A 144,179-nucleotide genomic window follows, 5' to 3' on the forward strand; every position below is an offset into this window, starting at 1 on the left:
TTTGAGATAAATAATGCATAAGCTAAAATATACAAACCAGGGGTGGAGGTGAAACTATTGGCCATTTGTATTATCTATAGAAGAATTTCAAGGAATAACGTTAATTCAATGTTCAAAAAATTTTAACAAACTTCTAGTAAAGTTAATTGAAATATTTATAATTCCATTCAGTTGTTGCACAGTATTTCCAATATACAATCAAGAAGATGCACAGAACACAACACAATAAGAAAAAACCTACTGCACCCACAAATTAAAGGTTTCACTACCTTTTGGATGCTGCACTACCATATTTATATAAACATTTACAACACTTCAGTAAACACAAGGGTTCTAAATGTAGTGCAGCATTATGGGGGGCCGCTTTCAGCTCTTGAAATAAATGTTAAATGCCCATATACTGTGCCATTTATTCTAAGCTGATGGTTTAAGCTGTCACCCTTAATTCCTACCATGTGTAGCAAACACTTTTTCCCAACTTTCAGATTACCATCCTTCTGACACCACACTCTATACTCTGAACCCTACACTGTCCTTGGTTTCACTGTCATGCTGGCATTTTGCCTCAGTGCTTGTAACAGCTAATCCCTTACATTATTTCTGTTTTAATGCCCTGTTAAGTAATCCTGTGTAGAATCTGAAGCAAAAGAATCTGCATCTTCATTATCAGAATCATCACTACTGTCATCAGCAGCTGGCTCCCCTGTCAGCGCTATCCGGGCGTAATCATCAGTGTCTATAGACTTGCAGAAATGAATGGCATATTTCAGTTTTTCCTCTAGTACTTGCTTACAAGAATACCTGGGTAGCTTCAGGAGAAAAAAGCAAGTGTATGACTCAGGAAGGAAATGGTCCGGAGGATTGTATTTATCCAATACCTGTCAAAAACAAAGAACACAATATTTTTTTATTTGCTGTCCAAACCACAAATAAATATTGACATGGAACTTGTGAATTTTTCTTAAAAGAACAGTAAAAACACCAAATCCATCTTCCCTCCACTAAGAACATAAAAACATATGCAGAAGCTTTCTTAATTATAAATATGTGATTGGGAACAATCTAAGATAGATTCTGTTGTTCTAAAAATGCCAAAACATGAATCGAAACACAGTGGTTTTTAAATTTAGCTGAAATGGGTGCTAAGCTGAATGGAGTACTGAACAAAAGCAGAAAAAACAGTTGATGACAGATAGTGGAAAATAATTAACATCTGAAGAAGCAAATAGCTGGTAATCAAAAAGAGTAGCCAGTTGCCCAAATTAAAGCAAGAAAATAAATAAAAAAACAAATGTTTTACATCTTCATTGAACTGCCAAATCAGCAATACAATTTCACATCAGTAAAAAAATTGGCCTGTTCTCGTCTTCTATGACTGCACTGGTTTTGGCTGGTAGAGTTAATTTTCTTCACAGTGGCCAGTATGTTGCCACTGTGTTCTGGATTCATGGTAAAAACAGTGTTGGTAATACACCAATGTTTTACTTCTTGCTGAGCAGTCTTTACACGGAGTCAAAGTCTTTTTCTGCTTCTCATGCTGCCCTGCCAGCAAGGAGGCTGGGAGTACACAAGGTGGAGAGAACACAAGCAGGACAGCTGATCTCAAACTGACCAAAGGAAGGCCCTAGACCAGATCGTGGTCAGCTACAAAAGCTCAGGGGGAAAGTTTGCTGGGGCTGCCATTGGTCGGATGGCGGCAAGAAGTTCTGCTTTTCTTCAGTTTCTTCCCTTCCTCACCTTCATCACCCAACAATTTATTAAACCGAGGAGCTGTCAAAATTTTTTTGCCTGATTCCCTCCCCACCACGGCTGGAGCAAGCAAATGGCTGCGTGGTTCTCAGCTGCCTCCCAGGGTTAGATCACAGCAATCATGCTACTTCTTTCCCATAATTAGCTATATAAAATAAAATCCCCACACCCCATCCCACACCTTACCTGAATAACAAAGTCCCTCCCTCTAAAATCTGCAATAGTCCTGGGCAGCCTTGTTCTGCCCCATACAAAACGTAGAAAGAGAGATCGCTCGGTATTGGAGAATGACTCCATCACTTCCCAGAACCACTGTATCAATGAAGCAGTTGGTTCAATGCCTTTGTAAGTTGCTACAGACTTCAGAAGATGAAGTGGAATATCTGGGCTTCCACATACCTAAATAAATAAAATACAGTGATAAGCTACAAAAGCCTGACCAAATCATTTGCAGGTGATTTGTTTCCCTCCCATTCTCTTGAAATTTTTAATCTGTTTTTACACTGACAAAATGAACATTCAGATATTTGAAGTGCTGCGCAGAGACTCCTATTACAATGATACTAAATAGACATCTTTCTCTCAGGGGACAATAATGAACCTTCTTTCATCTTCCTGAATCACATAAAGAATTAAACAATTTACCTGGGAAGAATATAGGTCTTGTTATCTTTCATCAAATTGCGCTAAGAACTCAGTAGGCCCTAAGGTTGGTTTTTCTTGGTTGGCTGGTGAGGATTTTTTTTTGAGGTGGGGGGAGGGGAGGGAGGGAAGATGGGGTAGTTACGGGGTAGATGTCTTTTTTTTTTTTTTAATCTCCACAAATCATTCATTACATCACTGCTCAGCTATATAAAAAAATAACCTTTTGAACACTAAGAGAACTATTAAAAATGTAGTATTTCCTTGAGCAAAGTCTTTGCAATTACAAGCGAGCACTGTAAACAGCATCACATGTGGGGTTTATTATTCAAATTGGGATTAATAAGACATAAGTGAAGAACACAACTCAGTTTCGACAGAGGTAGCAAAACAGAAATTGATACCATAGTTTCCAGTTCATATCCTGTAAAGAGTGAAAGCAGAGGAACTGGAACAACACGGGCCATCCCCTCACGAACTGCCGCCACCTGTTCATCAAATTCATGAAGTCTGCAGAGACATATTTCCAGAATTTACGTGAATGCCATTTCTAGTAATTATTGGAACTAATAACTATTGCAATATTTAGGATCCTTTATGCTTTCTCCTTAAGTCTCCAGCTATATTCCAAGGAACACTTATCATACAAGATGCCTGACCTATACCAGTTTATCAAACAATCCATACTGCACAGCACATATCTCACTGTATATCTCTCGCTTTTATTGCCAGCATTATTTATGTACTGTGCCTGGCACAGTACAATACTCCAATATTGAACTTCAATACTCCATATTGAAACACCATGCTCTTGGGAAAAGAGCATCTGCGCCCTCAAACAATCCTAATACTAGACAGGCATTATGGTAAAAGAAAAATGGGTCTCACATAAAATATGATGTCTGAGGAACAGATATGCCATCTTTTCAGATAGTGATAGATGTTGCCACCCATGTATTTGTATTTTACCTTTTTTTTTCCCCATCAAGTTAATTTTTAAAACATTGAGCTCTGCAAAGCAGAGCTTCACATCACTGCCATGTCCTGTCTTCAGGCTTCTCATCACCAAAATAAGTGAAGATCTCAAGACATGCTTTTACTTATGCATCCACGTTTTCACATGGATTCTATTAAGATGCCAGATTTGCGCTCAAGAGATTCACATAATTAAAAACTTTGGTATTAAGCGTTTTTCCTAAAAGATTTCTAACTGCTGGTGTCCTCTGAGAATAGCCAGAATTTTGAATAGAACAGAAGCATTTCTTTAAGGTAATGCAATCCTTTAGGATCCATTTGATATTTTATATAGACCTATAATTAATCGATCACAAATAATACTCACACCTACTGTCAAAAATAGCTTTAGGTAGTGGCTCAGAACCACTTATAGCAAAAATAAATAAAATAGGAAAGCAAGGACTATAATTCATATAGTCGTTGGCAGATACTGCACTGCAAGCTAGTAAGGATATAGCGATGAGATAGTCTTGCACAAGTGTCCTCTAGAACAGGTGACTGTGGTGAAGAGAATAAAACAACTATGAATCAGTTTTATGACAAAATTATCTCCATAATTTAATAGGTACGATGGCTACTAGGCTCCCTGTTTCCCATAACAAGATGCCTAAAATTCAATGTACTGGTTTAGATTAGATATTTCGGTATCTAACAAAATGCCCATTTTCACAAAAGCTGAACAACTGCTTCCCACAGAGTTTAGCGCAATGTTCAGCTTTTGGCACCTCTGCATGAATTTAGTTGTCTGCAATAGATGTCAGGCTTATTTTACAGTGTCCAGGGTATGAAAGTCTTGTTTTTCATATTCTACCTTATATGAGAAGAGGAAAACCATTCATCTGCGACCGCTTTTGGCTAGATTACCTTAGTAGCCTTTTCAAACTTTAATGATTCAATAATTCATTTGATGGTAGTTAAAAATAAACATACAAACAAAAAACCTGTGAGAGCAATAGTACTGAAAGTGCTGTTCACAAGTTGCTAAATGATCAAAATACATAAAAGGATGCATGCAAGGTAAGGCTTCGAGCCTACTACTTTGAAATGAAAATGCTTATTCATTTAACAATTTGAATGACTTATTCAACAAACCTGTAGTTTATTGCCAGCCTCACATATTCAGCTCTGTTATCCAGTGTAATATGAGTGTACTTGGAACTCAGCTGAATATCTTGACCACTTGCATTAGGCACAGTGAATGGAAGGCTCATAGCTTCAAACTCTTCTGATGTAGCTTCATTGTCTCGAATGTACATAAGCCCAGGAATAAAATCTTTATCAACCTTTTGAAAAAATATGCCTGAGTTAAAGTCAGCTTATTAGCACCCTACAACACTGTGTCCTTCCTACCAAAAGCATGACATCGTGTACCATCTACCAAAAGCTTTGTGTCAAATGTCTGACCGTAACTCATCTAAGTGAATTCAAAAACAGCAAAATGGCTCAGTCTATTACATGAAATTTCATTATGCTGAAATGTTGCAGGGTACACGTGTTCTGGATTTCACACCACTCAGGGAACATTTGCCAAGGAACTGTATTATATAAGAAATGGATTTAAAGCTTAAGAACGCGATCAACTCTGCAAAATCCAATGGTTGTTTTGGTACAAAAGAAATCTCCTTACTGACATGTAAAAGACCCAGTACTTCTACAGTAAGTACATTTCCAGATGACAGCAGTTGAAAACCAACTCATCTTTGTAACAAAGATCTAACTCTTAACTCCACATTCAGTGAGTTCAGTAAGCAGGAAGTTTGTGATTCTCAGCACATTGACTCAGACTATCTTCCGTAGTAGTTTGAACTCATTTTCAGACACTAACAGCTATGGAAACATTTTCTGGCAAGAAAGAGTTTGACTACAAAACATTTATCTAGTCAAACCCACAAGTGGATTTGAGAATGCTCTCAAATTCAAAGAAGTTATTTAACCACTTCTGAAAGACTTAAATTTACAGCTGTAACAGTGAGTACAAGTGATCCTTATGTATTGGCTCAGAAATGTGAAAGGTCAGACAAAACACTACAAATACGCACAGCAGGGAAGCCAATCACCAGAGAACTCTTTTATATTAGAGTCTGCTTGTTTTCTGTAAGTTATAACTTACAAAGAAACAGCACACTTACCTCACTGAGATCAGCAATTGTTAGGTTCATTCCTGCAAGCTGTTTCCATACTGGTTCAGCGAGGTTGAGGCTCAGAGGACTGCCAGTCCGGATAGCAATACCCAGAAGGACACCTGTAAGTTTAAATAAGGGTGGGAAAGTTTGTATTATATATTTTTTTGAATAGATTCCTAATATTCTGAACATGTAGTGCAAGTGGAATGTCACAGTGTTGCTAGTTACCCAAGAAACGGAACATGTTCATATGCAAGAGAGACTTGGCAGCAGGATTTAATAGGAAACAATCTCTGTTTGCTCCAGATTCATCTCTTCCATTTGGTGTCACGATTAACAGAGGGGTCAGCCCATTCTGAAGCTCCTCACACATTTCTGCTATTGATTCACTGTAACCTCCACCGCAATCATCCACAGATTCACCTTGGAGAAGAAAACAGGCTCATAAATATACATTCTTCCAAAAATATGTTTACAAACGAAGTCTTGAAATGAACTGGATTTTCTTTCACATGGATAACTGTGTAAAGGAAAGTTTACCGAAAGCTACATCTGTTCTTCTGAAAACACCTGATGTTTTCCTTTGTATTTGGATTTCTCCAGTTCCTTGGAAACAGTGTAATTTTAGAAGATTATCAACAACATACCAAAGTTTCAAAAATATTCTTTTGACAGAGCTTAACTACCGCTTTTGTTTTAAATACTTGTCAAAATAAAAGAGATGGCGAAGAGAGTCAAACTAAAGTGACTCTGTGTGTCATTTGAAAGTAGATATATTCTATATATTTTAGTAGATACAGTGCAGACAATCTAAATTCTATTTCATCAAAAAATTCAAAGAGACATGCAAATTGTGAAAAGAATGATTGAAGTAGGAACAGCCAGTCTGAATTATTTTTGAATTCTGACAACCAAAAAATAAGCTTCGGTTTTGCAAATACCCTTCATAACTAAGAGTTGCCTTCAGAATTTGAGGACAATTACAACCCCATTTCCACTGATCTTAAGGGTTGTTTGCAGATTTTTGGTTGTTTTTGTTGATTTTTTAAATTATTTTAAAAGGCTTCATTATTTCCTAACGTTTTAAGCACATTCCTGTGCCAACATGCTGTTTTACTGTATCCATTTCTTTCCTCAGACCCCTCAAAAATAAAAGAGAAGCCAGAAAAAGATAGGTAGAAAATAGTTGAGACGAAATGCTACGAAACAAAGAATTCTCTTACCAACAAACTTGACTTTCCAAACACGATGAGGAAGCAGAAGGCTATCAGGGCTGAAAGAGCTCATTTTAGCACACATCTGTCCAAAAACTGACTTTGTACCATCTGGCCCAGCCAGTCCACCTTTACTCCTAGAACGTTTTACCTGTCAGTTAAACACATGATAATAGTAACTACAAGAACATATATCAGCCAGCATCCCTGTGCAGATCAGAGATGAGATTTATAACATCTATGTGTTTAGTGAAACATTTGTAGAGGTCTACCCTGTATTTTGTATACATGTATATTACAAAGTAAGAACCAAGCTTCAAATTACAACACTGCAATATTTTTCACTGCTATTTCATACCTAATCAACCCTGGATATAGATATTGCGGATTCTTATTACATATCTTCACCCTTTACAAGAAGACAAAAGAATTTAAAATTTGTAGTTATTAGGAGGCCAGAACTATTAAAGAATAGCTGAGGCTAGAAGGGACCTCTGGAGACCACCTGGCCCAGCCCCTGCTCCAGCAGAGCCACCCAGACCAGTGTCCAGGGCCATGGCCAGGCAGCTTTTGGAGATCCCCAAGGAGACCCCACAGCCCACGGGCAGCCTGTGCCACTGCTCTGCCACCCGCACAGCACAGGAGTGCTCCTGGTGTTCATTGGGAGCTCCTGTGCGCCAGTTTGTGCTCATGGCTTCCTGTCCTGGGCACTAAGAGCTTATTTAGCTCCATACTCTTTCCAGCCTCCATTCATGTGTATTATACTCTTTGATAAGATACTCTGAGCCTTCTGTTTTCCAGGCTGAACATCCCAGATCTCAACCTTTCCACATAAGAGAGATTGTCTAGTCCCTTCATCTTTGTGGCCTTCCTGTTGGGCTCCCTCCAGTACATTTATACCTCTCTTCTACAGGGGAACCCAGAACTCAACACAGCGTGCCAGGTGTGGTCACACCAATGCTGAGTGGAACCTTCCTCACATAGTGGCAATGACTTGCCTAACACAGCCAAGTTTACCATTAGTCTGTGTCGCATCAAGGTCACACTGTTGGCTGATGTTCAGCTTGATGTTCATCAAGACCCCCAGAGCCTTTCCCACCAAGCAGCTTTCAGGTTGGGCAGCCGACTCTAGCCTACATTTGTGTGTGGGCCTGTTCCTCCTCACGTGCAGGACTTTACACTTCTTCTTGTTGTTGAACCTCACGAGAATCCTATCAACCCACTTCTCCAGTGCACTGAGGTCCGCCTGGATGGCAGTAAGACCCTCTGGTGTATCAGCCACTCCTTCCATAATTATCCTCAGCAAGTTTTGTTGCTGACACACACTCTACCTTATACTCCAGATCATTAATGAGTATGTTAGAATAGGACTGGACCCCATGATATGCCTTTACATACTTGCCTCCAACTGAACACTAACAGCTGACCCGTTTAGCCTGGCCATTCAGTCAGTTCTCAACCAACCTCACGGTTTGCTCATCTAGTTTACACTTTAATCATGTTGTTCCCAACAGGTGAAAATAATATATACCTAAACAGCAATCAGAAAAAGATGCATGCCAACTTCCACTAGGTCTTATTTCTGTGACATAGCTATTTAACTGTGATTACTACAATTATCACTGTTAACAGAAGAAACTGGCACAAACATGAAAAGCACAATATCTGGTTACCTAGGAGCTTCCACACCACATCCTCCATCGACTGAATGACTGTTCTGAGCTGGTTGGTTAGATCTTAGTAATTTTACGCTTAGAGCTGGAAATGTGAAACAACTAGGGCACGTTCATTGCAGCTAAATAGAATGATTCTTACCAGCCCTGCTGACAACTCTGTGGGCTTTCTTCCCTAGATAAGGAATTCCATGTTCCCCTCAACCACCAGTACCTTATTCATTTTTCATTTCAAATGGCTCATTGTTCATCTGTCTCCACTCAACATTTTATCTGTTCATCTTGAAGGCAAATGAAAGACAGAGGGATGCCAGTAACAAAGCTTGTTAATAAAAAAAAGTTTTCTTCCTTTATTGGTTGAGAAAGAAATAATGAAGGTAAATTTGTTTTGTTTTGTTTTTGGCAGGGGGCTTTTTATTTGTTTGGTTTTTGTTTTCCTGAATTGCAATATTCTTCTCATTAGCGAACTTGTTTTAATTTAATAGATCTCTAAGGAATTCAGATGCCTAAGAAATTTGAAGTTGAGAAGCTGAGAGCCTTCTCTTGAAAAGATTAGGTATGAGTAGGTGGTCTGTGAATGCAGTACTTAATTCACTGTTATTTCAAATCTCAAACTGAAAATACAACTCAGGTGACAATAAAATGGCAAACAATCTGGGAAGGCACTCATAATTGCTATTCCTATTGTACATTTTATTTAGCAATTGTTCACTAGTAACACAAGGTTTGCATTTAAATCTGATCACACAGATGCTCAAATAGTTAAAACTCAACTTTAACAAAATAGTGTAAGAATGTGACAAGGGAATATTGACACTTCTGTTAGCACTATGATATTTTGCTGTGCCAACACAGACAGATGCCCATATTAAAATATATCAGGTTATTAGCAAAGAGCAGAACTCTTCAGTAACAAATGGCAAAATTCAAACAAATTTGTTTAGGCCACATTTCTGCACTGCTGTTTTAACTTTTCATTGTAGAGGTCTAGAACATGAAGCTTTGCTCCTGTTTCCAAATTGTGTCCTTTAGAGATGTAGTAAGCAACCTGTGGAATCCAGTCTGAATAGAATATTCTGAATAGAATAAACAGTTTCAGATACAATCCTTATTTAGTATGTCTCACTAAACTCAGATTATGCAACATAAATATTTTTGAAATACAGTTCTAGCATTCTTGCTGTCTAGGTAGCTTTTTAGCACAAAATATGCTGACTAGAGCCCCAAAAGAGCTTCTGCAAAACAGTCTGCCATCAGAAGATACTAGCCTATGGAAACCAACTTTTCCTGGACCAGAGAGAAATGCAGCAGCTCGCTAGCAGCATACAGCAATGGGCAGAGGAATCAAGTTCAAAGATGTGCCTCAGTAAACAATCAGTTATTGTGAACACAGTCACTGCAACAAGAAGGAAGGCACTTAAATATATCTGTTATCTGGCTACAGCATCTTTAAATAATGAAGATCAAAATTTAAGTTCTTTCTCCAAGTCTGAATAAAAAGACCTTCTATTTGCCCTAAACATCCTTCTAGAACTAGAGAAATACCAGCCATCCTATGGGACTATCTCCAGTTTCAGCCTGGTAGAAATGTATTATGTCAAGCCACACACTTAGGGACTAATAAAAAAGCTCATGAAACGCTTATGACAGTTTGCTAGCTGAAATCAGCTAAGAAAGAGAAGAAGGTTCTGTTAACACAGAAGACATCTATGAAGAAAAGAAACACAGTTTAAGGATATGTCATGAAATCAATTTCCAAAAGCAGAAAAGAAGCATCAGCATGATAATTCCAAGAGCACAGCCATCATATATTGAGGTTTCAGTTAACTATGCTCAAACTGAAACGGCAGCGGAAAAATACACTATCAGAAGATAAGCACTGAAAGACCACTCCACAAAAACAGACACACAAAAAAGCTTAGCTTGTTCAATGCAGGAAAAAGAAAGTTGATGTGTTCTTTAAAAGCACACTTGGCTAAGGGACAAGGCAATAACCAGAAAGGAGGAATGCCATTTAAACTGAAGCGCAGCACTTGCAAAAGAAGAAAACATTCATTGATTCATATCTTGTATAACTTAACATACCCAGAAGCACAACATTCCTCCTAAGAAAGCAGAAGACACTGAACCAGGAGTACTTGTTCTCCTTAATAACTAAAATTTCTTTGCCTACTAAAAGGAGGAAAGATCACAAAATACAAGGCATGCTCCAAAAGTAATGCATCCTATTTTATTATGCTAGCCCATGGATGAGGCGGGTGTTGGTGGCAGAGCAGTGGAGGTTGAACCTTCTCACCAATATTCTGTTACATTTTGTTGCCATGCAACAATGGCAGCAGAGGGGCATGTGAAACTCCAAATGCAGACTCCAAATGTGGCCTTCACATGAAAGTGCATATGAAGCAAAGGTGTGTTACTGAACTCCTCCATGTGGAAAAAATGGCATCTACTGACATTCATTGATGCTTGCTGAACATCTACAGAGATCAGAAAGTGGATGTGAGCATAGTGAGGCAATGGGTGGTGCTTTATGGTGCTTTATTTCAGCAGTGGCATGAGAGATGAGGAAGATAAGCCATGTTCCAGAAGGGTATGCACAGCTGTCACCTCCACTGGTGCAGATTTTTACAAGTGCAGCATGCAGGCTCTTGTCCATCACTGACAAAAACGCATAGCTAATGGTGGTGACTCTTGAAAACCATGTTTTGTGTTGAGAATTTTCTCTATCAAACAGTGTTTTTTGTAGCTGTTGTAGCTTCCACGGAAATAAATAGGCACTGCTTTTGGAGCAACCTATGTATTTCAAAGAACAAGTCAGTATCTGCACAACAACTTTAAATTAAAATCTCATTCATTTATTTTACACAGAGGAAGAAGAAGCAGTGAACAGACTGCACCACATAATTTACAAACTGTAAGAAGTATCTTTTGACAGCAAAGGGATTTTCAAGTCTTACTGCAGTTGAACTCCCATCTCCAATTAAGTTGAAAACTCTGTTTGAGACTCCATAAAGCAGCTTTGAATCACTACTTAAAGGATCAAATAATTTCATTCAAACAGATCTTTCATTCAGTAGTTTCATTCTCTGCAAAACCTAACTCAAGAGATTATAATCCACATTTTGTACTATATAAGCAGGGCAGATTACAAGCACAGTCTTTTTTAGTCTTGACTAAATCTTGGAAAGACTTGTGTTACAGAAATATCTCATTTCCTAAGGAAGGTATGAAAATTGAAGCCTCGATGCTACCAGTTTTTTTCTAAATTTAAAGACAGACTGAATTAATGAACAGGAATACAAGAGAAGCCCATCTTTAATAATTAACACAACAGTAAAAGAACACTAGGAAACAAGCCCAAAATCCAATCACTTGTTTTCAGCTTAAAGCTAAATATTTGCACTGCTTATTTTGAATTCCCCCCCAAAAAATAAAAACAAAAAGACAAATAGTGAGAAGATTTCTGGCACTGCCTCTAGCTTCACAGGGTATGTATTAAAGCAACGTATTTTAATCACGTAACGTTAGCAGAAGAAGTTTTAAGAGCCTGTGGAAAATGGCAAATGAGCAGAAAGTATCATCCAGCCCAAACAGAAGGTATTTCACTGAGAAATAACTCATTATTCACAGGTTTTGCAGCTTCTCAACTCTAACTTTAACAAAGAGTAAGTTTTCTTACTTCCTAAAGTATATTTCAAAAAATGAGAAAAACCACACAACTAAAGGAAAGAAACACATAGGGATTCTGTAATACCAAACATCAGTCCATTCAAACAAAAACAAACGTTTTAGTATTCTATGTTACAAAAACATCGATGGACAAAAAAAAAAAAAAAAAACCCTTATGTGGCCTAAGGCACAACATTACATTTTCTAATGTCAATGACAAGAAAAAGCCCTTTTATATCAAACAGTTCTGCAATCGATACGATCACATGCAGTGACCAGGCTGAGAGTTTATCAGCCTGATTCTTAATCATAACGAAGCGCTTCTTCCTGTTCTCCCCATAACCCTTTATGTCCTCTGTTCTGAAAGCAACAGTGGAGTAATTCATGCGATCATCTCAGAAGGTAAGAAAGGCATCAGAATCTCTGCTCTCTAAAATCATCTAAGACAGTGAATTCTGAAAAAGCCATTCTTTGTCAAGCAGGACATACTTTGCTCATTAGAGTCCAAATCATACACTTATTTCAACTTTTCCCTCCTCCTCCCCCCACACACACATCTATAGTCTGGGTGAAAACATACTGAAAAGAAAACAAGCTTCATTGTTGTTGTATCCGCCAACATAAACCCAACTCCTCAGTACTCAGACACCAAACAGCTGAAACATGAAAGGACCTGAAGAATGTTAAGCACTGGTAACTAAACAAATGTACTAAAATCAAATCTTCAACTTCAGATACCTGTATTCTATTGAGCTCAACAACTGGCCCATGCTGACGATCTCTCACCATAGTTGCTTGTACAACCTTTCGGAAAGCTGCCTCCTAATAAAGGAAAATACAAAAAATTAAGTGGTAAGATTGCAATCAAATAAGAATACTGCATATATTTGACAGGTAAATGTATTCTTAGCTCAATTAAGGAAAAAGCAAACAAAAAATACTCTTCAACGGAACAGAGAAGCTGATGCTATAGTAATATTCTTAAGCAGTTTTCTTCCAAGTACATCACCAAACACTGGAAAAGGCATAAAGCCCTTGACACTTTCTTTAGAAGACATGGAAACAAGCATCAACTACTTTTGAAATGCTCAAAAATAAACAAGAGCAACAGAATATAAAATTGTGAGATGTTACTTAAGGAACATGTTAGTTTGAGCTAATACAATTCACACTTGAAACACCTGGAATACTAAAAAGTAAAGAAGAAAATCTCTCCTGGATCACACAAAATAGTGGCTTGAAAAGTTTTACTGCATCCAGATTCAGTTATTACTAGACTACCAATATGCTACTGAGTGTAAATTAACTTATGCTGCACTAATGTGAATGTAATTAAAAGTTGGAGAAAAACAATCAAAAAGTCAAAGGGAAGATCATCCTGTCAAGGAAGGACAGAAACAAACAAAGAAACCCACAAATTTTTTTTGGTGCAAATTTAATTATCTATATTTCTCTCACTAAATATTTGAATCCAATTCTACATTATTTATCAGTTTCAAGAAAGGTTTAAAAACATTTTAAGTTTGTTTGGTTTCTGTTTTTTTAATATCCCCCATCAAAATGAGGTCAAGATGCCTCTTGTAGCTGAAGCAAGGAGGCCTCATCCACAGGCTCCCCCCAGTCAGGCAGCCTGTAGCAGATCCCAACAACCAGATCTCCTTCACTGGTCCAGCCAGCAATTTTAACCCACAAGGTCTCAAACCGGTCATGGCTGTTTCTCAGAGGCTTACAGCTCTTTACAGCCTATTTGCTTATTAACATGGAGGTCAATTCCCCTCCCTTCTTGCTCTACCTATCCCATCTAAAAAGCTGGTAGCCCTTAGTTGCAGTACTGTTGTCATGCAATATATCATACCATGTTTCTACAATAGCAAATACAACATTTACAATTTCTGGAGTCCCTGATGATCGTTTTTGGCATAAATAAAATATGCCTGATACCACGTTTTATCTTGTATCTGAAATCTTTCAACAACTGTTTTGCACACTGTAAAGCATTGGATATTCTTCCTACACACAAATTCCTGTATTAAAATTACCTACAGACTCCCATTAATAGCATTAAGATGCACAAGTATCACGAATAGAATGGACTTCTCTTTGACTCTTCTGATGAAAAATTGTAGTGTTATCTTGGCCCACGAAGCAGATATTCAGCCAGATTTCTCTACCACAATTTTATTGGGGTCTAGAGAGACTGCGAGACAGTGCATTCTGAAGAGTCTAACAGTAGGTCATGTGTCTTACTTAAGAATACAGAGCAGTAATGCAAAAAAAAAAAAATAAAAAAATAAAAAAAATTGCTTCTAGTTTCAATCAGACCAGCTAGCAAATTTTGTCTGTTTACATATGGTATCACTTTTTGTTAGATTAGACAAGTTAATAGGACAGTGAGAAAATTCAGATCCAAAGCTAGTGATCATGTAGAAGGCCAGTCATCTTTTTTAAAGGCTTTCCATAACTGAAGTTTTGAAATAATGTTGCATCCTTCAAGAATCTTAAATATCTAGACTTCATGACTGACTTTCCATATTGCTGTGATATTCCATGCTTCTTTATTCATTTGAGATTGGTTTCCTAGGTATCCTTTCTTTTAACATCATTTAAAGCCACAGAACTTGCTTTAGATCAAGTACTGTATCATCTGATTATTGCAATTGAAATACAAAATTGAGACAATGACTATTTGAAATATTTCTTCTTGTTTTTTGTTTTTTGTTTTTTTTTTTCCCTAGAATAACACAGTAATTATTCTAAAAGAATTTGGCTATAACACAAATGTAAGAGCTACAATATACAGTTATTTTTAAAACTAATACACGGTCCAAAAAAAGCAGAGGAAAATCTAATATAGAGAACACATTCATGAAGAAAGATATGTGCACAACCAGAATGCATACGTTCTAACATACAACATACAGAACAAATTAAGATAAAAGTTCGGTTTTCTTCAGAAACAGTTTAAGCAGCACATTTAAACAGTATAGTTACAAATATCTCCTTTAAAAATCTATTCAGATAAATACCTTTCCCTGTGATATCAGTATTCCCCGTAGTGTGTCAAAACCAACTGATGGTCCTTGGCCAGTTTCATCAAGTCTTCCTTCAAGATCAAACATTGGAATACAAGGACAAAAGAGTTCTGAAATGTGATGCAGCAGTAGAAGCCTGTTTCTCAATGAAATGATGGGTATTTCCTGTAGATGATTGTACTCCATAGGAACCTATAATAATGTAATTATATCCAATAATTTAGGATTATTCTATCCTTTATTTTATTAAATAGAACAACAACTTAAGATTGGTAGGCAAATTTGTATCAGAAATTCAGGAATTGCTTATTCACAGTTTTGCTTATCAGAATTGCTTATTCACAAACTTAATATGGAATCCAGTTGTGTCTAAAAGATATGTACAGTATACATCTAAACTGAAAGCACCTGCAAGTATTAAAATATGACAGTTATACTATTCTTACTTCAAATTTTACTATTCTCTTTATCCATAAATAAACATTTTACATCTTGCCACCACTCCACCTAGGCATTATGCACCATTATTATAGCTGAAAAACTGAATGTTCAAAAAACATTCTCAATGCAAAGCAAGCAATGATGAATTCACGTGGAAGAGGTGGAATACAAAATTAAAATTCCTTCCAGTTTACTCTTCAGTAAACTCCAGTAAACTCTTCAGTACTCTTAACAACTGACTGAAGAATCCTTTTCACTCTAAAAAAAAAACAAAACAAAACAAAAACAAAAAAACAAAACTATCTTTGGAAATGCAGAAGCAGAACACTGTGTCCAAGACAAATCAAAGCACACTAAACTGATACAGAGATTTAGAAAGGAAATGTCTGATGAAAGATCAGCAGCAAACATTAGTACATTAAAAAACTGAATGCAGTAAGCCAAAAATATCACCTGTGTTGGAAGCTTGCCAGCATTAGCAGGTTTACTGGTTGACCAAGCTAAAGTATGTGCTGAGCCACAGGCAACTCTGTTGATTTTTTTACCCTGGAGTGCTGCAACCAAACGTGGTCTTTGGATGGCATTAGTTGTTCCATCTCCAAGCTGTCCTTCATCATTATCTCCCCAGGTATACACCTCCCCTAAACCAAGAAAAAAAAAATTACTTCTGAAGATAGAAATTTGTTTGTTTGCTTTAAATAAGCACTTAGAAATCATTTAACCAATTGAGACCATGGATAGTAATTAAGATTTCTAGAACTGACAGCTGTCCTGACATCCTGCAGGTAAAAGTGAATGACACAGTTAAGGCTGTACAGCAGCTAGTATTAAATGCATCAATTTCCTCACCGTTTATATAATAAAGTTCTATTGCAGAACAGTAGGAAATGGTGGTGCAGAAGGATAACAACAGATACACCAGAAACAGTCTGTACTTCACAGTTCCATAGCAAAAAAAATTAAAAAAAAAAGCCAAAAAAAAAGAATTAGAAAAGACATCATTTTGCATAAGAGAGTCTGTAATAGCTTATGTTATTAGAGTGGACATTAAAATGGGTGTTTAGTGTTGTAAAATTGGAAAATACTTTTTTAAAAAGCAACTTTGATTCAGAGCATACATTTTCTGCAGCTATATCCTATTTCACTAGCATCTACAAAACAGCTCTGCAGACCTGTTACTTAAATTTGGAAATATTCAGTACCTCAATCTACTTTAGAAAAAGCAATATTGTTTGTGCAATGCTTCATTTATCAAGTTAAAACACCCCAGGCAGTTCAGACAACCCTATAAAAAAAGCTAAATCCATTAATTCTACTCCTTGATCAACTCGTAATTACTTTTTGAGCTCTGCGTTTTTCTTCTACCATCAGCATTTATGAAACTTAACTCGTAATTTTTATTAATTCAAAACCTTCAGTTGTTTTTAAGTTATTACTGTAAATCAATGATATGCTCCGTGCTCAAGAAATATGCAACTTCTGTAAACCCAATACATAGATGCACACAGAGGATCAGCATTTTTATCTAGGACAGCCTACCAATACTCAACATAAATTTTCCGTTTTTATTCCCTCTCCAAATTCGGTACTAAGTATCGTATTTAATTTTTATACCATCTTCAGTGCAGCAAACACAGTGTAAAGACCCAGTAGCAATTGCAATGACTTTCTTTCCTTGCAGCCCCTGCACTTGTCGTGGTCTTCTAACATGGTCATCAGATCCATGGCCTAGGCGATGATAATCTCCTTTGCCCCTGCACAGAGAAGACAGCACATTTCAAAACTGAGTTTTAATATTAGAAAGAATGGAAACATGGATCATGTCATGTATTTGGCCTTCCAGTAGAAGTAGTTATCAAATATTTTTGCCTGGCTATTTATATTTAGCAGAAACAGTACAGCTCTGACTCCAATTATTCAAAATGAATAATTCCTAGTTCATATGACATGGATGTGACTCTGCTATTACAATAAAAATACTTAATATATGGCTCCAGCTTGCTCTTCATAGGTCCTTACACCACATTCACATGTGTTTTGTTGGTTTTTTTTTGTTGTTTGTTTCTCTTAAAAGAGTAAGACTTGAAGATTAGGCTTCCATCAGTGGCAAAAGCAGTACCAACCTCAGAGACCGTAACCTCATAGTTTGAGGATATTGCTTGGAGGCAGTGTTTGGAAGGTATTTTGTTTTGCTTTTCTAAACACTTCAGTCTGGTAATTGTTTAAACTACCAGAATTGCACAGGAAGATTAAAACAACAAACTAGATATGCAAATTCTTAGATAAGAAAGATTTTGATAATATATGAAAATGTTATTCATGCTGTCAATCTTCCAAACTGCATGACACTTTGAGCTTACATTTCTAGCGATCTCCTTTGAACTCTTGCATTTTACAGTGGTCAATGTCTTGAGCACGAAGTCTGTGTTTACATCTCCACGACAAAATACCTTAGTTTTTCATTCAAATAGCACTACAGTATGTTCCTCAAACCTCTAGATTTTATTACTAATCAAAACAGAGAAACTCAAAAGAGCTTTCCATATGGGAGAAAAATCAAAGCAGCGAAGGTAGCATAATAGTAATACTTGTTGCAAAGAAGGTTGCATTTAACGCTGTCCAAATAACTAATATAAAATACTTACCAGGTATATACTGCTCCAGATTTGGTAAGAGCTACAGAAAATTGTGATCCACATTCTACTTTAACCACTCCAAGGCCTGTGAGAGAATCAATCTAGGAAAATAATAGCAAGTAAAATAACAATCAACTAGGGAGACAATAGCTTCATCAACCATCCTGTGTTTAGGCATATCTTAAGTACAATAAATTGTCTAAGTCTTGCAGTACTTATACGCAAGCTTATGAATTAAAGTGCTTATGTAGATCATTTAACAGAATTCCAGTCCTTTCATCTTTCTACTACTTACTACTTAAACCCTAAAAAGAAACTCAGATTTGGAGTTTCAGCTCCTCTGACACAGATGTGAGTCTGCTGCCTTCATAAAAGTACTTAAACCTGCAATACGCAGTTCCTATTCATTCTGTATGTGCCCTTACATCATTTTATCATCAATCCTATGGATTGATCATCAACAAGACCAATAAGCTATGTTCAAATTGTGTTACACCATGCAATAAATAAATAAATAACACCCCTACTTGGAACAGGCCAGTAGACTCTGTCTTTTAGGAAAGGGAATGGAGACACCTGCATCCATATAAAGAGGTGCAACTCTGAATTAATAATATAAAATCCACTGTGCATAGGTGTGCACAATGACACTGATGTAGTTACACGTTATTCTCAAACAGTGCTCATCTCTATAACAACTGCTGTTATTCAAATTAGTTGGCTATATGGATTTTGTTTGAAATATGAAGATTCCTTGGGAAATTTCTAACCTTTCAAAAGGAAATAACATTAAAGCAACAACTACTTCTGGAATCAGAAATGATCTCTAAATAACAAAATTGTAAAACCAACTTTCATTCTGCACAAAAATTGAAGACCAGTCACTGTATCCTATAAAGCTCATCATTAACATCAAAAGGATCCTGATGTCCCACGGTGGGTGGAAGTTTGCTCATATTAATGTATGTCTTCACTAATTTCTATTAACATTATGGTTTATAAAACAATTGAAAATATGTATTCAAATACCTTCATTGGCACTTTACAGCCATCACTGCCTCCTCTCCCAAGTTTTCCATAATCTCCATCACCCCAAGACCAGACTGTGTCATCATCTGTCAGGCACAATGTCTGTGCATCTCCACTGCCACAGGCTATGTCAATCACACGATAGCCCTGAAGAGCTTCCACCTGTAAAGCAATTACCAGTTTTTGTTTACAATAAAGACTCAGTCACTTAGTTTCAGAAAAGAAGTCAAACCCAACTTGGAGAGAAGCATCACTGGAACTACAAGTCTGAAACACAACAGGATCTTGCAAATGAATTCAAGTCAAAAGGCTTTACTCTTTTCAAACCAATAAAATAACTACATATTTCACATACTGAATTATTATTTTTACTTGGTGAACTTTTTTTTTTTTCAACCTAAAAAAAAAAAAAAACCAAAAAAAACCAGGGAAAGTTACTCATACAAAACATTTAAGGTTACCAAAGGCTATATTCTATTTATGTGCTCAGGTTCTCTGGTTCACTCTTGTGTACACTAAGCACCTGAATAAACTGTTTATTTTCAAATAGCCTCTTACTATTTTATAATTTCACTCCTTTCTGAATTAAATCAACATCTTGACTTTTGAAATGCTGCCATCTAGTGATGATGTATGGAATTGAGATTCACAAAGCAAAAGAATTCTGACACACAAACTGCATTCTCCTAATCCACATCCTTCTTGAAATAAGGGATTTGAGGAAGCCCAATCCATCATCCAAACCGGCATGGGATTTCACATTCTTCAAACTAATCTATGGATTTGTTATTTTCATTCTAATCAAGAAAATGGAGGAATGTTGTACAACGAAGTGAGGTAGGCCTTGCTTTTGGGGGCAGGGGAATGCAAACATCTGATCACTTTCAGTAATTTTACTTCAGCAAAGCACTCCTGTGGAAGGGTGCAGGCAAGTTCATCCCTCTCCAAGATACCTCCCACCCCTCACCCAAACTGGAAGCAACATCAGCATGTAATCCATTTACAGTTGGTACAGGTTATGTCCTTTACACTCACAGTATTGTTGTTTGGCTTTTAGAGCTGCTGTTTTGCTTGGCAGGGAGGGTTAAGTCCTCTCCAAAACAAATTCCTTATAAGCTGCTTAGTGATCTCTAGCAAACTTTTGCAACTCAACTTTTACTGCATTCTCACAAACCATTTCTGTTCTCTAAAGCAACCACTGTTTCCTCCATTTTTTTTTTTTTTTTTTTTTTTCAATGCAGAAATACTGAAAGTCACAGATTAGAAGTTAAGAACTGGAATAAAAGACCACACAGAATTCCAGAGGTTTCTTACCAATTTAGGCTTCAGCTGGTCTTCGCTATCTCCGTGCCCAAGGCGCCCATATCTTCCCTTTCCCCACGTAAAAAGGTCTCCTGCAGCAGTAATACATGCACTGTGTGCTCCACCAGCAGCGATGTCAACCACTTCTATACCTCTCAGAGATTCAATTACACGAGGACGATCACAAGGGCTGAAATGAAAACACTTTTTGACACACCTTTTGCAATAGACAACTCACATAAACCAACGTATGAAGAGCTTTGCAAAATGAGTACGAGGACATTCTACTTCACTGTTTACTTTTGTTCCACATTAACATCATCAAGATTTATGTTAAATTATTCGTTGAAAAAAATTTTAGAGGTTTATAAAAGCTGGAATATTTTACTACCTGTACTACTAAAGCATAACAGGTTAAATGAAACTACAGAAACATTTCCATTAAAGCTTAAGAGTTAAGCACTTACCCTGGAAAATCAGTCTAATTTAATATACATTATCAAAATTTCTAGCATAACATGTACTGATTTCCTCCATGGACTCAAGCATTTCTTTCTTTTTTATTATTTTTAATATCTGATTATTGTCTATAACAAGAAAACTTCTTTAACACAGGTAACTGCAAGTGAACATCAGAAGCAGAATGGTAGTTTTGTTTCCTCCCTGAAGTGCCACATACACACAGTGTAGATCCCAAAGGAAATCCTCTGGATTTCAGCATCAGCAGATAAGATAGAAGATAATATTTTGTCACAGAAATCCAAGTAATTTTATCTGACAAAAATTTTGTAGTTCTGCAACTTGAAGACATACATTTCTACATCACTACTTACCACTGACTTCTACATACAGACCATATTCATATAACACTTCAAATACGTTTCAACTATTATAAATACCCATTCATAGTTCAAAAAAACCAAAGCATTACCTTCGGTTTCCATGGCCAAGTTTACCATCTTCTGCTTCACCCCAAGAATAAACTTCTCCCTCTGAAGACAATGCCAAACAGTGCTTCCCTCCTGAGTTCACTGCAACTTTCTTTATAAACACATGTTGAATGGATTCCAGTAAAGTCGGAGTAGAAACTGACTCTGTTCCTCCAATTCCAAGCCTACCACCTGCTCCATATCCAGTGGCATACAGCTTTAGAATAAAAAATAAACTTCAATTTTGTTTATGTCTTGAAGAACATTCACTATGGCTATAGAGAAGAATTCTTAATGAATGTATACTAGAACAGAATTGATGCAAAGGCCACCAGAAAAGTTTCTTATATGCCTCTATATCATCCTTTGGAAATTTTGAACACGTATGTACTAACAGGAAGAGGTTTTTCCTTTCACAATAGAAGTGGCATTTTTTTAAAGACTTAATTTAAGCAAGCAACATCAGTACATGTTCTATACTGAAGCTCCTGAATGTGTGGAAGGAGAAGGAGTACTCAAGCTTTCATTTTGGTCCTCACTATATAACAATAGTCTAAGGACAAAGCCAAGCAAGTTGAAGCAGAAGTCATATTCAAGATCAATACAAATGTGAAGAGGAGACCAACTTTAGGCAACAAATTATTTGTCAAACCTGAAGCAGAAACAGCTTATACTGCAAACAAATATAATCTAAGAACAACTCCTCCAACACACATATCTCTTTTTCCCTTAGAAAGGACACTTGTCATTCAAGGCCCCTTTACTACTAGCATGATCTCTACTATATAGACATGACCTTCTTTTGCTTTCAGAGATGATCTGACACACATCTAAGTAAATTTTTCATAACGACTTTCAGTCTGCATTTAGCTTTAAAGCCTTCTGCTTTTTACTACCTGAAGGTCTTCTGTCTCCAAAAACTGTCTTACTTTTCCAACTCCACAAGCTGGTCTTGGAAGAAAGAGAATAATTCTACTTATCAATGTAACTGTGACTTAGTTTTGCTTATCAATTGTTCTGCACTCAAGGGAGCTCTTTCCCATTGCAATTCAAGTGAATTTTCAAGCCCAAACAGACAAAACTCAGAAGCTGTAGCTTGCAACTGTTCAGTTTCACACAAAGAATTTAACACTAGCCTGCTTCAATATACCAGGTTAGGTGTACATAAATATGTTCTGGAAAAAGAATTTTCCACACTACTTTCATAGCAATACAATCTAACCTTAATCAAGGAAAAATTAAACAGACATTTCTTGACCAATTTCAATCTGCGTTGCCAAAAAAAATCAGATCAGCATTTAATAAAATGCATGATAAACATACAAATAAAATTCCACATTAGATTTTCAAACTTGTATTAGTTTTATAATAACTGATAAGCTTATTTGCACACATTCTTCATATAAATTAAATTTGTTATAGAAGGTTTTACACTTTCAAAGTTTCTAATTCTGTCCCAATAAACCAAGGATTCTATACTCCTATGCATTTAGTTTTCCTTCCCCCATAACACTCAATTACCCATACTTGAAAGTACAATACATGGAAGTTAGTACCTCTTATGTCAGGAATGAAACTATGGCTACATTCAAGTTAATTTGAGCTGTCAATGACTATTTTAAATCCTAATGCTGATGTTGTGAAAATATAACTTTGTGCAATAACATTACAAAACCACCTACCCTCTGCAGGTGTCTTTCAAGCACTACTACTCTAGTTTTCTTTCTTCCGTGGGACACACACAAACATGGATGCTTCTTTGTACTCTGTCCCACACAATTCTTTATCTACAGTATTGCTTTTTAATCTCTTTGTCTATTCAAAAGTAATTTACCTCAACACAATTATGTCAAAAGCAATGTCATTAACCTGTCCCTTTTCCCTTGGTAAAAAATTAAACAAGGATGATACTGACTGTCCAGGAGAGAACTGTTACAGTATATCACTAGATGAATGTAACTGCAACAAGAAAGTTCAGCTAAAATTCTGTACCATATCTTCAAACAAAACTGCCATTTGTATCAAAATGAAGATATTTTCACATTCACAAATCTGCTTTTTTCCCCTCTATTACACTAAATGATCCATCCTCATCACTGAGTATCATCCAAGTATCTGCAAATTAGATATTGCAATATCTAACTTTCAAAAGTCAGCTCTGAACAAACTCAGATTCCATTTACATCTCTCTCCTGTCAGGGAGAAATCATCACCATTACATTTTACTGTTTGTGATGTTGTGCAAGAGTCTATGAGTATGTTACTTGTATTCTTTATTTTCCAAAATCTGACAACAGTTTTGAATGAAGAACTGAAATACACATTACTAGTTTCAAGTATTTAATGCTGCAGCTCACTGAATTCCTCTGTTGTAACGGCAGAATTGGTACAGTTCAGTTTCTTTAAAATATGTATATTTGTAAATGGTGAAAAACACACAACAGGATGCAATTTTTACAAGGAGTCCAACAAACATTTATTGTACGCTTACCTTTCCATCAGCAGTCACTGCAAACAGTGTCTGCTCACCACCAATTAATTGCACTGGTCTAAGAGTAGCAAGAGCTTCACATGGAGTTGGGACCTTGACTTTTGCCCCTTCAATTCCACCAAGTTGTCCTCTGTGATTATGACCCCAACCATAAATGGTTCCACTGCCTCCAGCTGAAAGCGTCCAATCGTCAGGTCGTCTGCGTAACATTCAAAATAAAGCATTACAAATGAGCTTAAAGAAAGTAACAAAAAAAGTTCATTTGTACAACAACAAAGCATCACAAGACAAAACAAATGATAGCTGAAAGAAGTAACCTATTCATCCACTGAACGAGCTGTTCATCCTGTTCTCTCTTAAAGACATCATGGCATTCATGAAGAACATCCATATTTTCGTTATCTGCCATTAATTCTCGGATTTTCTTTGCCACCTGTAAAATATTTTGCATTAAACAATGTTATTCCAAATATACCACATTCTGATCGCAGCTGGCATAAACTAATTCAAATCTCAGTCTTTTAGATGCAGCGCTTTTCTAAGTTCCATGAGCTATTTAAAATATTCTGGCAATACCTCATCGAGGAAGAGGCGAGGTAATGGTGTCCTTTTGTCAAGGGCCACAGCAACCCTGGATGCCATACAGTATCTTCTGAACCAGGCCCATTTGTGTGTCTCAGCACAGCAAGGGAGAGTGTCCAGCTCTAGATCACAAGCAAGAGCCACAAGAACCTGCAGATAAAACAGATTTCAGAGCTGCAACAAAAGTATGTAATAAAAACTAACATACATTTGATGTAGCAGAACAGCTCATAGACCAGTAGGGCATCAACAGCCTCAGAAAATGTAAAGTGTGGGGGACATTAAGAGCTATCCACCTACATTATCCTCACTGATGAGGCAGCATCAAGTGTATGCAAGCTGATCTCACACAGTTATATATCTAACTTTCCTCCTCTAATACAGGAATTTTCATAGTACACTTGTGACAAACAATAGATTAATTGCCTTTTCTGTATCAAAAATGACATGCTGAACATTTTACCTTCTATTTCTAAACTAAGTATCCTTCCTCCAATCAAATCAAGTAATTCAGTGTGTTACTGGCAAAGACAATATATAATGGATTACTTCTGCCCTGGAAAACCTTCTACGTATTTTAAGAACTTATTTTCTTTAAGACAGATAAATCCTTTTACATTTACTATAGGGGAAGCTTTTTTAAGCCTTTTTATTCTTGTTGCTCTTTTCTAGACTTGCTCAGCATATTTCTCTGTACTTTGAAGTACATGGCTCAAAATAGAAGATTCCTCCTTTTATGATATTCTTATTTGCTCCTACTGGAGGTAAGTAATACCTGCAAGATATTTTAAAGGTCAAAAATATATAAACATTCCTGTTAGGACAATTCAGATATCAATTGTCAAAAGTATACCTGAAGCTGTAGTGTACTATACTTTCATGATATTGTTCTTAACTACCTACCTCAGTCTAGTTAGGTATTCCTGATTTTCGTATTTGCATATTTGGTTCTCATTCTAGAAGTAATATTCTGATTTTATCATTACTCAACTAATCTCAGTGACTTCAGACTAATTTTTCAAAATCCATTAAAAGCAGCCTTTAAATGAAGTTTTTCTATCGGGATGAGGTGAGCTAGTCACACACACTCATAAACAAAAATCACAAAAAATTTTACTCATGAATTCTTTACTGACTGTATCCCATTACCTTAAAGAAAGGGCTGTGGAGTAGTTGTTTGCCACCTCTCACAATAGGGTCTTCATAGTCAAACTGTCGCTGCAATGCTTCTGGAAGACCCTTAACCAAAGCAGCTAAAGCACTCCCTGTAAAACTCTAGAGAAATCAGAGCAGTTGAAAATTACACTGTGTTAGGAAGTAGGAAATTACTTAGATGGCCATGACAAATCATTAGTAACTTCCCAAACCATAGTTTGCTTTGAAAGTGGATGGAACTGATGCTTCAGTTCCATCCATTTCCTAATACAAAAGTATTTCTGTCATCTTTGACAATTCCAAAATTACATGGATACAAAACTGGAATTAGCTTTAATTTTTCTTCTAAAACAAAGCCCTTTAAAGAGACTTGCAGACATGTTCAAGCAGGCTATTCATTTGGCACATTTCCTATTTTGTGGTAACCAATAAAAACCTTGTAAATAAAGGCCAACATTTTTAATGCTTCACAAACATCTTAATGAGAAGAATGTTAGAGGAGAGCTTCTGTGCCCTCTTACCAAAGTCCGTGCTTCTCCATCATTGTCCCCAAGAATCCGGTTGATGTTAATAGACTGGCCAAATTCTGTTGTGAGAAGCTTCCGTAGTCTCTGCAAAGCCCACATTCTATGGCCAGCAGCTAAAGAAGCAAAAAGCACACAATACACAGAATTACTTTCAACAGTAAACTTAACTTCAAAAAAGTAGATTTAAAATTGGGACTTACACCTACCTAAGGCACTCAGTTGAGCACAAGCTGCAAGAGAAGCTGCCAAGCGAGGAACTATACTCCTGTTGGAAGCAAAATTTAAGCGAAAATCCAGCAAACACGTAACCAAATCCATTGAGGGACATGAAAGAATGCAACGATCTGAGAGAAGATCTTTGGGACCTGAAAGAAATAAAAAGAAAAGGTAAAGAAGATTTGACAATTTATGCCCTTTTACTGAAATTAGAACAGAAATAAGAGCAGGATCTGCTGAACAAACACAGCAATCTACAGTCTATATCCGAGTTGGTTCATTCCACCTCACTTTGAAGGAACTGGAAGAAAGAGCCATTTTCATTACATACAATATTGGGGTTATAATGGATCCAAACAAGGATCATTGAGGACAACTCCCAACTCCACACAGGGGAGCTTAAGAGTTAAACAATCCATCTAAGAGTATTATCCTAATACTTCATGAACACCAAAACATTTAGGGTCATGACCACTTCCCTGAGAAGCCAGTTAAAGTGCTTGACCACTCTCATCTCAGTGACGAACTGCTCCCTAATGCCCAATCTGAACTAACTCTGCCTCTTGCTTTAAGCTGTACCCTCGAGTCACACCAGTCACCATGTAATTAACATAATACCATGGATTCATTAGGGAAAATACGTATATATATATATAATACGTGTATATATATATATATATGTATAATATGTATCTCTCTCTCTCTCTCTCTCTCTCACATGAAGTAACCTCCCTTCACAGATAGACAAACGAGAGCAACTACAAAACATTTTTCTCTCCCCTATGTGCACCTCTCAAGCCTCTGTTGAAAATGCTTGCTATGTATGAAAGAAAACATTTTCTTAGTATGAATACAAATGAACAATTAACCTTTAGCATGTAAATATTTAAATTACATTGGCAAATATACTCTTACCCTTCTATAAATGAGATATATTACTTTACCTGCAGCTGGCATGATAGGATAAACAGTGAATCGCCATCCCCATCCATTTACAGAGCCATCACTGATGAACTTCCACTTTAGTTCATCCCCTGGAATTCGCAACTCACTAGACCAATCTGACCACTCACGACCTGTTACAGTAAGTAATATGAACATGTTCACGTACGCTGACCAAGCCAATCCAATCTACTCAGCAGTAACAACTTCTCTCTACGGTTATTTTAATATTACAAACATCACATAAACATATTCCAAAAGAAAAGTGTATGTGGAGCACATGTACATACCTATAATGATGTTACATAACCAAAACATAATTCTTAAACAGTTCAATTACCACTTCTATTGTATGTCTTCAGTGCTTTTCATACCACTTTCAGAAGACAACTGAGCTCTTACTACAATCCCACTGTCCTGTCTTCAAATTATCTTTTCATATTACAAAAATAAATTGAAGCATTAAGCTTTAGGTCTTTTTCCAATCAAAAACAGCTCAATAATAAAGCACATGAAGATGTGCATCTGAAACAGGTTGGGGAAAAAGTCATTCACAGTAAAAGCTCACATTATAGTGTGTCACATTAAGTGCTGAAAAACATTAAGTAGGGGTGGTATACTTAGATTCTTGCACGATGTCGCAGATGGAAAGGGTTAAGATTTGATGAGATTTCAAATACTCCTCTATCATCTACAGAAAGGCAACAGCACTTAAAAATGAAATTATAGACAATGGAATAAAAGATGTGGAGATTTCATGTAGAGTCAGGTACATAGACCAGAGCAGAAAACAGAAAGACAGAGCCTAGATTCTATTTTGGGCATTCAACAGAAGAACATTTGTCTTGACTGTAAAAATAAAACAAAATAAAATAAAAGCTCAAATTCCTGCAACTATTACTTGAAAAACTCAAAGGGTAGCAAAAAAAAGTATCCTCTTCCAATTGTTTTTCAATTTGTTCAACTTTGATTATGCAGAAAATCATACATGGGCTGTGAGCGCTAGAAACTTTTTTTTTTTTTTTTTACATTCCAATTGCTTTTAGGAAAAATATAACAACATATACTTCTGAGAGTCTGTGAATTCAAATATTCAAGTTCATTCTTATATGTCTGCATATAGATCATCTTTCCTTTTTGATTTAAAATGGGACATCGCTTATACGTTTTCCTCCTTTTTAATGGCACATCGCTCACAAGGACTATGTCACAGTGGCACATTTATTCAATGTTTAACAGTAAATCACACAAGACACTTTTGAAAAGCACCTGATCGGACGGAAACAATTCTGTTGACACCATCCATGATGGTGAGTGGATCATGACGCCGCTCTGTAGAACACTGGCGATCAAATTCTACTCTCAGTCCCTCAGCACCTAAACAGCAACAAAGAATTTACACACTTCTACAGAGCAATCAATCCCACAAGCAAACGCAGTATTTTCGAAATCCACATGAAATCAAATGCAATTGTTTGGAAGCCATAGTGCTATTAATAAAAATAGAAATGTGAACTTGCTTTGGTTTAATGACAAAATGTTTCTAACTTCTCTTTGAAAGACCTACATTACAGGCAGCTCACGTGAATCGGAGCTAGAATACAGAAGACTATGTTCAGAACATTCCCAATTGAAGTTGCCATAGCAAAAAAATATTTATTTACAGTTAAGACAAATATCAAAAGGTAAAGGCAACAGAGAGTTTAAGTATCAGCACTGGAGGAAGAACTAGATGAAAATACAGCACAGAAGGAAAAAAGTATCTGCTAATGATTAAGGCTACATGATGAGCGTTCAATTACTGACCCTGAAAATGACTGCAGTCATTCTCAACTTCATAAATGAACAGAAAACAGCAGTAATACATAGCTGCAGAGAAACAGTGTACGGAATTCAGTCACAGGACCCAAACTTGGGTAAATGTGTATTTCACATGACTGAGATGTTCATGCAGTATACAAGTGTTTTAAGAAACATTTTATTACAGCAATACAATAGATAATATGACCTTAAAAGTTCAATACATGTTTTTGTAAGCTGAGAAAAAAAATTTACATATGCAGGCTTGCAAGTACCTGAGTTTTAGTAATATAACTCTAGGAATCCTATACCTGGTATTTTAACTGTGCCACTAGATGATGTATCATCAGTATATGGATGGCTGCTTTCTACCACAACTGGCTGCGAAGAGAGGCGGCCACTCTGTGAGTCAGTTGCCACATCTTCTAACTCAGTAACACACAGCTCCAACAACATATCAGCAACCTAAATCAAGAAAAACAGTCACACACCTAAAAACCAAGCTTATGAAAGCAGTGCATGGTTAGTCCAGGAACTCTGAGCCAACTATCATTCTTCCTCACTTAAAAAAAAAAAAAAAACAAAAAAAAACAAAAAAAAAACATGTATTCTGATTCATAAACTATCACATTCATTCAGAATATGAAAAAAAAATTAAGTAAATGCCAAAGCAACTAATGATTTCCATTGCAGAAAAACTGAATTGTAAACATAAACCAATAGTGAAATATGTAAGTATATAACCAATATGCAACATTAAAATGCATTGTTTAGAGAGAAAACTCCAACTATACTAATTTCTGAAGAGCAGTTTCAAACAAAAATTCTGATTGAGTAGGGAGAAGAAATTTTTAATTTACTTGTTAACGCCTGAACAATTCAAAAAATGATATGTAAATGCATGTATTTAATTGGAGTAGGAGGGATACAACTACATCTCAAATCCAGAATAGAATATCATTGATACACATATGGTCATTGATACACATATGGTCATTGATACACATATGGTCATTGATACACATATGGTCATTGATACACATATATCAATATATCAATGACCATATGTATATCAATGACCATATGATCATCACAAGGAATTTAAAGATTTGAAAAAAAGATGTTTAATAGGTTCTGAAATACCACTTTGTTACTCTTACAGCATCTGTTAGAGTGGCCTCTCACAATCCTGATTTAATACAACAGATACACCCTAAGATTTCATTTTTTAAAATACAGCTGTCTTGTCATTTATATCATTAATTGAAAAAAAACTCAGAATTCTTAGCAAAGTCATTATTTATCTTTTTGATTAGTGAAAAAAAGAAATACAAACAAGAGCTTTGCATAATCACTTCCAATGTTTCAAAGCAGACTTTAAGCAGTGCAGAGCCGTAAGTGAAATATGTTATATCAGCATCTTAAAGCAAATGCATCATTACTCATTAAAAAAATATTAAAGAAACATTAAACAACATTCAGTTCATTCCCATAAGAAGATATTATATGCAACAGTTATGATCGTCATATTCTGTTGTATAGCTTTTGGTAGCCAGTATTACAACATTCATTCACAGTTTGTTAGTTATGCAAGGAAAACTCACACCCATGAACATTTTGCAAATATTTCTTAACTTCTTAACTTGTTTGATTCATTGCTTTGCCAGATTATGCTTTGCCAGAATGATAAATCATATATATGATTTATATATGAAATTATATTATATATATGCATATTATGGCATAAATATCAGACATATTTACACTTGTTTCAAATAAATATATTCATGAAGCATCTCCATTACAGTCATTAAGATTCAGATGCATTAAGTTCAACTGTAATTTCATGCTTACTAATCTTCCCAGTACATCAAACTATACCACATTAAATGAAAATATTCCAGTAAGCTAAAAACATAAAGGACATAGTTAAAAATGCAAGATAACAAAATCTGACCTGTGGGTAAGCTGTGCCCATACCAGACAGAACAGCTGAGAGAACATCTCTTCCCTTGTCACCTGCTCGGTTGGACACAGCAAGCTTTAGCAGGTCAACCATGACTCGCGTGTCATCTGGGACCAATAGGCTAGTAAACTCATCCAAGTACTGAGGTTCTGGGCCAGACACTTTACTTTGGCTTTCTACATCCTACAAAACAAATTGCAGAAAGATTTAGACAGGGAAGATGAAAAAGGAATCTCATTGAATACAAATGTATAACTTGTCTGAAGAAGTTTGAAAGTAGTTTAAGACACAATTCGCAATTCTGGGACTACATGGCCTCAGAATTTACCTACTGTTAAAACAGTTTCTCAAGTGAAAAAGCTTTCCAAAATTGAATTCCTTCAGCTTCAGAAAAAAAGAAAAAAAAAAAGTAGCAGTAATTACCCAGTCTCTGAATGTACTTTAAAAATGCAATCACTTATAGAGTAACTTCAAATGATCTAAAACAGCAGAACTGTTCAGTAACAGCACTATAAGGACTTCAGTTTTAAGGAAGGCATTAACAACATTACTTCTTTGGTTTTTGTCATGGTTTCTGCAATGATGCTGGCAGCTCCAGGATCATCTGTGACTGGAATGAAAGGACGGGAAGAGGCAGCAGCAGCTGAGGGAGTTACAGCAGATGGTGTCACAGCATCTTCTGAAGAAACAACCTAGCCAACACGAACAAAAGTAACAAAGGCTGCAATGAGTGTAACAAATCCTTTAGGAGTGTATTTATTTTTCAGAAGGGTTTGTGTTCAAAGACAGTAGCAATTCAAAAACAGTCATAAATTCAGATACAACAGTTTCATACCCTGTTTTTCTAGCTCCTATTTTATGTTTCTAACATGATAAGTCAGCAATGACATCCACATACTACAAAACATACACAGTAAAACATCAGTGTCTGCAGTGGAGTCTGCAAAGCAGAAGACACCCCATAAATACATGTCAAATTAGTAGTCTGTGTAGGAAAAGATCTTCAGCAGCAAGCCTTTCTTCTTTATGGTTCTACTAGCAGTTCAGAATCAAGAGAGTGGAAACCCATTTACGCTCTTCTGTCTACCTTAGTTAACATAAGTTTACAATGATATTTCATTAAATAATTGCTGAATAGTCTTTTAATCCAGATTTTTCATCAGTCTTGCAAAATTACTTTGCTATCTGATCAAATAATAAACATTTTAAAACTAACTTTAAAATGCTACTATAAATCATAATTGCATTTTTATGACATACTGCATGCTGAAAGTTCAAAGTTGATTCCAGAAAAATTTGCATTTCCAAATCCGACATACATAAAGCATCCACTCCATAAATTAGAGGATGAAAACAACTGTTTAATCTCTGCTACTTTACCATCAAACTAAATACTATACAGTTTTAGCTTTACTCTTAAACAATGTTGAAAAAAATTCATTAGACACTACCTCCCCTCTCCTGTCCTGCCACGGGTTTGGGCTCAGCCTCTCTTCTATATCTCCTACAAGCATGCATTCATCTCCACTTGCAGGGCTTCCTGTAGAAGTAGCATCTGATGGGGGGGCTGGTGATGAAGAGGGACATTCTACTGGTGCAATCATACTTGCAGGCATCAGTGCTCCAACAACTGCATCCCTGAAATCATTTAGGACAGATTCATATAAGCCTAATTATACTCCTTTGTTGAACTCGGAAAAAAAAAAAAATGGCATCAGCTTGGCTTAATAAAATAAGCAAAGGTTTCCACAGGCAGAGTTTATTTCCATTCTCAAAGTTAAATGCTTAAATATTGTGTCTTAAGGCCATACTATTTTACATGAGCTCTCCTCTGAACAAATTTTAACAGCAATATTCTGTTCTCTATCGACAAGGAACGGTAAAGTTTTATTATTCTTTCAACCCTGTTCCCTGCTGCTTCTTCCACTTCACCTGTCGTGACATATTTATGCCCCTATTACACAGCGTACTTGAGCATGCCTGAATAAATGTTTTTCCCCAGGTAGTGAAAGCTTCTTATTCTAAAGAAATCTAATATGAATATCAAAAGAAAAATTAAGTGAAGCTTGGCCCTATCCTGAGAAGTCCAAATCGTAAAACCATTTACAGCTGACTCAAGAGACAGCGAAACATGGTACAGTATGACATGTATTGCTCTTTAAAACAAAGGAATACTTGAACGCCTACCTGGCATACATGATTTGCAATGCCATCAGAATATGAGATAATGCCTGCTGTTTGGCAACATTCCCATCAAGCGACAGCAGAATCTTAGCAAGGGAAGGGCGATTTGGCTTCAAACTATTTGCGCCGCTAATCTTGTTACTGGCAGCAGAAGAATCTGCATCTGAAGGAACACCTGAAGTAAGGGGGGGGAAAAAGAGAAAGCAATTGTTTCTGTTTTACTAAAAGTGTACTACGTAATCGGAACTTAATCTCATTTCTTGGTAGATCATTACAGATCACAGAATCGTAAGATAGCTGACATTGGAAAGCACCTCTTGATCCATCTGCTTCCATCCCTGCTCCACCAGAGCCTCCCAGAACAGGGCACCCAGGCACACATCAAGGCAGTTTTCAGGAGGTGCCTCTCTGAGAATGCTGTGCCAGTGCTCTGTTATATACACAATAAAGTGGCTGTAAATCTAATTAAACTGCAGTTCTACAGTTACAATATTGGAATCAATACTGAAGCTTTTTCAGCAAATGCCTTCATAAAACTGTGTTCTACCTTTTCACTTATTCATGAAGAATGGGATAACATATAAATATTTTAGTGATTGGCATTTAAAACAAATTTAACTTAAACAGAAATTTTTCAAACAACATTAATGTTAATTAGGTATCCTAAAAATACTAAATAAATATTCTATATATATAGTTCTTACTCTCTTTACTCAGTTTTCAAAGAAAGCAATTAGCAAAATGTTTGGATCTTTTATGTTTAATATAAAACTTCTTTGTCTTTTCTCAGTAATTCTTAGTCGCTTACTTCAGAAACAAAAAATAGCAGTAGTGTAAAAACTACAGCAAAGACATGACATGTAACAAGGCCAGTGTTACAGTAGCATCCATTTACCATGTCTACAAAGCTATACTCTACATTAAAAGACAAAGACTTTGCAGTATTCGATCAGGTATGTTACACTTTACTTTTGAACAAGCCCTTTATAAATCCCCATTTTCAGGAAGAGGCTTTGTTTTATTTAGATGGGGGTGTTCCTCATATTGGATGCCTTTTGATCTTTTGCTTCTTTGCTGACTTTTAGTTTTCTTTAGACAGTGTTCTTTTTGTACTCTTCTATCAACTGCCAAACTACGCACACACCTAACTCTACTCTGGCATTAAAAAAAAGCATAAGATGATGTCTACCAACCAAGATAAGAAGCACCTAAAGGGTCCCTCGCTGTCTGAAAAAGTACTGGCTCGTGAACAGATGGTGTAGCTACATCCACTGTTGTCCATGCTACACTGTGGGAAGATCCACAAGCAACCCGGGTGATTTTCTGGCCTTCCAAGCCTTGGACAAGAGTGGGCTTTCTATTGACTGTAGTAGTTCCATTCCCTTGTTGCCCATGGTCATTGTCACCCCACGCGTAAACCTGCCAGAAGACATTTCAGTTCATTAATTCACCTCAATGATTGCCTCATTTCTTTTCCTTACAACTCTACAGAAAAATCTGAGCGATCTGTATTAATAATCCAGAATATTTTATAGAACCTACTACTTTAATTTTAAATAATGCAAGTGTTGTCATATGTTAAAAAAACAAGGTAACCCTTTATTAGGTGATTCCTAAATCACTGTAGATTTATAAATCATCAGCTGATCAATTATACAATGTTCAAAGTGAACAACTAAATTGAAAGAATCAATTTCATAGTAATTACTCCAGATTTTGTTTCTTTATGGATGGAGGAAACAGGGGAAAGGAAGGTGATAAGTAACATACCTGTCCAGTGTCAGTAACTGCTAGACAGTGGAGGGCACCTACTGCCACATGCACGATCTTTTTGCCCCTCAGACCCTCCACTACTTGAGGCTTTCGCACATGTACATCAGTGCCATGGCCCAGCCTGAAGTAATCTCCCTTACCCCTAAAACAGACACAAAAATAAAAGCAAAATTCAGGACAATTATAGTGCTCACACTATTCAAAATTGAATAGACAAAGGATAACTGCAATTCTATGACCCCACTACATTTCACCTCAGTCTAGAACAGGCATCATTTATGACTTTTCATACATCTGCAGTTATATGGAATTTCATCTGCTGCAGATACACTGAAATTATAAACACCTACAAAACTGATCGTTATTCTTTTTGGACCTACTTATACTAATAAGGATAAACCTAAAAATAACAGATCCTTTACCAAGTTCACTCACTTGAAAAAAAAATAAGAGTGTCTGTGTATACAGAATTGAGCTTCTTCAAACTGTTGCAAGCCTCAGTATAGGGTCTCAATTTATCATAATCTAATCTTATAAAATTGTCATAAAGAAAACAAAGCACACTAAAAATATGCCATAGAGGAAAAATGCCTGTGAATGAAGAGGAAAAAGATCAGTATTTCTTCATTGTGTTTTTAGTAACCATTTACTCATCTCTGCAGCTCACCAGAACCAATTTCTAAAAAAAATAGTTCATGCTGGAAGTGAATGTGTCATACAGTACCACTGCCTACCTAAAGATGTAATACAGAAGTTACAGTTTTTCTCTCAAATCAGTACAAATTTGTGAAGATAAAACTTAAGAAGCATCTCAGCCATCATAAGGTGCAGACGTGCACAGGTGAAACAGAAGAAAAAAATAAAATCTCCTTGCCATCCTGTAATGTCATGAAATTATACAAGAATTTTGCAAAACATTCTTGAAGACAGCCAAATTCCCCTTCCTCTTACTCCTTTCATCACCACAAGAACTCAGAGGGGAAAAAGAGAGAGACAAATCTAGTTTCTAGTGGCCAACGATGAATGAGAACTACTAAAAGCTTTTCTCCCTTTTAATAAGAGAAGTAACTTTTAAAAATGTAAGTTTTGTGGATTTCTCTATATTATTCATCAGTTGGTGACAAATTATGTAACAACAACAACAACAATTTTACATCATCCTAGGTTTTATATGTGTAAACAGGTCAATTTATACTCAAAGATGGGGTAAGACCTTGAGCTGTAGAGATCTGAAATTGATTTGCATTACAGAAATTGACAAATTTTACAGAAAGATTTATAAACTTAAAAAGCAAGGCTTGTGCTCAAAACAAAAGCAGAAACAAAGAGGAAAAATAAAAAAGTCACTATTGATAACTCCGTGGCTTTCCCAGCAGCAATCTGCATGTTTTCAAGGCAATCTGTTCTGCACTTGCTTACTCTTGTAACTCTTCATTCTTGTTACTTCCTGACTCTACCAATCTCTGTTTTAACTGCAGGCTATGATTCCCATGTTCTCTTTTTTTCCCAACTCTGCTCCAAAGTCTTAATTGAACATTCTTTTGCATACTTCATTACTCTCAAGAGAGAAAATGTTCAGTGAGACTCAGGAATTCTAGCAGAGTACAGCACATAATTCAGTATGTAGGCACAGTATACAAGACACAGTGAGCAACTGAACAGATCACAGCTTTTCTCAAAGAGCTTCCTATTTAAAAGACAAAGTCATCACACAGATGAAGTACAGATGGGGTTAAGGCAATCAAATAGCAGTAAATACAACACATACTTAGCAATTGCTTTATTAATATTTTCTGGCAAATTTCACATACCAGGTCCACACCACTCCTGACTTGGTCAATGCCAACGAGAACTGTGCACCACACTCAATCTGACAAACGCCTTGGCCATTTAGTCTTTCAATGTTCTGAGGAATGTTGCATCCTTCACTTCCTCCTCGGCCCAGTTTTCCAAAATCACCATCACCCCAAGAAAACACCAAACCTAACAAACACCAAACTGTAGGTCAAACAATGATCACAGTATTCCCACGTGCCAGATATCCAGCTTCTGGATAAAGATATTCCTACCTTCATCTGTCAAAGCAAGAGTCTGAGCATCTCTGCTTCCACAAGCAACCTGAATTACTCTGTGTCCAAGGAGCACTTTAACCTGCAAAAGAGAGAAAGAGATGTTTCAAATACATTAATTATGTTTTTAAAACTTTACAAACATTTTCAAGCTGTTACACTTGACGTCCAGGTTATCAAGTCCTGCTCACTCAAGATCCAACACTGCTTAGTGACACAGCTATGTGTCAGAACAGATGCATGACATGTATGTTCAAAACAGCATTTCAAAACAGCACTAGCTGCTCTGAATGCAAGAGAGACTGCATCTTTTCAGCCTTCCTGAAATACTTAGTACATCAGAGGTAGGTGTACCAAAGCTCGATCAGATCACTCCAAAACAATATTATCATACTGCATTTATGGTTTTGGATTTGCTTTACCTTTATTTTACAGTTTACTAAATGAGCACATTCACATTTCATCAGAGATGAGAAACATTATTTTACCATCTTCGGCTTCAGCTGTGTAGTATTATCTCCATGTCCTAACCTTCCATATTCTCCAAGACCCCATGTATACAGCTCACCACTAGAGGTAATGGCAGCGCTGTGGGAGCTGCCACAAGCAATATCACGGATACGTTTGGTTTTCAGTGCTTCTATCAATCGGGGTTTATCACAATTCCTAAAGAGAGTAAATAAACAATATATCATTGTTTTTTGAAGAGCTGTATAGTACATTAAGTTCTACAATTCAAAAATTTTTGTACTTAAAATTAACAGTAATCTAAAGATAAATAAGATGCAACTCGTGATTCCAATATTAATTCCTTATTACCACCACGAGTTTTAAATTTATACCAGTTAAACATATCTTAATGTATTTCAGTGTACTTTTGCTAATACTGTTGCATAAGATTGTATAAGAGTCACTATTAATGTTTTATAAACATATATATGGCTTCTGCGAAACACTGTAAAATTCTCCCATGAAATGCCTACAGCAAGAATTTCAAGTTTCTCTTTTAATATGTTACAAAAAATGCAAGACATTTGAACAATAAAATAATAACACTGCTCTAAACTGCACTTTCCTTTTCATAGGTTTGACAACGACAATTTGGAATATTTATTTATTGTCACATCTACAAACACTGAGTTGGGCACTGTAACTTTCCATGTATTCTGAGCAGCTTTTTGGAATATACCAGAGTGATAAACAAAGATTCCCCCCCACTGTGGGCTACGTCTATTCTTTTTCTTCCAAAACTTTGTTCTATGTCATATGAAGAAAAATTCTGACAAATTTAATTTTTTCCTCACCATTGTCACATGGAAGACTGAAATACTGGATTTATTTCTAGATGTCAAATTTGTGAATTCTGGTCAAAGAACAGACTACAAAAAAACTTGCAGAGTTGCAGTAGGAGCTGTTAGTGCTCAGGAGTGTAAAATCGATACAGTTTTACATGTCAAGGTAGCTCAGTAAAACTCACAACAGTAACAGAAAACTCAAACTCCAGAAGTATATTATTCCATCAGGAACATTAAAAAAAACTAATAAAGAATTCTACGGAAACTGCTACCAATTGCTGCACTGTTGACATACACTGCTGAAAAAAAATCTTTTCAGAACACAGACGTTTTATTTCTGTTAAAAATTCTGCCACTGTCAGTAGTGGTACTGCATGTCACTGCACAGCTATAAGCAAATCTTCTCTTACAACAAGCCAGATAAAACTGGTATCCTTACATTCGACTGAAGTGACCAAGTTTACCATCATCTCCTTCACCCCACGAAAATATCTTTCCATCTACAGTTAACGCCATAGCATGCCGGCCACCTGAAAGTATAAACTCAAATTTAAGTGTTCAAGCAGGTAGAGAAGGTCTAGCAAAAATCTCAGAGATTTGACATTGCTTTGTATTTACGATGTAGTTGCATAAGTGGATACAGTTAGTTGCGCTCTTAAAAGCTTCAACGTGTTTTAATTTAAAACAAAATGTTTGTGACTACAGGCTTCCTGGCACATTAAAAATAGAAATAACAACTTAATTTGCTATTGTCAATGCTGCAAGGAAATCAGCAAACAAACCACTATTTAACAATATTTAAAACATGAAAATTCTTCCTTTGGAGTCTACTATAAGTTTTCCAGTAGTTAAGAAACTAGGTATGGTCTAAATTCATAGAATTTAGTATCTTACACAGAATTAAACAACCTGTACTTACTAAAAAATAACTTTAAAAAAATCAAATATTCTGGTGCATTACAGCACTAAAGAAACTACAAAACAATTTCTATTTTTGAGCTTAATGTTCCAGTTATATATGTAAGAATAACAACAGACCTGAGTGAACAGCCACCTTCTTTACAACGTAGTTACTGAGAGCTGTGATCTGGCGGGGAATAGGCACAGTTCCACTGGATATTCCTAAACCCAACCTTCCATTTGTGGCTTCTCCACAAGCATATACCTTACCCTCTACAGTCACTAGAAGTGGGGGGGGAAAAAAAAAAACAAAAATAGTTTGTAATGCCATCAATGTTTCTCAAATGGAAATTTATTTCTGCCCTTAAATAATGATACATACTTTAAACTTGTATTACCTGCAAAAAGGCTTTTGGATCCTCCAGCCACTTGTACAACATTCAACGCAGACAGGGTTTCAGAAAATGAAGGAACCTTTATCTAGAGTAGACAGGAAACAAATCATTACAATATATTTTGCAGTTGTATACATTATAGAAAAGAGCTATTCTGAAGTGATAAAACTCTGACAGTTATCACTTTTATTATCATAGAATCACAGAATCACAAGGTTGGAAATGACCTACAAGATCATCTAGTCCAACCGTCCAACCATATTATACATGAAAACTCCTCATATTATTTGAACGCTTTGCAGTTACCCATTAATACAGATCACACAAAAGACAGGAACCAAGAAAAGGTATATAATGCAGAAACCATGATAAACTCTGAGAGAAAATGTATTGGGATAAAAACAATCATTTTCTTTTTAGTATAGTTATTTTCTTGAGGAAAAAACAACTCAGTTCTGAAGAAAAGCATAACAGCAAAACGAACCTAACTGAAAGTGTTAACCAACACAGTTTAAATCACAACACACGTACATTTTTTCAGTAGCAAAATGCTTTAGCAATCAGGATTCTAGACCAATTTGAGAAGGAAAAAAAAAACACATGCAACCTATTTTCCTCGTTACTACAAAATAGTCTTTAATCCAGCAGATTTTATATATGTATTAAAAAAGACACCAATGCACCCTTCACAAGAGTCTTAAATCAACACAAATGAAAACCTGGTTTATTCTCTTTTATAAGAGAGGCAAACATTCAGTTATTTTTAAGCAGCTGAAACATTTACAACAGACTATTTCACTGCAGTATATGAGTAAAAATGTTTTGTAGGACATCTGTAAACTAGCACTGAAATTACTATCCTAATTAATCAATTTATGTAACTTTTAATAATAATACTTACTAAGAACTCAAAATAAAGTGTTGAAGTTCATAACAGCATTTTTTCCACCTAAAGAAGCTTAGCTTAATCTTCATAGATTTCATTCATATTTATACATGCATTTTATTTTTTTCTTCCCTCACATCTTGAATTTAACTGTCTTATTTAACTCCCTTTTCTACAGGGAGACAAACACTTCAGTCAAAGGAAGTCAGGATGATTGGAGCAACAATTCACATTATTTACAGCATAAATTCATGCTTTTAGCATCTCTCCCATCTTGCATCATATCACAAATTATACATAAGCAGTTGCATACTGGCCTGAAATTTCTCTCAAATTGCACTTAAAGTTACACTAATAAGACAGCATTAATTTGAATTTTTTTTTATTATTACTGAACTAGCTCCATTTACAGGTAATAGAAAAGTTCACTGCTATCTACATTTTACACATGCAAAAAAACTTTAAAAGAACAAAGTATAGAGAGTGATACAGATTTTTTAAAAAATTAGTTTGCTATCATGTAAAATAAGTAATTAAGTGCCTGCTAAAAAAAAAAAACAAAAAAAACACACCAACATATTACATTTCAGGGAAACAGCCAAAATGTAAATTTGCCCCAGGTTTTCCAGCCAGCACATGTCTAAACATCAAAAAGCCATAAAATAAACTTTAAAATTCTGATTAAATTGGAATTTAATTTGAGTTGTGTGAAGCTTGCACATTTTATTTTTAGCTGCCTGTGTTTTATACTAAAAATATTTAAATCACAAACATACCTTGGAACCTTTTAGTCCTCCCAACTGATCTTTGTCATTCAGTCCCCAGACAAAAACTTTGGTTCTTATTGTAGCTGCTGATTCCAGCCCAGCTGCCTTCTTTCTAACAAGACTGAGTGTATTTAGGGAAAAAAGTCAGTATATAGGTTGCTAAACTATAGCACAACCATATTTTTATTTTATCTACTTATTTTACATTTCTGAATGGTTTCAATATCCAAATGAAGTCATCACAATTGAGTGGTATCAATGAAAAATAAAAACATAAAACTACACAAAATATCTTTCTTCTCCTGAGCAGTGGTAAATATATATATATATGTATATATATATTCACTACATTTTAAGTACGAACATAGGAAATTTTCATTTTCAGAAATCAAAAGGAACCGTACAAAATGCTACCAACTTACCAATTGGTAATTTTCAAGTATTTATCAACAAATGAGCTACCTACAGTTGTGACACGTATATTTCTCTTTACATTCAATCTAAGCTGCACTCCTCACAATTAATCTTCTGAATAGAATATATAGGAACTAAGTCTCTTTGCCAACTTTTTTCCACCTGCAGTTACCTACCTCCCAGTATTAGCTTTGTCATCATCTTCTTCCTCGTTATCAGAAGCGAGGAAAGGGACGGCTGCCAAATCCTCATCCTCTGCACGTATGCGTCCCAGTATGCTGAGGCCATGTATTTTGCAATCGATTCCAGAGCTTCTGCACTGCTTGATTGCAATCTCAATATACCTGTGATACTAAGAAGAAAAAACTAGATCACCATCTTTTGGGTTCTCTGCATGTTCACAACAGACAGGAAAGATCCTCAACTTTTGCTCAACTTCATCATCGTAACAAAATTAATCAGCAACTTCAAATATTTTGCTTTTCAGAACTGTAGACTTTAAGATAAACATTTGGCCTCATAAATTTGAGAACGATTTCACTTTAAATCTCCTGAAAATTCAGTACATATTCCTTCTTGCTGTTACTGAAAACATTCAGAATTACTATCTGAAATGAGCTTTATCACCCACTAAAATGAACCCCAGATTTATGTTTACTGGAATGCCACCTTGGCTCAAAGGTATATTGAATTACATTAGAAACAGAAACTAAAACATACTGACTGCTAAAAGATATTATAGAGTTGCACTGTGATTTACAGTAAAACTCATCAGGATAATTAACTTTACAACTGCCAGAAATGCTTCTAATATGCAGGAAAAGCAAGATACCACGCTTTAATAATCACAATAGTGCTTTTGATCCATCTGTTGCAACAAAATAATGTTCAGTTTACATACAAAAATAATTCTCCTTACAGAAACTTCACTTACTTCTGTACAATCACTGAGAAGAGGCACTGTGGTGTCTGTAGGATTTATGTTGATTGTCTTCAGCTCTATAAGGTTATTTAAGGAACTGCCTCCTAGTGAAAAAAGCATTGAAAGAAAGACACAGTAAAACACAATTTGTGTCAAGAACAGACACTACACATATTAAATAGATAAATGGATATTAAACGAAACTAGATAAATAGAAGCTGCTGGGCATTAAAAAGAAAGTATTTTTCCAGCTTCTCAGAGAATATTCACATACCTGAAACCACGACTAAAGAGGGCATGTAGCTGCTGTCTGCAGGATCCACTACCATCTTTAGTCTGTGAACAAGAACATCTGGAAAAATCTCCAAGCGTATCCAGTGCTAGGGTAAGAAATAATTTCATTTTCAGATAGTATTCTTAGGGCCATTTTATGATTAATAAGAATACACATACTGTTTTTCAATCAAGAATGAAAAACATTCTTAGGTAGTATAAAAAACATCTACAAGGGTGGAAATCTGGCCAGTCTAGCTCTTAATACAAAAGAAACATCAGCAACAAGTAATTGATTTCATTCAAGAGCAACACTGCTGAGAAGACTGAGAAAGCACACTGCTCTTAAGGGTCAAAAAAATGGAACACAACGTAAATCCCTGACTGGTTACTGAGAACCCACAACCTGAAAGAAGGATACTTGGGGATATTTTCAGCATAGCTACTAAGAGAGCACCAAAACACAGTGGAAAGAAGCCTAGCTGCAAATCCCAGTGCCTACACCGGCCACCAAGCAGTTCTATGGGCCAATAAGAAGAGATGAAGGAGAACAAGAGAGAAATAGTCAGAAACAGTTTTATTTAATAAGAACAACAAACTCACTTGAGTAAAACATACACAGTGATTGCTAAGAATTGTCATCAGTTACTACACTGAACAGGCTGTTGAAATTGCCTATGGCCAACCACAGAATAAAACAATCACCCCGTGTTCCAAAAAAAATAATAAATTATCATAAGTTTTCCTTACAATTTCCAAGAAATAATGATGATGCATAGATTAAAAAACAGACATTTATTATGAAGAAACACAGTTGTACTTCAGATGCCTGTTTTTATTACTTACTCTCTTACTTGAAATAACAAAAACATTAGCAAAGTGAGGTAAGTAGTTATCCCTATGAAAAAATATGCCAAAATAAAGACGTTACAATTTCAGTTTACCTTTCCTTGTGAGCCAGAAGACTGCCAGCACTGCTCACTGCCATCAATAAGACGTGAAGCCTGATTCACAGAGGAAGAGACATTCAGATTCTTCACTATCCTTGACCAATCATCCAGTAACATTCCCCTCTGGCTACTATGTCGTCTCTTCAGCTGTTTTCCAGAACGCCCACAGAACACTGGAGACTGACCTGCATTGTTAAATGAAAGAAAATTTGTTTTATTAAACCCATAACAATGTGAAAGGAAATGGAAGAAATCAAAGACTTCAGACACATAGTGTGAAGGTAGAAAATGTAAGAATGCCACCTGAGCTTGAAATAGATTGCTTTTTAAAACGAGATGCAATTACTTCATTTGAATACACATTTTCATGCTTGTCATCTGTGGCTGTGTTGTCATATTTTTTGTTCTTATGATTGATTTGTAAATCAAGCATGATTCAGTAAAAAAAATAAGTAAGTATTACAAAATTATGGAAAATCACTCTAATATCTTTAGGAATTACCAAGAGCAATTACTAAAATCATAAAGATATTCCATCAATTTGAAATATAAATCAAAATTTATGGCCATGCATACATACAGTTGAAAAAACAGGCCCACAACATATGAATTCTGTACACCAGCAGAGAACATGAAAACTGTATAGCCAACTCTCAACAGCAATCCCTTATAGGACAATAGACATAGCTATCTTAACCACTCAAAAAAAAAATTCTAAAGGTTATTAAGGAATAAGGAAGGTTAGTGAGCCATATTTTTCTTCCCTTCAAAAATTTACTTCTACGTCCCTTGCACTGATGTTTATAGGTTCTGTTACAGAGTCAAAGAATGAATGTTAGGTATTTCAGGGTTGCACCTGTTGTCCTGAGGATTCATTCCCCTATGTTTAAACTGAAAAGGCTGATTCTACTATTTTTCTCTTCAGTTCTGACAGAGTTACTGCCATGCAGCCATATTTTTTTTAGCTTATTTAACACTACAAAGAATGCTTAATCATTGACATTTTGGTGTAGTTCAGCACGTGCAATTGTAACATCACTGTGATATGTTAAAAACATTCTGCTGTCTAAACACATTTATTATGATAAGAAGCTATAACTCAAAACTGCTATTTTAAAACATTGTATTCATTGTATTTTAAATGTATCTATGAAACACTTGGATTCTGAAACTTACCCGGTTCATTTATTCTGCCAAAAGTATGTCGGGTGTTATGCTTCCTGGTTTTAAAACAGGTTTCACAAAAGTCAAAATCATCACAGTTTCTGCATTTGAATCTAGGCCCATTGATAGGAAACATCTGACAGCCATCACACCTGATTTCACAAAAGAACAAAAAGTATATAAACTTTGAGCAGTTTCCATTGTAGAAGTTAATTGTGCCATCAGTCAAGATAATAAAATCAAGGTAGTAAGGCCAATGAATAACCTATATAGATTAATTCATCACTCACGTTACTCCAGGATGAATGCTGGGGACCAGTTCCATTTCTGACAATAAGCCAGTCCAGTGAGATTGCTGAGGGAAGTCTACAATAACATCTTTTCCATTGGCACTAAAAGCTGTTGCAAAAGCATACAGAAAATACTATGCGTTACAAATCACTCTGAAATCAAACAGAAAGTGTCCAGCACCACAGTCAACAGTTTAAAAAAAAAAAGTTACTTTCATAAGGAATCTTTTATTTTAATGGAGCTATATATTGACTTGATCAGACACCCTGGGTAAGGGCAGAGAGAAAGAAAAGAGGCAAGAAAAACCTTTTATTTGTTTATATAAATACATATAATATAGTAAAAAAATCTTTAGCTACATACAGTTACTTAATATATATGATATAAATAGAATATATATTTAAACAGAATATAGAAAAAATGTATTTAAATTTCTTGACTGAATTCCAAAGGAAGAGAGTTCTTCTAAGCACAAATAGAATGACCAAAATCTCTTAAAAAAATTACTGAGGCCCTATGGATAATTTCTATTTCACTTACAGGCTGCCATTAGCATTATGCACTTTGATACAAAGTCTTCAAGTCGCATAAACTTTTTAGACACTAATTACATTTGTGGCTCATCCAGACAAAATATAAATAGAATTAGGAATGTGCAGGAAGCTGCAGATTCTTAAAGATCTCAAGAAGAGCTCAAAAAGGGGCATTCACAGAGCATGCATCTCTGAATTTATCACTGACATCAAATATATTCTTTTGTCTCATCATCAAGCAACATCCCACATTAGTGCATGTCTAAAAAATTCTCTCCTTAAACACTGCAGAAAGTCTCTGTGGTTTCCAGTTTTATTACCCATGACCCATTTTGCACACGCATTACCTTTGACAACTCCCACACTTCGGTGAGTAACTGATCCCCATTTGTATTTGGGCGTAGTAACCGAGGTTTTCACTCGCACTTTGTCACCTATCTTGATATGAGAGGCAGAACTCTGTGGTGGGAAACCTAGCAGTAGCAAGAATAAATACAAGATAAGTGTTCTTTCCACCCTCCAAAACCAATGTCCCTTTGTATAGCATGCCAGTTTTTTGATAAAAAGAAGTTAACAGTGATCTTACCTAAAAGCTCAACGTGGATATATCTGACCCAGTAAGTACCACCCTTTTGCTGCCAATCACACTGTACATTGAGGTCATGCAATCCATCTCGATCCAGTTTAATAACTTTGCCTACATCTCCTTCACAAACTTCCTCATAGGTTCTGCAGCACCTAACCATCATCCCCACCTACAAAAAAAGAACAACAAAATGCCATAGCTCTGCAGTGATTAAAAAAAGGATTAAGTTTTCCCTACAGCTTTCATCTCCATGCTTACCTGAATATTCTCTCTCACATATACAGCATAATCATCATTACTCAGGAAATCAGCTCGTTTCTTGTATGTCTGGCTCTCTGTTACAACAGCACCACTGGACTGAAAAAAAAAATCCAACACAAACATGTATCAGTCACAAAATCTGTTTGCTATCAATTCAAATAAATAGCAGAAAAATTAAGACAATCCAACAACAAAAATATATATATATATATAATAATCAAATGATAAAGCCAGAACAAGAAAAATCTTCAAATCAACCCTCCTCAGGGCTACCATTCATGTTCTACTTTAAAGCTTAGTTTCCAGAACAACTTGCCAAAGAATACAGCTGCAGATTTTCAGAATGTGTGAAACAATCTATACATTGCTTGTGTGAGAACTGTCTACCAAAGAAAACTAGTGCAGAGAGGAATTGTGAGTAATCTACTTAGCCTTGTATACACACACACATATTACATTCCTTAGGCTGTCTGTTTGCACAGGAAAAAAGAGAACAGTGGGTGAAAAAGACATCTCTATCTTTCTGTCATGGAATCTATTTAATGGCCAATGTCTGAAAAACGCCCTCGTGAAGAAAAAGTATGTTATTTTATTGGTATCTTTTTGCCTTTCATTCATTAATTCTTTAGTCACACTTTGGAACCAGCAAGTTTCACTTTTTATTTTTCAGCCAAAGGAAGTTAAAAAAAAATAAACAAAAAGAAGTCCTTGACAAATATTACTCCATTGCACAGACCAGATTACCTGAAACTGAGAACTATCAGATATACATACAGTTACCCATAGTGAAATAAACACTTGCAATTCCACTCCCCCTTGTGTTTCTCTTACATAAATATTTACAGATTATTCCTGAATTAATTTACACTATCTCCTAGAAGCACATGGCCAACATGGTCTTGAAAGCCTGGAGAAGCACAACGCTTCTGAACTCCAACCAAGTACAGAGAGAAAAGAATTACAAAATGTGCAGTCAGTTAGCATGACTTAGCTTTTACGAAAATGATACTTACTACGGGACAAGCAGCTTCAGCCTCTTCCACCTCCTCTGTTATTTCTTCATCTGAATACTCATCAGAGACAGTGTCAGCATCAGAAAGATCAGTAATCTGAACATCAGGGTGATCTAACAACCAGCCAACAAGAGCTTCCACTCCTAACACATAAAAGCACATTCTTACTGAGGCATTCTCTAGCATTCTTAGAATAGCATCCAAGTTGATCCATTTTACATAGCATTTTAATCTGCAAAATTTCATTCTCTCTATAATGTCACCTGAACAAAATACCTGGTAATCCAGAAGCACTTCCAGAGGTTCCAGACAGAGATTTTAGTGCAAATTCAATGTTTTTCCTAGGAAATCCCATTTCCATAAGTTGTACTACAATGGGGAGAGGTGGAATTGGAGACTGTTTGCGTTTTTTCACTTTCGTGGGTCGGATGTGCTGTACAGTCACGGGTGTCGTAGCCTCACTAGAGCTACAGTCTTCAAACACTGGAGTTGAAGGATGAGTAGACTCTACTGCCAGATACTGGCATACTGCCAAAGCAGCAGCCTAAATGAGAACAAAGACACCAGTCCAAATAAAACAAGCATATTCAGTACAGGATGTGCGTGCAAGACTGAACTTAACGGTTACTTAACGAAAAGGTTCAGTATCACTTTTTCTTTTTTAAAAACCATAGCTTAACAAGCTTTAAATGGAACCTGAATTAGAAAGGGCTATTTACTAAATTATTTATTAGCAGAAAACAAAGGCTCTACCTCAAGTTCTTGTTTGTCAAATATTGCTTTCACAGGTGATGGTTGCGTAGCTGCTGTTAAAAGTTGTTGCAAAAGAATCATGGGAGGCTGAGGTCCTTCAGGAGACATATCTCCTATGTCAGGAGAGGCAACTGCTCCATCCTCTTGAAACAAAAATAATATTTTAAACAATAAGCATGTAGTATAAGACAACCAGGGGACTTATTTGGGGGCCTATCAATACATAAAACATATTGTTACTTCTACAACAGTTCCCCATAGGAAAGATACATTTAAGATTAAATGTTAAGATTAAATGTACCACAACTTCCATACAAAAAAGCAAATGAGACATTTGTGAATGCTAAACACTAGGTTTACAAAAATTCACTAGCACGTGCATTATAGAAACTGCTCATTAGATGGTGAAAGTGCACAAGTAATTTAAGAGTAATTTAAGACCTTTTTACAATAACTTTATTATATAGAAGTCTACAATGAACTGCTTTGTGAAGAACTACCTATTTATTTCTCAAACTGATCCAATAACCATAGTATCTTCCTCCTGGACTGAGTCATTTCCCTCTCTATTACACCTAGTGTGAAACAATCCCAATCAGTATTTACTGTTCCTTCAAAAGAATACACCATTTTGAATCAACTGCTTCACAGTTCTACAATTCTCCAACTTTCATATTTGATATTATTTTCTTCTTAGCATAAATATTCATGTTTCCTAGATCTTTGCTGTGGATATCACAGAAAAGTATTCTCACTCATTTAATTCTAATAAGAGGATGATAAAATATTTGGAACAATAATAGAGCTTCATGCACTTAATATTGTTGCAGGTTTTTTCTCCTTCCTAGAAAAATGATGGAAGAAGTAACACTCCATCCCCAGAGGAAAAAAAAAAAAAAGGCTATTCTTGCTGATTTAAAATTTGATGATTGAAAATAAAATCAGAAATATATAATTAAATTCAACATATATTCATTAGTTCATTAGAGATAGTACATGCTTATCATTATTACATTATTTTACATTACATTAAAACTTCAGTTCCTTGAAGTCCTCCTGAGATTCTGCTAGACATATTATACCTTGGTTCTTGTTGCACTGGAAACCACAAAACATCTGAATACCAAGGAATGGCTACAGTAGATCTCATACTTTAAGCTTTGTTAATTATAGAAGATCTACAAATCCTGCTAACTCTAATGTTTCAGTTTCAAAAAACTTGACTCATTTATTCTTCAAAAGATAAGCTGAAAATTTAAAGTGCTTCTGTGACAGAGACACTTGATTCCTGCACTCCTGAATTCTTATGCAGGCTTATGAATACAACATACAACATGAAGGCCACAATGTAATTTCTCCCTACACTGGACAGCTCACTAATAACAGAACACCAGGTGGGTGCTCACAGTCATGATCACAATCCAAGAATACAGTTCAATATTAGAGAAAGCTTAATTTGAGCTGTCCTTGCAGAAGCAGAAGGCTGTGCAGCAGTGATCTCTCTGTGATGAGAGGGATGCCTCTGAACATTATTTCTGAAGATTAAGAAAATCTTTACAACTATGTTTGTTTATGAGTTAAACTTCTATTTATATTAGGACTTAGAAATTCAAGTGGTAAACTGATCATTGTAACTCTTATAATCATAATGGACTAATGGTATCAATCCATTTATAGTAATAAATCAAATTGCTGTCATATCACTTAGAACCACACAGATGTTGCTTCTTCTGCAGCAGCTTTTAATAAACAAAGTTAAAGCACTCCTGAATTTTAACCTTCAATTTTTGATCTTTAGAAGGCAAACCTAATTTCTAAGCTCTAACTGCAATTAGCCAGGGTCACAGTAGTATGTTCTAACTTCTAAACAGTGACACACTCAAGTTGCATTTCAGAATACCTCCAGGATTTAATGCACTCTCCTGAACAGCTGGCTGAGATAAGATCTGCCTTAATGTATCCTGATGAGACAGCAGAGCTCGGCCTGCTTTCAGAATGTACAGCTTTAATTGCTGGCATCTCAGCAGATCCAAATCCACTTGACCTACGAGAAACATTAAGCAGTCACTAGCACTATAAATATTTTCTATTACAGAATTCAGGTGGTATTCATACAACCTCAATGCAAAGAAATCAATTCACATCTTAGCTCTTTGTGAAAGCTTATGAAATGCTATCGAATATATGTTAGTTTGAACCTAAATAACAAGTCTGTATATATTCTATGACTTGTGACAAAAATACCACTTTTTTTTCCACACCTCAGACAACCATGCAGCTAATATATGATACTCATATATATGAGTAGTTGTCATATACATACAACAGTATTTATAAGAACTCAACAGAACAAGCCCAGCCCTAAGCCACATTTACATTTTCTCAAAGTAAAAACAGTATCCCACTCATGATGAAGGACAACTCTTCCCCAGCTATATTGTCTCCTAAGTACATATTATCCAAGGTTGATTAGGAAACAAGGTAAAGTTCCAGAAAATCCTTTTTCTTACGTACACTAGCTGTTTCCAGTATTTTCCCCAGAGAATATCTAGCCCTTTAAAACAACAACAACAAAAGTAACTGTACCTGAAAGACCTTGATGGGGAGACTTCATTCTGTGTTTTTCTATTTTACTTCCAGCCAGATTTACTAGTTGAGCCCAAATGGATAGCATGGGTTCAGTGAAAGGCAAGTTGTTTACATTAAAAGCCACAACTGGAAGCTGGGCAGAGGAAGAACCAGACAAAAACAAAAAACGAATAAGTATTTTACAAAATCATTCACAAGTTCAAATTTTTGTTGACTAAGGAAAAGGAAGAAGTAACATCTATATTATTGTTCTTCCCCAGGAAGAACTGGAGAAGATTTATATTCCTTACCAAACTCCCAAGCTTGTATTGGAAACACAGCTAAAGCAAGGAAGAACTGCAGTCCCTGAAGTTTACTATACACTTACTTTGGTTGTGCATTCACTAAATCCATACTAACCAATTTGAAATTAAGATTCAAGTGAAAACACCTAAGAGATTCGACATTAGTTAGCAAATAAAGAAAATAAACCAGCTTTTCTCACATAAGATCCGTGTATCAAATTGTCAGGATTGAGATTTTACCTCAAGTCAAGGACTTGAATCCCTTCTCCTCACCTCCCCAAAAAATGATCTTAGTTTAGCATTCAGAGCACTGTAAGTCCTGAATGTCCAAGTATTTACTCAACCAAGAACTAATATTTTCTCTGCATCATAACAGCGCCTTTAATTTCACAAAAACACACCCTTCCCTGTATTGAAGCCCAAAGAAAACGTACTGGTTTTAGTTGATTCAGAGGGCACACTCTACACGTTCGCATGTCGTAGAACTGCACAGTGATTTTCCCTTTGGGAGTGATGCGCGTCACCGTGCCTTCTCCAAATTCATCATGAACCACCTGACCGCCCAGCCTCAAGCGACTGTCTATGCCACCAATCACAGCTAGCACTGCCATTAGGCCTCCCACCTCTGGATTCTCAGTGTCAGGAAAGTAGTCATCCAAAACGGCCTACCAAAGAACAGTAAAATTAACTGTAGGGAGAAAACATATACTTTCATCTGCTTTAAAATAAAAGATAATTATACGTACTTCAATTTAAAAATTACAACACAAACACATATATTTATAAATATAAAAAAATGGTTTCAAAATTAAGCTTAATATTGTTTACATTTATATTGTTTACATTTAATATTTATCATTTCAAAATAAACATTGCTATAAAAATGAGCTTATTTTAAAACGTGGAAACTACCCCTTCTGACTGTTTTCCTGCAAAGATGTGGGTGATGGAGGTTAGCTGAGAGTTGATGTACTTGTTTATGAGTCCATTCCACTGGCTTAGCGAATGGAGTGTCCTCAGCAGTGCCACTATCTCTTCTGCTAAAGTACTACTATGAGTTGCAGTTAGAGATGCTTGGGGTCTGGCTTTTCTCCTTCTCAGAGTAGATTCTGAAAAGAAAAAGTAATCAGACAACAGTTATCAGTTTAAGGCACACATTTTCCATACGTAAAAATAAGCCACTGGAGAAAAACTCCTCTACCTCTGAGTAGTGGGATATCTGAAGAACAAGTACTAAGCAGGCTGCCTAAAAAACCAAACAGTTTTTCCACAAGAAATTTCATGTCTCTTGACCTTTCATTTTTATCCCAGGACGGAAGTACTGCTTTCAATAAATGCACAGCAAGAATCTAAAATGAGAACAAAATTAGCATTATTCCAGTCAGTTATCAAGTATCATGGAAATTCTCAAACATTAAGTGCAGAAGAAGAATATTTATCAAGTTAACCTCCCTGTGTAGTATTTTCCATCACACTCATTTCTTTCTGGCTATAGCAAATCAGTAGCTCTGTGATTTCTGTTTGGCTTGCTAAGGAATATGCTAAGATATGTTTTATTGTCACATTTTAAGTGAATCCAACACCTCTGCAATATTTAGTGTAGAAAAACATGCAGTAGGAAAAACTTAAGTGACATAACACTAAAATACATAGGCACATTTCACATCTTGTTGGTTTTGTTTTCATTTTGTTCTCATCTTTAAAGACAAACCAAAGTAATTTTGAAATGCACACGTTACCTGTCTTTGTAGTGAAGCAGCAGTGAAAGATTCATGCCCCTCAACAATTTTCATCAGCAATGTTATCCACTGAGATGTACTTAGAGTGCTGCACATCTGAGGCATGAGTGCTATACTTCGAATGAAACCCAATGTGCACCAGCTCCTGTGTTGCTCTTTATAAACCAATTTATTTGGCAAGGAAGCTAAAAATAGATAGACATATGTAACAGTTAACTTTTCCATCAGCTACGTAATTCTGTATATACTACTGGGTTGGAGTTCAGCTTCAGTTTCTTGTGTGGATTTTATTTGACAAATTATAACACAGAACATATAAAACCATTCTTATAACTACTAACTTAAGTTCCAGAGCCTGTAACTAGCTTCCTTAATCACAGAATCATAGAATAGCTCAGGTTGGAAAAAAACTCAAAGATCATCAAGTCCAACCACAACCTCACCATACTACCCTGACTCCAACAACCCTCCACTAAATCATGTCCCTGAGCACCACATCCAAACAGATTTTAAACGCATCCAGGGATGGTGACTCACCCACCTCCCTGGGGAGCCTATTCCAGTGCTTCACAACCCTTTCTGTACAGAAGTGTTTCCTGATATCCAGCCTAAACTTACCCTGGTGCAACTTGAGGCCATTTCGCCTCGTCCTGTCACCTGTCACCAGTGAGAAGAGACCAACTTTGCTCTCACTGTAAGCACCTTTCAGATATTGGAAGAGAGTAATTAAGTCTCCCTTCAGACTCTTTTTCCCCAGACTAAACAGGCAGTTCCTTCACTGTCTCCTCGTAGGCATATTCTCCCTTCACAAGCCTTGTTGCCATTCTTTGGACCTGCTTTAGCACCTCAATGTCCTTTCTGTACTGAGGTTCCCAAAACTGAACACAGGACTCAAGGTGGGGCAAATATGCCTTCAGAAACAATTAATATGCCTTTAAAATAATTCTCATCATTAACTACTCAAAAAGAGGAAACAATTAAACAGCATTACACTTGAAATTACAGAACTAGGAAACATACACAGTTTATCCAGTCACAATAATCTTCTCAATATTCACAATAATGTTTTTGAGAAAAACAGAGATAGTGCTAAGAAACTCATTATCTCAGCAAACTGCATACATCCTAATCTCAGCATCTCACACATTTCTCCTGCTACTCCTGCTTATGTTCTAAGAAAACTTATTTGTCATGTCTACTAACAATTTAACATCCAAAACCACATTTTTTAGCCTTAAAAGATTAAGAGCTAGCACCAAAGGAAGTTTATTGGGCAATAAACAAAACAGAAACATTGCTGAATCAGACTGTGACTAAATAATATACCTGATTTATCTATTGTACCACTTTCCACAAGCATACGGAGTAGACCACACAAAGTCCTAGTAGCATCACTCTGCATGACTTCAGCATGGACACCAGCAGAGAGACACAATGTCTGCAAGAGGTTCACAGTACTTGTCAACATCATGGATGTAGGGTGAAGATTCCTTTCAACTTGTTCAACTTCTGAAGGAAGACACAAAAGGCAAAAAAATACAACAGTATTGAGTTATGCTATTCCCCAAAACGCTCTGACAAAACAAGATATGAGAAACTCAGAACAAATATTTTCCAATTATTTCCAATTACAAGGGCAAATTATAAACCAGATATTTTGTGCAAATAATTCAAACATTTGCTCCAGCAATAAACAAATTCAGAACGTGATGGGAAGAACAGGCAAGAAATCTGAATAGACTATATAGTTAGGCTGGGTAAAAACCACACCTCAGAATGGCATAAATAAATGTTTCAACATATACCTCTCCTAATAACAGTAACAAACTATTTCTATTGGATAATCTTGTTTTCTTTGGCCCCACGAATATGCAACAAACACGACACTAACCTTCTCCATCCTCTTTTGTTACGGTAAAGATATTTTATGAAAGATTCTGGTCAGAAATCTATACCTATTAAATTATTCTTGTTACATGCAACATTTTCTCCCGTAAGAGCAGCTTTTTTCATATTTTAAAATGTCAGCTTTTGAATTCAACTGAAACTGTGCCTCCAGATTTATTTATTAAAAAAAAAAAAAAAAAAAAAAACACAACAACAACAACAAAAAAACTTAGTTTGGTTGTTTTTCAGTGGCTTTTGGGTTGTTTTTTTGGGGGGGTTTGTTTTTCCTTACCAGAATCATCCTCAGTGTCTGAATCCTCTGTTGTGGGCTGAGCTGCTGGTGGTGGCTCAGCTAGCTTGAGATCATACTTTCCCTCCTTTCCCATTCTGTAGGAATTTGTACTTCCAGTGTCCCATTGCACTCTAATCCAGCCATCTTCACCCAATTCTCCAATTACACGACCCAAACCTGGAGGGGGCCCATCCTGACAGAATAGAACACTTCAGGTTATAAATTAACAATAGTATTTCATAATCAAAGTTCTATTGCACTTTTTTGCTGCTAACAGTAAACATTCAACAACATTTCAAAAATTGGTGTATAGTAGAAAAACATTTCAGAATCCCCAAGGAAATTATCCAGTGAACTGCAGCAATATTCATCATTTGATCTATTTTACAGTGTACAACGTAAGTGCCACACACTTAGCTCAAATTGGATGTTATATAGTAAGCATGTAGTCCTATTTCATTTCAAATCATGACTCAGAACTTTCTCACTTGAAAAAAAAAAAAAAAAAAAATCATCTCCAAAAATGAAATTAAACAAATAATCTATTTTGTGTTAAGGCTCCAAAACTTTGGAATGTAAAAACATTAGGACATAAAATTTACAAACATATGGACTTCATATTTTAACACACCCAAATCTGTATAAAGAGGTTGTACCTGATCACCCCATTTCCAGTCTACCCCTCTCACCACTCTGGTACCAATTTTCATCATGGCTGCCAGCTCTGGTCCAGAGACAGGGAGCTGAACTGGTGTAGTTTCCTTTCTTGATTCTTCTAGGACCGTGGCAGAAGCTCCATGAGAAGATGCAATCATATCTTCTTCAATATTGTCAGAACTAGGTCCTAAAAAAAATAAAAAAATAAAAAAAAAAATCCAAATTTTTATAATGACATTTGTCACAGTTCAATTGTGCCACAAATAAGGCTTGTGATATGAAAGTAGTAATAACTTTTAGAAATAAACGGATATAATGATTTTGAATGCAAGGGGCTCTAAATACTTCATTCTGATGAACTGTTATTTTTATTAGGCAGTTTATTATTATTAGGCAGTAGGTAAATGGTTGTCTGACAGAAACTTTTTGGAAAGAACTTCATATGAAAAATCCAGATAAGTACAGAAACAACTATTTCCTACTGTCTAAGAAAACCAGTTAAAGAAGCACCTGAGTCACGTCAAAAAACACCATAAGCCAACTGATCTCACAAAGGAAGCTTAAATATTCAGACTGAGAATAGGTAGAACAGATGAAACTGAGTGTATGCAGTTTTAAACGTTTCCATAAAAACTACACTATTGCTCCCAAATTCTAGTTAATTTCCACTTACATATCTATTTTTTGTAGCAGAGATAAAGGTGAGTAGCTTTGAGTACTATCTTTACATGTTTATCTACCCAATCTACATGATTCACTACTTAAACATGATTACTTCCAAACACCAAGAAATCAGAATTTGTCATACCTATCAGCCGCAGCGTCGTTTGTGTCAGTGCCAGCATACCAGAGTTAAGAAGAAGACTCAAGGTATTAGCACCATGCTGCAGTGTCAACATGTTGAGCATGACCAGCAGGAAACGTGCTTGTGGGATAGTTCCAAGACTTGGTCCTGCTGGATTCTCATTAGTAATTGTTTGAAGAGGAACAGGTTGCACACCTAATACACAAATAATAAAGCCAGTTGATATTTGGAAGCTAGAGTAAAACAGATAAATTTATTTGACTGGTGGCTTAAAGTATGTCTTGATTCCACACTTGGCTTTAAGAACTTGCAAGCTGAACTGCCATGGAACATTTTTTCAACAATTAAGATTTTAATGGTAAAATATCAGTAATGATTAATCAATAACCTGTTGCTAGAAAACAAGCAACATTCTCATAAATATGGAAAAGTGAGTTGGGGTTCAGTAAAGGACAGACAACACGCAAACCAGAAGTCATAATATTTCTCAGCAGAAAGCAAGGGAATTAATTTTAAAATTCTAAATTACTGAGAACTTCAGAAAATGTAATTATGTTAATTTAAAACAGTTTTATCCCCAGTCAACAGCAACAACAAAAAGAGATTCACCTAGCTCTTTAAATTTTGCAGAGGCGTCCAGCAAGATGTTCCGGACATTCTGAACAGCCCATGCATACAGTTTTCCAAAAGTTACTTCTAGGAGCATTCTGTTAAAAGGTGGTATCAGATCAACGTCCTTCAAGCAGTCTGTAAGAGGTTCCCTTTACATAAGAAAAACAACAGAACAAACAGAAGTTCAGTATTCCTCTCCCTCACTGAATTGTGAAAGCAAAATTAAGAAAAAAAAAGAAAAAAAAGTTTTACCCTATATTGGCTCCTTCTGGAATAAGCCTCTGCCATCCACAGAACATAGCATATTGTACAGATGGAAGCAAAAAATTCTTTGCTGCCAATTTGAGAATAGTATCTATTCCCTCTAGACGAACTTCTGCTCTTTCCAGCTGCAAAAGGGAAAAAGAAAAAATATTGTACTTCTATAAATTGCTGATACATTAAAGCCCATTTTCATCCACTTTACCTGTTTTAATAAACATTTTCTCATTTTTTCTACATCTACTGGCTCTTCTTTAAGCGCAAATTCAACAATTGTGTTAAGGAGTGCAGACTGTGGATACAAGCCCTGGACGTTTTGTTTCAGCCATTTGTACTTGTGGACACCTGTAACTGTACTCAAAAGTGGCTGCCACTTATCCTGTAAAATATGAAGGTAGCACGTTAAACAAATTTTAAATTACTGTAAACAAGTTATTTCACATTAAATCATGTCTAAACTTGAAATACTAGGAGGATAAAAAGAAATTTTTCAAAGCCAGTAAAAAAAAAAAAAAACCTAAAATTATTACTAACTCATTATTTATTTACTTTAAAAAGGCTACGTAAAATTTCAAATTCATTACTATTTGAGAAAAAAAGAGAAAACAACTCATCACTGCTTTTATCATAGCATCGCCAAGGTTGGAAAAGACCTCTAAGACGATCTAGTCCAACCACCCACCTACCTCCAATATCACCCACTCAACCATGCTAAGTAGTACCTCTACCCTTTTCTCAAACACCTCCAGGGATGGTGATTCCACCACATCCCTGGGCAATACTGACATGAAGCTTTATTTGAACACTTCTGAACATATTCGATTCACATATTCTAAATATCTTCAGTACCCAAGCTTATTGTTAAGAATTATTCCAAGTTTTACTGAAACAATACACCATACTTAGTTATATATCCCAAACATCATTATCGAAATATTAAATGTCAATTTATAGCAATCACCACTTCAGCTAATTTTTTTTTTCTTTTATCTTGTTATTCTCATTTATAACATTGATCTAAAATCTGATATCCTACCTTGGGTGATTTGATTGGCATGGGCCTTTTATCAATAGGTACAGGACTGTGAGGAACAACACAGGATTCTTCTAAGTCACTCTCTTCGTTTCCAATTTTGGATTCTTCCACATCAGCAGATTCTGATTTTTTTGGCACTAACAATAAAAAAATTACTCCTTTTTGCAATCTGACAGTATTTGCAGTATCACATTTTCAGGTTTACGTGATCAACTGAGAATGCAGAATGTATAAGATCTGCCTGTGATAAACTGAAGCAGTACTCTTGGTGAATCCTAGTTCTAACTACTGCGAAATGAGATCTGAAAATAACTGCAGTAAACATATCTATAAAGACCAATTTGAAAGCACTTCAGTGTTTTTTCTTCACATTGACTTCCAGTTGTACAGTTCTCCAACCACACTGCTTTAATACAATACGAGCATTAAATAAGATACCACTTCTAGTTGAACTGTACTAAAACCAATTCAGAACTGATAGTGATGGACCACTTTTAACATGCTGGAATGCAAGAAGCATGCCCCACTTAAACTTTCTCTCCCCTGCCTGATTTTCCTCTAAGAACTGACATGTAACCATTGATTCTGACAATATAAAAACAGAGCAGAAAGCAAATCTCAAAAAGTACAGCTTTGAAAAAGTAAACTTTGAAATGAGCTTCATTTTTACCTTTTCAAAGAAAATACAGTATTAACGTTGCCTTACCTCTTTTTTTCCTCTTTTCTCTAATTATTTTCTGAACTACTCTCCGCCACCTGGGCAAAGAACTCAGAAGTTTAAACTTAGACATTATGGAGAGATCATTGCACACTGCAGGACGTAGCTCATTGAATAAGAATCTTAAACGTTCAATGACAGGAGCACAAACTTCCTTGTAAGAACGCCCTTGTTCTTGATGGGTCTGTAAAGAAATCATTGGAAGATTCAATTACTTTTTAATATACAATTTTTGAAAAGTGTAAGTTACTTTAAATAAAACCACTTAATGAAAAATAACCTAAACTTCAGTAGGTGAGTGGCTTACCTTAATCAGTGAGCATTTTGCTTGGTAGACAACACGACACACATCCACTACAGATTTTGGTAAGGTTTTGTGTTTCACCTGGTCAACTCCAAGAGTACCAGGATGAACAAGAGACAATGCCACATGACCTTAATGGAAAACACAATTTTTGAATATGCATTTCCAAAATCATGAATAATAGAATTTAAACTTGTCCAAACTGTTGTCTGGAACAACTTTGACACAAGTCTACCTACCCAAATCTTCATGTTTCAAAAGGCAACACAGTAACAAACGTCCTACTTCCTCCACAGGATGCTCAGGAGGGAAAGTGATTGGTGTTGTTAAGTGACACTGTTTACAGTATCTCTCTATTTGACATAAGAAGTCCTACAAAAACACACAAAAGACACTGTTTAACTTTGGTTTTAAGCATAACAAAAGGGTCCGAAATACAGCAGCCAGCACTTAAATAACTTCTACAGCCTGAACTAACACATGAAAGTCACAGATATCACAATTTGCACAGTAACTAAGCTATACATACACTTAACATCCAAAATGCATTCACATACTAAGAGAAACACATCTTAGTTCAAAAAGAGCGTTATCTGTTGATAATACTAAAGCCTGACATCCCAAGTAATGTATTACTTTTTTCCCCATAAGAATACATTTATGATTTTTAGTTCTTCCACTCCAAAAAAGTCAGAAGAAAAAAAGTGGTGCCGCTAGAATATTGAGCAGACTAAAGCAAATCTTACTCATTACTTGTACTTGATCATTCCTTTCACAGAAGAGTAATTCTGAAGTGACAACAACTACTGTCTGCTATTACTTTTAGAGAATTTTCATCAACGAGAATGCTTCATGACACTTCTGTCAGCCTTCAGCACCACTTTATAATCAAGAGCTTACCTTCACAGTGTGATCCTGAATATTATTATCTGCAATAGCTTGGAGAAAGGGTTGTGAATGGTCGCTCAGAGTTAATCGATGTGAATATAGTTTTGATTTGTTTGGGGTTGTGTTCCCAGGTGAACTGCAGTGGTCTTCATCCTTTTCCTCATTGTAACTGTAATGAATCTGACTAGTCTGCAAGCCTCCAGAAAATATAGATGACTTCAACCATTCTAAAATTTAAAAAAATGCAAACGTAAATTCTAAGGAAAGCTTAACTATCAAGACTCAACAAATCCTGGAAATGAAAGCACACAGCTCAGTACAGAAGGTTTAGCACATCTATTTGCTGAAGCTTTTTCAGACTAAAATAGGATTCTATAACTAGGAAACAATGAAGTAGCAAAGCTGCCATCACCTGTTTAGAGATAATATGGCCTTAACTATTTTTCTGTGATTAATATAAAAGTATACATCCTAGTTACTAAAATTAAGGTATTCAACATGATATAATCCAACAGCAGATGGTTCAGGCAGTCTATACTGAGTGAGCTTTACTGCAGAGATAGCAGTTACATAGCTTTCTCTCTCAACATTCTGTCTTCTGCATATTACTAAACGTTTTATGCTTAACTGTTCAAAATTATCATGTAATTCTTATCTAAATCTTGCTAAATGCTTGGACCTTGATGAGCATAGCAGTAATTAATGCTAAGAATAAAGAACTTCAATTTTGCTATTCTCTGAAGAACTCAAGACAATCTGTTAATTTGCCTTTTTTTTTTTTTTTTTTTTTTTGCATGCTTTGACAAATCAATATCAAGTTTTGCTTACTTGCACATTCAACTTCCAGAAGAGAAAGTGGTGTACTCATTGCTAAGTAAGACGCGTGTAGTCCAAGGAGAAGACCCAAATTTCTTTCTGTGTCTATTAAAGGTGATGATAAAGTACTGAGATCTGGTGTTGAAATCACTTCCTGGTCAGGCTGGTTAAAAGAAGGATGAGTTGAAAGCTAGTACGGAGTTCCAACAAGGATACTGAAAGCAAAGTAATACTTTACTTTAGGAACTGTGCATCTATTATAACATTTTTACCTCCATATACTGGCCAACACAGAAGGCGTGCATTGATTCTCGTGTGTCCTCAAACTGCAAGGCAGCTTCCAAAGCAACAACTGGGTCCTCACCTGCAAATTGAGCTAATGAGAGAATGAAGCAGTGAGTATAGTATAGTATAGCCTGTTTACGTCATCTAGCTTTGAAACAGAAGTTATTTGTGCCTTGAATTCAGTTGCTGATTCTCACCAAGAATACTATTGCCAGTTAAAGACTGAGTTTGAAAGTCCTTTATGTCATATACTTTCCCATCAATCACAGTCCAAAATCCTCCATCCTTGTTGTGGTTCTCCAGATCAGCTTTACGTATAAGTGTTACCTCCTCATTATTTCTGCAACTCTGGCCAGTAAAAAATGAACCTATGAGTATATAAAACAGAACAGAGAATTTACAGAAAATTACATTTTACAGAAAAGCTTTACTGGAGATTTTTTTAATAGTCATTTAATCCTAAATTCTTCTATTCAAAGGTTGCCTGTCTTTCGACATGCTCAAAAGTCAAAATAACTATTAACATACTCCTGTACGTGTAATTTGCAATTAAATGGTGCCTATGCTCTATTTTATGCAGTAATAATCAATGTCACACTGAGATAGATCAGGCATTGCACAGCTACACAACTGTTTTTTTGTTTGGAGGCAGAGCAGTACAACCACTGTTCTGGCAAACCGCTGCTCTATTTGATTCTCCTGAGAATTACTTCAGTTTAGTACATGCTTGCCTGCAAGATGTTGTATATGCATTTAGTTTAAGTCTAAATCCACATTTTTTAAGTACAAAAATGAAATGGGATGTTGTAAATTACGCAAAATGCTAAATGCTGTGATCTACTTTTCTGAAAAGCTGAATTTAACCTGCTTAACCCTATGCCTAAAATATATGTTAAGAGTTTACTGGCAGAAATACTGCCTAATTAATTGGTTAATGGGAATTTGTGCCGTAAAGCAAAATTCCCTTCCCAAGAGATGTTTGTGAATAGAAACCAATTTACATAGCTACTTAATGAAAACAGAAATCAATAGTCCAGATAGTATTTGTACATACCCATTATTCCTGGCCATGCTAAATCCTCATTGTCATCTCTTTCCTTCCCAGGGGCTAAATGGTTAAATCTGTCTAGATGTTCTAGCAAACCAGCCAACAGAGGGATTGCACCAGCTTCCTGCATTAATCCAGCATTTTTGCTGAGGAGTAGCACTATAGATACTACCAATTCTGGAAGAAGGATGCCTAAAGCATGGAAAACACAACCAGTATTCAGATATATTTGAAGACTTGGATTTGTAGCATTATGAAAGTAAATCACCAGGCAACACACTCTACTTTCTATTATGTTTTCATTTTATTTTTAGTTTTCTATGTTTTAGTACAACAGTCTTTCCTCACCCCCCCCCCCCCCCCTTTAAATTTGTTCTCTCTTACCAATCTAAATATTAATTAGACTCCTTTTTTATTTTTTATTTATTTTTAACACATTTAACACATTCAAGAACATTTACAATATAATGTTATTAACTTATCAGAGGGAAGGGGGAACAGCTAATAACAACCTACCTGTTAAATCTCCATCCACAACATAAGATACTTCTGCAAAATGCCTATGACTAGTAGAAGCAATGCTGGTTGCCACAGGAAGTATATCACTGATGTGTGTGCACAAAAGAGCAGTGTATTTCTTCAATAAAGAGCCAACACCTAATTGGTCAGGACCTGTATAAAAAGCAGGAAAAGCACAGAAAACCATCACAGTTGTGTTTAAGAAAGACTTCAAAAACTGTTCTGAAAACTCTTCTGAAATGGTAATCCCTCTTTGAAGGTAACTTACTGTATGTATTAGGGACCTGCCCAACACAATCTCCTGGATAAAGTTTACTAACGAGGAGACGCTGAAAACGGAGCAACAGGTCCAGAGAAGCAGATCTCTCTTTGCTAAAATGTTCATGGTCCATGCAGGAAGAAATGCGACGAGCAACATCTTTCAGTTTGGCTATCGTCTGTGATGCGATGTTCCTGGTTGGTACACAAGTGTTGTAAAGTACTTAAGAGTTGATAGCAAAGACAGGCCCTAGAAATCTAGGTTAAGCTTTCGCAGGAATTTCTCACCAACATACAAGAAACTTACACAATTTTTTTTTTTTTGGTAGGATGGTGCCCCTTTGTTTGCACTAAAGTACCCAAAAACTCAAGGTTTTTTTTGTGAATGGATTTTAAAAAAGTCTGCTCTGACATAATCCAGTTCAGAAGAGACTCAGTACTGAATAAATTACATGGCTACCATCACACTTAATGAAGAAGTACTCTACTATATGTTAAATACTCACATCTTAAAGGTCACACATTCAACAATTCTTTCTCACTGTCAAGAATTTAGAAATCTGATTTCTTCCTCATCTAAAGCCCCAGATGGATTCCTTGATTTAAAACATTCAGTTCTAAATACATCCATGCAGATCTTCCTACCCCTAAGAGCAAAGTGGCCCGTCTTTGTAAAAATTGGGTAATTAATTGTAGTACTGTACTTCTCTCCTACATAGAATGGTTCAGGTACAGACAAGCTAGAAGGATGTTCAATACCTTGAATTCTGTGGAGATAAAATTCTAGCAGAAGACTGCATTTGTTTGCGCACCAGTCATCCTTAAATTGCCTACCTTATAAAATGTCTCTCTAAACAGATCTTCTGTTCAAAAATAAAATAAATTTGAAGAAATTACCTTAGTAACTGCTGAATTAACTGAACTAAAGGTAAACTTTGCTTTCCTGCAGATTCATAGATTCCAGTATTAATAAGGTCTTTGTCCAGTGGAGTTCTACTCCTATGAAGCGTAGACGCATTTGCTTCTTGCTCATCAATTTCTTTTTCTTTTTGTGCCTCCTTTTTTGCTTCTATGTCCTAAAAATGTAAAACAAGCAAAAAAAAAAAGCAACTGTATTACAAAACATTTCACTAAAGTAAGTACTCATGAAAATAAGATAAAATTACTTCCACCCTATGCCAGAAATGAAACAATTCCTACCAGACAAATGTGTACATTGTTTTCCATATGGATGATGCAGGATGGGGTTTTTTGTTTGTTTGTTTTGAACAATCGTAACAAAAAGAAAAAGCAGAGGAGGAAACAAGGCTAGACAAATTCAGAATTCTGCTTACACCAAACCAAGTTAACAATTTATTTCTATTCCGTGAATGCTTTGACATGACAGCACCTGCTGCACAGTTTAAAAATGAAGGCATGTTTACTCTCTTTTTATAAACATAACGAATCCAGTCCACTGCAGAACCTGGATTAGATCTGCTACTGAAATACAAACATACAGAACTCTGTGGAGACTAATTTATCCAAGTTTCAATGAATCAAAATTACCCTGTGCAGTGTTGTATGCTACCACCTAGATCACTTTCAGCTTATATCTAGAGCTAATTCAAGCATCTCTGATCTACACTATAATGTACACATGTCCTAGTAGACGTGGTTAAGAATGAAAAGGTCTTGCATGTCTTTAAATATTAAATAAAAAAAAAAAACACACAAAAACACTAATGCTAGTACTAATTACTAAAACTAATGCATAAAGCAAAACTTAATGCACACATTTCATCTGTACCAAAACCCCCCTCATTTACCAACAGTGGAGAGGAACAGAAAAAGGACATACGTTAGGATATATTAGCCTACTTTCATATCCATACATAAATACAGCAATTTACAGCAGTCTGTAAAAAGGACTTGGTGAAATTATGCCTCTTTCACAAATCTTTATGAAAATATTTGTTACAGTTGCTAAAATCATCACTCTAGGCAACAATAAGAAACACTCTTCTAAAAAGGAGAACATGATTCATACCTTCACATAAACACTGGCTCACATTTCAAGTTTCAGGTCAAGAGAGGATAATTCCGCTCGATATATCTTCTTACTCTATTTATACATAACTGTCAAGCTGTTGAAGCATACCTGAATTTCTGCAGTAATGGCAGCATTTAGCGCAGACTCTAAGCCTCCATCAGCCATCAAGCTGCCCACCAAGAGGTCGATCATAAATCTACGGCCTGGACTTACATTCATTTCATTCCCTGAAACTAAGAACAGAAAAAACTATTAATGACCAAGAAAGGAGAGCGCCAAAGAGCTTTTCATCTTAAGACCAACCTGCACTGGGTAAGAGCGCCGAGAGAGCCCGAGCTCGCTCTTCTGCTGTTGGCAGTAACACAGACCATCCACTCTGCAGCACTGCTTGAGCGGCAGATTGCACAGTATTAAGAACACCAGCGTTGCTTGCAAGTGTTACCACTGTCTGTTTAAGGCTATTGAGCAGTATACCGCCCAAACCCAAGCCAAGACATTCTGGATCCACCTGGTGACTAATGGCAGCATGAAGCTAAAAAAAACAAAGAAAGAGAAACAAGAAAGAAAAATAAGGGCAAATTTTAACAACAAAGAGACACGGAATTGAAAAAACAAGTCAGTCCTAGAGCAAGTGAGTAAGCTCACTGACCTAGATATAATACATCTCTAATGCAAATCTGTGAAAATTAATGGGGAAATGCTAGCTTGCATAAACTTGTACTAAATTTGAATGAGTATCCAGAGACTACGAACTATACCCCTAGAATTCTGAACCCTAATAACCTGAAGAGTAATGTAAGCATCTTCTCCATTGCTACATTACACTAGAAAAAGTAGCACATCTTCAGCAAGTATAGGTGTCTTCTAAAGAGGACACAAACTTGTGGAAATGCTATTTAAAAATATTAGAAATGCTCAAAATCCCAAAGAGCATAAAAAGCCTAAGCCATTTATATTTTATATTTATAGTTTGTATTTAATAAGATCCAGACGCTGTGAAAAGAAGAAAAGCTTTCTGGGGAAATGGAGGTGATAGAGATATTTCTCATCTGTAAAGAAAAGTAAGACACAGTTAAAACAACCATCAGCTGCAAAATTTCTGAGAATAGAAAGTGATACTGTATTTATTTCATTTTCTAATCAATAAAAACATTTTAAAGCACATTAAATCTGCTATATTTGTCCATCAAATTTCCTGTAATATTTATTTCACTGAATGCTCAATATGTAAGAAACTGAAGGTACCTGAAGCCTTAGAAGGTTTAATGTCGCCACAGCCATACATTCCTTTTCCTGAGGAGGAGGCCAGTCAGAAGAGCCATCCATTCCCTCCGTCACTTGTCTCAGTAAAAGATCTAACTGCTCAAACGTCATGGGGCAAACATCCACCACAAAAGGAACCCGCAAGCCTATTGACCATTCTGAACACGATGACCAAGCAAAACTCTACAAATTGAAAAGAAATGCAAAATTCAACTGCTATTTCTCAAAAATAAGAACACAATAGATAATAGTTTCACACTCCTGCTTTTGAACAGTAACAGTAAGAAGACGAAGAAATTACATTAGCACGTCTGATGAAGAGAAACCTTTGCTTGCATCTCTACATATACACAAAACCTTACTAATCCCATTATTATCACATTTTCCAAAGTGCTGCTATGGCAATCCAAACATCTCACTATCTTTGCTGCAGTAAGCATTCAGCTACGCAGGTTTTCAACTGCTGTATTGGAATGGAGTGGAAGAATATCAATATTTCTCAGAATATCCAGAGGGGAAGCTAGTCATCTATTTTTGGCAAAGCAATTGCATACGGTTTGTTTTTTACCAAGCTTTCATCTGTTCAGAATAAAAAATAAGAGAAGTCATGCAAGCACCGAAAGAGAGATTGGGACTAGCATACAAAACTAATCCCAGAGAAACACAAGGACAAATCACAACTAACAAATCAAAAAAAAAAAAAACTTACCTGAGCAGGCCCACAAGCGATTCCAACAATATGCTTTGTGTCTAATCCTGGGAGAGCTGCAGGCTCTGGTTTAGTGATCCGTAAAGTGTCAAAGTGTTGACACTGATCATTGCTCCCCCAGCTATGCACTTCGCTATCTTCAGTCAGTGCTAAACAATGCGTAGATCCAGCTGCCACATCTATCACTTTTTTTCCTGAAAAGTAAGTCAAATATTGAAAACATAACTTAGATTACAATCATTAACAGAAAAATATCAGAGGTAAGGCGAATTGTGCTAATTACAGCTGTATTTCAACGTCAGCATATTATGGATGCTAGTAGTAGCATACTGGAAAAGTACAGCAAAAGAAAAATCAAGGAAATACTTCAAGTTTCTTAAGAAACGACCAAAGTGTGAAAGTCCACAAGTTCAAAACAAACTGCCTTTATTTTGTACCCCTTCTACTAGGATACTACTGGGAAAGGTTTTTTAGAAGATCTACCCACCTATACACTGAGACTGTGAAGTTGAATTGTACTCATTAGTTTCAATTAGACCACACACTGAATATGAACAAGTTTTAGGAAAGATAGTGCAATTAAGGAGGTTTCTTTCACATCCTCTCCTAGAGAACTACAGGTTTCTATCAGATTCAAGAAATAACTCTCCCTGTAACAAACCAGTGAAAAATACTTGTGTAACAATACAAAAAATACACCTTATACAAGAATTTTTCTGTGAATCTAACAAAAGAAAAGCATTAGGACAAGTACAACATTAAGACAAGCAGCATTTAAAATTGTCCTAACAGTGGCTGTGAGCCTGTTGAAATCAAAGGTATGAAAGGCAGAAAAGATTACCTTTTTCAATGCCACCAGCACAAAGTATGACAGCAGAGTATATGGTACTGTCATTCTTATCGTTTAGATCATTAATGTCCAGTTAAAGGTTCCATCAATGACAAAATACTTTCCACCTCTGATAATTACCTTTCAAGCCTTCCAGTAGTTTGGGATATCGAACATGTTCTTCTGTTCCATGCCCAAGTCTCTGATTGTCACCTTTTCCCCAGGTGTAAACCTGGCCATCTTTGGTTAAAGCAATAGAAAACTGACTTCCACAGCGTACTTTGACAATGTCCAGGTCTTGGAGCTTTTCTATCAACTTGGGAGTCTTGCAGCCGTCACTGCCTCCTCTTCCTAGCTTTCCATAGTCACCATCACCCCAAGACCACACCTGGCCTTTAAAACAAGAGAAAGAAAATCAGAAATACTGCACTGCTTTTTCATTTTAAAGAATTATCTGCTCTGACAAACAAGTTCTTCAAAACTGAGATTCTCTAATTAGCACAATTTTCAAATTATACTTTAAGAGTAGTTCATGAAAATAAGAAGGATGAGAAAGATCTGAACAGTGCCTCTTGATCTGAGAAGTTCTCATGTTGACAAAAGTAGGCAAAAAAGGGTAACTCACAGTTCATCAATATGCAAAAAGACCTTCTGAAAAGCATATGCAGTAGACAGTTTGTTGCACATCACATCACTACAGTTAATAAGAACTTGCAAAATATTTTTTTCCACAGTGAAGGGTCAAATTGTCTGCAAAAGCTCTTAATTTTCAGTTCTTGTCAGTCAATCAATTTCACAAAATGAAATGAAAAGTGCCATTGTCTATTATTATCATCTTTTGAAATGCACTACTGAATCCAAGCCTTGATTAGGAAATTTCTGAAAAGAAAGCTTTGTTTTACACTCTGGATTGTATTCATTCCTTATATAAGTTAGTCTGTAAGATACTGTAAGATAAGCAATGGAGGCATGCAAGAAGGGCATCAGTTTTATCAGTTTTTAAAAAAAAAAAAAAAAAAAAAAAAAAAAATCAAATTTGGGTTTTCACTTCCTGGATGAGCAAATCTCAGCTTTTAAACTGAGACATATCACCATATCACCACATGCAGTTATATTTTAGTAGAACAATTAGCTTTCGAGAGTTATTTCCCTTCTAAAGAATGACTTGGGTGCATAACCTCACATAGTGAAATTCAGATTCTGAATCTGTCTCAAACTCGGCATATAGTTCTGAGATGCTGGGAAGTTCCATTCCAATAGAATCTCCCTTTGGCCCTTCCCATGGGTTAATGTAGACAACACAATCAAAAAAATCTTGCCGTTGTGACAACATGAGTTAGTTAATTAGACAATGCATAAAATGTAGATGTATATATACTAATATTTTGTTTGTCTATTATATATTTACATAGCTATCTGGAAAGTATACAAAACAAATTTAAACAAAAATTTTCATATTCTAAATGAATATATTGAATATATACATGTTCATATAAATTTGCACAGAATATATGTAAAATAGATAAATGTACATATATGTATCTCCCCAAAAAGAATTTCAGCTTTAAATTTTTAAAGAATTTAAGCCACTATAAATAAACACACTATCTGCTTAGAATGAAATAAAGCATATTTAGAATAAAAGAAAAAGTTAAGCTTAAGTGTTCCATTTTGCTACTAACCATTTTCAGTAACTGCAAGAGTCTGAGCATCTCCACTTCCACATGATACATCAATAACTTTGAGACCTTTCAGCCCTGTGACCAGCATTGGGATGGTCTGGTCTTCACTGGAACCTTCAAAACAAAACAGCTCTCTGATTAATAAAACCAATATGGCTTGATGAGCTCTTTTGTTTGCTTCTATTTGGTTGGTTTTGAATGCTTTGCTGCTTGAGGGGATGAGGAAATGGGGGGAAGAGAGGGAGTTATTTGTTTTTAGATTTGAGTATCATGACTGAGCTCCCATATGGTTTCTTAGATCTCCAATACAGATTTAACTTACAAGATAGCTTTTGCTTCACAAGGAAGGGAACAGACAATACAATGCAGATTTTTCTTCCCCATCCAGAATTCAGAGCTTTAGCAGTTTTGATACAATCCTTCTCACAATGTAAGAAACCATTCAGGCTTCTCAAATCAGTCATAGGTAGATTGGATAAAAGAATGTTTGAAAGAAGCGCTAACAATTACTTGACAAACAACTGATTTTAACATACCATGACCAAGCCTGCCATAGTTTCCTCGTCCCCATGTATACAGCTCTCCTTCAGCAGTAATGGCTGCACTGTAAGTGCTTCCACAGGCTATATGAACAACATGTTTCCCAGCTTGCTTTCCAGACAACGCAGATATCAATTTTGGTTCCTCCAGAGGGCTATTGAAAGAGAAGGAAACATATTTCACAAACAGTAATCTGATGAGTAGATAAAGGTGGGCCATATTTATTAGAAAATAACTGATGCAATTCTACCTACAAATCTTAGCAGCAGCACCAAAATAGAGTTATAAGCCAGAAATAAAGTTCAGATTGTTTAACAGCATACAAACCACTTAAGGGATGTCCAACAACTAAGATTTGTATTTCTAATTACATTACTGAAATGTTATTCAAAAAATAATTCAGCCTAATATAAAAATTACTACCTTTAAATGCTATTTCTGAAGAAATAATTTTATGACAGTTCTAATCCTAGCATAGTAATTCAATACTTTACAGGACATTCAATTCTGAAGGAGGATACAACCACTAAAATATATCTTGCACTCTTACAGAATACTCCTTTACAAAGACAGCTCCTGCACAAGAGGAGGACATCAATGTTATTGTTCAGCGTGGGGGGGGACAGAAGAGGAATGATGTAACATGACTGCATTTGTAAAGATGATCGTACGCTGACACGTGAATCAATGTTCCCACAGAAAAATGCACTGTAGATTTATAAAACCATGAATAAAAGGCCTCATAATAGTATATTCACTACTACACCCTCTACCTACAAGTACTTCAGAAAGTAGCACAAACACAGAACTAAGAATATTAGAATTAGAAAATATGCAGAAAGAATTGGTTTAATACCATATCTGCAAGTGAAATGTTTAACATAAATGTGAAATACTTAGTAAATTACCAAATCAAATTATTTAAACAATTGGACTAACAGTTATATTTTACCTTGTTTTGTTTTGTATAGTAACAAAGTCTTTGAGGCCATGAATCTCAATCTTCTTATCTAATGGGACTGTCTGAAGAATGTAAATAAGGTGTTACATGTTTTGTCATTATGGCAAGCAATTCTTGATAAACAAATTGCAATCATGACAAAACATGTAACGCCTTATGTACATAGGAACAGTCAGTTACTATGCCAGAACTAATTTGCTTGCTGAAATGGTCACAACTATACAACTGGAAGAGCATCTGAAATATGGTTATTAACAATGCAATCTCTTACTTGCCTAATTTGCCAGATAATGACTGAAAAAGTACACGCATCCTTTAATAAATCATGATCAGAGAGAATCACACCTTTCACTCATGGACTCATTGTAGAGTGCTGTATTTCAACAATACTTCTTATGGGCATTTGCATACACAACCAAACAGTTTATAATGTGAATTCAAACCACTGGCAAAAAAAAAAACATTGTTTATTTATTACGTACACTGTGTCACCATGGCCTAGTCTTCCACCATCTCCACAACCCCAAGAGAAAACTTCACCATTTGCTGACAAAGCAAGATAGTGATGCCCATCAGAATGTGCTGCAATCTTCACAATATTTCTGGAAGCTAGACTCTGCACCAGCTGTGGTCCCTGTGACACAAACAAAAGTAATTCGCTTATAACAATTTCTTATGTATTCCAGGAAATATTTTTCTTAAGCTTTTATCAAACATGTCAAATCTAACAAATCAAGGTAAGCTTAAGGAAAAAAAGCGCCAAACTATTTAAATCTGATAAAAATTATAGTCTGAAGTTATTTTGTTCCAATACATACAAAGTCATAACTATATAAATGAAATTCTGTTTATCTTAGAGGCAATCTTAGTGATAAATATTTTTGTTTGAGAAACTGCAGTTTGAGAATGGTGTTATACTACCGAGCTAAAATACATTTAATATCTGCCAATTTCTACACTGTTTCCAAGGCCAGCGTATCAGTGAAAGCAATTATCATTGTACCCTAATCCTCTAGCTTGACAGAAACTATGGAAATTAGATACATTTAATTAAACCAACAGAAGAGATAGAAGCCACTACTTCTGAAAATTCAAAAACAGAAATAAAAGCTCACAAAAATCAGCACGCATTCACCTACTCTTCCAAGATACTTAAACAGCAGACCTATGGTATGCCATAATGCCTAAGAGAACACGTTCTTGAAAAAGGTCAGATAAAACTCACCAGTGTATCACTGTTGTATGCTTGTGTATAAACTCGCCCATTCCTAGATAATATCAGAAAACGTTTCTCTGCGCAGGCAATCTGCACAACACCAAGACTGGCAAGTCCTTCACACTGAATTGGACCACTCACATTAGCGTAGTATTTCCAACCTATTAAACCCCAAGCAATGACCTCCTGCAAAGAACCCTAGAAAATAAGAAATTCTGTAAGCATTCATTTTGAAACATGCAATTTATTTAAAAAGCATGTAGAAGATTATTATTATTATTGTTTACTGTCAGTAGTCAATGAAGCATAGCTATTAACAGGGTATCAGAAATAAAGATTTGCATGCATTTTATTCAGTTTAACCTGTAACAGAACATGCTATAAGTATCTGAATCAAGCGTACAGAGATTTTCAACATGGGAAGCTAAACATTAACTAGGGTTTGAGGTAGCTGAATTTGTTGGGTTTTACTGTTGGTTTTGTCAAACACCCAACATATTCCCTCTGGTCTTGGGAATTTTCTCTGATAAACAATGGGAACAGCTGAAAACACAGCTGAATTAGCCTTGGAGTTGTGATAAGAAAGAATGCTTCCCAAACCACAGAATTACATTCTTAGGCTGACTCAGAGAGTTCTGAATGCCATTAAAGATATCGAAACAAATTTAGGCAACTCAAAGTTACTTTGTGAAAATAAAGAAGGAAAATTAGGCAATCTTTAGAGTTGCTAACTTTGAAACTGAAAACTAGTTATAATTTTAGGAAATACATTAACTTTGATGCTGCATAAGTTACCTTATGAGATGTAGGAGAGCTACACTGTGGAGGCATACATGGAGTGGCAAGACGATCCAAGTGGGCCATGATCACAACAGCTGTTTGTCTCAGATCAATTGCTAGTTCATTGTCCTGTGGTAAAGTCAGATACCTAAGAAAACTTTCATTTGGACTCAGAGGATAGGTCAGCAGCTGAAAAAGAAAAAAGAGCAGTCGGAAAAATATTTTAGTATTTCCATGCTGCTACACACACAGATAAAGAACATAGTTGAGTATTTGCGCAAGATTCAACTCTGCACATGCTCTTTCTTGAAGGGAAATCTCAAATGCATACGTTGAGAAAATATAGTGGTAACTGTAGCAATAACTGAATAAAACAGGAAGTTGATAAAATGCACTAAGTAGTTTTATTACACTCACAATCTCAGTAATATTTGCTGGAAGTTGTAGTAGAATTAACTATATAAAAACAATTCAAATATGCAGAAAAGATAACAGGCCATGTCTGTAATTACTTATTACAAAAGCATTAGCTCTGGAACACAATGTTTACCCATAATTATACTATGGAGTTCCTTCACCTATCTCCAAAAACACAGAAGTACAAAGAAAACCAAACACTAGTGAATGCATACATACATGTGCACACACACACACGTCACTTGGAAAATACTATTGTTAAAGCCCAAATTTTGTTTGGATAGTTTTGTTTGAAGTTAATTTAGCCAGCCAATAAAATTTGTCCCTTATGCATAAACCAAGGATAAGTACCTGAATCTCTTCCTCAGAATTGGGCACATCTTTATTACACACTATACTCTGAAATCTTTGTAACAAAGGTAGAAGGGGTGCACTTGTTCCCTGTGCAGATCGCTCATTATCAGTTTCCCTTGTTCCATTATCCCAAAGCTGAAGCAACAACATAACTGCAGACAACATTTGGCTGAAAGAGAAAGTAAGTTTACATCTTTCATTAGTAAACATTTCTCAGGAAACCATTTTAGGTTAAGATAAGTTACTTTTTACATTTTTTAATTTAATAACATAAGAAGCCACATCTTTCCATTTGAAAGAGGGATCAAAATATCAAAAATGCATTTTGCAATCTAGCTAACTTTACTGCATTGCAGAAAATGTTTGTGTGCTTTGAGTCACAATTACATAAAACCAAAGAAAACTGAAGACAGGCATTGCTCAAGGCATTCCATTAACAACAATGGCTAAAAAAATCAGTGCTCATGCTACTCACCTTAGCGTGCCCCTCTGCACTGCCAGTTCTAGCAATATAGCAAGTGCCAAGTGCTGGTCTTGCAATGGAATGTTCCCTGGTCCTTTCGTACTGGGAGCTCCATGCACATCTCTGTTTAAAAATCAAATGATTTACATTAGCTAAGAAAGAACCAGAAACAATAGATATTTTTTAAACAATACCACACATCAAAAACCACTAAACTTACAGAATAATTTAAAATTGTTAATGAAAACATACGTGGAAAGTGTTAGCTTTTCTTCTTAAGGAAACTTTTTGGACTGACACTAGAATTTAAATCGCCCCAGGCTTCACTGTCTATTCTTCAGCTCTCTTAAATATACTAAGAACAAGTTTTCACAGGTGAAACACAAATATACCTTATAATATTAACTATAGAGATGTATTTGCAGTATTCAAAAGAAAATTTTTTGTAACAACTGTGAAAGAGCACATTTAAGAGTCATCTTATAATAGGTGAAAGTAGGAGAGTGCTTCAAGTCTAAAGGGAGTATCTTTATTTCCCCCCTCTATGCATAGAAGTCTGCATTATATTACTACACTGGAAAGGCACAATTAAGTGTACACAAATAATGTATCACCAAAAGCTTCCTTTTTATGGATACAACCTACATTAATGATATAATATTTTTAGGGAGGATCTATGCAGAGTGATTCAGAATACTCAAGTTTAAATTTTTCTTAAAAAGTTATAAGAATTAAATCATGTTTAAAGAGCTTCATTTCAACAATTTACATACCATTTACTTGTTTGGTGTAAAATTAGAAAACTTATCTTTTTATTTTTTCATAAAATATTCTGCTTACACCATCATTTGGTAGGAGATGCAAGTTTGCCATTAAACAGATACTTCAGCAATACTCAAAAAAATAAACTTACCCAGTCACAACAGACCTTAGGAATTTAGTAGCTCTTTCCACCACTTCCAACCATACAGAAGATACTGTCCCTTCATCAAAAAGGGATGCCTCTGGAAGAGCTCGTAGTGCATCAAGTGATTCCTGTAACAGTTCACTGCACAGGTCTGCATCTTCACCTAAGGATCATAGGAGTACTAGCTATAAAAATTTTTAATACAGAATTTTGTGGGGGGTTTTCTTGGTCTCAAGTTACAAGTTACTTAATAATATGTATATACCAGCTCTCAATTTTCACACAAACATTTTGACTGCAAGACCTCTGAAAAACAACCTGCTTCACAAAAAATGCATTCAGAAAGGTGACAAGTCTTAAAACAGCCTGTTCCACTGTGCATCTGCTAAGGTATTCAGAAAAAGAACTAGCCTAGACAAAGATCCAAACTGTTGCAATCTGAACAAACAGCACAGACTGAGACAAATAGGTAAGTCAATGTGACAGTTCTCATGTGTCAAACTTTTGAGCGCTAGCCTTTGAAACATGACAGATGTTGACAATACACAAATTAAATACAGTTCTCACACTACTGCTCCAAAATTCTTTTCAGAACTACTACTATCCTGAAGTTACACTGCGACCTATCTTGTCTGAAGAATAAATCTAAGTTTTCTGAAACCTGGTATTAATAATGTATTCTTTTCATGAAAACTGCTAAGCCTAAAAGTAACCCAGGACAATACAGCAGCCATATTGGCTTGGATGGCAATCTGCTCAGGCATCTCTGATCAACAGTAGTGGTGCTTTTACAGTATCTTATAAACATAAAATACAACTATGGAAGTCTTAACATAAGTATTTGTACAGAGCTATACATTTAATACAGACACATGATTCAATGGATCACCTGCCTTCTAATCAAAAATGCGTACAACGTGCTGCTACAGGGGAGACCCACCTGACCTCCACGCTCTACGGAGGAACGCAAATGCAAATGAAAGTGCTGCTCGGGATCCAACTCGTGCAAGTCCTTCGACACCTTTGCCTACAGGTCGTGGGCTAAGGGGAAAAAAATACATATGCATTGTGTCTATACAGCTTTATAATATATGTATTTAGCAACTACATAGCTTGAAAATAATTACACAATGTATGTACTTGACAATTTTATAATTTATCTATATGCATGCACATATAATTATACATTTTTTATAAATAATTGTAACTGCCTCAAAATGTCAACGAGCAAAATTTACTCTCATCCTAACTAATTCAATCCCTGACAACAAAAAGCTTCATACGGAATAAACAAAACAGAGTGCCATCATTGCCATAAGAGAAGTTTCTGAAGGTGCTTAGAGTGAACTTACGATATTTTACTAAAAATACACAGATGTAAGATACTTCATATACTTATTATTTATCCAGGCTGTTTATACTGCTAGTGTATTTGAGCTGCATAAACTAGATTCACAGACTTTTTTTTTTTAATGTGAACCTTCAATTACAGATAATTTCATCGCTTTTTTCATTGTCTGTCTTTCCACTAGGGTGTCCTATGTCTCACTTATCTCACATATCTCACTTTGCAGCCTCTGTATTGGTCTGTGTACCGAAGAGAGATAGCTAGAATTTTTATTTATACCTCACAAAACACTTCTATCAAATTTACTTTTTAATCAAATTACCGCATTAATCAAGCTGACAAGCTCTTAATTCTCTACCATTTTCTCTTAGGAAGACACAATCCTTTTATTTCTATCTCATATGACAATGAAAGTGAACTGCTCAGAGCTTCTTTCAAGAGAGAGAAATTTTAAACTGGCATTTTTAGCAGTCTGGTAACTTAAATACACCAGTGTTCTTTTGAATCAAAAAATATTCTTCAGAGAATAGACTGTTCAGTGAAAGACATCACTGTCAGAACAATCCCATAATAACTAGTCTACAATCCTACTTACTGTCTCCTTCAATTTTAAAAGCTAGAGACAAGCTAACAAAAATTTGCTTGGCTGAATTGACTGTTCAGTCAGACAGACAGCAGTCTAATTCAACAATTGACAAGTTTTTTTAATGCCTCACTTGACAGAATTTTTCTATTTTTAGGTAAAAAAAAAACTATCTGGGGAAATGGCTTTAAACTAGAAGAGGGTAGACTTAGACTAGATATTAGGAAGAAACTCTTTACTGTGAAGGTGGTGAGACTCTGGAACAGGTTGGCCAGTGAGGCTGTGAATGCCCCCTTCCTGGAAGCATTCAAGGCCAGGCTGCATGGGGCTTTGAGAAGCCTGGTCTTGTGAGAAGTGTCCCTGCCTATAGCAGGGGAGTTGGAACTCAATGATCTTAAATGCCCCTTCCAATCCAAACCATTCTATGAATTATAATAAAAGCCATCAACATCATAAGTAAACATCTGCCAAGGAAGAAAACTGTATGGCAGATAGCACCAGATACCTTAAGAAATAGAAACTTGTCCATGCATGAGAACAACTCGTTACCTTTTCTTGTCCACAGTAGGCAGAGGGATACTATTGCTCTTCCACTTAACTTTGACATTCTCCTGAAGAACTGTTCTGTTCAACGCAATAAAATAACGTTCCAGGATAACAAGCCTCTGCTTTAGCCGCATAGCTGAAAGAGCTGTTGTGGCAGTTTGTGTGGCCAGAGTCTGTTGTTCCTTCACTAGTACATGCAGGCATTCTTTCAATTCATTCACATCTAAAAATCAGAGAAAGATAAGCATTCATCTTTGTTACATACATTGCCAACAAATGTCAAGACAAATTAAAAACCATTAGTTGACCAGAAGTCTAAATTGCAAAACCCAGTGAAATTCGCTGCTTCTATATTTAATGTGCAAATGCTAACAGTATGTATTACTTAATTACAAGTCATATTTAACAGATATTTAGACAAAAGCTAAGGTAATCATCAGAACTGGTATTGTGTGAATACATCTGAACCTTTATATTTCGTGTCTGAAATGAAAACATCATAGAAAATATTTATGCAAGTGTGCCATATAACTTGTTTGTTTGGAAAACTCTTATCAGCAGCAGGCGTCAGTGCTAGACTTCTAAGTACAAGCAACAACATGGAGGCCATACTTTCATTTTCCAATGATATACATTATCTTAAGTTTCTGAGAGTTATTCTATGACTTCTGAGAAGCTCTAGGGCCACTGCCAAGAAGTGGTTAGATTCTGAAACAAATTATGCAAGAAATTTAAAAGACACAGGTATCATCAGCAAATTGAAGATGTGGCCTGTGCAGCAACAGCAGATAACTAATTCTTTGCTAACCAAAACAAGCATTCCACACTCTACAGTCCTAATAATGTAATGACAGATGATAACAACAACAGCTTCAAAACACAGAATTTGGGAACAGTGTTTTGTTACTCTTGTTTGATTGACTTGTTTAGTTTAGCTTTGTTTGGTTGTTGGTTTTTTTTTGGTTGGTCGGTTTCTTCTACGTTCTCTGGAGATTTATTTCCTAGGATGAAGATCAACTAAGTTTCTTCTTAAGAGAGGTTTTTCCTTTCCCTCCATTGGTCTGATAACAGGGTCACAAAAAAAAAAAAAAAAAGCATGTCTACATATATGTAACAGTGTTTGTGAAAAGATGCCTCAAACGAAAAAAAAAAAAAAAAAAAAGAAAACACATTTTGGAGTAGCAATTTCCAAGCTACAGAAATGCACTAGTAGCAGCCTTTGGAGCTCACAACTGTATCTAATGAGACATGAAGGTTTTTTTTCATATGTAATTCTACAAAATACATCAAAATACATCAAAGTTTTGTCCCCTTTCTGCAATGCATCTCCGTATACCCAGGAGAGTGGGTATTCAAGTGGCCTCTTCTACCACTATATCACATTGCACAGTTGCATACAGCTTGTTGTCAGCCCTCACCCCAGCCTGCTTTCAACACTGCTACTCACATTTCAGTATTTTGTGTGTTAGATTCCTTTCCCTGAGGCAGTCTGCATTTTTCCATCTATGAGGAACAACTTACTTTTTTTGGTAAGAACAGATGAAAAAGTGTTCCTTGTAATCTAGACTTCAAAAACTAGACAAGAGCAACAGCAGCTATCACACACATCCATACTTTGATTCACAGAAGAATATGACAAAAGAGCCAAACCGTCCTTAAAATGTATCCCATAAAATTTCCTGGTATGGCTGACAGTCAAGAGATTGCACACAACTACTTCAGATCCCTACGTAAAGTAAGACAAAGCAAATGCCTGCTTAAAGCACATTTGGTTTGTTTGGTTTAAGCTTATTGGCAACCTTTAATGGATTAATATGTTAGTTTGCAGCCTGAAGCTCCAGCATACTTTGAGGTCAATAACCACAATTTTGAAGGAAAAGTCTCAGTTGCAAAGTATTAGCACTACTCAGAAGCAAAATTAAAATTGCTACACATTCTGAGGCTAATGCTGTTATCTAAAGCATGACTTAGCATTTATCTTGTAACAGAACACGATCAGTGCTGACATACCAGTATCACGATCTCTCTACATAAGCCAACAGAAAAGACAAACACTGCTTTTCTTCCCTTCCTAAACACACCCTAGCAATCTCTTAATACCACTGGGACATAACAGTGAAACAGGAAACAACCAATGCTTCGTTTTACAGATAGACTTTTTAAAATATTTTTCTTTTTGGCAACCTATTTCATTCTGCTGGTTAATTCCCAATATTACATTCTCAAATATCCACAGGAATATTAAAGACATAGTCAATGGCACTTCTATTACTGCTTATGTCCAGGAAAGACAAAGTCTACGCTTAATGCTATAGAAATCAAGTAGACCCCGATTCAGCAGTCTACAAACAGAGCTTTAGTACTCGTAATTCCCTCCTAGCAGAAAAATTATCTAAAGGTGAACAGTCCCTAAAATTGTTCCCAGGAGTTAAGAATGACATGTTCTCCTGTGACAAAGCCCTTCCTTTCAAAATAACATGTTTACTAAACATACATCATGGGGATAACTGGAAAGAAACAGAACACACAGAGACTACCTACATTCTGATTACAACTCCTTATTTCCCTGAAATACTACAACTGCTCAATTCTAGAATTGGTTCCAATCAACCACATTGTTTCTGTTTCCAAGATCCCCAGCTTCTCTGTTGCAACTGATGATACAAACTACAGTACAAACTCTGAATGCATAAAAACCAGAAACCTACAGAAGTACACAGCATACATCAAGTCAAGCAGAACAAGTTCTCAATCGAACTGTTGCATACACACTGTACTACATCTGTGTACCTACAAATATGCAGGTGTATATACATATGTATACATATACACACACACACACATACATATACACGCACAAGGCTTTTGATACGGTCCCACATCAAGTTCTTATCTCTAAATTGTTAAGATATGGATTTGAAGGGTATATTATTCAGTGAATAAGTAACTGCTTGGATGGTCGCAGTAAGAGAATTGTGGCCAGCAGATCTATATCCATGTGAAGGATGGTGACAAGTGGTGTCCTCCAAGGGTTTATCTAGGGACACAGTGGAATCAAGTGTAAGTGTACTCTAGGCAAATTTACTGACAATACCAAGCTGTGTGGTGCAGTTGACACAACAGAAGGAAGGGATGCCATCCAAAGGGATCTGGATGAGCTTGAAAAGTGGGCTCACATGAATCTCATGAGATTCAGCAAGGCCAAGTGCAAGCTGTTGTACTTGGGTCAGGAAATCCCAGATGCGTACAGACTGGGAGAAGAACACACTGAGAACAGACCTGCAAAGAAGGACTGGGGGGTCACTGTAGATGAAAAGCTGGACATGAGCCAGCAGTGTGTGCTTGCAGCCCAGGAGGCCAACTGCATTCAGCTCTGCATCAACAAGAGGGGTGGCCAGCAGAGAGAGGGAGGGGATTGCCCCTCTACTCTACCCTCATGAGTCTCCATCTGGAGTACTGCGTCCAGGCCTGGGGCTCCCAGCACAGGAAGGACACAGAGCTGTTGTAGAGGGTCCAGGTCCATGGAGATGATCAGAGGGCTGAAACACCTCTCCTATGAAGAAAGACAGAGGGAGTCGGGCTTGTTTGGCTTGGAAAAGGGACTAGGAACTAGGGAGACTTCACTGTGCTCTTCTGATACTTCAAGGAATTTTACAAACAGGAGAGAGACCAATTTTTTACATGGTCTGATAGCGAAAGGACAAGGAGGAATGTCTCTAAACTAGAAGAGGGGAGATTTATGTTAGATGTGAGAAATAAACACTTCTCAGAGGGCAGCAAGTCTCTGGCACACACTGCCCAGAGAGCTTATGGATGGCCCATCCCCAGAGGCATTCAAGGTCAGGTTGGATGAGGTCCTGGGCAGCCTGAGCTAGTAGGCGGCAGTCCTGCCCACAGCAGGAGGTTGGAACTGGATGAGCTTTAAGGTCCCTTTCAATCTAAGCCATTCTATGATTCTATGACATTCATAGTTGCACTCAGAAAATTCATTCCCAGTAGTTCAGCAATGCATACTGGTGATAACCTGTAAGATACTCAGCATCACATTCAACGATCTGACAACTGATTTATTTGAGAAAAAACAAACTTTTTAAAAACCTCAAAGATTCAATTCTGTTTCAGTGCAGAAGATCAACATAATACTTCAAGATAACTGGAACTAGATAGACCACAACAGTTTCAAAAGAAAAATTTCACAGTATCATTTACTATCACTTCAGAAGCAAGTTATTTTGCTTTCCTGTCAACAAATGAAATTGAATTAAGACAATACAAGAGTTAGTAAAAGGAACCAATCACAATTATTTCATCACTTCTTATGCACAAAAAGAACGGCTGGAAGGAATCTAATTTTGAAGCACTTAGCCTTCTAAGCATTCAGTTACAACACACTATCTTCAAATACTTCAAGACTACATGTAAAAATAATTTATTCATGCAGAAAATATGACTTAGCCTCACCAACATTCAAACCATTAAAAAACTGAGTAATTAGCTTCAATGACTTTAGTTTGAAAAATTCTTCTCCTCTACTCTTCTCACTTAAACCCCTAAAACTGTAGCCATTTCAGATTGAGAAGCGTAAGTAAAGTCTGGAACAGCTATTTCAGACATAATTTTAGCTATAGTAATCCTACATCTCAGTTATCTCAAAGCTGGACCAAGGACTGTCTTACTTTATTAGAGGTAAGTTCTCCAGTTTTAAGTGAGCTGTATCTACACACTTCCTCTTCTTTAAATCTACTCTTACTACATAAACAAATTTATATTTTTTTAATATGAGTTTCCTTCTCAGAAGGATTTAAGTACTTTAAGGAATGGATCAAGTGAAGTTGGCCAAATCTGAATAATATATATTACAAAGGAACTAAACAGACTAATGAGATAACAGCCTGTTAATAGTAATGATTCAAATTTCACCTTAGAAGGTTACAGGGAACTCTTTAACCAAAAGTGTTTATGTCAGTCCTTTTGATGCTAAATGCCTCTTGCCAAACTCTGCTTTGTGAATCATTTTATGAAGAGTGGAGACATTATTTACCTAATCCATATGTACAGCGTAAGACCTGAAGTCATAACATACAAGCTTAAATTCTCAAGTTAACATTAGCAAAATACTTGTTAAGTGACAACTATAATCAGATATGTTTCTGGCTGTCGTGGAGAGATATATAAGGGTTTTACCATCTTCTGTTAAAACTCATCACACCCCTCCCATCCCGCAGCAGCTAACATAACTACATGTCATCACTTCTTAATTCATCCTGCCAGAAATTCCCTGCATTAGAAGGAAAAATACCAGCAGTGTTTAACCTAGATCATTTGACAGAATAGGGTTAAGGAGTAATGCGCTATTTGGTTATGTCAGCAAACTTAAGGGGGCAAAGCAGGCAGCTAAAGTATGTAACTTCTTAAACCATCTCAGCCACAGACAGAACACTAACCTGACATGAGTCTAAGACAGGTTGCCTACCAAAGCATGTCTGCTCCCTTTTTAGGATTTTAATAGGAATTAACATACTAAATGGTTTCTTAACATTTACGCTAGTAGCTTTTGCAGAGAACACTGCAGGCTTTTTACAAGTAAACTGATGATCAGCAAAAATGCCCCTATCAAACTGAAAAGTTTCAAGGACTTCCACTGGGCCACAAGTCTTAGTAAAGGCAAATACAGATGATAGGATGTAAAGGGATTTCAGACCTAAAAATTCAAACAATTTGTGAAGAATACAATGCTACAATGGGCTCACATTTCCTGAAAGCAGCAGAACTTTAAGTTGATGCTCAAATACTCAGACACACAGCAGAATGGCAAGACATAAGCCTCATCTACACCTTCACACATGTGTTTTATGCTTCTCAGGGAGTGTTTTCAGGGACATCCTCTAAAAAGTATAAACAGCAAGGAAAAGGATGCTTGGAGACAGACAGTAATTTCCAAGTTAGATGGGGGGGAGGGGGGGGGGAGGGACTTAAAATCTGTTTGAAGTGGTAACCAAAAAAAAGTGAAAGAAAAAACAGGGAGGTAAGCATTTTGAGCTAGGCCCTGATTCCTTTCACTGAACCATTGTTTCTATCAACATTCCTGAATCTTAACTTAAAAAGACTTGATCTAGAATTTATCAAAAACTAAATTTCAATACTGTGAATTCTTTCAATTTCTTCTGACCACACTATAAACTTAGATGTATTTACCTAGCTAATATCTCTTATAGGATGAAACTTCAGCATGTTTTCCCCTTTCTTACATAAGGCAGAAAGATCCCATTGCTGTTGCTAGTGACATGTTTCTCAATAGCAACTCACTGAAATCACACGATTAATTTTTACCCCCCTCTCCCTTAGGTAATGCCTCTGAAGCATTTCTCAGTGCAATTAGCTATGCTAATACTATCAAGGAAACAAGACATGGTATAATCTATAAACAAGCTCTCACTTGTACACATGGAGACCTCCAGGAGTTCCACGTCATGACAGAGACTTACTGGCAAAACAGTTTAATTCAATGATAAAATAAATCAGGCCTGACTATCTGAAAAACAACAATGATAGTAGTAAAACAAGGCTTTTAAGAAGAATCAGAAGTGCTTGGGTAATGATGAACACATAGCCTTGAGGTAACAGGACAACGGGAAGTTGCTTTAAAGGAGCACTCATGTCAAAATGAGGCCTGACCAGTTCAACACCGACATCAGGTAAGAGCTGAATATGAAATGGATGAACACTAAAAATCTAGAGAAAAAAAAAAGCAAAGTCCAATAATGACTTACTCACATTTTTATTACTAACTTATGCATTTTATAACAATTTAACACAGTAACATCACTAGGGAGGCTGGGGGGGGGAGAAGAAAGAAAAAAAACAACTGTGACATCCTTGCCCTGGTTCTGGCAGTACAGTCATCACAGCATAAATTACAACCGGGGAAAATATTTTCCTTCTCTGAACTCATGCCAGGACATGGAAAGGAAGAAAAAACGCTCTGCTTCTCAACATGTTTTTTGAACTGCTTTTTTTGTGCTTTCTCAAAATCTCTCAGCCCTTAGGGAGGAAGGATGTCACAAGGCCTAGTGACTTGGTTCAGCCCACTGAAGTTCAATAGCATGATCCTCCACACTTTATTGGCAAAATAAGACTGTATTCACCACTTCCAAAACATGGATATACACCATACATTATGAAAGCCATGGCTAGACAACATAAGACTGTAAATCATTAAATTCAACAGATACAGCTCAGTGGTAACCTGAAACACAGACTTTAAATCCCTCTTCAATTCTTTTTCTAAAAGAACTCCAAGCTCACATCTCTAAATTATACCTTACTTGTCAAGGAATATAAAATATATATATATATATTTAAAAAAAAAAAAAAAAAAAAAAAAAAAAAAAAAAAAAAAACCACCACAGTAAATCTTTCTTTCCAACTTGATCAATAGGAAACAATTCTCCTGAAAAGCTCCTTCACTCTTTTGACAGACAAATATTCAAGGGTTCATTTTATTTTTCAGATAGATGACAGAAGAAAAGCTCAGAAGAGTTGCACATGTTTTATAAAATAAGAAAAATACCAAAATTGAAATAATCTTCTGTATTTTCTTTTGCAAAAATTAATTACCAAGCCACAGGATGCAGATGATAATGCAATGAAATGCAAATGAATGATGCAAAAGGCAATTGTTATCTCTCCTTCTAACAAATGCAAAACAAAAAGTTACCTACGATCAGGAGCAAAAGCTCCATCACAATGCTCTACTAATAAAACACAAGTGTGTTTAGAGTATTTTTTAAGGATCTGCCCGTCACAGACATTAACTCAGATCAAAGCGATGCAGACTTTAAGCACAAAAGGTAACAGATAGCAAGGAATACAAATTTAGTATATGAAGCTAATAAATTATTTCTGTAAGCTCCATACAAACATAACTTTTTACTTTTTTAAAAAAAATATTTTATAAGAAACAATTAGAGGGTGAGCTTAAAGGACCATCTCAATCAACTTGGTCAGTTGGGAGAAATTTAATAAGATACTTTGTATTTAGATTACCATTTTTTACATTTATTTTATTATACTGGTCATCAACAAATACCAAATACAAATTCAATACAAAAACAATGTGACCTTTGGCTTACATCACTTATCACAATATATTCCCCCTTCTTCAGCATTCTCCCTTCCCCCACTGTAACTACAATTCTTCTCATTCCTCCTGCACTGCAAAATTCTGTCCCAGTTCTAGAGTGACAGCAAGTCCATCTGCTTCTCCATCCTTAAGAAACGGGGACAAGCTGGCTGGCAAATAGCAGAGGACAACAGACTGACAGTTGACCTGTGACTCAACAGAAACAAGTAGCTTCCCCAGAAAACAAGGTTATGCAGATCTGGATTCTGGCACTAAAGAGACAGCCCTCTCACCAGGGACCCTCTTGTGTTTCTGAGTGAGGGAAAAGGAACAGGAGCATAACAGGTGTCTCCAAAGTTTGTACATGCCAGCATCTGAACTGGGCAACATCAGGCACCAGAACTATAAAACAAACCACTGAAGTGAAGCTGCTGTTCACTGTTTCACTGAAGTGAAACTGCTGTTTTCAAGCTTAGACCATTTCAGACAGTGGGTTTGCTGTACAATAATAAGGAGTAATAGGGAACTTTAACTGACTTCAATATAAAAATCAGCATTGTACAGAGTCACAGGTGAAGAAGTGAACACACAGACCATTTCTCCTCTGCAATCACAGGTGAGATTACTGTCAGCAAAGGTCAGGACAGACAGTTAATTTAATAGATATTTCCAACATTGCTCCCATGATTCACTGAAGCTCCTCTACCAGACCATGAAATCAAAAAAGAAATATCACCTATTAAATCTTTATTGCCTGCAGAAAATTCAGGCTTCAGAACCTAAGTAATTTCTTTTTAGTATCTGTAACTGGAAAGAAATGTTCTAAAGACATCTTAACAATTATCTGTATAACTGCATTTGTTCCAAGCCAGTTTATCACTCCTTCAACTAGCATGAGAGGTGTAAACTGACTCTCTAAGTCACGACTCTAATTAAATCTGAAAGCAATTACAGTAAATGTTTAACTTGATTCTCAGTTAAGCACTTACCAAACTTCTTCCACTAGCCTAACAGATGTATCTGTCAACAAGTACATTTGATCCAATTACTCTGCAATGCTACAAAAGTAGTAATCAACACAGAACATGTATTGCTTCAGCGAGAATCACCAAAACAACTATAGTACCTGGTTGCTTGCCCCATACCCAACTCTCCACAATCGATTTGGCCCTGTAAGTGGGTGGCGGAGCCTCTTCTTCATCCTTCTTTTCTTTGTCATTTTGCTCTTCTTTCTTTGATGCAGTTTGGCATTCAGTGCTATCATCTAAAGAAGGAAAAAAAAAAAAAAAAAAAAAAAAAAAAAAAGACTGGTTAAGCTACCTTCTCCTTTAAGTCAGTTCTAGATTAGAAAGGTGAAAGGTGAAACTCGGAGCCCAATTTTTACAGCACGATTGCCTATTAGTAAGAGCAAAAGGGGCGGAGGGGGGGAGGGGGAATGTGGTATGTACCATGTTAACTGCCACAGGTGGTAGGTCTTACATTACATTTCGTAAGACAGTGACCTTAAAATCCAGAAATCACTGTTGTAACCTCCTAGGGAACTTTATTTAAATCCACACCAACACACATAGTCACTATTGCAAAGAGCGCACTTGAGGTCAGACTTGGCTCCCAACTACCTGCATTTCTCCTGCATTTACTTTCATATTTCAGCACAGAAAATACAACAAATTGTCTTAATTTCAAAACCAAAAAGGTCTATATATTAGCATTCACACTAATTTCATGCAACAGCATTTCAAAATCTCTAGTGTATCTATCATCTTAGTAATTACCAGCAAGCAATGAAAATAATACCACCACTTTGTCCCTAAGCAATAGAAAAGCATTTGCAATCCTTTTTAAGGATACTTTCACTAAGACAGAAAACAGACATTAGTCACTTATCTCTGTAATCAAAGACTGCATGAAAGCCCCAATTAGCTAAATACAGTAGATGTAGACAGCTGAAAGTCTCTCACTCACCTCAGGGATGTGGATCCCCATTCCCTTACCTTCAGCCTGTTCAATTGCTTTGCAACTCAGGGCTTCATAAGCAATTGCATATGACTACGACCTTCACTTCTAAAAACAACCCTCACAATTTCTCAAGATCAGCATTTAAAAGAAAGCCCTGAAGAGATTAGTCTCAGACATTTTTATCAGGCTCCTAGAAACCACTGGTCCTCCACTCCCTTCTGCTAGCCTAGACTACATAGACTCCTTCCCAGACAGCCAAGCCACAACAATCCAAACAATTCCAACAACCACCCCAAAAGCAGAAGCACATTTCAGACAACGAAAATAAGAAAGACCCTTAAAGCTGCAGAAAAACACAGCACATCTATGTATACTGCACCTGCCCCACACTCCCTTTGTATCTCACTTGGATAACAAAAGCTCTCGGAGCATACAAACACAACCTAACAATTTCCAATATATTCAGTTATTCTTTTCATTTGGCCTGGAATTTAAAAAAAAAAAAGAACGGACTGTCATTTGATTGTAACCAGATCTGTGACTGCCTATTTGTTAAAAATGTCTTTGGCTGGAGACAACAGCAACACCCACAGTACATTTTTCCAAGCTGTCTTATTTATACAAATTTGTATTTAAAGTCCATGTTTCGTAATCTGAAACACACAGTAGTACACAGGAGGTGGCAAACAAAGACAAGACAAACAGGAAAAATAAAAATAAAAAGATAGACAACAGCACAATGCACGCTGAGGTTGAGCTTGCGAGATAAGGAAGTGATAGTAGAGGTCATGTGAGTGCAGGATAACATCTGCATATTTCACTTTCAAGTAGAATGTATGTCGAATATGACCCTTCCTATCAAATACTAACGAGCAGCCAACAGTCCAGCAATCATTAGCATGATAAAACACATCCAAAACACAACTGAATAGAGCTGGTTTTATTCCAAAGTACAAACAAACAATATTAAAAGGCACAGATTCCACTACACAGTTAAACCAAGCAACCTGTTGAGCCAGAGTAGTTTAAAATATTCCCACATCGCCACCATAACCTCAGTGTTTCTCCACTCACCCACACATGTACAGACACACTCCACAGCAGCTGGGATCTCAGTTAGTGGGAAGAAGGGTGGTGTGCCAAGACACTATGTTTTGCAAAGAGCTCTAAGAGAACTTGTTATGCTTTATAGCAGATCCTTGGCAAAGGTTGACAGCAAAGGACTATGAACTTAGCTCCTCTCTGCAAACAGAAGAGATTCCAATCCAGGCTGGAACTTCATCTTTGTATTGTATAAAAATAACCGTGACTTTAAGCACAAGCAAATCCGCAAGGAAGAGTTTCTTTAGTTTTCTGTGTGAGCAGAATAGGAAGGGGGGGAGGGGGAAAGGAGGAAGAAGCTGAGCTAAAAATCACATTCAAAGCCCATGACAAATCGTTCCACACAGACTTGTCACTATTCTTACACACAACCACTTTCTCTTTAGGGAAGCTGGTCGGTCTAAATTGAAAGGAGCAGCACAGATCCCAAAATGATGAAAGTTCAGTTACATTAAGGAAAGAGATTTTTTAAAATAAAAATAAAAAAAAAAAAAGGAACTCCCCTATTAAAAGGAACTTATTACAAAAGGGAGATGGAGGCAGGAAGGAGTAAGTCTTGAGTAAAGCCAGCGTAAGCCAAAATGACAAATCACGAGGCAGTCCACAAAACAACACACACCAGAAGAAGCAGTAGCTGACAGCCCATTTTAACTTAAAATTAACAGGTTGCCCAAGGAGGCTATGGATGCCCCATCCCTGGAGGCATTCAAGGCCAGGCTGGATGTGGCTCTGGGCAGCTGGGCTAGTGGCTGGTGACCCTGCACATAGCAGGGGGGTTGAAACTAGATGATCATTGTGGTCCTTTTCAACCCAGGCCATTCTATGATATTCATTATTATCAGAATGAAGTGTGAACATTGTAGGGAGCAAAAGCAACTGCATTAGTTCTCTGCAATAACTTTCTCTTAACTATATTTTGGGTTATAATCTTAAACCCCCAAGCTGAAGTAGGTATGTTCCAATTGAGCAACTGAAGAAACTATTCTGCCTCAGTTAAGTCAGCTCCCAAAGCAAAGCACAAGAAGTCACCACGTGTGGCCAGTAATAGCCTAACCCCTCACAGGCAGGTAACAAAATGGAAGCAACTAAAGCTGGAACTTACACTTATTCAGTGAAGAAAATAACTGACAATCTGTAATGGCCTCAGGCACCTCTATTAGAGGAAGGTCTTGTGCTCCTCCCATATTCCAGCAAACCCATCCAGTCAGGAATCCTACACAGAAGTAAAAACCCTGCAGCTGTTTCCCAGCAGACAGCTCTATGAATACCTTCATGTCAATCATGAGGCAACAGTTACACAGCATGCTTTAAGCAAGGACTGCATTTTACAACTACTCTGAAATAGTACTTGGTAATCCAAGCTCCAGGAAATATTTCAATCCCAATACAAAAGCAAACAAACAAAAAAAAGAAAACACACACCACTGTTCTCTCTGCCAAAGATCAGACTGGGACGTAATAGCATTAGCGTGAAGTTCTATCTACGAAGCCATCTCTTACAGCCCCTTTTCCCATAACCCAGGACCTCAGAATACCAGCAACTTAACCAGCATCAAGCTGACAGACAAAGGTTCAACTCTCAGTTTGGAGGGGAATAGAAGAGGAAACCCAGTAATGGCACAAAGTTCATTTTACACTTCTCTATTAGAACTTAAGATAGTTAATTGAGATGGGAATTCCACCTATGCAGAAGTTTGTGGAAACAACAAAAAATTAGATTTGTGTGGTTAACTGACATCTTCAAAACGTCCAGTTATGACTTCCTAACTTACTTCATACTTTCTACTCTTTCCAGTACACAGCTTCCAGTACAAGGTATTTATCTGATTCCAATCTCCTGATGGCAGCTGTCTTTTAAGTACATGTCATGCTACACCTGTATTTGGACATCACTGCTGTCACAGCTGTGTCCTTAGATGTTACTGGAAGCATGCAAACACATTTTGCTGAACACATTGATCATATACATCTTCCCGAAAGTGCCATGAATTAAAAACAAGCCTATTCCTAACCAAACGTTTCCACTAATAGGAAAAAATATATACAAATATATATTTGCACTTTCTTCCCAGAGAGAAAATAAATGCTTCACTACCAAAAGCATATTCTTCCAGTTTATTCCTCTGCTGATTATCCACTGCAAGAATGAAGTGCCTCTTCAGGGCAGCCCAGCCTGCAATAACAGAGCTGTAGCTGTAGTGAAGAGAAAGGAATTGCACACTAATTATAAGAGCCAAGAGCCTGAGAAGGCTATACTCAAATACCTGAACTATTGTAGCTTCACTTCACCCCTTCAAAGGAACAAAAAGGCAGACTAATCGTGCTACTTAAACCTAGCTAAAGATTCAAAGAAAATCTTTGCTTGCTTCACAACGTCTCAGAAAACCAATCTATCTAAAGCCAGTGCTACATTTAAGAATTTAAAAAAAAAAAAAAAAATTCAGAGATACGTGGGATTCTGGGTCATCCCATGCATCATCTTTTCATATCTTCAGCTCACGCCAAACAATGGCAGCAAATCACTTTCAAATGGAGGAATACATTCTGTGCATGAAGTTTTCTGAAGGAACACTTCAACTAGCAATATTTTCTGCTAACTACAGATGCAGATAAAGGCAAAATTAAAGGGTATGCCAAACCAAGCTATTTGAGAAAGCTTAAAACCATCCAACAACAGTTACTAATAAAACTATTCCTTCTGTAAAATCTTCAGCTCGTAAAACCTCTCACAAAAGAATGTGATTGTTAATCTGAATAGAAGACAAAAAAAAAAAGCACCCCATGCTCAGTCAGATTGTGGGCATTTTTTAACTGACCTTTTAGTCACTTCATGAAGACACAAAATTTGAAATAGCACTACTGCCTTTACCCCTTCCTCAGCCCAACTCCTTTATACCACAGCCTCAGCTGTAAACACACTGAGCAAAGTAACCAAGAGGACACTGCCAAGCCTCACTCATCATAACACATCTGGTTATGATGCATTCAGTTTCCAAAGACTGAAACAGATTTAAGCCTTCATTTGAAGACTCAGAAGTTACCGTCCTGTAGACTTTTAGGAAACCACCTTCAAGTGTATTTCATTCAAAATAAAAACAGTGGCAAATTTATAAGCAGGTGAAAAGAAACCAAAATTTTGCTACAGAACAAATTCTGAATTCCATCTTCATCATCACTATAAAAGAAAAAAAAGAAACAAACGTTTAAGAAAAGTCATACCTTTTCTTGGAGGTAGTTCACCATTCTGTGTAAATTCTGTTCCAGGATACACAATCTCCCCATCTTTTACCATTTCATTCCACAAACCACAGAGTCCGTCTCGTGTAAAAGCAAGCTGTTAAAAATAAGTTATATATAATTACTTGCAATTGTATTTTTCCTAGAATCAACCCAGACAAAATAAAAAAAAAAAAAAACCACCATGTTTCATCTGACTAGTAAATTCTTTGTGTGTGTTTGATAGAGGCTTGCATCATCCTCTGATTCTGCAGTTATGCTATTTTCAGATTAAAAGCTGAAAGCTTAGGTAGACTCAAAAACAGCAAGATGATCTTTCTTTTGTTGAATAGTTCTCGTCAAAAGCATGATTTGATCACCTCAAAACCGCACACATATTCAAAATGACATCAGGCAGTAATTCAGGTAAATATGTGAGGGAAATCCTTTTCTCCCTTCAGGAAAAGCTATGCTACATAAAGTCAAAAAATGGGGAAGCACAAAGAAAGTCAGCACAGCCTCCTCTACAGTAACTGAGGAGCAGGGCAGTCAAAGAACACATGACAACCAGACCATGCATCATAGGCACATTCAGCCAGTTCAAACCACCCTGCTGTGCAGAGCTCTGGTCACAACACTCCCTTTTCCTTCCAGCTGCTACAATACTTCCTCTCACGTGCCAATTAATGCATTTGTGTGTGCATCTGCTGAACCAGATCATGGGACTGATGAAGACTAAAGCAAGCTGTGCTCAGGGGAAGAGCCAAGGGCTGTCTGAGCTTTAGCACAGGTCAGTTCTCAGTAAACTAAGTGTGTAGTGGAACAAACACGGCGGATCAAACGGCAGAACCCTGCCAGCATGAAGTGCTCACAAAACTACCATCAATAAGACTGGCCTCCCAAGGATTTACCAATTTGCACCTCCCTTGAAGAACCCCATTGACCAAAATAACCTAATATTCTTCTGATGATCCTCTCTGCTTTCCAGAATGCTGTAAAACAGGTGCCCGCATCAAGTGAACTCCTTAATAACCAGGCTACTATTTGCAACCATATAGCCTAAGGGAGAAGGGGAGTACGTGAAACTAGAAAACAGAATGCCTTCAGTATTCTAGAGCTGTGCAATGGAAACATCTAAGGAAAATCCTGAAAGCTTACTTAGAAGCATCTTTGTAACACAACTGTAACTGACATTCAAATCCAAAATGTTTTAACTGAGGAATAATATAAATAACTTACATAACTGCTGCAAATATTTGCCACTATACGTACAAGTCCATTTATACTTTATCAGTTTCCCAAAGATGTTTTAGGAAAGGTTACAATTTTTATGAGTCTCAACCAATAGCAGGGAAATCATTAGCTGATCTAAGTAAGCTAAGACAAGAAAAATTAAAGTCGCACCACCGTAGCAAACTGTATTCCCATATCAGCTTTTTGACTTCCCACTGTGCACTCCACAAATTCAACAAGTCCTAATCATTTCATTCTTTTTTCAGCATAAGATACAAGATCACAAAGCATACGCATTTCTCACTTCCTGACCTCAAGGGGATATGAGAGAAAAGACAGTCTGACCTAGATCTTATTCAACTTACCTGTGATTTACCAGGTGTATACCACCAGAATTGTGCTGTTACCATACTTCAATGAAGGTGACATTCCCTGCTCTTCAGAGCTGGAGAAGACATAAGCCTTCTGCAGAATGCTGTGCATTGCTAAACACTTTACAGCTGGCTTATTGTTTTAAAAATTGGAATAGAGTGAACTAAAGTTGTACTCCAATAACGTAAAAGAAAAGAAAGAAAAAGAACCCTTTTCCATCACTGTGTTTCTCACATTGTTCTACATCTATAAATATTTCAACAGTAAGAGAGAGAGAGAGAGAGAGAGAGAAAGAGAGAGAGACACCCACCTCTTTCATACGATGTGGGCATATTCTTTAGTGGGGTACCTAAATCATTTAATTTTCCCAATTCTTAACAATAGCTTTGGTTGAAAAAAATACCTAACACAGCTATTTCAGTGTTTCTGGCTCCTATATCATTGAAGGATTTACACAAAGACTTTTGTTTATTAAACTGTATTCTCATACATTTTACTTTATATTCTCAAATCGCCCTGATATAGAAAATAATTGTCACTGCCCTTTAGTTTACACACTAAAGGCCTAAAAGCTTTGGATTCAAGGTTCTTCATAACACAACAATATTTTAATGATAAAACTTACTACCTCTACAAAAACAGCTGTAAAGCAGAATGAAAAAAATTCTTTCCATTTCAACCTCTAATCTTTACACATAGCACAAAGCTCACGCAAGTCTTCTAAGCAACTAAATGCTGAAAAAGTAAAAAAAAAATTTCTTCTGCCTTGGGTTTACTGTCTGAATTCTTATCCAAGTCATTTTCTTGGTATGCTGCAGAAAGATAAAGCAACCACGGAGATTATAGGTCAGACACAGCTCCCCCTCCTTCTCCAAATATGTTGCATGGAAGTTTACACTGTAAGCGCTCTCCGGAAAAACAACCTTTCTTTCATTCACTCTGTAGTTAACATTTTGTCAGAGGTCTAATGGGGGGGGAAGGGGGTAGGAGGAGCAGAAAAGGAGGCAAGTTTGAAGGTAAAGAAACATTGGACTTTTCTTTTAGCAAATAATAATTATCTTGTAGCCACCTGAAAAGACATTTAAGGAACAATATTTACAATTAATACATGTGTGATAGCTGAAGGCAACTCAACTCCAACTGTAACAAGTTCACCATTAATCTATTCAATGTCCAGCAGACACATTAAACAGTGAACTGCTGCTACAGTAGCCAACAGTTCAAGCGAAGTTTGGGTTTTCAAAGAATGATGGGGGAACACAGCTGAGAAGCAGCTCTGCAGAACAGGTCCTGGGGGCCTGGTGGACACCAAGCTGAACATGAACCAACAACACCCCCACGCTGCAATGCAGGCTAATAGTACTCTGGGCTGCAGTAGGCAAACTCTCATCAGCAAGAGAGAGGTGATTTTTCCCCTCTGTTCAGTACTGGTGCCAAGTTCTGGGATACCTCAGTACAAAAGAGACACGGACACGCTGGAGAGAGTCCAGTGAAGGGCCACAGAGATGATGAAGGGACTGGAGCACCTCTTTGATAAGAAAAAGGCTGCAAATGTCCACAGAGGACTCAGCCATGCTCTTTTCAATGGTGCTCTGTGTCAGGACAAGACACCATGGGCACAAACTGAACCCAGAACCCAGCCTAGTCAAAGCACATCCACCTCAATTCCTTCAGAAACATGGCTAAACATGCTCCAGAAGTTATTTCATATTAACAAGGAACAAAAGAGGTTCTGCCTAAATACCAGGAGCACTCCTGTGCTGTGCAGGTGACGGAGCAGTGGCACAGGCTGCCCAGAGGCCGTGGGGTCTCCTCCTTGGGGATCTCCAGCAGCAACCTGGATGTGGCCCTGTGCATCCCGCTCTGGGTGGCCCTGCTGGAACAGGGGCTGGAGCAGATGGGTCCTGAGGTTTCTGCTAACCTCAGCCAGCCTGTGATTCTGTGAAACCAGCAGCTAAAGGTAGCAATAAGTCAACTCTATGGCATAAAAGCCAAATTTCTGCTTTGATTAGATAATCCTGGTTGCTTTCTTTCTACAGCGTTTTGAGGTTTATCAGGAAATCTGTTGCATTCCTGGCTTGTCAATTAGTAGGTTTTCTCACCACGTTTTCCAATTAGTTCACTGGGCACGCAAGTACTAATTACAGTGTACTAGTATAGGGAAAGCCTGTATGTTTCAATATGAATAAGTTATTAACAGAAAGAATTTAGTACCTTAGGTTTATTGTGGGAGTCTGTATCATACAGTCAATTAAATACATTAATTATTAGAAAAAGAAAGGGTTCGTGATGACTTTTCACAGATATTCTTCAGGAGCGCATCACACTTTCCTGTCCCTCATCACTTCTGATGTACTGGGGTTGCAAGTACAGGACTACAAGCCTAACACTGTCCCCACCAGACACTTGACTTATGCAAACCTTCTTCCCTCTAATAATTTAGTAACTTCATTTGTGAATGTTTAAAGAGATTAATTTGACAAACGCAGTAAGTTTTCACTGAATGTTTGCAACTAGCAACACCTCCTGCAATGTACCCTCTGTAAATTCACCACAAGAACCCCCAGGTCTGTTTGCCCTACCACCCACACACTTTCTTCCCAAGCCTGAGACAACAGCAATACCTTACTCCACCCCACTAACCAGTAACCCTTCAGCCTCAGAACACATTCTTAATTCTCTTACTCCTTCCACCACATTAAAGGCCATTCCCCAAGCCCAATATCTCCCTCATCTTTCCCATGACACCTCCTGACTTTCTTTCAAGTAAGACCACAGCAATCTCATCTTCTACACACCTCATATTTACAAACCGCAGCCCGCTTCCATCATTTACCACATATTCTCATATTCAGACCACGTCTTCTTATCTTTGCATTTCCAAAGTACGGATCACACCAAATTCATACTTCCCTCACAGACCTGGACTTCAGCCCTAACCACTTCTCTCAAGTCAAAAAGGGCCTGAGGAGCCTTCAAAGTGAACAGTACTGTAAACTAAGCAGACCTCTCCCTAATCTTTTGCTAATCTTGTATCTACAGTTAAACTGTAATTTATTCCGTCTGGTACAAGATTTAATTAAAGTCAAAAGTGTATTTAGTTTGCTGACATATGCTGTTGCTATCATCCAATGAGCCTAGCTGTGAAATTCTGCCCCCTCACATCACTTTCCCACTACCCTCTACAGAACAAGGCACTGGCATTACTGTTTCCTTAAATTTCAAGAACACAAAGCATTGCAACCACAACTCGATAAGCTTCTGAGAACTCTCAACGCAAGATTTGCTTTCAATAGGTTATTTTAAAAACAATCAGAAGCTGTGACTTGGTTCTAAAGTCAACTGCTTTAAATCAGACAAAGCTTATTCCATGTGGTCCACAGATCTCGTCCTAGATGTGGTTTCATGAACTTTCCTGCAGCAAGCGTAGAAGCCTCTATAAAACTTAACTGGAGCTCAAGAAAAATGATGCAAGAAAAGAAGAAAGGAAAAAAACATCAGAAGGACTCATCCAGGTAGGATTGCTGTTTACATAACTGCATTGGAAACAGGAGATAATCATAAACCTCATTATGGATTTAAAATATAAGCTACTTAATAACCTTCACCTCAGAACTGTCACCATTTAAGGGGTGGCGGTGGAGAGGAATCTGCTCCTCTACTCAGCTACTTCTGCATTAGCTGCTTGTAAAACATTAATTAAAACAGATTTTTCTTTAGAAACAGATGAAAAATATTTTCAACACAGGAACAGTAAAGAAAATCACAAGAAAAAACAGTAAATCCCAAATCTGTCTACTGTTTTCACTCTTTTGATTCTTTCATATTTGCTTCCTTGTTCTGTTGTCTTTCATTTCAATGTTCCATCTAGCTTCCTTCCTTTCCTGCTATCATATGCCCTGAGACCCCAGCTGCTTATCATACCTATAAAAAGTACAGTGAACATCATTAGGTTTAACACATTGCTCTGATAACAAAGACAATAAAGTTCAACAGTCTTCTAATTGCTTCAACAGATTTGGGTTTAAACTAGAAATGTCCATTTGTCAACAGACTAGCAGGCTGCCATTTGTAGAAGTTTATATATAGTTTATGATAGTTTATAGCTGATAGTCATGTGCCCAGAAAAATCAAATCTTACCCTTAAACTTGGAAGAGAAATTCTCTAACTTCCTCCACGTGCAGAGCAGTAGCTCTGACTAACCCAAACACCTGCACATTGCATTTAATTTCTCCAGCCTTTCATCTCACATGCAGCATAGTCCTTACCTTTCCCCCTGTTTTGAAGGGACAGCATTACTTCGATTTTTAAATAGCTAAAAATTCTATATTGCAAATTTTGCTACCCTTAAAAATGTAGTAGCTTTGATTTGCAGTTTATCCTTTTTTATCAGAATGCTGAATCTAAGGAGAAAACAAACAGGAAACCCACAAAACAGAAAAAACAACTTTGACTAGTTTCTTGCTTGAAACTGTCAAGATATCATTTATTTGCATCACCTTACAAGAGGAATACCAATCTAGATGCTAGAATAGTTAATCTTTCATAAAAATCAGAACACCAAATTAAGCTTTAGATAGAAGGTGAAAAGGTTTGGGACAAATGCAACTCTTACAGGTGGCTGATTCATCTCAAGATTTCTCTCAGATCTGGGCAAAAATAAAATGACAAATAGCCTGCCAGCCATGAACTGAATGAAAACTGATGAAAATGCATCCTATTCTTACTGTAGATAGCTTTTGTACCTTCACTATTGCTTAAAGTATTTCTCCCTTCTGCAGGAAAATGAAAGCTTTTCTCCCCTATCCTCTGCTATTAAGCACTATAGTCCTCCCCAGGATACAGAATAAGCAGACCAATAAACATCAAACGCACACAAGCATCCCATTAGCTGACTGACTCTACTTCTCCATTATTCAACCATCACTAATTAAAGTTCTCTGTGTAAGGTTCTAAAAGGGTAGCACGGTACGCTCACTTAATTGGAACTATTTTAAGCACAATTTGACTTGGCAAAGTGGATATCTAGGTTTAAGTAAACAATTTTAATTTTAATCTTGCCTGCCTTCCTTTTTTTTTTTTTTTTTTTTTTTTTAATGTTTCTCTTTCAAAAATGGATGTCTTTATTAGAGCAGCCATTAAAACACAATCTCCCCTTGCATATAGATTTTGTGATAAATGAGACAGTTCCCACTCATTAAAGATAAACGCGGTAGATGTTTTAAAATGCATTAATTCAAACCTAAAAAAATACTAGGAATGTAACAGGTGATCTTCCAACATTAGCAGCAATGCCTTATTTTATTATTTCCTAAGATTACTTAGCTGTTAGATAATACAGTATATTATTGACATTTGCATTCTGAAAATGTCACATATTGTATTACTGATGCAATCTCATACTTGAGCTAAACCATCTGAATTTTTCAGCTACTGTAGCAGACTGCACTCTTTCAGACAACACAAAGCCTAACTTTGGTCCAACAGGAATCAGTAATTTAGTAAGAACAGATAAAAATAATAACATTTGTTAAGTAAAGCTCAGAAAATGAATGTGTCTAGACACTGGTCTAGTTTTAAACTACACTAGCAGCCATAAAACACAATAGCAGGCCAATTCCTTATAAAAATCTGAAATTCCTTATAAAAGATCTGAAACAGTCGTGGGCGGCAGGCAGGTCTTTGTAGAGCATTTAGGCTTCCTATCATAGAACGGATTCAATTAGTTTCATATAAGTTTCAGATCAGCAAAAATTATGTTGCTTACATGCAAGTTTCTACTAACATTTCATACCACTTCAGTTACTGCTGCAAGATAAAGGCTCTCTGTTCCTACAGAAGGACATGTGTCTTTAATATTCTCTTAACAACAGTAAAAAGATGCTACAGCACACTGTCTTTGTCTATTAACACAAACATCGTAAAACTGAATAAGGGCGTTTAAATTTGGACTGGATACAAGCTAGAACAGTAGCTCTCAAAGATGATTAAACACAATCTGTCCTGAAGTCCACCTATCATTCTTTTCTTATTACAATAATACCACCATCTTACATACTGCTACTAATGCACACAATGTTATAGTGTCATTTATTACATTATTAATGCAACACTGTCTTGAACTAAAATAAAGAAGAGCCCAATGATCTTCAGAGAGAGTTCAGTGCCTTTAAGCTTTTAACAGTAGCTGCCACAGACATCAGCCTGATAGCAGGGGCAAAAAAAAAAAAAGCGGAGGAGTCAGAATTTGGAGACCACTAGCCAACCTAAAGAAATATTATCCTCCAATTCTAATTCTATTACTCATGTTAAGCAACAACAAGGAACTTCAACAGCAAAAAAAAAAAAAAAAAAAAAAAAAAAAAGCTAATTTTAAAGAGAATAACCTCTGTATGTCTTCTAAGCATAAAGATTCCCTAGTATAACTTTCTCCAAAGGATCCTACCAACACGCTCCTTACCTGCTGTATAGCAGAAAGATATATAAAGCTAGCTGCAAAGTAAAGAGTTTCAGAGTCAAATTCTAAGAAATACTTTGTAGTTGTTTTGATTCATTCACTTAAATTGGCGTGTCTTTCTTCAAACCTCTCCTGTGTTACAATCTCCAGTATTACAAACGTAATTCCAATTTCTGTTGACAGTCCCTTGAAAACTGACGGGGCCTTTCAGTAGATAGCAAGTAAAAATACACACAGCAGGAAATCTGCATGTTCAGAACATAGAGTGGTGTAAGATTTACACCTGTAAAGAGATCTCACACACAGCTAGGTCGCGCCAGTTGATCAGTAGCTAAAATAGTCAATCATGAAATAGAGAAATTCCCCAGAGCCTAAAACCCCTTTACTTGACAGAAGACATCTGCCATTTAATACACCCAAAGGAGAGATACGAGATCCATATATACCACTAATCCTTTTTGTTGTTGTTGTCGGACCTGTGTAATACCAAAACCTGCTAACCTCGTAAGAAAATCATATCATACCTTGGTGGCCTCTTCACATTCCAGAGAAGAGAAAAACGCTTGTGTCCAGGAGATCACAAACGATTACTGTTCTCTTATTTCATTAATCTCATTATTTTGGCTGGAGTACGATTGGAAGAAAGCAAAGGGGATACCCTGGCAATTACAAGGCAAGTAAATAACAAGTTTAACTTGTTATTACTCAGAAGAAAATTTTATGAAACAACTTGCTCATAGAAATTTGTCATAAATTAAAACTTCTTATTGTTTAATGGAATTGTAACAACCCATTGGCTGCACAAACATCCCATAAAAGACGTCACTGCAATTATATGCACTTAGTTGAAAATAATCCTTGAGGTACGAATGGCAACACTGCTGTCAAAAGTGCACATAAGCAGAAAAAAAAAGAAAAAAAAAAGGAGGCATGTTGAAAAAAGGCTTTATAAATGAAAGGACAAATAGGACAAATCACACCAGTCACATTTTTCATCTTGTATAATAAAAGAAGAAGCCAACACACACTCAGCAGTAGTTAAAAAATGATTGTCACTCACCAGCTACAATTTTCTTCTATACTACAATAGCCAAAGCAACACTACAACTCAGCAGTGTCCAGAATAGTATTTTTATATTTCTTCACACATTCATCTTCAAATTATTTTGTACTACACTTATTTACCTCCTGTGCCAAATAACTTTGGACAGAAACTTCAAAGTCTAGAAAGAATAAAAGAGGAAAGACAGAATCATCTAGCTAACTCAAGACCAACCCCTGTCATTTTACAGTATTTACATACAAAACTTACTGTATAATGTAACCTTCAAGGCTCTGTTATTCCAGAATCTGATTTAGCTCATTAGATGTAAAACACTGCAGGTAGCTGCTTCTGGATCACAACTGCAAAGGAACAGTTCCTTGTCTAAATGCAACAGCTGAACTACCCAGACCATCCAGGATATAATTTTGGGTAAAGTCACTCAGGATGCAATTTATTTTTTAAAATTCTTTATTTGTATCAAAACATTAACATCAGCTTGCCTATCCCAACAGGAACTTCAGCGATTTGAGCAGGAAGTTGGAGGTCTATTCAAAGTAAGGCATCTATGTGTAACATCTGGAAGAAGGAAGAAGTCATACAACTCAAGGACTCGCCCATTTTATCCAAAACTGACCTATATCACTCTAATTAGTCAATGTTTTCCTCATAGCTTTCACATTTGAATTGGGAAAACAGGATAATGTGCTCATTCTTGCATCACACAGTCTAAATAAATAAGCAGACCATCTTCTACAGCAAAACTTCCATCAAATACCAGTACATCTCAACAAAAAACAGTTCCATTTTGGCCACACCTTTTTGACAGACTCAATATAGAATCAACTCCCTTGGGGTAAGAGAGCATTTAAAAGGAAGCCTATGCCTGTTAGCCAAAAAAATGACGGTAAAAGCATATCTGAACCCTTTCAAATATAAATTATATTCCCATTATCTTTCACAGCAGTTCTCTCGTGCATTAGAACGACTAGCTTTTACGCACACAAGAAGTTCAGCGACAGCCTAAATGGAGAACTTCTGAGTTCAAACAGATGTATGCTTTGGCTCTCTATAAAAATAACACATGTAGCCCAGCTTGCTTTTCTGCAGAGAGACTGGAGCAACAATGCAGCTCAAAATGAGCTTGTGCTCCTTCAAGCTCAGACTGATGCATATGCATCTGGCTCAAGAGCACTGCTGCTGATGTCTGTCAGCAGTTTGGATGACAAGCATCCCCAATCCACATCCGAAAAGTGCGACGCGGCAGTCCGATGCCTTACCTGCAGGTCTGTCTTCAGCCATTTGGAGTCAAACCTGGCCTGAGCAGCCAGACAGAAAGATTCCGAGGACATCTTCCCTTCTCCAACCTTCTCTCCAGGCTGGCCGAGCAGCCCCACCTGCCACACAACGACACAGACAGCAAACCAGAACGTGAGATAAGCCACACAAGGTTATTTTCGTCCTAGCCACGACGGCCTCCGCTTCATCTTTCAATACTACCCTCCCCCCCCCCGGCGCCGGAGCTCAGACCTCCCAACGCCGGACAGGTCAACGCGCTCGGAGCAGAGCACCGCCGGACCACCGCCCCCCAGCACCCCGCTCCCCTCCCCGTGACGCCCCGAGGGCAGCGCCCGCGGCCTAACGCTGCCCCTCACCCAAGGCACAGCGGATCGATGGCGGATTACGCAAGACACCGGTCAGCGGCCAGCGGGGCCGCCTCACTCTCCGCTCCCTCCCCGGGGCTCAGCCCCTCCCCCGCACGGCCGCCCCACCCCCACACTGCGGCCATATCCACGGGGCTGAGCCAGGCGATGGAGGGGGGGGGGGGGGGGGTTGGTTCCCTTGGTAGTTCACCCCCACCTCGCGGCAGCGGACGGAGACGTCAGGGTACGACCAGCACTCACCGAGCGCCCGCGATGGTGGTGGCGGTGGCGGCGGCTCCCCGGCCCGCTCTGTCACCGCCCGCTATCCCCGGATTAATCCTCGCCCCTCCTTCCCGCTCCCGCCCGTCCCCCCCCCCCCACCCTCCTCCGCCGACAGCGGCGCTGAACGCTCCCTCCCTCGACACTGGAAACTGGGGAAGCACAGCCCCCTGCTCCCCCCATACACACATACGTCAACGAAGGCTATCGACAAATCAGGAAGGGAGAGAGGCGGGACATCCGGTGCGAACCATCGAGAGAAGCGGTGCAATGAAGATAGATGGGTCAACCGGAGAGGGGTGGGGGTGTTGACCCTCGGCCTCCTGGTTCTGGGTCTTGATGCTCCTGTCTCAGCGCCTGTCGCCGTGGTGGATGAGGGCAAACCCCAGGGCGGCTGGGTGGTGAAGGTGTCATAACGGAACAGCCAGGCCTGGGGCTGTTAATGTGCACTGCAGATGGAGCCTAAATCAATCCAAGAGTAGCAAAGTAACAGTCACAGATTCGCAGAATGGCCAGGGTTGGAAGGGACCTCAAGGATCATGAATCTCCAACCCCCTGCTACATGCAGGGCCACCAACCTCCACATTTAATATTAGACCAGGCTGCCCAGGGCCCCATCCAACCTGGCCTTGAACACCTCCAGGGACGGGGCATCCACAACCTCTCTGGGCAGCCTGTTCCAGCACCTCACCACTCTCTCTGTAAAGAACTTCCCCCTGACATCCAACCTAAATCTTCCCTCCCTCAACTTAAAACCATTTCCCCTTGTCCTGCAGTTTTCTACCCTCTCAAGGAGTTGATTCCCTTCCTGTTTGTAGGCTCTGAAAGGCTGCAATGAGGTCACCCTGCAGCCTTCTTTTCTCCAGGCTGAACAAGCCCAGCTCCCTCAGCCTGTCTTCGTAGAGGAGGAGCTCCAGCCCCCTGATCATCTTTGTGGCCCTCCTCTGGACTCTCTCCAGCAGCTCCCTGTCTTTCTGGGGAGCTGTTGGAGGGGGCTCCATACCTGTACACAGTACTCCAGATGGGGCCTCACAAGAGCAGAGTAGAGAGAGACAATCACCTACAATCACTTCCCTGTCCCTGCTGGCCACCCCTCTTCTGATGGGATATATTCCCTTCAGAGACCAGCTTCAGTTCCACATAAATAAAACCACAATTTCAAAGCAAAAAGATCAGTAGTGAGCAGTTCATTGGCAACCAAAGTGGCAGAAACAGCCTGAAGAAGTGAGGCCAAAGGGAAGGGTTGTGCTGGATGGAGTACGAAGAAGGGAGGTGGGCTTGGCAGGTGGGAAGAAAACTGGCCTTGGCCAACTCTAGCATGTGAAACCACAGGCTGCACATCCACGAAATTCTGACATGACTGGGACCCATACCAGCATTTAGACAAAGATACATAATATTTATTATTATTATTTATTATTGTTGTTGTTGTTGTTTAAGAAACAAGACATGGATTTGTTGGAGTGGGTCCAGAGGAGGGCCACGAAGATAATCGTGGTGCTGGAGCACCTCTCCTATGAAGATGGGCTGAGGCAGCTAGGCTTGTTCAGCCTGGAGAAAAGAAGGCTCCAGGGAGACCTCATTGTGGCCTTTCAGTACCCAAAGGGGCCCATTTAGATGAAAGAAAGATGGAGAGGGACTTTGTCCTGTAATGTAGGGATAGGACAAGAGCCTTAAAATAAAGATGGGTAAATTTAAATAGGTTTAAACCAGACATTAGGAACAAATTCTTCACAGTGAGTGCAGTGAGGCACTGGAACAGATTGCCCAGAGAAGCTGTGGATTCCTGTTATGGTTTAACCCAACAATAGCTCATCACCATGCAGCCTTTTGCTTGCTACTCTCTTTCTGCCCCAACATGGTATGAAGGAGAGAATTGGAAAGAAAATAGAATTTGAGTGTTGAGATAAAAAACTGTTTACTCAGACAGAAGAGAGTATGGAAATACAAATGCAGTTTTATATATGTAGTTTTATATGTATGCATAATTGCAACACAATTACTTGCCAACCAAAGCCCCGCTAGCAATGCTAGGTCTCACCCCCTGCCAACTGTCACCCCTCAACCCCAGAGCAACAGCCAGCTGTGGTCAACTACCTACAACTCCATGGCTTTCCATGTGGTGTCACATGGTATGGAATGGCCCCTGGCCTAATTCAAGCCACATGTACTAGATTTTCCCGGCCACCCAGGCTGCATAGTAAAGGTGGTGGCTCTTCCCCAGGTGTGCTTCCAACGGTCATGGATTCATAGAATTACCAAGGCTGGAAAAGATCTCCAAGATCATCCAATCCAAATGTCCACCTACCACCAGTATTTCCCTACTAAGCCATGTCCCTTATTACAACATCTAAATGTTTTTAAACACCTCTAGGGACAGTGACTCCACCATCTCCCTGCTTAGCCCACTCTAGCACCTGACCACTCTTTTGGAGAATGCATTTTTCCTAATATCCAACCTGAATCTCCCTGACACAACATTCTATCTAGTCCTATTGCTAGTTACATGGAAGAAGAGGCCAGCCCCTTCTTGTTGTAGCCTCCTTTCTGATCACTGTAGAGAGCTACAAGGTCTCCCCTGAGCATCTTCTTCTCCAGACTCAACAATCCCAGTTCCTTCAGCCACTCCCTGTAAGACCTGTGCTCCAGACCCTTCACAGCTTCATTGCCTTTCTCTAGACACACTCTGGGCCCTCGATGTCTTATTGTAGTGCAAGGCTCAAAACTGAACACAGCATTAGAGCTGCAGCCTCAGCAGAGACAAGCACCAGGTGGTAATCACTTCCCTGCTCCTGCTAGCAGCACTATTTCTGATACAATCCAGGATGCTATCGGACTTCTCAGCTCCCTGGACACATTGCTGGCTCATGTTCAGCCAAGTGTCGACCAATGCCCCCAGGTCCATTTATTCCACACAGTGTTTCAGCCACTCTGCCCCAAGCCTGTAGCACTCCCTAGGGTTGTTGTGGCCAAAGTGTAGGACCTGGCACTTGACCTTGCTGAACTTCATCCCATCCCTTAGTTGTTGTCAGCAACAACCGAGACTTTGATGTGCTATTAATGCTGTTTGGGCTGAAACCAAGATAATGCCCCATTCCTGGTTCAAGACATATTGCATGTGGCCCTGGGCAGTCTGATCTAGTGAGTGGCAACCTGCCCACATCCGTGGGACTGGAACCAGATGAGCTTTCAGGTCCCTTCAACCTAAGCCATTTTGTGATTCTAAGAAGCACTGTAATAATTATTACTGGTAAAGAATAGTGAATTTGACTATCTGGTGTTCATTTTCAAGGTAACAGAAAAGATGCTGCTATGACCTAGCTGCTCAGCTTGTCAATCACAATGGACCTCCCTGAAGTCAAGACCTGGTCTCCTTAAGTGAAATACTGTACAGCATTTCTGAACTGCCTGAAATTTTATATAAAATATAGAAAGTTCTAATTTCACATTACTCTCTGAAACTTTAAAATATGAACCTTTAAAAACAAAAGTAGTTTCCCTTGAAAAATCTGCCCAAGTGTGAGCACGTCAAAAGCTTCATGTTAAATATGAGGGAACTGAAAGTTCTGTTATGTGTTTCATGTCGTGTCTACTCTGGCTAGTCCATAGCCACGGACTAGCACACCAGGATGGGAAATGTTTTAGTCTCCTCTTTCCTAGTAGTCTGGAAATGTAAGGAAATAGTTATATTTTCATATTAAAATAATTTTAAAAAGCACTTTGCAATTCACAGAGGCCAAACTAGAAGGAATTAGTACAACTTGGTTGAAACAATAGTCCCCACCTTTTATGCCTATTGCTTTAAATTATTTGCAAGTTGGATCTCATTGAGGTACTTTGCATGAGCTACTGTCTCTGTTATTTGTTTGTTTGGCTCTCCAAAAATGTCATTTGCATACCTTTCAGACATATTTCTTACTTTTATTAAATAGCAAGCAGCAGTAATCTTCTGGTGCTCTTGATGAAAATAGTTTGAAGAGTGCATAACTAGCTAACTTGTAAGACTTGAATCTCTAGTCCAGTTAGCAGGTAGTCACTGGGTTCAAGAAATAACAAAACATATTTGGGTGCAGTAACTATGGAGATTCAACAGATGGAAATACTTTTGAAGAATTTGTGGATTATTTTGTATTTCCAGATTTAGATTTCACTTTTGATGAGTAATTTTAATTTGCATTTGAAATGTGCTGTAATAGCATGGTACAATCTCAAATGACATCTTATTTACAGAAATACTATGTACCCATCACATTTTCCACAGAGCAAAGTATGTTCAGTAAAACAGCTTCAATAATTACTTTGATGACATGAATAAAAATCATTTTATTTTAACAAATAATCAGAAAATACAAAGGCTCTGATGCCTGCAGTTTGTCCTTATACACAGTATTTTATTAATAATTTTACCAGTAACTAAGTTATTGTCAAGTTGTTTAAATGACAACGCTTTGTTGTTTCTCTACTGAATGCCCAAGGCAGTGAAGGTGGTAATACAGGCATCTGACAGACTTCTGAAGGCAAGTAGCTGAAGTGCTGTTGGCTGTTGGCCACTCCGCAGCCAAGCACTCCACTCTTATGATGCATATTTCCATCTCAAAGCAGGATTATGTGATCCTTTAAATCAGTTCTCCAGGCATCATTCTCTGTGTATCAGCTTGCTAAAGCAACCTACATTAAACTCAAGAAGATGATTAAGTAGATTTGATGTCCCTGTCTTAGAGACACCAACATCCTCAGGAGTTGCAGGGCAGGCAGCTAGTGATGGTGGAAGAAGGCTCTCAGCTTCCACTGCAAGTCTGCCAAAACCTTCACAATATTTTCTTGTTTACTCTAGAGAAATGAACAAATGTGGAAAAATCTAATTTCCATGGACAGATACAGTCAGTCGTTCACATGTATCTGCTTCAGGGCGTATTATCAAATCACTATTAATACAGATTAAAGTAAAAAGTAAATATATCAGAATGCTTTCTAAGAGGATCCCTCTCCGCTGCACTTCTTAGAGCACTTGCAAACAATACAGTGTGCTCTAAAAATGCCTGGCTTTGTGCAAGAGACCGCTCTTTTGCTGTGAACATGTTGCAGGGGACACAGTAGCTTCCACAAAAGAAGAACAAATGAACAAATGATGGGAATGATATTTTTTTTAATCATCAAGGACCAAAAGCATCAAAGTATATGTTTATATGAAATCAGTATCCAATCCTACCTACAGACATTTTAGGTATAACTGTTCAATTTTTACTAATAAATATTTTTTAATGTGTTATAACAGCAGTGAAATATGGGGCATTCTTTTTTTCTCATTTGATCTCAATAATTGTTATGCACGGGGAAGAGACAGAAAACCATCTCTGTAAGAGCAGCACCCAACTGTTCACTGCAAGACAATGCTTTTTTTGTTTGTAATTTTTTTCAAGAGCTATTTGTGTTGAGCTCTCCCACTGAGGTTGGAAGTCTTTGTGTATTATTATCCACAAAAAATACAAAATCCAGTCCATTCTGAGCTTAAAACAGGTCACAAAGAATTTCCTGGCTTATTCTTAGTGATGAAGGCTTTCCCAAAGAAAGTAAGAAACTTCTACAATTAGCCTTTATTATTTTAAGCCTTTGAACTGAACTGTGGGCCAAAATTTCAGTTTTACACAATAAATGCTCATGATGAGGACCATTATTTCTTCATTTTATTATTTGTAAAGAATGCTGTCAGTTCAAATCGGTCAGTACATATTATTCCACATCAGTGCTTCCTACCGAGAGAAAACAGAGCAGAGTCAGAATGTAAAAGGATTCTCCTCCTCCTCACACGCTAGTATTTCCATATAGTCATCATGACAGTTACTAGTAGCCGTTTTTATTACTGAAAAAAGAAATATGATTTACATAAGCAGAACAACCAAACAAAGAAAGCAGCTTCCGTGTTCAGAAACCAAAGCCTTTCATGATCAGTACCCCAATCCTCTTTCCCTATGCATCCTCAGGACAACAAAACAACATCCGCCTCTACACATGACTTTCTGCTCCTTTCCCACCTGCAGTGCTACCTCTCACTTTTTTCTCTGTTCTAACCCATAGGCTTCACATTCATCCACACACCCAAGATGATCTCACTCCACCTTTACTGGACAGTGACATATGCCCATTTGAGTTTGTAAAATGTACTGTTCCACTATAACATAGAATTAAGTTAAATCTGCCCCTTCTTTTTGCTTTACCTCGATCTTAATGACAAATATTGTTTACACACAGAACTTCAGCACCCTTTTCTCTTGTAACATTTTTATTTTGTGAAGCATTCTACCTAAAAATCACAGAGCATTGTACAGTTGATACAGTTCAATTGCAAAGGTGGTGCTGGGAAAGCAATTTGTGGTATTAAAAAGAAACGAAGGATAGAGCAATTAAAAACTGTCACAATAAAGTCACACTTTCCAAAGGTAGCTAATTAGACTCCATTGTTAATTACATTTTGAACAGTTAATTATTTTTAAAACTAAGGTGAATCCTGTCCTCATTAAAGCAAGCAATAAAGTTTTTGTTCTATTAGCTCAAAATTCAGCCTCATGTACCTTATATTGCTCATCCAGTGCCAAATACATTTGTTTTCGTTCTCCCAGAAGAATGCTATCCCAACAGTTAATTCTTCAGGTGACATCCCCCATTACAGAGAAGAAAGGTTGTTTTGCCTCCCCCAGGCCAGCCCCAGTTTTTCTGTCCAGAAATGTTCTTGCTTTACAGCCCAAACCAGTCTGGTCTGATTTGCATCTCTGAACACAGGAAAAAGGAATTAATTCTCTGTTTCTGTGTCTGTTCTTTAAATTATCAATTCAAAATATTCATTTCATAAAGTATTTGAGATAGATGCTGCTCTCTGACTCACATATTAGCTTTGGAAATGCCAGCTTGGGTATACTCATTAGGCAGATCTTCAGGAGACTTTGGAAATAAATGCTACATAAACATTCAGATATCCAGTACAGACCTATGGAAATGAGAATTTGTTATACACGAAAGGGTATAGCAGAATTTCATATTGCCGTTCATCAACAAACATTAGATTTTCAAAATCATCAAGATAGCGTTTTAAAATCCACCAAAGCATCAAGGAAATGCTACTGTCAGTACCAATCCATTTTGTTTTGCATTGAAATTCATTTTACTATTACTCTGACCTGTAAAGTGAGGACAGAATGATCTCTATTATCATAATATTGTGCAAATAGATTATCAGTAGGTGAATGTGTTCTGACTGGCAGAAGGCTAGTTGCCTGGTTAATGTTTAGAAGGTAACCCATCACAGACACTGCAACATGCTCCACAGTCAGTATCCAATTAGGGCAGTGAGTACATTCTGAACTTTGAGTTTAAGCAGATAAACAAAAATGTTTATTTCCTCCTAAATTAGAATGCATAGAGTAGTTCATTGCAGAAGACTTAGGAACAAAATTGAAATGATTTGGCAAAATGAGAAAAGCATGAGATCACTCGAAGATCTAGACTTCAAGTCTATGCCCTTTAGATAGTATAGGTGGATATAGGAGGATGAAATTTTGCTAGACAGAGATAGGAACAATATCCTTTAGCCAATAATCAAAGCATGAGAAAAATCTCCAACAATATAAGAAGGTATGATGCTAATTTTAATTCTTTCCATTTAGAAGCTACCAAGTATTGAGTTTCTTCTAATGCTTGGAAGATGGCCAAAAACATTTTAGCTTTTATACAGGGAAACGCTACGAACACTGATGGGAATCTTTACTCATTTAAACAGGAAAGGAAGCAGTGTTTCTATAAAGAGTTTGTTAACCTACAGCCATATGGTATCCTTCCATACAGAAGTGCTTCATAAGGAAAAAAAAAAAAAAACTTACTTAAAGAAAAACGTTTGAATATGTTGGCCTTATGCCACGCTTTGTCCTTGCTGCCTTGTGCAAGAGAGGTATTAGCAGCCAAATAGAAAGATCAAGGACAGGTTGATGAAAGCGTAAGCCCAGGGATATCCATGGGAAGACAGGAGGAAAGGGAATCAAGATAATTTGTTGGATCTGTCCCTAATATGTACAGTGAATACCAGCACAAAACAGCCTCAATCTGCATGGCTTTTGATTCAGGAAACTGACCACGGCTCCCCTTCCTCAGATGTGTAAGAATGGTTGTAGACAATCTCTGTCATGTTTTTCCAGTGTGCCAATTTATAAAAGGAGATTTTTGCTCCTTCTTTGTTTTGCCAACTCTCACCCCATTTATTACAATTGCAGGAAGTATTTTATTGCCAAGGGAGAATCACATGATATTTCAGCCGTGTTAATGTGTTTTGTACCCTAAAAATTGAGAGAGGGGATGCCAACATCATGGGTGATCTAAAATGATGTAACTTGTTCAAATAGGAAGGAAAACAGCCCACCCAGACATTGTGTGATTCATCTTGTTCCTGTGCTAGTCTCTGTTGGCTCTGTGGAATGTGCTGAGCAAGCAAATTCAAGTATTTCAAGCAAGAGCATTCACACCTAATTTTCTGCTTCAGGATAAGAGCACTAAATCCTAGGTAGTACTTGTACCTTCCTCCTAATGCTTTCTTCAGTATGATAGTTTTGTGTCACCAGATCACAAACAGATCACAGATTTGCCTCTCTGTCATGCTATTTCAACATCTGAACCATCAGTATTTTTGAAAAAATAGACCTCGAAAGGTTTTTTCATCTTATTTTGTTCATAATGCTTTGATGAATATTACAACCAGGAAACCTGCAACACTGGTAAACAAGCCTCTTTAAGTCCTCTCTTCCCTACTTAAGATGAATTTCTGGCCCATCTGCTGCCATTATATAAGATTTTAATAAATGTCTATGAAGCCTTTTCTATGAGGTTAATTGACTGCTATGGTATAAAGCTGAGATGTCTACACCACGATGGTAAGACTCCAGCCTTATCCCTGCACACAGTAGCTCCTAGTATTTGTATGTAGTTTTCACCCTGTATACACATACATTTCAAAGCACTGAATGTACGTATGTTCCCTCCTCCACCATCCAAAGAATGTGATCTCTGTTCCTACGTCCATCCCAAATGGTCTCTAGCTTTTGACATGATATGTTTGAGACATCAATGTTTTATAAAGCCTTTACCGTATCAACCCTTCTCGATGGTACATTCGTTTTACTTCTCCTACATCCTCTTTTCTCTTCAATTTTGTTATTTATTCACACAGCTGAAGAGGAGCAGAGAAAACTTCAGCTGGCTTTGAAACTCATATACTACATTTATAGGATATCCAAGAGGTACAATACAATATCCAAGAGTTTATGGCCTTGCACATTTACAGCTAACTAATTCTGAGGCTGGCATTAATGGAGTCATTTATTAATATGTTATTAATAAATAACTTTTTGTAGGTAAAAAGATCCCTTAACTTTTATGAATTACTCAGTCATGTAAGCTTCCTTCCTGTTTTAAGGATAGGCAGCTGAATTTCCATCTGGGGTCGTATTTACTTCTCGCCTGGGTAATACAAATGAAGATGCAAAGTTTGATATTGATTAAATCAGGTATAAATGATTTACAGTGGTACATACTACACGTACATGGAGAGGAATGAGCAGGATTACACAGCCGAAATAGAAAACTATCAGAAACTCTAGAACAAACTTTTTTTTATTGTAACCAGTGATCCTCAATTCTCAACTCACTCTTCGTAAAATACAGAGAGGTCTCATTTTGGCTAATATCAGCCATTCTCCACTAGGAGAGTCCAGTCCTTTGGACTGTCTTGGTTCTCTCAATGATCTTTAAGAAAATATGAAGAAGAAAAATTTAAAAAAAAAACATGAAGAAGAAAGGTCATAGCACTCCAGTCTCATTTCTGTGTTAGTTCTGATAATGAATTCATTCTACTCATTCCATCTATGTTAATTCTGCTATGTTGTGTTAGACCTGGCCCTCTGGAAATAACAAACTGGATGTAGTTCACATTTTGTGTGGTTTTTGACTGTAGAATTTCCTGGTTAGAAAATGGTAGTTCAGAATGGCCACTAAAAATTCCCTGAAATACCAGAATAATATTCCTCCCAAGTTTAAACAAATTTCATTAACCTTGGCCACTACGGCAAAAATATCAACACAAATGCATTGCTTTGTCTTATAGTAAGTTTTCGTTGTTTAATATCAAAATATCAGGCTAGGATAAAGAGTTTCAAGTGCCCCTAAAAAACGTGTTAAGAAAAAAGTGATTCCAAAATACAAAATGACAGCATCGATAACAAATGTGTTACTCCACCTGGGAGCATGTTGAGTTCTTTAAGCCTGTTGCCACAGCAGTGCAGCCTGTTCCCTGCAGTCTTCCTCCTTTTTTCACTTCCTTCTGTTCTTTGGATACAAAAGAAGGCTGAAAAGAATCTGCTGTCTATTTGCGTTATTCATTAACTACTAAATTAATAGCCATTTCCTTCCACCTTTCCCTCTGGGTACCAGATGCAGGAGTTGCTCAGACGGCAGTCCAAGAAAATAACATGCCCCTGAGACATGTTGTCCCAAAGGGCATTCTTCTGACATGTGGCATGGTGAAGTCACCTGCAGAAGAGAAGTCACAGCACAGAGAGGGTGAAACAAAGTTTGGCTATGGCAGCGCGAAGGCAAATGGACTGAACACGAGCAAAAGGCAAGAACTAAAAAGGCCTACCCACACAAATGTTGCTGCACATCAACCAACTCTTTCCCTAATTTTTCAGCTTTTACAGATTGTCTGGAGTGTTGGAGACCATGCTGAGGTAATATCCTCACCACTATGTCAATCCCCTATTTATACGAAATATTGTAAAGTAGAAGATGCTACATATATATGTGCAAGTGTTCCCCGTGCTCAGAAATAAGCGCAAGTTTTTATTGTCATCAACATTTTGAATAAAATGGTATTTTACAATAGATTTTAGCATCCTTTGCTATTCTGTGAAAGTGTTACACACTTTATTAACTGCAAGTTAGCTTGACTAATAGAGACCAATGGAGCCAAGAGCAGCTAACTGCTCTCAAGAAGACCAGACCTTCAACTGAGTAGCATAAGTGGCATAAGTAGCCTCACAGATACTTCGAGTGGTCAAAAGTACATAAGGGCAGTTTTGCAGACTTGCATTTGCACAACCAACTACAATTCCAGCAGCTAATATATCACCAGTGCCTCTGCATGTAGCAAAGATTTGTAGATTGCTGGCATTACATCCTGTTTAAGTGGAATTTTAGTAGAAATGAGGGCACTGATGTAGCTTTAGTATTTCACTGCTCTAAAACAACAACAAAAAGAGAACATTCTACAGCTGCTTTTGTACTACTAAACTATTCCTTAGTAATTTTGATGTATTCTAGATTACAGTGATCATGAATACAGAAAATGTGGACAGACTCTAAGGGCTGCTTTGCCTTACTTCATTGGCAAATAGCTCCAGATATTAAATCTAAATGAGAGTCTTGTTAGATAAGTTTATCTAGAAAGGGTTGCTACTTGGCTGAATTAAGTCAGAGTTAGCCCTTTAAGCATAAAATGTCCACCATATAAATGCAATAAAGACTACACTAGTTTTAATATGTCTAAAATATTACACCAGCAAAATAATAAATAATAATAATGGAAAGAGTACAAAACAAGTAGCTCTGCTAATGAAAATTATTTTGCACATATTAATTTGGCTCTGCTGTTTAGGTTTTCAAAGTCTTCTTTCCGAACTCTTCCAGAGACACAGAGTAAATATGATTTTGCATTGTAAAACATTTTTGCCTATGTTATATGCAAATATTATGATCAGAGAAAGCTCCTGTGTATTGCCTTGACATACCCACCTCACACATGAAAACAGATGAGAAATGGTCTACGGTTAGTCTGCAGACTAACAAGTCAGCCAGAAAATAAAACAGCAAATGATCCATTTTTTTATCAATCAGCACCATTTATCATGAAAGCATTTTGCTTGGCATCTTAAGTATGTAATAATTCCTCTATAAATCAAAGGTCACAGCTCTTGAGAAGTCCTGATCTTCTGTTCTTATGTCTTTTAGAATGCCATGTTGACCACACAAGCTTCACTACTGTCATCACTATAATGTATAACACTTTGCTGTGTACTTCAGTAATAATGTCAGTTGATTTCTGCATGTTTTTTTATTTGCTGCAGTTCAGAAGCAAACACGTGACTTCCTCTATTTTGAGTTACAAACCTTAATGTAAGCATTTTTCTGAAATATGTTCAGAAACCAAGGTATTACTAGAGAACATCAAGAAGGTTAAGAAAAGTACAGCAGTTCCAGTGCAATGAGCATCAGAATGGCACTAAAGGAAAACTGAAAACTGTAACTAAACAGAACAGACTGAATTTCTGAAGAATGTTACCATCTGTCTGACCATTACCCACTTGGAGCACATGCTTATAGACCTAATCTGCACAAATCATATCTTTCATTTTCCATCCTACAGGTACTGCTGTGTCATGGCTAAATCCAGAACGATTTTACCACTGCATTTTTCTGAGCAGAAAGTCTCATAAATTACTTATATTCCTAAAAATATTCTCTAGCAATTACAGCATACTATGTAAGCAGATGAACGACCTCCAGAGCACTTTGAGGAGAATCAATTAAAGATTTCTGAGCTGCAGCGACCAGATGGCCAAGTCTGAGACCACATCTGGACTGCCAGAAATTTTAAGCAAACCGCGTTATCTCAGTGTGCAAAAATATCACAAGAAAAATCCCAGATGATCCAATAAACTTGAAAAAATCCTCTCCAGTTCTAAAATAGGCTTATGGGTATAAAGGGATCGATGCCTGGGAGAGGCGCCAGAGATTTATGCAAGCACTGCATTTGAAACTGATCGACAATGAGGGCTAACAGCTTTGAGTATTTTGGAGCTCGCCCACTTTTCTCACCCAAGAGATCAAGGGCAGGAGATTATGACCAGCCCTACCACAACCAGACAGAAGAAAAATTTTAGGAGATGCAGCACTGGCTGGATGCCTTACAGGTAATTAGATTCACATTTCCAGTACTTTACCTGCATATTTAGAGGTGGAGTTATACTGCAGCAGTTAAAAATAAATGAATGCATTAGATTAATATAAATTGCAAAAAATCTGTTGCTTTCTAGGACACTAGGAGGCTTCCCAAGGAGATGGAAGTAGGGTATTTCTACTATAGTCACAAAAGCCTTCCTTAACTTCAAACATGTAAGAGGTCTGGTGACAGGGACCTATTTCAGTGGTTGATTCAATGTCCTTCTTATATAAGAGTTCTTCTGCCTTTCCATGCCAAAAAAAAAACAAAAAAATACAGCTGAAATACTCACCTTCTGTATTTTTAGTAGGAAGGGCCATGGCCATAAGTTTCATGGAATTCAAATATGGCCACTTCTGCTTCTCTGTCCAAGGTCTGTTTATGTAATTTTTAGGATGTTGAATGAACTCAAGACCTGGCTCAGAGGCCACGTTGCGTGATGCAGCTGAGCCTGCCAAGAGCAAGGCCCACCAGCCTGCAGCAGGACCAGCAGGCAGAACAAACACTGTGCAAGGCTCTGAGCATCCATTCACATGGTGAGAAAGGTCTCTGGAAGATGCTCGCCAGCATCTCAGGGCAGCAGTTAGATGGCCAGAACACAAGGAAGTGTGACAGAGAAATTCAGGTGCTGTAATCCATGAGAGCAAAGCTACTGAGATCAGTAGAGGAGGACTGAATACTCTGAACACAAGGACAGCAATAGACTTTGTGTCCCTGAACCAAATACAGACTCATGGTGCACAGGTGAGCGAGAAAAGCTGGCCAGACATAAGGGTTCTTCTTCAAGAAATGCTTTCTGAGCATCTCCCACCGAGTTGCATTTAAACACAACTATAACAACTTCAACAAATGTAATTTCTGCAACTTGCTTATGCACATGAGCATTTCAGAATTGCTGTGTCATCCAGTCCATTTTCCAGTATAGCATAGGCTGTAAAATTTTGAGTGGCTGATTCCAATTTTATGTCTTTGAGATCAAACATGAATGCTATAAATACACACCTGTTCTAGATGTGAAGATGTCAAGAAATGAAGAACTGTCGGAGGGTCAAAGTGTGTCTTCCTGCAGCTCCTGAGAATTGGCTGCATAGGCTCCAGGCTAATCCGTAGTGCAGCTGCCAAGCCTGTAAGAAGCACCTCAAATAAAGTGATTTTTGGATGACACTTCTGGTCTGGGTCACTGCCTAAGCCTCACAGCAGTTTCCCCATGCATTCCCTGTGATTGAGACCCTGACTTGCTGTCTTAACTTCAAGCTTGGTCTCAGAACTGACTCACGACTGTGGACTTGTCCAGTGGTCTGGGCTGCTGGATGAACCCGCTGATGTTCAACCCAACAGGTCTGCAGCTCTGATCAGTGAAGAGACTTCTACTGTCCTGCTGTCACAACCAGCTCTTCTCCCTTTATGGTTACTGCTCCCAGACCAGTTCTTCCATTATTTCTCTTGGGAGCTTGCTTCAAAGGTTCATCTATGCTAAGGACAGTTCACTATTGCTAAGGAAAAATCAAGAAATACACCTCTTTCTAACCGGTACACTCACTCTTGATGTTTTTTCCCACTGAACTGAAAAACGTCAATACCTGCTCCCCATGAAGGAAGGGATTCTATGTTTTGATCAGATCACCCTCTGCTGCCTGCTGAGATGTTGTTTGCTATCAGACATTTTCTTTTATCTCTCAGATAATTTACAAGACACATCACTAGCTTTTCAGCATGTTTTAAAAAACATTATGAGCGGAACTACAAAAAGTAGTAGGGTAGATAACTGCAGGACAGGTACCCTATCTACAAAAGGGTAGATAACAGCAGGACAAGGGGAATTGGTTTTGAGGGAGGGAAGATTTAGGTTGGATGTCAGGGGGAAGTTCTTTACAGGGAGAATGGTGAGGTGCTGGAACAGGCTGCCCAGAGAGGCTGTGGATGCCCCATCCCTGGAGGTGTTCAAGGCCAGGTTGGATGGGGCCCTGGGCAGCCTGGTCTAGTACTGAATGTGGAGGTTGGTGGCCCTGCATGTAGCAGGGGGTTGGAGATTCATGATCCTTGAGGTCCCTTCCAACCCTGGCTATTCTGTGATTCTGTGATACACATTCTATTTCAGTATGCTATATACAACGCTTCATGCACAGATGTTTTTTTTGTCTCCCAGTACCTATCCCCATAAATCCCTTTTGCTTTGGTTTATCCAAATCACACATTTATATGCTTGTCCAGTAAAGCACCTAAGCCTATTCACAGCAAACTGCTTTTGAGGATATAGTTCCCCTTTCTCTTCTTACCCGGCTTCCACTCCCATTCTACAAGTGGTAATCAGCCATACTTGCTCTTTGGCTGAATTTCACAAAACCCAAATTAGCTGACAGTGCACGTTCCTCTGAATGATGGGAGTAGAATATTCTTCCTTCTCCAAGTTTTGTTATCTGTTCCCACAGTGCAGAACCCCATTGGTTCTGTCTATACTCCACAGGGACACCTGAAATAGTGTGTGTTAGTGACCTTTGTTATTTCATCTGATATACACTTATCTGTTCAAAAGTATCCTCTGGTCAAAACACAGCCAAACATATTTGCAAAGCTAAGTTTATTAAATATACAGAATTTCTTTTAGCAAATTTGTCAACTCAGCAAAGACAAAGATCTGTTTTGCTTAACAAGGAAGCTTTCAAAATCTCTTAACATTGATCCATTCCCTTTTAACACCTCTATAAAGTAATGCTTCAGCATTTTTTCCCCTGTTATTTTGCCCAGAATCAATGTCAACCAAACAAATCTAATTACCCAAAAGAAAAAAAAAAGGACAGTGAGGTGTCCTAGGGCTGGGCAAACATTAACACCCCAACTTTCTTTAGTTTTCACAAATTTCCAAATACATTAGCATAAGCAATGCAATCTCTAAGTCATTTAGAGTGGCTGATTCCAAAGCAGCCACAGAAAGATGATGGTGAAGGCCTAATTCCACATCCTTTGGCTCCTTATGGGGAAAAACAGAGCTTTAATGATGCCATGAGGCCAGAGGAGTACTGGAGAGGGCTGACAACATAGTGACACTGCCTAAAGCTACTAGAGATTGAGCTGTCAGTCTCAAAGTCCTGGACAAGGGGAAGCCTGTAAGACAGTGAGTCCAGACACCCCCTGAGCACCTCAGCTACGTCACTGATGGGCTTATACCATGTTGTTTGAGCAGCCTCCAGCAGCTATATGTGGGAGTCTCCAAAAAATACCCTCTTCATTGCATATGTTATGAACTTATTTGTTACACAAGGATCAACAGCTTATAATAGTGTGGTGAAGAGATCTGAGGGTCACTTGTAAGAGCTTTTTTATTCCATGTCAGAGAACGTGGAAATGCAGCAACTGCAGTAGACCCTCATGCACAGCATAGCAGGGCAGTCACCTAATGAACAGAGAGACAGGGTTAATGGATTTATCTGCATCTGTTTCCTAGTATGGCTTAGATTTGTACTCTTAATCACGGATGATGAAGAATGGGTTTGATTTTTCCTTTTTAATGTCAAAAGCTCAGTCTAATTCCCTCAGCCATCATCGTTACAGAATCCTTTAAACTTTCTCAAGACACCAATGCATTTATACTTCAGTCTAATTTATTTCTTAATATTTTCTTTCCATCTCTTTTAAGTACATTTCTGGACCAACGCAGTATTAGCTGTCTCTCTAAGGAAGTAAACTTAAGTCATATTCCGTCTTGTCCTCCTGCTTTTTTTTTTTTTTTTTTTTTTTTTTTTTCTTCTTTCCTCTTAACTGCAGCAATTTTGCAGGAATACTTCACAACCTTTTTTTTCTGGAAGGGGAAGACGCCTCATCTTCTTTTCTGAAGGGGCACAGCAGAGGGCAGCACATGGCATATGTTCCCCCAGCTGTTCCCAAGTGCCTCCCATGCGCTGTCCGTGCTCTTTGATTTTACAGCTTCTGCTTTAATGCAACACGTTTTCAGCAGCATCATCACACCAGAGATCAAGCCAAGAACTACAATTATTGATTTATACATGGGATGCAACAGTGAGCAGGAAAACAAATGTTTCAGCGCCTCTATCAGCATACATTACTATGACTGTGGGATGTATTCATTTTTACCCCTGTGCCATCAGACTCTATCAGCTCCAGCGTATAAAAGAAGGAATTTATTCTAGCAAAAAGTATTCCACTTCTGTTTGCAGTTGGAAGTTGAGGGGAAAATGTTATGCAAGCATTTCTCCCTTTTCACTTCTTGCTCCAGGGTTTCATTTCCAAGACCTCTACTTACACAATAATTCCACAGCAACTGCCTTTTAGGGAAAGAAGACCACATGTGAGGGAATGGACTCCGAGCTGTGCTAGCAGAGATAATTCTCAAGCTTTATTTTTCCCAGGGATGCTGAGGAAGCCACAACTGTTAGAGACCTCTGCTTTCTGACTTCTCCCTCTCTGCAGCAGAGGCAAGGGCCAGAGCTGGCTTACCCTCCTGATGCATTGCTGTTGAGGACTCACCTACTGCCATTGGTTTTAGCTCCTGCTATAGATAGACACAGCCACCCAGAAGCACTTCCAGTTTATTCAGCCACATCCACTGTCTTATTAAAAGCAAATCTGCAAATCTTCCTCCTCAACTAGCAAGTAAGGGCTCCAGACAATAATTCAGCTTGCACAATTAGTGGCAGCGAACAATCCTTGAGCAGCAGAAGCATGATTAATTATCATCAAATAACATCCGCCTGCCTTTAGCCTGCAGTCTCCTTCCTGCTGCTGATGCTGTAGGCTTCAGGGAATGGTTTGCAGGAGCCTGGAGCAATGGGAATTCTGATCTGAAGTTTCCTTTCCTAAATACTTTCTATCAGGCTTAAAGAATAACAGGCCATACATGTATTTAGACATAGGTTCCTGCCATAAAGAATCATATATCTTTTCTTCTATTTTAGTGTCTGATGCATTAATATTTTAAAACTTAACTCTGTAACACTGTAGGTCTTCTATTAAGCTTTCTCTAAGGCAGCACTATCTTCACAGTAATACTGTATATGATTAAATGCTCAGTACTGGGGATCTGTTCTCAAAAATATCCCCCTCTAACTTTAACTAAGTCTCCATTGAATTGAGACCAGAAAGGAAAATCTGAAGCCAAAGTGTATAATTCCATAGTTACTGAATGTGAGAAGTATTTACCTAGCATACATCTTAGCAATTGTATGAAACATTCTATAGTCCATTGGTTTTCAACACAGATTACACCATGAGGACCTTGCACAGTCCATTTGGAGGCTGCACCTTTCTCAATGGCTCAGGGGACCATGAGTCAGCCAACAGCAGCACCGGATTTCACTCTTTCCTCCCTTTCTCTCAAAGCAAACATGCCAAAGGGCTTCCATGCAAACTTTGTACGTTGTAAATGTCCTGTAAATGACAAAGCCTCAGGGCTGGCAGAGCCATTTTGAATAACTTTGAAAATTCAAGAAAGACGGGGAAGTTCTTGAGAGAGTCCAGTGGAGGGCCACAAAGATGATTATGGACCTGGAGCATCTTCCCCATGAGGAAAGGCTGAGACACCTGGAAATGTTTGTCCTGGAGAAGACTGAGAGGGGATCTTATAAACAATTATATATATTTAAATGACAGGTGTCAAGTGGATTGGGCTGCTCCTTCCATGGGAGCTGTGGCATCTCTCCTCCCATGGGGTTCAGCATCACCAAAGATCAGCAGCTGGTGAGGAGGCCAACACGCAGCCCTTCTCCCTGCTGCCCACAAACATGATTTTTTAATAGGTATACAGCCTGCAATATTCCTTCATTTAAGCTTAGGCAATAATTCTGTTAAAAATAATTCTGTCATGGTGACAATACTTCATACCCATAGTAATCTTCTCCACTTTCATAGCCACACAGCATAGGTCTAAAATACATCAAGACCTGTAAGACAGCCAAAATCTTTCAAATTCATTTCCCCACTTTCGCCATAAAGCAGGAGAGAAAACCATGCAGGAACACATACTGGTGTAATCAGCCTGCACAGGTACATTAAAACATGGCTGCTGGCATGTGTAAGCCAATCTGAATGTCTCACAAGTGAGATTTCCAAAGATTTGGGGTCAACTCTTGCCTTAGATCATATGAATTTTAAATAAGTTTTATCCTGCAAAGAAATTTAAACTGTTCCTCCCAGATAAGCACTTGAGAACTAATTTCTTGCATATTTTGTAAGAGTTGCCTGTGTCTTTTAGCTGCTGAGCTTTCTGACATCTTGCCCTTGACTGAGCTCTTGATTGTCAGCATACATACTCAGTACTGGTGAGGCTGTACCTCAAGTGCTGTGTACAGTTTGGGCCCCACAGTACAAGATGTGGAGGCCCTGGAGTGTGCCCAAAGAAGTGCAAAGAAACTGTAAAGGATCTGGATCACCAGTATTATGAGTAGCATCTGAGGGAACAGGGATTACTCACCCTGGAGAAGAGAAGGCTCTGGGGAGACCTTACTGCTTTCAACAATGACCTGATAGGAGGTTGTGGTAAGGTGAGGTTGGCTTCTTCTTCTGAGATAACAGTGAGAGGACAAGAGGGAATGGGCTTATATTGTTCCAAGGGAAGTTCAGGTTGGACATTAGGAAAATTTCTTTTCCAAAAGAGTGGGGAGGCACTGGCACAGGCTGCCCAGAGAGCTGATGAAGTCACTGCCCTAAGAGGTGTTCAAGAACTGTGTGGACATGGCATTGAGGGATATGGTTTAGTGGGCATGGTGGGGATGGGCTGATGGTTGCACTAGATGATCTGAGAAGTCTTTTCCAAACATAATGATTTTATGATTCTATGAGCCATAATTTATAAAAACCTCACTTGGTGTTTTGCAGGAAGGGAAGAGGACCCAGGGACAAAGGACTGCAAATCATTTTACTGTTTACCTTTACCATCCATTTACCTTGGGCCAAGGTAAACTGTATGAGTTTTAGTAGGGCCAAGTGTTGGGTCCTGCATTTTGGTCACAACAATCCCAGGCAACCCTACGGGCTTGGGGAGGAGTGGCTGGAAAGTTGTCTGATGGAAGGGACCTTGGTGTACTGATGGATAGTTGGCTGAATATGAGCCAGCAGTGTGCCTGGATGGCCAAGAAGGCCAATGGCATCCTGGCTTGTATCAGGAATGGTGTGGTGAGCAGGAATGGGAAGCAATCCTGCCTCTGTACTCAGCATTGGTGAGGCCTCACCTCAAGTACTGTGTTCAGCCTTAGGAACCTCAGTACAGAAAAGACATTGAGGTGCTGAAGCAGGTCCAATGAAGGGCAATAAGGCTTGTGAAGGGCTTGGAGAATATGCCCTACAAGGAGAGACTGAAAGAAATGGGGATGTTTAGTCTGGGGAAAAAGAGGCTAAGGGGAGACCCTATTGCTCTCTTCCAATATCAGAAAGGTGCTTACAGTGAGAGAGGGGCTGGTGTCTTCTCTCTGGTGACAGGTGACAGGACAAGGGGAAATGGCCTCAAGTTGTGCCAGGGTAAGTTTAGGTTGGATATCAGGAAACACTTCTGTACAGAAAGGGTTGTTAAGCACTGGAATAGGCTCCCCAGGGAGGTGGGTGAGTCACCATCCCTGGATGCATTTAAAATCCGTTTGGATGTGGTGCTCAGGGATGTGATTTAGTGGAGGGTTGTTGGAGTCAGGGTAGTATGGTGAGGTTGTGGTTGGACTCGATGATCTTGAAGGTCTTTTCCAACCTGAGAAATTCTATGATTCTATGAAATAACTTAAAGCTGTACGTGTTTACCCAGTGATTTGCAGCTGATCACTTACCTTAAACAGTAGATTTCCTGAAAATCATTTAAAGCATTAGAAAAAGGCATTAAATTTAGCACTGATGCACTCTGCATTGCTAACCATCCTCCCTTTCAAACTGATGGCCTGTTATCTAAGATTTTAGCATATTCCTTTCTTCAGTGCTAGCTTAGGATTTGGTAGCATGTCCTTCCATTTCGCTGGTGAGAGAGCTCCACGCTGTGGGAGGAACATGCACCATGAGCAACAAGACAAGGGATGCTGAAAAGAGAAATTATTGCATCCAATTTACTCTTGTTATTTCACTAACCATTTCTTAGTGTGTGTGTCTGACAAAACTCCAACCTCTCTCTTTCAAAGGGGATGGGCTTACACAAAAGCATTGCTTTGCTCTTGCCAGCATGTGGAGAAAGACACTGCACAGAAATGAGGGGAGAATGATTCAGAGATCTCAGCTCAGCCAAGTATTTAAGTATATACCTAGAATAAGCTGGTGGTAAGGTTAGAACTTTTGAATGATAGGTATAGATAGCATCAAAAACAATCTGAAGTTCGGAAACATTTTCCTCTCACTGAAGTGATGCTTTATTTAGAAAATGCTGGCACTAGAATTTTCTATGCCATCATTTTCATATGTTTAGTTCCTCTATCCATTTTAGACATCAAGATCTTAACTGGCATATTCTAAGGGACATGCTTACCACTGTCATTTTTAAATAAAGGTAACAAACAAGACATTCTCTATTAGGTAACTGAAATGCAGGCTATGAGAATCAAGGGGCCATAATCTTTAAAAATGAAATCGCTTAGTATCATGACATTTGCTTGTGTGCAGTGATCGGATGGCATTTTATTGCACTGATTTTGTACCTGACAAAAATAAAAAATAGAAATTAAAAACAAATAAACAAAAAAAAAAAAAAAACACAAAAACCATCTAATTTGTTCCACCCTGTTAGTGGTCAGTTTTATTTCCTGTGACACCTTTTCTCTCAAGGACAAATTCTGCTACCTATAGGCAGCACATATTTTCAGTGTCAGAACCATCCCTTCTCATCACCTTGTGCTGACCTATACATTTTCTCTTGGGTTCTGAGTTTCACCTCTTTGCCATTGCCCATTTAGTGACCTCTTACTTGCTCACAATCCCTTCATTCTGTTAAAGTTGACAGGCCAGCCATCATCCTTTTCACTGCCCTTTAACCTTCCATGCTTGTTCCCTATTGAATCCCAGTGAACAATAAGCCTCTGCCTCCTTCCCACTCTGGCACTGCGGTTTGGATCCGTCTCACTGTTTCTGGGAATAAGAAGTGGATTAGGCTTTTGCAGAGGATTAAGCACGGATATCATAGGAGTGGTTATAGTTAGCAGCATATGCTTGTACCACAGGAATCAGATGTTTCATCTTCTAGTGGCCCCATGTCCAGCCGTAGGTGCTTCATGACACTGGCAAAAGGTCTGCACTCACAGTGGGCCTGAAGGGCTGTAGAGCTGGTGGCAGTCTTCCTGTTCTCATAGGTCGAGGCAGGTTGTGCCAGCATCATGCTGTACCAAGAATGGTCATCAGTGGTGGCCGGGCAAACTTCTGCAGTAAGTTCATCATTTGCTTGAGAATGAGTATTAGGGTACAGGGGAGCATGCACAAGGAGTGCATCCACATTTTTGTTGTCTTTCGATGGCAAAACATCTGAGTTACAATTCCATTTTTTTCAGGCACATCTTCTGGGGAAGGATAGCCCCTATGACTTCATCTGAGCCATTTGTCTCCATAATTAAATTCTGACTGGAAGACATTCCACCCCACCATCACAATGGTCTCAGTCTCCCTTGGAGTCCCTACAAAAGCCTCAGGTGCTTGCCATGCAGTCCATGCTTCCTGTGGAAAGATTTATCTCTTGAATTTGGCACAGCTGTTGTTTCTGCTAGTGATTAAAGACCTCCCAGGAATGGTCTGTATGTGCCTTGAAAGGTGGAGAATATAAAAATGCAGTCTGTGTATTCTACAACACAGCTATCAAATAATTCAAGATGTCTTTTACAAAATGCGGGAAGATGGTTGGAGCATTATAGAGATCAAATAGCAACACAAGATGTTTTCAGTGGCTGCATGTGGTGCACAGAGTGTTTTTTTCTACTTGTTCCCTCGCCAGATTTGGAGCAAACTATACTCCTCTCTCAGCTCCAGCTTTGTGAAGCAGCAAATCTCTTGCATTCACATTGCTCCAGAATGAGAAGCAGAGGATATCAGTTCTGCACAGTGATGTTGCGAAAGGAAGCAGAGGTCTGTGACTACTGCAAGCCGCAGGGCCAAACCAGTGTCCCTCAGAAGGGACAGCAGAACCCAAGGTAACAAAAGATGACTTTTTCCAACAGTTCTCAAAATCCATGGACAGACTGCTTCAGAGAGTCAAAGAATGCCCTAAGTTGGAAGGGATCCAACAACAAGGATCACTGAGTCCAACTCCTGGCTCTGTACAGGATCACCCAAAATTAAAACCAGTAAGTCTCAGCCTCAGCCCACTGTGGTCTCAGCTACACTTTTGATGTTGTGTCTTCCCATCCAGAGGGACCCTTACAAGCACATCTTCCTCTCCTGGCTCTATTCCCAGACCATTTTCTTCCATCTCTCCTCCTCCTTGTCTTACTCACCTCTTAGCAGCTCCTGGGGACAAGCCACCTCCCTGGAGACAAGCCATCTTCCCACACCAGCAGATGCAGTCCCCAGGTCCCTAATGCAGCAACCACTGTCGGTCAGAGAACAGATGCACTAAAATGCCATGTCCTCTCCAAAGGTCACAAAGTATATCCTAAAGAACAGGGCCCAGTTAATTAATTAAGATATGTGACTTTATTGAAGAAAATTGTTTTTGAGCAGTGTGAGAGCTAGGTAAGATAAAAAAGGTGCATACGTGCAGACACAAACAAAAAAATAAGTGAACTTGTTGACTCATGCTAGTTATTAACTCAAGGCCTCAAGGGAAGAGCATTAATGTGAAAGTTCTAAAGCTGAAAAAATAATTTAAAAAAACAGAAGGCAGTTAGAAGACTGTAGCTCAGAAAGGCAGAGGCAGAGGATTAGCCTTCACTCAGGAGTAACAGGGGCTGCTGGCTTTTCACATGACCGACAGCTGTATGACCAATGAGAGCATGTCCTGCACCCCAATAATAACGAGCCAGTAGGAAAGGATTGCAGCCTTGAATCTCAAGACTAGGCATTCCACTTCCTGTTCCACTGGTTAGTGGATGTTAGTAGATCCACTACTTAACCACAGAAATTGAGAAAAGCATCAATACGTGTATCTCACAGTTCAGATGAGCAAGAGTTTGCATGCATTTAAGAACTAACGCAAATGGTAGGCTGTTTTCTTTCTTGACAGAAGAAAAATAACTTCCAACCATTTTGTCTCAGAATCACAGCATGTCAGCCATTTTCTCACTCTCCTGCGCAGCTGTGGCCTTCTTTCTAACAGCAAGGCAAGCCATGGCTTTGATTCTGCTACTCGTTATTAGATCATTTGATAAGTTTGTGTTTTTACAACACAGATGCCCAGGTTCTGCAGAGAAGAGCACTTTTACATCCCACTATATTGTCAGTAATCACTCAGTCACACTCTCATTGCAAAGGCAGAAGGAAAAATGGGCTAATGCCTGGTCCCCCCACCATCTGTGCAGGGCATGTGTACACAATGCTCCTTAGCTATTCCTACTGCTGGAAGAATTGGCACAGGTGTAGGAACCTGCAAAAAGAACAACCAGGCAGGCATGGCCTCTACCCACATTGTCCCTACCTCCTAAGCCAAGCAGTGGTTCTGGGTGCAGCGCAATGTTACTTCTGGTTCCTAGACTAAGATGTCTATCTTCCCACATGATACTGTATCTGGCATATTTATGGAATCACAGAATCGTTAAGGTTGGAAGAGACCTCTCAGATCATCTAGTACAACCATCAGCCCAGCCCTACCATGCCCACTGACCACGTCGCTTAGTGCCATATCCGCATGTTTCTTGAGCACCTCCAGGGATGCTGACTTCACCAGCTCCCTGGGCAGCCCGTGCCACTGCCTCACCACTCTTTCAGTGAAGAAATTTTCCTAATTTCCAACTAGAATTTCTCCTGGTGCAACTTGAGTCCATTCCCTATTATCCTGTTGCTAGTTACGTGGGAGAAGCTGATCCTCACCTCACCACATCGTCCTTTCAGATCGTTGAGAGGGCGATAAGATCTCCCCTGAGCCTACTCTTCTTCAGGCTGAACAATCCCAGTTCCCCCAGCCCTTCCCCCTAAGACTTGTGCTCCAGACCTTGACAGCTTTGTCGCCCTTTTCTGAACACACTCCAGGATCTCCTTACAGTGAGGAGCAAAAAACAGAACTCTGTACTCAAGGAGTGGCCTTACCAGCTCTGAGTACAGAGGGATGATTTTTTCCTTCTCCATACATAGGTGAACAGTGTCCATCTCAGAATCAGCTGGCTTTTCAGCTGGAATTCCTGATGACTTTTTGCATTTTGGGAAAAGGGAAAAGGTTTAAAGCCTTTCCTGCACTAGCCCTAGCAAGTGCTAGACACCTGCCATTGTCACTGAGGTAAGAGTGAAGCAGAAGTTAAAAGGAAACAAATATATAAAAGAATGATTTATTTAACAGACAAAGGAGGGAAGTCTCCCAAGTATTAATTTTGAGGGTTGGCAATACTGAAGTCAGCCAAACAGAGTCCAAAAGAAACATTAAGGAAGAAGATTATTCTGTTTCAGCTACTTGCTAAATCAAAGAGAGGAAGAGGCTTCAGACGTTCTTGTTGTTCTATTGCTAGACATGCTGAAGTAGCAATTATCCTATCTACCTTGCACAGTGCTATTATGCAGTCAGCTTCATTTGAAGGAAAGATGTCCTGAGACAAAAGATTTAAAAATACTCTTCTGTTCACAGGACCCTTTTAAAAAGTGTTGTTTCTTTCTGTTTCTTTTTTCTTTTCTTTAAGTCATACTTATTTGACAAATAAAGCTCATTGTTTCACTGAGTTTAAGATTAGATCATTAGACCACAGATGCTATTTGTTACAGTCATCCATGACTGAGCAACACAGTATCATTTCAACAGTGGCTACCACTAAATTCATAATTAAAATGGATTTTATCATTAAAATTAGAGATAGCATGACGTACATTGAAGAGCGTTGTATCAGTCTACAGTTTATATATAGGAAGACTCGTCTTTATGGCTGACTTTACCTACAATATTTGCTGGGTATCCCATATAGACAGAAAATATTTATAGGTACTTTCAAGTTAGTGATAGCCAAACGCCTGTATTCCCATTCTCAGTTCTCATTGTGACAATTTAGCAATAACAGTAGCTTTTGTGTGCAGATTAGTTGCTGTTACAGATCTTCATATATCCAGTATAAACATATCACTGCCAACAGCAAGTAGCCAGCTAAGTAGTAGAACTATAAAAAGGACTGAACCCTTTGGAGTAAATGTTTGAGGAGCAAACAATATCAAAGAAACCTGTAAGACAACTGCATGTAAAATGCAAAAGTGGAATAGCTGAAATAAATAAGAAGAAACTCATTGAGTGACTTTAATAATTGGGCTGTATCCCTGGTGCCTCATCTGCTAACAACATGAAACAAGACTTCCAATTTAACCTAAGTTAGCTAGCATTCCTGTCTGCTGCTTTGTGAGAACTCAGATTTAACCCAAGCATTTTACTCATTACTAAAACCCACTTTATGTTAGGAATCATGATATACTAGAGTGCATTAATATTGATTCATCATATAATAGGCACTTTGACTACTAAGAAAACCAACTTTTCAGTATACAAATTGCCAGAACTTGAGTGAATTTCTTTGGATGGTAACAATGACTTACTTTCTGACATTGCTTAAGATCTTAAAGTTGTGCTTAGTACAAGTATAGCCTCATCTTATTAAAATGTGTAAATCCACAGGTGTGATAATTTTGTGATAATGCTGAACAGCTGATGAACACATTAAGACCAACTGCATGCCAATTGGTTTCCTTCCAGCTTAGATAAATAACTACCACAGCCACCTTCCATTATAGCTCTCAAGCTAGCTCTGTTATGTTAAACTTAGTGTTAAATATGAGAGTAGTTAGTTCTATAGCTATTTTTATTTGAAGCAGAGCTTCATGGAAAGCCTTCTAGCAGCATGCACTTTTTGGTAGATTCTCTACAGAAAGAAATCCCATCAGCCCTTTACCTTTTCTCACAATAGGATCCTGTTTAAGCCCAACAGCTGGGCTTGAGTTTTCTCAGTACGTTTCTCCTAGTGAAAACAGGCTACTTCACTGTGTCCTTGGGAAGATCACAGGACTCACCCTGGAGGCAACAGTGAGTGAAGCTGGAGATGTAGTTTTCCTGCTGAGAAGGCAATTATTTAGTAGGTAAAACATATTACTAGAAAGGTGGCATACTGCATACACTGGGAACTGAATGTAAGACAGCTACTGCAAGCTCAGTGGCTTACAGTTTGCAAAGGCATGGTTGGTTCAAAGTGAGGCTTCAAGTGGAAAGTAGGTTAGAATAATAAGCCATTCTCTTGTTGAAGTTGGTATCCTATTGCTTAGTTGGATGACAAAAGATTCCAGTTGAGGTACATAGTAGTGAGTATGCAATCTTGCAACAATATTGCCTTGAAACTCTATTCAAAATACCTATATAAAAATAAACATTACAGTGAAGTTCAGGTTTGGAGTGCAGTATTATAACAAAGGATGTGCTGTACCTTACGAAAATTGATCTTTGAGCAGGCAGCTGACTGCTGTATTCCCTGAGGTGTCTGCTAGAAAAGATGACTTCCTGAGCAGCAATGTAATAGAAAATCCACGTACGTATTGTTGGAACTACTCAGCAAATCTCATGACAGAGTTTATTTGATGAGTGAGAGGAGTTCCTCTGAGTTCTTCACTTGGGAGAATTTGAATTGCCCAAGTCTCCAAGGCGTACCTTGAAACATAGTCAATTCAGCAGCTGACTGATTGAAAAGAGCAGCCCAAAGGGAATTCAATGACTATGACATGGTGGTTTGGTATGCATCTGTATACCAAAGCAGTTCTATAAATCACCACGTCAAAGCTAACAACATCTCTAAGTCTGAAACATGGTCCAGAACTCCCTTAAACTCAAGCAGAAGATCAATGTGGCTACTTAACAATGAAGGCATGGGAAAGGCAGGCAAATTCTTTGCACCCAGGACTGTAATAGTCAGCTTCTTTAAATTACTGTGACTATCATGCCTTCATTGGAAGACTTGTTCTAAAGGTTCACGATAAAATGCTAGTACATGCTAGGCTTTCATCATCCTCCCAAAATACAAAGACAGAACACTAGGCATACAGGTACTATATGTATCACATTAGTTCGCAACTAATGTAGGTGGAATACACCATCTGCTGCAGAATTATCTGGAAAACTGGTGATTTTTCCTGTCTTCTCTAGTTGCTGGGGATCTAGAAGTGATTTCTGCTCAGCATGTGTGAGTAGGCATGGTATTAATTAAATCGAGTTCTCTGCAGCATGTTGAGAAACATACATCAGAATTACCTGCCTAGCTTTTGCCTGTTGCAAACTGGAGAGGTTCCTTCCCAGGACCTGAAAGAGAGCTGAAATGGCTCTATCTATCTGCAATACACCTGCTGTGCTGCCAGTGCCAGTAACCCAGCATCAGTCTTGCGTGATCTCTCTGAGAAGGAAGTTGAAGTTCTCCAGCATTATAAGTGACCGCTATCATTTAGCTAAACTCTGATCTTCATTTACTCCAGGCTTTAAAAATCGCACACTTACAGCAGCTCTACTGCGCAAACGTGGCAAGGCAGCAAAGGAAACCTTCCCTGTCTTCACTTCTCCACTCATTTGCAGACTACATTAGGTTGTGCTGATTTGCAGAATGCTATTCTGCCCTGGACCCGACTGCTGTTTTTCTAGTGGTAAGCCATGAGAAGGAGAGTCCATGAAAGCTTATGAGACCTCTCATGTTGCAGATAACATATAAGGCAGCGTAATGTTGCAGATTCAGATGTCCAGTTTTGGGCATCAAGACTGAGTGTGATTTTCTTAAGTGCCAGCTTCACAGGATGTTTCAGGAATCCTGTTGCCACTGTCTACAATGCAGTAGAGCTCAGTGCTATGGTTTCATTTGACAAAAACCATTGCAGATTTAAAAGCTCAAACCTGGGCCCAAAGACTGTACAGCGTATCCTCTGATTCTTGTTAATGCAGCAGGGAAAAGAGTCAGAGAGCCACCAGGATCCATGATATTTCAGGATACCAAGGCTTCCTTTCATTCTCTCATCTGCTGGTACGAATGCCCGCAGCAAACCAAGATTCACATCACTTCCTTTCCAAAGCAGGACCAACTCAGACCAGTGATGGCCCACTAGTACCAAATCCACTTCTGTGCTCCGGAGTCCTTAGGAAGGATTTTAAGGTAATCTTCTGGCCAAGTTTCAGTGGACCAGTACACAACTATCTTCACATAAGTGTACTGATTTTGGGTTTTGATTCTCAAGGGCCAGAAAACAGAAAGGATTTCCACTGTTTTACTGTTTCAGTTCTTAGTGCTTCTTGCTTGCTGGCAAAGTTGATTTCTTTAGTGCTTCTGCCAAGCAGAATTACTGCTCTTGCCTCAGGGTCTGATACAGCTGTTGGTTGGCTTCCACCCTGCTCTCCCAGCTACTTTATAGGAGTTTCAGATCAACTTCTGGGCATACACAATACGTTCTCAGACTTGTGCCAGATACAGAATGATCTGATTTTCCTTTAGCATAGAAAACAAAACAAAAACAAACAAACAAACAAAACCCACTACAACAGCTGCTTTAATTTATTTTTTAAATAATTTTTATTTCATGTACATAAAACAATCACAACAGAGGAATCAAAGCAGCTACAGAGGAAGCAGTACATTCCTTTGGACCACGTAGATCTAAAGCATTTTTCTTTTCCCTGCAGATCAGGAAAAAACTCATCCTAACCAGAAAATGTCCACTCTGCACCCTGCCCTCCCCCTATGGCAAACAAAAAACTAAAACAAACAACAGTAGAACCTCTACCAGCTTTTTCATCTCCTTCTAAGAGATCTACCTCCATCATTCATCCCTCCCTAAGAGGAGAATCCCAAGACAAGTCTGTTAAGTACAGACTGTACCTCCTGACTGATCCCAAATACCTGTACTGTTATTGAGTTTCAGAGTTGAGTTATCTACCTCTACAAAGCAGTCTGTAGACTTTTTACACCAGTCCTCACATATTGCCTGAATTAAGCAAAAAGTGGCTAACAAGTGGAACCAGGTACTATGAGTGCTTAAAATCGAGTTGAATGAAAGCAATGGAGAGGAACAGTTTGTCAGAGGAAATGCTACATACATCCTGGTGTTCCTACTGTGCACTTTGTGTGTTCGTGAGACATCAGACCACAGTGGCATTCAGTACACTGTAGTACTACGACGTAAAAGCTATGCTAATCCACAGCATGTTGTTTTGCAATACTACAAACATGATGACAACTGCAGCAGGAGGAGTGCAGGACAATTGCAACAGAAATCAGAAGATTGTATTTACCATAGAAGTTTACATATACTGGGTATATGCAATTTAAGTTTAAGAAAGGTCATCTGATTTCCATTAACAGTTAAGAGCTGCAGTACCTCCCCTGTGACAAAAAGCTGAGGGAGCTGGGAGTGTTCAGCTTGGAGAAGGCTCCAGGGAGATCTCATTGTAGCTTTCCAGTACTTGGAGGGAGGAGGAAGGAGACCGACTTTTTACACAGTCTGATAGTGATAGGATTAACAGGACTTGTTTTTAAATAAAAGAGGGGAAATTCAGGTTAGATGTTAGGAAAAAAATCTTTACACAGAGGGGAGTGAGGCACAGCTGCCCAGAGAAGACATAGGTGTCCCATCCCTGGAGGTGCACAAAGCCAGGTTGGATGGGGCCCTGGGCAGCCTGAGCTGGTGCATGGAAGTAGGTGGTTTTTAAGGTCCCTTACAACCTAAGCCACTATATGAATGATATGAGCTGTTATTTCTAAGGTATGCTTATGCTTTGGTTCAAAAGGTTTGTGAAATAGACAGTACAGATGTTTTGAATGAAATGATCTGGTAAGATATTGGTGGAGTCAGGCTCCGGTTTTCAAGATATTTGCAAAGTCATTATTTATCATCACTGTTTCTTATTTTAGTCTGTGACTAGTCCTGGAGAACCTTTACATGGCAAGAGTAATAGTAACCAGCTGAAAGAGGCAGCAAGCGTATGTGGAATTACCCATCCAAACATGTACTTCAGCAAGACATAACTAAGCATTACAATTTAGAGATTAAAATAATATGGATAGAGAGAAGTAAATGTTTCTTACAATGTCTGATGCCTGTTGGTTCTTGGTTGGGGGTATGTCAGCTTTTTTTACTCTTGGTTTGACCACACTGCAGAGATTTGAACTATAAAAATCGCTCATGTTTGAGCTCTGTTTGAAAATTTGCTTGGTAATTGTGAAAGCTGTTAAGGATGTTTCATCCTTCCACAGGGCAAAGCACAAGTTATATTTCCTGTAATGAATGTCACTGTACGTGTTAGTAGGCTGTATATAGATCAGAAGCTGGTATAACTACCCTGTGTTTGCCTTCACCTCTGTTCTTGTTTTGTGCTTTGCAAAATTCAAAGGGTTGCTATGGATAATTCTTCTTCCACCCGATGGAAGATTCTGCAGATCTTGTGAGTCTCACAAGGACAAACCCTCTATCCCATAGAATAAGATATTTATATATTCCCTACTGCAGGGAACCCACTTTAGCAGGAAGTTTGGACGCCAGAGGCCCCATCCAACCCCTACGGTTCTGTGTGGTTCCATGAGATGTGTGCCACGCAGTAGCTCCGCGGAGCGGGAAGGCTGCTCTCAGCTCGGCTCTGCCGGGGTCTCTGCTACTTCCACACTTTCAAACGTGTCACGACCAGGAGTCACGCTGCCCCTGAGGACGCGATGCCCCCCGTGCTGCCCGAAGAACACCAAACCGGCAGCGGTAGGACCCGAGGGAGGGGCTCAGCGCTGCCTCAGGGAGGCTCAAGCTGGAACCCCTCTCAGGCCACCCCGCTGCCCTCACAGGGCCCGCGCCTCACACAGCGCCCTGCCGTGACGTCAGAGTACGTGTGTATATGGGGGCTGGAGGGGAGGCGATGGTATGACGTCATCCTGCTGCCGTTCCCGAGCCCGGTTCAGCACGGAGCCGCCCCCGGCGGGCGGGGCGCGCAGCGCGGGGCGTTCCCGGTGCAGAACCGCTGCCGGCAGCGCTGGGCCCGGCCAGTCGCCGTGCGTGAAGCCATCGGCTGGGCGATGCGGATGGCGGTCGGTGCGGCAGCGGGGGACGGGGCGGCGCAGAACCCCGGCCCCGCCGCCGTGTCGCTGGGCTTGAGCGTGGCCGTGGTGTCCAGCCTGGTGAACGGCTCCACCTTCGTCCTGCAGAAGAAAGGGATCGTGCGGGCTCGCGGGCGAGGTAGGGACCCCGCCGCCCAGGGCGCTGCAGTGCGGGGGGAGCGCCGCAGCGGGCTCCCGTTCCCCTGCGGCACGGCGGCATCGAGCCGAGCTCCGCCTGCCGCGGGCACGTCGGGTCGCCCCGGGCGCGGCCGGGGCGGGCCGGGAGCACCTTGCAGGCGGCCGCGGGCTGCGGGGAAGGTGGGCTGGTTGTCTCCGGTGAGGGACGGAGGGCGCGTTCGGCGCAGTCATCGTCACCGCTCCCCAGCCCGCCTGTCTGCCGTCCCGCTGCCGCGCAGCGCTGGGAACCGCGCCTCTGCCGGCACGCGATGCTCTTTCACTTCCGTGTGGCGCCGCTGCGTTGTGCCGCTGTCTCGGGCCGTTGTGGTTCGTTCTGCGGTGGGGCCATTCCGAGCTACAGCCGCCGCGTGGTGGTTTCCTTCGATGGAGGAAGGCGCGCCCACAGCGGGAAGTCGCTGCTCCTCTTCTCGTGTTGAAAATCCCATCCCTCGTTATTGTTTTCTGATGTAAACCTACTCGGGAACTTAGCGTGCTGTCTGAGCAGCCTGGCCAGAATACGGATGTGAGCTCACGAGGCGTGGAAGTCTTCTGTGTTTTGTGCTGCAAACAGCAGCATCTCGATGCTTAGAGTGTAGGGAAACTGCAGTGGGTGCGTGGAGCAGAACAAACTTCCAGCTCTGCTACCACCAGCTGACAGCCTGATCTAACAAGTTGTTATACTTCCTACAGTGACTTCACATTAAGGGTCTGGGGTAAATCACTGTTTTACAGGTGTGCTCTCCCTTCAAGATAGCTGTAATCTATTTTTATTGTCCATAGAGGAATTACACTGCGTCATAACTACTGAGCTTGTTGTAAGGGAAACAAAAGAGAAAGGAAAGACTTTCCAGCCCAGCTCTGCTAAAGGTATCATCTTGTGGTACAGTTGGGCCTCATTACCTCAGTAGTGCCCTGAGTTAGGTGACTGATGGGAGTGTGTTTGTGTGGGTGCTGTGTCACAGCTGTGAAACATCTGCTCGGAAGATATGAATGAGTTTCACTTGTGTGTCTTCCCAAGTGTTTCCTGTCTCTGCATTAGAGGTTGGACTAGGTGACCTTTAAAGCTTCCTTCCAACTCAAATGATTCTATGAGACATCCAGCCAAATACCCTGTTTCTCTCTATTTAATGTGAAGCCATGTAGCCTTGAACCTAGCAGTCAGAATGAAGAACAAACATGAAGATGTTCGGTATCAGATGATGTCTTTTTTTCCACTGGCTTCAGCAGGTGCTGTATAATTAACAAGGAGGCACTGCAAGTCTTTTCTGTCATCTCTCCTGAGTCAATAATATCAAGTCGTTGCAATTAGTAATCCTCAGAAACAGCAGCGGGTGGCAAATATTTTGCAAAGTTATCTTACTTGAGTCAATATTTTCTGTAATTTGTGCCCCCAAGTGTTTTAATTTTATATGCAATAACAAAAGTCTAAAAAACGATTACTCCCACTCTAAAGCTGGCCATTTTCATTAGTCATTTTCTATCTCGCTTCAATTATGTAGTGTGATTTCCAAGTGCTTAATATTTCATAAGTTTCCAGAGTTGCAGATTATTATATCTTTCTTTCATTTGGGATTTCACAATGCTCGCTGTAGAATCGTAGAATAGCTTAGGTTGGAAGGGACCTTGAAGATCACACAGTTCCAACCCTGTGCCATGGACAGGGCTGTCCCCCACCAACTCAGCTGCCCATGGCCCCATCCAGCCTGGCCTTGAGCACCTCTGGGGATGGGGCACCACAGCTTCTCTGGGCAGCGGTGTCAGCACCTCACCGCCTCCGAGTGAAGAATTTTCTCTTTATACCTAATCTAAATCTCCCCTCTTTTAGTTTAAAGCCATTCCCCCTTATCCTGTCACTATTAGACTGTATAAGAAAATTGGTCTGTCTCCTGCTTATAAGCTCACTTCAGGTACTGGAAGACCACAATGAGGTCTCCCCAGAGCCTTCTCTTCAGACTAGACAAGCCCAAGTCCTTCAACCTTTCATCATAGGAGAAATGTGCTCACTGCAATGCTGCCTATTGATCCAGAAGATCTTGAAAGAGAGTGTTTTCCCAAGTAAAAGCAGAGTGGGATTGCTGGAAAAGGTGGCATCATGTTCTCATGTTCTGCTCAAGTCATGTTTGATGGGAGCTAGCATTTAGTTTAGTAACTAGTGATTAGCATTGATGCTCTTCAGAAACAGAGCTGATAAAATGTGGCTACACAGGTTCCCTGGTGCAGTCCAGGTCATCATGAAAATAGTCATCCTTGAGATGGGAAGGCCCAGAAAGACCATCCTGAGGTTTTATGCCTCTTATAAATGCATTGGTATGTCCATAGTTCAGAGGTTTCAATCATAGCATTTTCCAGATATTCAAATACAGGATGATCTGTCCACACTACCATACTGCCAAATCTGCTTGCAAGACAAATTCTTGATACTACTTCACTGAAGCTATGTTAACAAATGAATTTATCCAAATAATTCTTTGTTTCCATATGTTTCCCATTCTCCTGGTAGTGGCTTCTGTGTGTATGTTAAACTTCCTTTGAAGTGGCATTTGTTGGCATTCTGGACACTTTTCAAAGTCATATAGCATTAGTGGTGCATAGGTATTCCAATCTGGAAATCAGAGCCTCTGGCTGTCATGTTTCCTTAAGAAGGTCTGACTTGGGCAGTTTTATTTGCCCCAGGCCAGGTCTGGACACCTTCTATTTTCTCTCTTGTTTTCCTCCCACTTGTCTGCCTTGAGGAAAAAGGTTAAGATAAAAATCCTTAATAGTTGAGAGTGTTGAAATTGCTCTATTTTGTTGTTCTGATAGTGCAGTTTCACATTTTTCTAATACATCTTCCTGTATTTCTTCTCCCAGGTACTTCATACTTGACAGATATAGTATGGTGGTCTGGCACTATTGCAAGTAAGTATCTTAAATGGTTTGATTTTTTAAAAAAAAAATTTTTGAAGGGGGAAGTTGTGGTTTAAGTTGCAAAATGAGGCAAGATCTGGTTTCTAATCTTGGATCTGGCACTCGCTTGTAGTGAAGTTGCTTTCCCTCAGAAATATCCCATTTTTACTAAACTGCCTCTCTGTTCTGTCTGATGGTGTTAGAAAAAGCTAAGAGCTGGGATAAACCCAGATCAGATGTTTTTTTTCTGGATTTTCTGAACCATCCGATACGTGCAGCTCTTGGCACCCACGCACTGCTCTGACTGGATTCTTGCATGTTTTCTGTTTCTGGATTGCACTGGTACACCCAGTTTTTAATAAAAGTCAAAGCTGAATAAGAAATTGTAGCTCTGCACAAAGGGGCTCATTGAGCACATTATGCTTTAGATCAGAAAGCACTTAGCCTCAATTTTAAAAACAGTATCTTTTTTTATTTCTAGTTTGGTAGCTCCGGTTTCAGCGTTGTTTTTAATTTGCTGGGTTAATATGAAGCCTTACGTGGTGCTGATTATGAGATCTGTGCAGTTCTAGTTTTAGTGTCTTTGTAAGTAATCCTCACACTCAGTTCACTCTCCAGTTTCAATCCATGCAGAGTAACTAGCTTTCTCCTTTTGTAGTTCAGTCCTAGTCTTACCCACATGAGTTTAAAGGCAAAGCTGGTTTATAGACACTAGTCCAGCCTTCTGTGGATTATTTGGAAATGTTTTTATGAGTTTCTGAGAAGCGTATGAGTCCAGCTATGTCCTTTGCTTTGATGCAACAAAGTACTTTGTTGTCCTCAAGCTGCACAAAAGGAATGGAAACTGATAGATCCCTCAAAGGATGAGGTTCACAGCAAGAGTAGGAGCCAACAGAGCTTCTAAAGCAAGTCTTCAGCTGATTCAGGCTGAGTTTAATTAGTGCTTTGTGGGCTTCTGACTCCGTGATCATGGCTGCCTAGGAAGCAATAAATCTGTGCTTTGGTCACTGTTTTTGTTCTCTGTGAGGCTTCTGTATTGAAGTTCAGAACAGACAGTTTACATAGGAGATTTTTTGGTACAGGAGTAAGAGGAAACGACTTCATGCTCAAAAGAGCTGCCTGAGTTGGCTGAAGGTGCAACAGCTGAAAGGGTTGATTTAAGTTGGCTTTTGTCTATCAGCTAGGTGCAGGTATTTCAAAACACAGCCTCAATTATTTTACAAAGAAACCGATTAAGGACTTTATAGGTTCATTATTGCAACACCGTTACAAACTGCAATACCAAGGGCTGGGCAGGCAGGCAACTGTGGCATCTAGGGAAAGGTAATTCTTTGGCAATTAGTTGGGTGAGATTCCATATTTTTTTTCAGGTATGGAATTTGGAGTTAGGACAACTATCAAAGCCAGCATCAACTCCATCAACTTGTTTTTCCAGTATTTGCTCAGACACTGAACAAGCATTTCTGCGTTGGCATGCTAACTCAGAATAACACTGCCTAGCTATTTTGTGGCCTTGGGATCCACTGGAAGACTTCAAAGGAAGGCTTACAGATTCTACTGAGGGACTTCTTTTTTGACTGCTAAATTTTTTTAACACTAGTCAAGAGAGTGATTGCAGGTATCTCAGTTGGCTTTAGGTTCATTAGCTAATTGATTACTTTCAGTGTGAGCTGAACTTTTTTGTGATAAAACCAGGCTGGTAGATGTACTCTAGGAACATTCCTAATGTGTGTTAGCTGTGAATAGATTCAGTCTGTGGAAAGAGGCTAAAGTTTGTTTGCAGTAAAGCCCCTGAGGTGCATGGAGCAGACAGCTTTCACTGTTCAGATCTGCTTTTACCAATCTCCTCGCAGATGTAGACATGTCAGTGTGCATCAAGCTTTGTGTTGCAAGAATTTCTGGGATATCAGTGCTTCTTTTGCAAGCTGGAAGCCTGATGTACCTTCACAAGCTGAAGTAGTGACTTGATTTACAGCAGTGATGTGTCTGGAGATGAATTTCTACCCACTGAGGACTGGATAGGTTGGCAGCAAAGGTCCTCAACAACAGGCAGATGGTAACTATTACTTAGATTTGATTTTTTAAATTACTCTTAGTTAATCCTAGTCTGTTGTTTACAGTGGTTACTATTCTATGGTAATGCTGAAAAGTTTTGGTAAGTTCGCTTGGTTTATTACACGTGCAATGTGATTAAAGCTTTGGAGACCTAATTTATGAGTCTTGAGTTGGTGCCGTGTATTAGTGTTCTGTAGTCAGAAAGATGAGTCAGCTGATCTACACCCAAAAAAAGGCGCAAACTTTTGTTAGAATAACTTGGAAAAGTGTGAAATCTGCAGATCCACAGCATGCCAGGTGGGTCCTGCCTTCCATACAAGGTGTCCCTCAGAGCCATTGGATGCCTTGAGGATAGTGGCACAGCTGCCCCATGTGCCTGCCAAAATGCAGAACTGGGGCTGGTAGCTGAGTTACTCTGTTCCCAGGGGCTGAAAGCCTTTCAAAAGACCAGTGCTGACTGAGGGACCAGCTTGTGCTCTAGCAGTGCTGCTCATTAGCTTCTCTGGCTTGCTCTTGCATATAGAGAAAGCTTCAGTGACTTCAATTAGTATAATCTTGTCATGTTTGCAGTTTTTGCAGTTTGCGTATCTCCTCCGTGCTTCCTGTGGGTGACAGGTCTTCATTTTTACTGATGTAAATGTGAGCTCGTTTAATAAATTAATGAATGTTTGCACTGTGCTTTGCAGGTGTGAAGAGCAGTTTGATGATAACAACAGTTGATAGTTGATGGCAGTGCCAGCCTGAGCAGAAAGACAGTGTGGATTCTTGAAATGTTTTCAAATGTTTATAATGGCTCTTAAAATCAACTTGAAATTTGAGTTGTATGTAATCTGTGTTCAGTCTCAGGGTTTTTGCCAGTTACCAAATTGTAACTGTGTGAGAATCATGTCGACCTATTATAAACGTACTGTAAACTTGCCAACACTTGCAAAACCATCCAGCCATTTTCTCTTTTTTTTTTTTTTTTTTTTTTTTTTTTTTGTTTACTGGAAACTTGAGCACATTTATCGCAGCTGTGGTGTGCAATAATGTGGTAAATTTTAGAACTGGTTTTTATGGAGTGGAGAAGTGAAAATAAGATTGTGAGGCTGCTAATGTGATATGGTATGGATATATATATATTTTTTACAGTGATCAGAAATTTCTTCTGATATTGTATAATGCTGTGAGAAGTTGAAGCATTCTATTCTATATTGAAGAGCTTTTATATATGCAGTTCATATTTCATTATTAGATTTGTTTGCTGAGTATTGTCCTTATTTTTCCTCCCAAAGGTAACACTGCTGTTAGAAACTGTAAGCCAGTGTGTTCGTGTTATACGAATGCACATTCTGAACAAATCCTGCATTAACATATAAAAATTCCAGCCATTTGGGTTAAGTGCAAAATTAACAGAGCTAAGCAGATCTGTAACATCTGTTTTCCACTTAAATCGATCTTTCTCAAACAATATTGGGTAACTTTTCATTCCTTCTTTTTACACAGAGGTTTAAAAACTTATTTCTGGTTCTCTTGACAGTGGCTCTTGGTCAAATAGGGAATTTCTTGGCCTACACTGCAGTCCCAACTGTGTTAGTGACCCCCTTGGGAGCGCTTGGTGTTCCATTTGGGTAAGAGTTTATTTTTCTTGTTTTTATTTGAATGTTGTTACTACTTGGTATCAAATAGACTCTGTGATCCCTGGGCATCTGCTAAGGAGATGCCAGGTTTATGAGTGTAGTGATGAGTTGTAACTTTGCCTGCTCTGCTTTGCCCAGTGAAGTATGTGTATAGACTGGTGGTGGTGGGAGTGTGGTGAAGAAAGGATTCCTGAATCTCTTCTTTTTTCATTTGTTCCAGACCATAGGGATCATTAAACAACTGTTTTTTTCCCCTTCATTTTGATTATTCTGGACTCTTCTGCTCATTCTCTTACTCACAGTTCCCTTACTATGTAGATCTTTCTCTTTGTTTCACATTTGTTCTCTGCCCTGCTATCCACAATCCACACGTGTTTATTGATGCTGATTTTAATTCAATTGGATTTGGCCCAGTTTCCTGAAGTGAGAGGCTCCCCTGCAAATGGATGCTCACAGTTTCTTCAATGTTATGTTCACATGAGGGGAAGGGGATAAAAAATAAGGCAGCGAGTGTTCCTGGATGGATTTTAATATACAGGTAAATATTCTGTGTATATCTCGACACTATCTATGAAGCTACTGCAGAGAAAAGGTACAATTATTTTAAAACAGTGCTGAGTGCTGCTCTGAGAATTTTTGCACCTGCCTACTGCTGTCTGCTGACTGAATTATGTATGACTGGAGTGGTTATCTACTTGAGGATATACACTGTGTGGGCCACGTGCCTTTCTAAAGTTTTGTATGCTAGGATGCTCTACACTGGTGCTCTACTCACCACCTATTATTTTATTCTAGACCACATAGCTTTTAATATTTTGGTCAGCTACATATTTGAGCTGAGTCCTTGGATCTTTGTAATCAAAGATGATTTTCATCTCATGGTTGTATAGCATATAAAAATTTAATGATATTTCACCAAATCATTAACAGGTAGTTATCTGCTAATGAGTTTTGTTTTCTTGGTGGATTTTTGGTTTGCTTTTCTTGATGTGAAACATCAAGGATTGAGTAAAGCTGAGACTGGATGAATCTTCTGTTTTATAAGTAAGAAGTATGTTTGAGGCTATTTGAAGATTCACTAATGTTTGATAATATTTCTTTAAGAAGGAAATTCATATGGCAGGTAACTTACTGCATTATTAACAGGATGTATTCGGACTTAATTTTCTTCTTCTTCTTTGTGGAAGGTCCATTTTAGCTTCTTATTTGCTGAAAGAAAAACTGAACATTCTTGGCAAGCTGGGATGTTTGCTGAGCTGCGCTGGGTCTGTTGTTCTCATCATTCATTCCCCAAAGTCTGAGAGTGTAACAACTCAGGCTGAGCTTGAAGAGAAACTTACAAATCCAGGTACTTTGTTCCTTTTTTCAACTCGGAATGATTTTGTGAGGCTGACTGAGAGAACACGTGAGGAGGAATCTAGCAACCTAAATGACACAGGAGAGCTGACTTCTGAAGAAAATATGACACGACAGAGGCAAACTGGTGCAGCTTTTGTGTAGGAAAACTGTGCCTTGATGTCTACAGGATACCTCAGATTTATTGATCCGTCTATGTAGAAAGAAAAACATAGATGCTTTTGAAAAAGTTCTCCTTCACAGGAAGCTTAGAACAGTGGCCATTCGAGCTTTTAACTTTCTAAAATTTTGGAAGAGTGTATCACTTTGTTAGACACGAAA

General features: G+C 38.2%; 2 protein-coding genes across 2 annotated transcripts in view; one reads left to right on the plus strand and one right to left on the minus strand.

The window, feature by feature from the left end:
- Positions 1-605: 605 nt before the first annotated feature.
- Positions 606-103,071, minus strand: HERC2 (HECT and RLD domain containing E3 ubiquitin protein ligase 2; the record flags this gene model as incomplete). Its single annotated transcript, XM_079537012.1, has 92 exons — positions 102,976-103,071; positions 92,594-92,708; positions 87,441-87,578; positions 78,196-78,415; positions 76,656-76,756; positions 75,722-75,878; positions 74,821-74,931; positions 74,343-74,514; positions 73,590-73,763; positions 72,804-72,992; positions 72,061-72,212; positions 70,614-70,771; positions 70,078-70,191; positions 68,537-68,788; positions 67,567-67,760; positions 66,840-67,040; positions 65,898-66,126; positions 65,703-65,827; positions 64,460-64,638; positions 63,573-63,757; positions 63,302-63,457; positions 62,792-62,977; positions 61,935-62,105; positions 61,725-61,828; positions 61,465-61,615; positions 60,649-60,863; positions 59,988-60,120; positions 59,752-59,879; positions 59,433-59,628; positions 58,727-58,863; positions 57,896-58,069; positions 57,682-57,818; positions 57,427-57,578; positions 56,821-57,012; positions 56,012-56,199; positions 55,356-55,548; positions 54,503-54,685; positions 53,177-53,361; positions 52,639-52,786; positions 52,350-52,546; positions 51,872-52,102; positions 51,151-51,286; positions 50,465-50,608; positions 48,565-48,707; positions 48,088-48,355; positions 47,812-47,954; positions 46,796-46,894; positions 46,538-46,706; positions 46,299-46,424; positions 45,418-45,526; positions 45,140-45,279; positions 43,958-44,148; positions 43,015-43,120; positions 42,753-42,844; positions 41,995-42,170; positions 41,414-41,525; positions 39,755-39,836; positions 39,495-39,638; positions 38,896-38,986; positions 37,650-37,827; positions 37,162-37,243; positions 36,904-37,075; positions 35,090-35,234; positions 34,513-34,738; positions 33,323-33,494; positions 32,587-32,773; positions 31,687-31,827; positions 31,127-31,318; positions 29,481-29,634; positions 28,639-28,746; positions 27,372-27,503; positions 26,418-26,576; positions 26,206-26,324; positions 25,679-25,804; positions 24,524-24,679; positions 24,265-24,380; positions 23,948-24,146; positions 21,459-21,673; positions 20,540-20,717; positions 19,226-19,387; positions 18,206-18,297; positions 17,175-17,314; positions 16,014-16,201; positions 15,114-15,311; positions 12,826-12,909; positions 6,755-6,896; positions 5,760-5,954; positions 5,538-5,650; positions 4,501-4,691; positions 2,796-2,901; positions 1,936-2,148; positions 606-878 (listed from the first exon to the last, which is right to left on the minus strand). Exons 1-92 carry the CDS (start codon positions 103,045-103,047, stop codon positions 606-608), a joined length of 14,520 nt encoding a protein of 4,839 aa, XP_079393138.1. The 5' UTR covers positions 103,048-103,071.
- A 32,673-nt stretch (positions 103,072-135,744) lies between these two features.
- Positions 135,745-144,179, plus strand: part of NIPA1 (NIPA magnesium transporter 1) — a gene marked incomplete at both ends in the record, with an annotated part of 9,932 nt that continues 1,497 nt past the window's right edge. The window contains 4 exons of the mRNA XM_079541563.1: positions 135,745-135,904; positions 138,793-138,840; positions 142,403-142,493; positions 143,690-143,850. Of these exons, the coding sequence (XP_079397689.1) occupies positions 135,745-135,904; positions 138,793-138,840; positions 142,403-142,493; positions 143,690-143,850 (460 nt within the window). The remainder of the gene's footprint in view (positions 135,905-138,792; positions 138,841-142,402; positions 142,494-143,689; positions 143,851-144,179) is intronic.

The sequence above is a fragment of the Tetrao urogallus genome (assembly GCF_951394365.1).
Source record: "Tetrao urogallus genome assembly, chromosome: 1".
Classification (NCBI taxonomy): Eukaryota; Metazoa; Chordata; class Aves; order Galliformes; family Phasianidae; genus Tetrao; species Tetrao urogallus.